Genomic DNA, 144179 nt, shown 5'->3' with positions numbered 1-144179 from the left:
GACTAGTGGGTTAGTTGGGAAGACCCTTTTTGCATGTTCATGGAAGTTTTTTATGGTACCCTATATATCTAATTTATTTGTTTTTCAAAAGAAAACGTACCTTTTCAAGTGTTGCCTTCTCTAGGAAGCAAGAAACCATCCTCCAAATACTGACAAAGAACCAGGGCATACTTAAAAGGAACAACTTTGCCAACCGTTCTGGATAGTAAGACTGCATGAAGTAAGAACACATAACAATATTATTATAATTGCCTGTTAGTCCTATAACTTCCCCACTCTATGGAATTGGTTAAGAACAGTGTCTTTATACCTGGACTGGAGTTTAACCAAAACAGCAAGATGACTTTCTCCCATAATTTCAGTAGGTCAACAGGGTTAGCCCATTGATATAAAGCAAAATAAAAAAAAAAAAAAGGGATATTTAATGGGTAGTGATTTGTGAACATCCTCCTATTGAAAGTGGGGAAAACTCTTGGTGGAAAGACAAAAGATAACCTAATATTATATTAACAAGAATGAACTTGCCTTTTTCAAAGAATATTTTCAACTAATGATGAACAATCCCATTCATCAAAAGTAGAGTATCCCTACATCACCATCTTATCTGATATAGTTCAGTAGTTACTTTAACCCAGTGGTGTGAACAGTTCATAGTTTCCAAGGTCTATTTGGATTTGAATATTGGCACAAATCCAATAACCGTAGCTGTACAGGGGGAGGGGGAACTTGCTCTATACAATCTAAATTTTAAATCACAAATCCCACTGAATCAGCCAATCAAAACATGGTCATGTCATCCAGCGGGAGATCCCAAAACATAGAAATTGAAATCTGCACCCATTATAGTTGGATTTTGTATTAATTGGACAGGAGAGTATTAATTGTCCAGAACAGAACTCTATGCTACTTATTTTCTTCTCTGGAAATTTGGAAAACTTAGCGGCAATCATTTCTCTCCAAATGTTCTTAATGCTTGAAAATAAAAACTCATGATGTAAAACAAATTCACTGAAGAGATGTTAATGAAAAGCAAATGGAGTCCTTCAAGATTTTGAAACAGGATTTGACTAGAGATTATGTTATATAAAGAATATATGCATCAAAACCCTATGGATAATTTGAAATGATTCCTTTCAACCTGTTGAAAAAAAACTAAAAAATTCTACTCGATAATTTACAACAACTACTATTTCCATTAAATTATTAGAAAATATGAACTTACCTGCAAAAACTGAAATCCAGTAATTAAAGCACGAGCATCAATGTTTTTAACTGTAATTTGTTGCAAATCAAGAATCCCGATTAATTTCTCATTCCCTATTTCTCTTCCTCTGATAGAACTGAAAATGGAAGACAAACCAACATCAAGAAAACCACTTTTTCCTAAAGGAAGAAAAAGATAACCACGTTTATACAAGGAATGAATGGAAGTATATAATACAGACAGGCAACATGTATTCTGTTGAGACACAACAATGGATATTTTCCACCATAAATTCTTTTTAGCACCATGGCGGATTGACATGTCAAAATTCAAATATGCTCTCCAATAACTAGGCCATATTATCTGGCTCTTCTGTTCAAGGTTTCCATGAGTTTCCCCATTAGGCTCCACTTGTTTCATAGTAATTAGACAGAAAATTTTTCAAACTGTTTATGCTTCCACTTCTTTTATGGACAAAACTTTGTTTTCTGCCCTTCTTAGATGGAAACAAACACATCCTTATTTTTTTAAAATTTGAGAAAAAAAATGGTAATTTGGGCTTTCTTATTAGGGAGTTCATATCTTTCAAGGCTACATTTCATTGAGTCAAAACGGTATTAAGTTCAAAATGGTAGGAAGTAAAAACCCCAATATTTTAGAGTTGTTTTCTGTAGCTTTCTATTGTTTCTAGAGTTCATAGGTTGGATAATATACTCACAGTAGTAAGCATCATCAAGATTTCAATGTTGTTGAAATCTAAAGACATACACTTTAAGTATCACAGCATAAATGTTAATTTATTTATGTAATATTAAAAAATTAGGGGCCTTAAAGACAGAGAGACCTGTATATTTCAAGATGTAAGTGCACCAACAACAAGCTGCCAAGGGCGTTTAATAAAAGGTGTGGTGCTTTTCAAATTCTATAACACTATTTTTATCATAGTTGTCAAGGCGACACCTAGGCGACAAGGCACCCTTGGAGGCTTGCCTCGCCTAATTGCCAAGCAGTTTTCTATAGTGTGTTAGACAAAACTTTTATATTCTTAATTTCTTGAGGATATAATTTTAAAATAGACATTTTTAAACTAAAATATTCATTTTGTGTGTTTATATACTACTTTCATTTTATTATTTTCTTATTTGTTAGGGTTTAATCAACACAAACATTCCTAAATGCTGTATTGAACCCTGAAAGACTTCAAAACCTGAACCAATAAGTCAGGAAGAATTTAAAATGTTGCCTAACCAACAAATTTACTTCCTTTTCTTTACTAATGTTGTTTGTCTATACTATATACCAATTTTCTTCTTCCACCTTTTCTTTTCTTCTTTTCCTATAACAGAAATAGGGGTTCAGCCCTTATATTTTTTTGAAATTTCTTTTCTTTCTTCTTTTTTTCTCATGAATATGTTGGAATATGTTGATTTTCTGTACTTTAACATGAATTTTATACTTTTCTCATGAAAATTATGGATAATTATTAAGGAAATATGATTATGGAACCTAGGAAACTACCCTAGGATACATATTTTTACTTGAAAAAATCCATCGCCTAGGCGGGCGCCTAGGCGACTAGGCGACAAGGTACCCCCCTGGCACCTAGCCTCGCCTTGGTGCCTTGAAAACTATGATTTTTATTTATATACTGAAGAGTCTACAGTCCTAGTTCCCAATAAAAGCTTGTGATCATGTTAGTAATAGTTACTGATGATGTGGGTTTTGGCAGCTCCCTACTGGATGGCAACTCAGACACCACACTAGACAATTCCTAGCTGGAAGGTGGCTCGGATGCCTAGCTGAACAGTTCCTAGCTAGAAGGTGGCTCGAATGCCTAGCTGAACGGTTCCTAGCTAGAAGGTGGCTCGGATGCCTAGCTGAACAGTTCCTAGCTAGAAGGTGGCTCGGATGCCTAGCTGAACGGTTCCTACCTAGAAGGTGGCCCTGATGCCTGGCTGAACAGTTCCTAGCTGAAGGTGGCTCGGATGCCTAGCTGAATGGTTCCTACCTGGAAGGTGAACCTAATGCCTAGCTGAACAGTGACGAGCCGTATAGTTAACTAGGGTGACTTGCAAGGAAACAGTGCCAGAGTGCCCAGGTTTCTTTACCCAGGGTGGGCACTCCGATGCTTAAGTCAGTGAATGCAAAGATTTTTAGAGCGCTAAAATGCTAGAGAGCTAGAGAGCTGTGAGAGCTAAATTGAGCATACCTCCTGAGGTTGGGGGTAAGGCCCTTATATAGGCACTGTTTGGCATGGGCTTCACGCACCACGTCCGAGATCTCTGGGTGATGTGCCTAACCGGTCCTAAGTCCTCAAAGGTGGTTGTGCACGTAGGCCAGTCTTTGCGCTTTATTCGATTTCCTCCGAAACATTCGGTGTGGGAGCCAACCTCCGAGAGACCCGGGAGTGATGGGATGCATGCAGAATTGGTCGGCGAGCACATCTCGTAGGTTGCCACCTGGACCTTAATCAGGTCAGCAAGCCCTCGAGGGAGGTCGCTCCTCACGTCGAGGTCACTTTGGCCAGTACTGACGATGTACCACAGGTCGGCCCTGGACAAGGTGCTACTAGCCACCCTGAATTGTGGACGAGGTCACCTGCTAGGTTTCCACCAGGTCGGCGGAGGCAGGTCGCCAGGTCGGCAACGGATAGTCGCCATGTTAGTGGAGGTAGGTTGCCAGCTGGGACTCCACCATTTTGGCTAAGGCAAGTCATCGCCTAGGTGGTGCCGAGGTGTCATCCAACCGTTCTGAGATAGATGTAGATCAGTCCTCTAAATCTAATGTAAACTTGGGAAAATTAGAGAGAAAAGAGGAGGAAAAGAAGAGAACAACAGTACAAGAGAAGGAAGATGGAGAAAGAGGAGGAAGAAGAAGAGTTCAAATATCTCTTCCCTCCCTTCTCTAATCCTTTTACTAAACTTCAATCTTAACATAATTACAAGTATACCCTTAAGTGGGCGGCCAACTAGGCAGTAACATAAAGAGAACGAGAAAAAGAAATAAAAGGTCCATTAGCTAACAAATAAATAAAACATACTACAAGAAAAGATACTAGGGCCCATTCAACCTAGTCTCTTTACACTCCCCCTCAAGCTGAGCATAGATGTCAATCATGCCCAACTTGCTTATATAGTGTGTCAGCTTCCCTCTCAGAACTCCCTTGGTCAAAATATCAACCAGTTGCTCTTCTGAGGTGATGAATGGCAAACAAACTTCTCTTGAGGAAACTCTTTCCCATATAAAATGTCTATCAACCTCAATGTGCTTAATTCTACCATGTTGAACAGGATTATGTGCAATATTGATAGCTGCTTGGTTGTCACAGTAGAGCATCATTGGCTTCTCATAGTCAACTCCCAATTCTTTTAAAAGGGATCGTAGCCACAGTGATTCTGACGCACCATGTGCCATAGCCCTATATTCGGCTTTAGTAGAGGATCTGGCAACTACAGACTGTTTCTTACTCCTCTATGAAACAATATTCCCTACCACCAAAGCACAATAACCTGAGGTGGATCTCCTATCATCAATACATCATGCCCGATCAGCATCAGTGTATGCTTCCAGCTTCATGTGTCCATGTTTGGCAAATAGAATACCTTTCCCTGGAGTACCTTTCAAGTAACACAGAACTCTTTCTGCAACAGCTAAATGAGTATCTCTAGGAGAATGCATAAATTGACTGATAACACTCCTTGATCTCAAATTCAGAGTTAAGAAATCTTTTGAGTTTACTGACATCTTGGGTGTCATTACCCGTGACTACAATATCATCAGCATAGACTATCAAAAAGGTCACCAGAGAGCCCTTCTTTTCAAGAACAAGGTATGATTCGATTGAGTTTGTGTGTAACCAAATGAGACGAGTAGCTTTGAACCTCTCAAACCAAGCCCGAGGAGACTGTTTGAGACTGTAAATAGATTTCTGTAGTTTACACACGTTCCCCTACATTTCCTTTCCATACACCCCCGGTGGCAAAAACATATAGATCGCCATTCAAGAAGGCGTTTTTAACATCAAACTGGTGGAGAGGCCAATCAAAAGTAGCAGCCAGAGATAACAAAACCCAGACTGAGGTCATCTTAACCACAGGAGCAAATGTCTCAAGATAGTCAATACCATACATCTAAGTGTAGCATTTAGCAACCAACCTGGCCTTAAACCTCTCAACAGAGCCATCAGAGTGATATTTAATGTCAAATACCCATTTACAACCCATTGGTTCCTAAGTCAACAATATCCCAGGTATGGCTCTTATGCAAAGCATCCAGTTCAGCCATCATAGCATCCTTCCATTCAGGTGTAGATAAGGCTTCTGGTACAGACCTGGGTATCACATGGGAAGAAACAGAAGCAAGAAGAGTGTACGTAGGAGATAGAAGGCTATAAGATAGGTGTTTGGAGATACAATGGGTTGTACACTTCCACTTGCCCTTGCGAAGAGCAATAGGAAGGCAAGAGGCTCTTCTATAGGAGTGGAAACAACTTGTCCACGTTTGAATATGTGCCTTTGGTACCACCTTTGAAGAATAGGATGAGGAGGAATTACAAGAGGATGAGATGGAGGAGGAGGAGGAGGAATAGGAGTATTGGAGGTAGGCCTAGCGGGAGAAGTAGACACCTCATGAGATGACTCAAAAGGAACAGGAACAGGAATTGTTGGAGACATAGCAAAGGGATCCTCAGATTTCTCCCCCTCAGGAGGAATACTAAAGAAAGGAGTAGACTCAGCAAATGTGACATCACGAGATACAAAACGAGTGCCATTAACTAGATCAAAATAGCAATATCCCTTCTGTGTGGGGGCATATCCCAGAAAAACACATTTACGAGCCTTAGGTTCAAATTTGTGCCTTTGATGGCTGTGAACATGCACATAGCAAGTGCACCCAAAAACACGGAGAGAAAGAGAGAAGAGATCCTCATCTAGAAAGAGAAGGCTAAAGGGGGTTTTGAAGCCAAGAACCTGGGAAGGCATACGGCTAATAAAAAAGGTAGCAGTAAGGACAACATCTCCCCAAAACTTTATAGGAACATTGGATGCAAAAAGGAGGGATCTGGCAACTTCAACCACATGTCGGTTCTTCCTTTCCGCAACTCTATTCTGTTGTTAAGTGTAGAAACATGAACTTTGATGAATAACCCCAAAAGTTTCAAGATAGGCTGAGAGAGTTTTTTCAAAATACTCCTTAGCATTATCGGAACGGAATATTTTGATCCGAGTGTTAAATTGGGTAAGAATGAGATCATGAAATTTTTGCACAATAGTTGGTAATTCATCCTTGGATTTTGTGAGATTAATCCAAGTTTAACGAGAGCGATCATCAATAAAAAGGATAAAGTACCTGTAACCCCCCATATTAGGCAAATGATATGGCCCCCACACATCAAAGTGAAAAATATGAAAAGGAGAAATAGATCTTTTATTGTTTACTGAATAAGATTGTCTGCAATGCTTTGCCAGTTCACACGACTCACAATGAAGACTTGATAAAAACACTCCCTTAAACATATCTGGAAATAAATGACTCAAAGCAGAAAAAGACAAATGACCAAACCGAAAGTGACATAACATGGCTTTGTCAACAGACTCTAACAAGACTGACTCCAAAGCAACTCCATGAGGTGGTCCAAGAGCACTATCAGGTGTGTCCAGCAAATATATTTTGTTCGCCTCATGGCCACTCCCAATCATCCTCTGAGACTATAGGTCCTGAAAAACACAATGAGTGGGAAAGAAGGTTATGCTACAGTTCGTGGATTTAGTCAAGCTACTAACAGATAAAAGATTTGTATTAAGTTTAGGGACATGAAGGACAAAGGATAAATAAAGGGTGTCAGAGGTTTTTATATCCCCTTTGCCAGAAATGGGAGCAAGGGACCCATCAACAAGGGATATTTTCTCTTTACTAGAGAGAAGGTGGTATGAACAGAAAATGTTAGACAAGCTGGTCATATGGTCCGATGCACCAAAATCAATGATCCAAGGGATTTCATGATTACCTGAAACTGAAGCATGGTTTGTAGAAGCACGAATACCTAAGTGAGATGTAGAAACAGTAGCCTCCAAGTGACTTAACTGCCTACCATACTTTTCAAAATCTGCCTTCATTGCTGCCAACTATTCAATGGTGGACTTCTCTTCACTCTCCTTACTTCCTCCTTCCGGTATTGTGGCAACATTAGCTGTCTTCGGCTTTCCTGTCTGACTGCCCTTCTTAAAATTGTTGTTATTCTTAAACCGGTCAAGAAGAAGATCAGGATGAAGCTTCCAACAAGTGTCCTTCGTATGCCTCGGTTTCTTGCAATATTCACATACCTGCTCCTTATTCTCAGTTGGACCCTTCGGCTTTATTCCCGCATCTGCAAAGTGTTCCATAGGTGGACTCTGTAACTTAACCCACCGCCTACTCTCCTCACTGCTCACCATAGCATATGCCTAGGCAGAGTAACATCATCTTTGGCTAGAATATTATGCCTAATGATGTCAAACTCAGGGTTGAGTCCAGTAAGAAATTCAAACACCTTGTTTCTTTCCACCAACTTCCTAAACATTTCTGAATCATTCTTAGTCTCCCATGCAACTTTCTCCAAAACATCAATTTCCTACAATAAGGGTTTCAATATAGAATAGTAGATTGCTACACTCTTCTCCCCCTGTCTTAGGTTCTTCACATCACTTTTCAGCTTGTAGACTCTAGCCACATTCAACTTATGTGAATAAGTTTCAGTAACACTGTCCCAGATCTCCTTGGTAGAGGACATCCAAAGATAGTGCTGACTTATATGAAGCTGCATAGAGTTGACTAACCATCTTATAACAGTATAGTTCTCCTACATCCATTTCTCATATTCAGGGTCCGTCTCTTTGGGTTTCACTTTACTTCCTGTGAGGTACCCTAATTTTCCTCTACTATAGACATAAATCATTATAGACTGTGCCCAAGCAAGATAATTTGTCCCATCTAGCTTGATTGTGGTCACACTAGTCAAAACAGAATCTACCAAGCCAAGCCCAGAAACCAGCACCTGCTTGAACTCACTTCCATATTGCTCCATTAATCAAACAAAAATCAAAAAACCAGAAATTTGGTCCTTACAAACTTATTTGAAGTCAAACCAGTACCCAGATGCTTGAAAACTAGGGTTTCACTGCATCTAGTTGTTGGAGAGAAAGAGAGAAGATGCAGTCGTTTCTACCAGAGCTTCTCGATCTCTTCCAAACCTGAACCACCCTCTTTTAGAAGTCAAAAGACCCCTCCCAAGAATAGAGCGCCACCCCAAAGCTTCACTTTTACTTGTAACTTCGAAAATCTCTAGTCGGCTAGGGTTTTGGGCAGAAACAGTACAACACCACTTCTTGGCAATATCCGACCAGATTTACACTCTCCAAACCCTCTACCAATTAGGCCAAAGATCATCTGAACTATAGAGAACCTATCTCTCCATACACTCTCTTAATCGAAGGGTGTATGGGAAAAGAGAAAGAAGAAAATAAGGAAGAAAGAAACCTGCTCTAATACCAAGATGTAAATCAGTCCTCTAAATCTGATGTAAAATTGGGAAAAATTAGAGAGAAAAGAGGAAGAAAAGAAGAGAGCAGCAGTACAAGAGAAGGAAGATGGAGAAAAGAGGAGGAAGAAGAAGAAGAGTCTGAATATCTCTTCCCTCCCTTCTCTAATCCTTTTACTAAACTTCAATCTTAACATAATTACAAGTATACCCTTAAGTGGGCAGCCAGGTAGGCAGTAACATAAAGAGAACTAGCAAAAGAAATAACAAGCCCATTAAGATAGGCCCATTATCTAACAAATAAATAAAACATACTACAAGAAAAGATACTAGGGCCCATTCAGCCCAGTCTCTTTACAAAGATGCCATGTGTCATGATGTCAATGGAGAGCCAAATCTGCCCTCATCAGTTACCAATGAGAAATGACAGCTTTGAGTTTCTTCTTGGCCTTTTTTCTCATCTTTATGAGACTCGTAGTTAGGATACCTTTACAATTAAAACATGAAACTTGGGAGTTATGCACTCTCTATCCCTGTCCAACCCCTCCTAAGTATTTATATTAAATCATAATGATGAGATAAAAGACAAATCTGCCTCTCATTAGGAGGCAGCAAGACAAAAGAAAATAAGGCCCAATAACTTAAGCTCACACACCCAATAAAGAAAAGAAAAATAAAAAGATAAACACATAGACAACCCATCCCATTACATCACTTCGTCTCAAGCTGAGCATAGATGTCAATCAGCCCAACTTGCCTAACAACTCAAGAAATTTAGCCTTAGATATCCCTTTTGTATATACATCAACCAGCTGTCTTCTTGAGGGTGTGCAAGACAAAAAAAAATCAGTAGAAACTATTCTTTCCCTCACAAAGTGTCGTTTTATCTTAATATGTTTGGTTTTGATATGTACTAGATTCTTTGCTATGTTAATAGCATCTAGGTTATCATAGTACAACCTAAGAGAGCTTGTAAACTCCATTCCCAACTCCTTAGTTAAATATAAAGCCATAATAACTCAACCAATCCATGAGCCATGGCTCTGTATTCTATCTCAACGGTCAACACTTGGCCTAGCCACAACTAACTTTTTCTTACTTTTCTAAGTGACAAGATTCCCACCAACAAAAGTACAACAACTGCTCATAGATTTCCTGTCTCCCATAGAATCTTCCCAATCTATATCTAAGTATGCCTCAATTTCAAGCTTACCATGCTTCTTAAAAATAGACCTTTTTCTAAACAGGTCTTCAAGTATCTGAGAATTCTCATAACAACTTTCATATGAGGTGTTGGGATGCACGTGTGATTGTATAAAAAGAGTCCCACATTGGAAATGAATGAAAGATACAAGGGACTTGTATACAAGGATTGGCCTACAACCAAATAGCTTAATCTTTTGGGTTAAAGGTGGTGTCCAACTCTTGTGTGTAAGTCCTACCTCCTATGTACATGTACATGAGCTCTCCAATTTTGTCTACTCCCCTTGGTGCAACAAGTGGTCAAAGCCGAAGGTTCAGTTGGATGCAAGTATTGACAGATGCACACGATGACTGCCATGGCTTTGCCTTGTTCCCCATCATCAAGTAATTGGCAGGAGTGGTTGATCTCACCATGGTGACTCCGCCCATGGTGGACATGCTTCCATAGTTGAGCAGTTGGTGATTCCCATGGCTTGACCCACCCATGGATGACTCTACCTTTCGCACCTAGCAGCTAAGTGAAGGCTCCCTATAATTGTGAGCAAAGGGTTCTTAGTTGGGAGATTGTCATGTGAGGGGAGATTGTTGGGATGCACATGTGAGCATATAAAGAGAGAGTCCCACATTGGAAAGAAATGAAGGATACAAGGGAGTTATATACAAAGATTGACCCATAACCTAATGTTTTACTATATATACCTATTTACACCCTACCATACTCTTCCCCTTTGGTAGATCTACTAACTCCCATGTTTTGGCCTAGACCTTGTGTACAAGGGTGGAACCAAGTATAAAGTTGGGGATCCTTGGTCCCCCCAAACATTTTCTTAAAACCAGACCTTTGTATGGTAATACAATAATAAAGTGGGTCCTAGCTAGCCACCCCCCCCCCCAAAAAAAAAAAAACAATAAAACAAATAAAACAAAACAAAAAGGTCCCATTAAAATGTTAAAGGAGTATTCTCTAATGGCCCTCCACTTAACTCTCAAAATTATAAAAAAAAGACATTGTTTATTTTTCTTTTATAAAAACCTCATAATAGAACCAAAACCTCCTACCCTATTTCTCTCCAAGCCCTATCATAGGAAAAATAAGTCAATTACATTGAGAATTAAGTGGTACTTATGGGATTTGGGAGTTGCCACAAAGCCTATAACCAACAGATATACTTAACATAATTTTTTTATTACCATAAACCAGAAAAATATATAACTTGCCCCTCCAAGATAAAATTGTTGGCTCTGCCACTGCTTGTGTAATAGGGTCGATTATTTCAGGTCTGTTAGTACAACATGAAACATTGATAGCCCTGCTAGTCCAATGAACTATTGATCCACAACTCTCCAATTCTACTGATATGCTAATAACTTCTCAATTGGCTAGAATGGTAGCTCCTAATTTCCTTGAAATTTAACTATAACATAATTAAGAAGCAAAGGTATTAGGTTTCTATATCTCGTCCATATATCCTATGACACAACAATACAAGATTTATGTATCTCATCTATATTTTCTATGAACAATAACTCTAGTTAGAAACTTGAAACAATAGAAGGGAAGAATTAAAACCATCCCAGAAGGAAACGTGGCACAATCACAAACTTCATATTCCAACATAATCAGCATATATATTGGCCCAATGTTGATTATATATTTCCACATAATCTGTGTTTGGTCTACTTGTCTAGTGAGTTAGTAGCAAACCTACATTTGGAAATAATTGCATATGTAATAGGTGTTTAGGCTCTATTTACAGTGCAAATCATAACTCGATAAAAATTTTGCACCAGGTTCAGTTTTGCATCTATTTGTTTGTAATTATGGCTCGGTTTGGAAAGAATACAAATACAAATATGTACAGTGAAAAACCTTGTATTTTGTATGTATTTGCACTGTACAATGTACATATTTGTATTTGTACTACTACTTCCAAACTGAGCCTATGTTTTTTCTCTCCTATCTGAAACAAAATTTGTATCTTTTGCTTCATTTGTACTCATTAGTAGTACAAATTTTGCATCTCAAAAACTGATGCAAAAATTGCACCACCTTCCTCCCATGATCCATGGGAATGCATCATCTTGCATCCTACCTCACTCCCAAACAAATAACCAACCCCCCTCCCACCTCCATTCTCTGATAGGACTGCACCATTTTACTACTCACAAACGAAAAGAAAGTCAAATCTGAAGCAAAAGTAAACTACAATTTACACCATTGCACTTATACCAATGCAAAAGAAATTTCCACCGCAAAAAAACTAAACCTTTTACAAGTTTGTATCTAGTAGATATAGTTTCAATGTTTCATACCTTGCAATAGTTTTGTCAAGCAAGTGTACCACGAATCCTGCACGATAGTAGAGAATATAATTAGTGTAATATTTGATTACTAGCTTCTTCTATGGCAAAGCTGCCAAAGTAGTTTTCTTTACGAGTATTCTGTTTTCTCTAGCAAATCGCTTTTATTAAAAAAGTCGGGTCATTTATTACAGAGCGGATCTCCTCCTCATATATGGCGCCTCACAACGATCTCACAGGCACATTCCACCGTACCTCCCGTACTTATTATACGTTATTATTTATAGGAGATATTCTCAATGCACGATGGGATGTGTCTGTGAGGCCCATATGTGAGGAGCAGACCCCGGCTCCCCTGTGTGAGGATTATCAAAGAAGTCTAAAAATCTAATGGCCATGGAAGAGTAGACATGTGAGCGTCCATGAAATCAGGGAAGAAAGGAAAAAAAAAAAAAGGTTTCTAATAGAAGGGCAACTTTTTGCACTGCATATCAATAAAAAGTTATAAAGTAACTAAAATAAGATAACTTTTGGAGAAAAAAAGGGCATTCGCACCGTCCATCGTCCTCCTCTTCCTAGCCATTTCAACGGGTAAACGACAGTCCGTATTGGCTTCATTCCCTGCAAACCCAGCATCTATACCGTCGTCTCCAGACGCCAGACTGGTGTTGCCTGCATTTCTACTACTACCTCCTCTGTTGTCGTCTCTAGACGCCAGACCGGTGTTGCCTGCGCTTCTACCACTGCCTCCTCTGTTACTATCACCCAGCTGGTGCTGATTATCGCCGATACCGATCATCTTGCTTTCCTATCGATCAGACGGCGTAGATAGAAAAAGGAACAAACGAACCTGCTCTTTGGTCTTGTCCACCCCGGCCATGGCTGAATCGGCAATGTTTGAGACGGTATCCCTCATGACTGGCATGAATACAGGCAGAAGAAGAGGAAGACGATGAAGCCAGCGCGGGCTGCCGTTTACCCGTTGAAATGACTGGCAGAGAAAGAGCAAGACGATGAACAGTTCGAATGCCCTTTTTTGATATTTTATAAAATTATTACTTTTTATTGATATTCTGGACAGAAAGTTGCCCTTATCTGCTAAAAATCCGAAAAAAAACTACTTGGACCCACCATGGAATGCTATGTGACCCAATCCAAACCGTCCAGCAAGTCACCTGCTGGTGGACGGTCTGGATCAAAACTCATGTAAAAACTAAAAACAACACAGAATAAATTAAATTAAGAGGACGACGACGAGGGAATTAACTGGTTAATACTCACTCTTGAGCTGGAGATGATCTTTGGAAGGTAAATGCTTGCTTGCTTTGATGATCAAGACCGGGTGTCCATCTTTAGATAGACCCTGCAAATAAATCTTTCGAGCATTCAACTCATCTGGTATATCAGATTCAGGGATGAAGCCCAGAGGAACGAATTCGGCTCTCCAATTCTGCCACTGGACGAACATCTTGGCTGCTTTTTCTGGGTCCATTCCCCTTGCAATCAAGAACCTCAAGAGTATTGGAGCTCCATAGTTCTGTGAAGAAATAATTGAAAATGATCAGAAGGTGTGACTTTACTGCTTGGAGAAGAAGCAGAGATGAGAGAGGTGGAGGTAAGAGACCTGGGTTGATGATCCAAGCTTCTCCACTGATTTCCTCATCTGGGAGACTGCAGTTTCTTGATGCTTCTCCATCCGGATTAGAGAGAAGGTTATGAATCAACTCGGAACGGGACCAGGGAAAGAGAGAGAGAGAGAGAGAGAGAGAGAGAGAGAGAGAGAGAGGGGATGAGGGCTCCTTTTGACTGTTCAAGGCAGAAAATAGAAGGTACAACAGAAATGAAGAGTGATTTAACAGCGACTAGTTTGAAAAGAAGTTTTTCTCGACTGTTAGCCATAGAAGTTTGTCATCGTGGCCGTGGTTAGGAGTCAGTAGAAGGTACGTCAAGGACATTACTGTATGGCTAGCATTTCCCTTTCCATTATTATTTTGGGATGACCCATCTCAGAATTCTTAATCTTGATGAATTTTGACCGTAGAATCTATGGATAATATACAGTTTTAGGAGGGTGCTAGAAGACTATAGGGGCTGTAATTTCGCAGTATGCTTCTTTCAGCCCAAAATTAGAATTTTTAAGTGGGATGGGTGCCAGCTCGAAATTGATACTAATTTACGAGTGAAAATTTTTGATATTTTGAATATTTATAGTTTTACAGTGAAAATTAAAAATCTGCATTCGACCTATCGTTGCTTCTCCGATGATTCTTTGGGTGGTTCACTCGTTTTAATATCGCTGGACCACTAGGCCTGGAGAATAACGCACAAACAATTAATTCCGATGATGAATTTTTTATTTTAAGAATCATTTTTTAAGTATGAGAGTTGTTAGATTTAATTCTTTTTTGGGGGGCTCAAAAATGATCATAAGAATAGCTAAAAATATTAGCTTCAAAAATGAATTATTTTTTACTCAAAACTCATTTTTCAAAATTCAAGTAATAATTTTCTTGATAGCCTTGTGCTCAACAGACCAGAAAAAACTTTCAATAAAAGAGAAGAAAATTATTACATGTATAATAACATCCGACGAGTAGCTGATAACGACTCAAACGGAATCCGGATCTGCTCCTCACACCGTCCTCACAAGAGCTGGTTGCGCCACGCATCTCTGGGTTCGTGTGGGAGCAAAACACGAGCGGAGGGGGAGCATGCGTCTTTAACTGTAGTAATCATATTCACCCCCGCATCTGCTCTGTTCAGGTAAAGGCTGAAGCCCTCCCTCCCTCCACCGGTTGCAATCACATTCACCCCCGCATCTCCTGTCCAAATCTCTCACCCCTGTTATTTTCTCTTCACGAAACCTTTTTTCTTCAGGTCAGGACCCAAACCTCTCATCTCTCCGGCAGGAATTAGTCTCACCGGCGAGAATAGACACCAAGGAATTGATTCCGACGAATCAAATCTACGTAAATCTCTCCCAAAATCCTAAGAATAAAAGGCTGTTGGCAAATCTCTCTCATGTTGGGTTTTTTGGTTTTTCTCTTTTTCAACTACAGAGTACTCCCATTGACGGACTATTTCCAGATTCTCATCTCGCAGATGACCGCCGAAAATATGATTACAACCAGTGGAGAAGGGAGGGAGGACTTTAGTCTTGATATAAAGAAGTAGACACTTTATTACCCATCACCTTTCAAAGACGCAATACAGTGTCCTTCTCTTCGGTATTGCTTTATCGAGCTATTTCTCTCAGTTACTGGTATTGCTTTATCTCTCTATTTGTTGTAGGCGTTGTTGTTTGTGGGTTTGTGTTGTTTTTGACGGTAGTTGTTGGGTTTGGAAGAAAGGTTCGAAGGAGAATTGAAATATAAGATGCGAAGGAATTTAATAGAAGTCAGAGCAAAAAAAGAAGAAGAACGAATCAGGGACAATGTCTATCAGTGTTCTTAGAGATTATGAAAGCAGACAGGGATCAAGTACTATTTGAAGACCGAAGGTTTAGAAAAGGGAGAGACGAAGAAGGGTACGAATGTTTTGGGCGCCAAATGCAACCCTCCGCTCGTGTTTTGCTTTCGCACGAACGCGGGACACGTGGCGCAATCAGCCGATGTGAGGATGGTGTGAGGCGCCCCGGGATGCAATTCAACACAAGCCGACAGAATGAAAGGGCTCAGCTGGCTTCTCTCATTTGCTTTACTAATCAAAGTTAATATCTTCAAACCTTATCTTTTGCGTTGTTCAGTTATGGTGCATTTGGTTGCCGAGAAAGGATGAGATGAAATGGGATGGGTTGGGATGAGAAGGGAAATTTTATTTTCTCAATTCTGTCAATTGTGTTTGGTTGCTGAGACTAGTTATCCTACTAAATCTGTTTTCCGGTCTTTAATTACTGAGAAATTTTGCAGAATGGACGGATTCTTTCTATATTAACCAATGATTCATGTAATCTCCAATTCGACAACGCAAAACTTGTTTTTGGGATGACAATCGGGGCAAAGGAGATTGTGATTCAGATAAACCCTGAGATACTCGTATTGCATCTTACAACGATGACATGCAGTCCAAAGTGTATTAGGTTTTGATGGATGGGATGAAGCAGGAGCAGATGCAGTACCTACCCGATTGCCACTCTTTGGAGGCTTTGCATTTGAGGTTGTATTGTTGGTGAAATTATAAAAACCATTTGCACCAGGTGGTGCAGGTGGAACTTTCTGTTGGAATCTTTTGGAATTCCTCTTTTGGTCATATGCTGCTGTCTTAGCTTTGTCAGATAACGAACTCCAGGCCTCTGAAATAAGCTTAAAAGCCCCATCTGCCCCGACAGATTTGTTCTTGTCAGGGTGAAGCATGAGAGTCAGTTTCCTGTACTGTTCATCATCAGCTAAGGGATTAACACCAAGTATCCCATACCAATCTGCCTCCCCGCTTATCTTGTTCTCTGCAGAGATATAAACATCAAGAGTTTTGGGCCTGGATACAAGTTTTGGGCCTTCAAATCAACTCTTTTCGCACCAATAATGTCCTTTGCTGTAAACTTCCTCTCACCAATTTCTTTTGCCCTTGTGGCCTCATCTTTATTGCACTCCATTTTCCTATATCTCCAGGTCACTCTTTATTTTCTTTATTATTTGTATGAAAGGTCGAAATCAACTAGAACTCAACCACCACAATCTGAGCCTACAACCCGAGGTCTTTCCATACTTCAAAAGGGGAGCCACGTCTAAATGTCCAAATCCTAGTTCAGAAAGAAAAATAAATACAATCCAAAAGAACAATGAGAACAACTAATTCAGCAAGGGGAAAAAGCAAGATAAATGCTCATACATAAAAGTTACATGTGAAGAAAACCAGAATAATATAACCCAAAAGATGAACCAAAACTTCCACCGAAGCATCCAAATCGCTGACTGAGACTACCATATTCAATCACTCTTCGCAATGGAAAAAGTGTATCGCAACAATTGTAAAAAAGAACAAAACAATATTAAAAAGAAACAAGAATTACTACTATCGGCTAAGCAAATTAAGAGGACTGGGTTGAGTTAACAAGAAAATAGAGGTAATAAATGGCATGGCAATATTAACAGTAATTCATCCCATATACAAACAACACGATAGAGAAACAAGTACACATTACGTACAATTTGAAGACCGTAATTCTCTTGAAAATTCAAACCATGGTTTTCAAAACTGGACTGGACTGGACAGTCAGACCGGAAAACCGGAAACCGGTCATTTGACCGGTTCCGTTTCACCCCCCCCCCCAACCCATTGATTTTGGTCAGCAAATCGCTGAATCGGCCAGTTAACCATTCAAACCATTTGAACGGTTTTGACCATTTTTCTTTTTTTTTTTTGTCAGAATGGATCAATCGCTCAGGTCAAACGGTAAGACTGTTCAAACCGGTAACCGAACCCTTGACTGATTCGGTCACCGGTTTGGTTTTAAAAACCATGATTCAAACATTCTCAACGTAAGCCTCATAAACCATTTTAATCTGCCAGGTACTTCTAACAAAAATAGAGAGCCAAAACGGAGAAGGCTTTAATAACAAACACCATCAGATCTAATGATTCGGTCACCGGTTTAGTTTTAAAAACCATGATTCAAACATTCTCAACGTAAGCCTCATAAACCATTTTAATCTGCCAGGTACTTCTAACAAAAATAGAGAGCCAAAATGGAGAAGGCTTTAATAACAAACACCATCAGATCTAATGGCAAGCCTGAAACAAATAAAGCAAGTTTAGAAAGAACCCTAGATCTGGAAAAAGGCAGATACTAGAAGCTAGATCTAGAGCTTCAGCGTTAAAATAAGCACTGAGAATGGTAGATCATATGTTTTTTTGGATCTAGACGACCACAGATGGCTCTAGGCGTTGGGAAGATTTTGTGGGAAGTTCATTCAATGAAAATAGGTAAAAATAGTACAGAAACGAATGAAAATCTCGAGAAGAACCCAAATATGAGCTTACCTTCATAAAAGGTCATCGGAGATGGCACCGGTGAGTACATGGTTGGATGGCGGCTGAGAAGAAGACGGCGCTCAACTTGCCTCCCTCGATAAAAGTTTCTCACTTGTTTAAGATCTATGTTCTCATCGCTTCTCACCATTTCGCCCAAAACAAACCTAGGAAAATAAGAATCTTTGAAGAACATTCTTATTTTCCCATCTCAGTCGCACAAACCAAATAGACCATTAGCGAATTTTTTGTGCATTGGGGGAGATTTTCTTTCATCAGGGCAAGCCCGTGCTCACACCATCCCAACAGCCTCTTGCACCCTTGTACCGGGAATATTTCCCCATGAAATAAAGCAATGAATGTAGAGATATTCACAATGCAAGATTGTAAAGGCTGCTCGAATGGGCGTTGCCCTAATGGAAGCCGAACTTGCATTGGAGAGTGTCAAGGTTCAAAGTAAAAAAAAAAAAATGCAAAGAATATTAGAAAGACAATTTTAAGATTGTGATATGTTTTGGATAAGTATGTATATTGGTAGAAAAGTTAAGATACCATTGATATACTTTATTATGATTTATTTAAATTTTCTAGCATAGATATGATGGCATTAAAAAAAAAGTGGTTGATACAAGAACCATCTTACCAAGTCTTTGTTGTAAATCCATAGCCCCCCAACCCCAGTGAAGGCAGAAGTGATACCAAATCTCTGCTACAACTAAGTTAGTAGGGAGCTTGCCAAGTATCAACCACTTAGTACTATTAAAATATTGAGTGAATTTGATGTATGTTAAGAGTTCTGAAAGGGCTATGATAAAAGTAATGTAATTAATTAAGTTGTGTTTGGTACCATTGCCCGTTCAACTTGTAACATTTTAGGTTGATCAATACAAATTTTTGAGAAATGGTCTTGTCACATTACTTTACATTAGATAATCACTTTCATTAAAAATATATAAAGGCATCGAGTTGAATCGAGTGTTATCATTTACAAATTTAATGTTTCCTGAAGTAACAACAATGGTACCAAATGTTATATTCTCCTAAAATTTGTGGTATGTATTCTTCTAAAATTTGCACTGGCCAACCTAAAAACCTTGCAAGTAGAAATGGCAATTAGGGGTGGCCATGAGCCGAGCTTTTCACTAATTATTCGAGCTCGACTTGGCTCAGTTTAAACCGAGCTTCTAGCCAAGCTCAAGCTTGATACATAGGCTTGTTTGCTAAACGAGCTGAGCTCGAGCCCAATGAAGCTCGGCTTGTGAGGTTCACAAGCCTAATATAATAAATAAATAATGTTTATTATATACATACATACATATACATAAAAATATATAAATATATATAAAATAAATAATTTGTATTATATATAATAATATTTTTTTATGTATAATAGTAATTAATTTTTATAATTCTTATTTTTTTGTATGTGATATAAAAACAATTTATATATATAAATAGTTTTTATAATTCTTGTTTTATTGTATGTCAAATAAAAAAATATATTTTTATATGTATAATTTTAATTTTTTAGAAAAAACTTGGCTTGTAATTGAGCTCATGCTGAGCCGAATTCGAACTTGCAAGCTTTGAACCGAACCAAACTCGAACTCAAGTCTCTAGTTCGAATCAAGCTTTTGCGCCTAAGACTATTTCAGCAAGCCGAGCTCGAATAGCCAAATATTCGGCTCGGCTCAGTTCGTATCCACCCCTAGTGGCAATGATACCAAAGACAACCTACTCCATTCAAAGTTTAAAGCATTGATATATAGCGGTCAATATGGGCCGATAAATACTGATTTTGCAATTTAATAGCACACAAAATTAGTGGAATGGCCGAAACTCCATTCCATCCGTATCCACAACATCAATTGATACACTGACCGTACCAATCTTATCAGCTAATACATACTTATACCTACAGTTGCAATCCATTTTCTCTCTCTCGTTAAATTCCCTCCATTCAAATCACGTCATTAACTCTTCTAAATTCTAATTCTCTCGCACATCATTAGCTCCTATATTTAAACCGTTATTCTCTCTCATTGACTTATAATCAAGCCATAATTTTTGCGGTATAAAATTTGCAACTAGAATGATTTAAACCCAAAATTTAGGTTGCAAGACAACAAGCCCACCACTACACCATGCTTCAGCTAGTTGTCATTATTTTATGCTCTTTAAATTTTAACCTTTAGACATTTTCTTTTCTTAAAGCATGCTTATAAAAAAACTTGAAAAAATAAAGCTAACAATTAAATTTTATATTTTGATAAATATTAATAAGAATTATAGGACTTTCCTGAATATTAGTTCTATCATTTTTCTACATTTCCCAAGTGTGTTCTGATAGTTCATGCTCGCATAAACTAAGTTTATGAATCTTATTTATAATAATCTGAGGCTCAAACTAGTGGAGTCAATGCATTCATATTTTAATTTTTTCACTATATTCATGTGTCACCAAACGAAAGCATATACAATTGCCTTTACAATTCACCATATTTACAATTGCCTTTTCAATACTCTTTGCATTTCAAATGCTTTGAACATTAAGCCGCATTTGATTGCAGTGGAAAATTCTCCATGTAAAAGTCAATTGATGAAAGTCAGTCCATCGGTTTAAAATTTGAATGGACCATTGCGAATTTTTTTATGTGAGAATTTATGTAAATGATACATCGACAAAAATGATGTATTATTTACATTAATTTATGATGAAAAAGTCAATTGAAAAAAGTGCTTTACATCGATTTTTAATGTAAACTTTACATCCCAAACAAACGTTTGAAAAAGTAGACCGGGTGTGGAGTTCTATATCGGTCCGCTTTTACACTTGAAACAAACGTATGTAAATATGAATCGATGGTGAAGTTTTACACCAATTTGCATTTACACCACAATCAAATGCAACCTTAGGCTGTGTTTGGAATTGGTATAAAAGTATACCGATGACATTTTACACTGAATCGTGATTCAATGACTTGCACTTTTGAAAAGTGTAATGTGATCAGTGTAAAATTTACATAGATTTTATCGATGTAGTATTTACATCACTAATCGAAGTAAAACTTTACATTTGATGAGGTTTTACACTAATTCACGACGTAAAACTCCACTCCATCCAAACGCAAACAAAACTAAACCGATGTAGAGTTTACATCGATGATAATTACACTCTTCCAAATACTAACAAAATCAAACCAGTACAAACTTTTACATCAGTTCTTGATTTACACCAATTTCAAACACACCCTTAGTCTCTAATGCATTAAGTGCCAAGGATAAACATATGGAATGCATCCTAACCCATACCATTGTGAACTTGCCTTACGCTGCCAGTCCCAGGCTGGGATAAAGGAGAGTTGCATTATATTTGTTGCCAGCACAAACAAAACTTTTTCTCAACTCTTAAAAGTCATAGATCCTGAATTGTCTTTTCATACATAGAACGGAATTTTGAAATAAAATTCGTACAATAAAAGCTTAGACGTTGATGATGATGATTATCCAGGGACCTCAGACTGCTCAATGCATCATGTGGACGAGATTGGATCTGATCCTCAGCATGCCTCACACTGGCCTCATAACACTTTTCAGCCGTGCATCCTAATCATCTCTCCATGAATTAAATACACAGCTGATACGTGCTGAGGTTGGTGTGAAGCATGCTCCGTGAGAAGCAGATCCGCACTCCCTGTAGACCCAACCCGAGGAAGATGATCTACCAATTGCTAGTAAGCCTAGTATATTAATAATTTAAAAAAAAAAAAAAAAAAGCCGATAAGCAAAGGGGTCCGTTTTGAGATTAATTGACTGAAACTCTGAAAGCTTTAGGGTGATGATGATGTAGGAAAAACGTGGGTTTTCTCAAACATGGGGCATGGCGATAAGCCAAACCGTCCAAATCATGTAGAAGGGAATTCGTTTGATTTCAAAATAGCCCCCATAATTGCCCAAACACTAAAAGTCTAAAACCACTACTTTATTTTAGCGGAATCTATTAGAGTCCGACCCACTAAACCACCAATTAGGGGTATTCGCCAAACATGCAGAATTTTGTTTTTTCAAAACAAAACCAATCATGTTGCACTGTTGCCATTGCTAAAAGCTCTTACCTCTTGCCCAGCAAAACCTTGTTGGTTTGTTTTTCACCCTTTTTTTTTTACATGGAACAAGGGGCAGCATAACAGATACTGAAATGAATGCATGTATCATGATATCATCGGTAAACCTTCTATACAAGGCAATATCTTATCTATGAAATCATAAAGGTAATATTGCCTGAAAAACTTTAACCAATTAGAAACCACTAAATTTGAATGAATACCCGACAAATCTGATTTTGGTTTGATTGCTGCGACCGTGGTCAAGCAGATGTGAACTGTGTTTTTTTCTTCTCTTGGCACCTTAGCAGTTAGCACAATTTTTGGAATTGGAAACCCGTCAGCTTGCAGCTAAAGTGATTGATCTGAATGACTAATTGCTTTGTCTTTTAGTGAACAAGATTTTGAAGAGTTTAGTTTAAGAGCTCTTTGATGGCTGAAATTGAAATTGGGTTGCTAACACCCCAATATTTAATGTTTAATTATTTTATCAACTAAAAGACAACGCAATAAGTCATTAAGTTTATCACTTAAGCCCTTATCAAACGGGCCTGAAATCTTAAACCTTTTGGAAAAGTTTAGGACTTCAGGTTAGATGGCCACCACAGAAATCAACAACCGACTTTTGAGGGGTTATGCTGTATGCTGAGCGCAAAACCAATGCCAGTACAACAAAGCGTCTTTAAGGCGGGTTACAGAACTTTGTTTGTTACCACCACCTTGAAGGACAGTGTTGTTTTGATGAATTTTAATCTTCATACTACAAACTAGAACAGCCAAGCATGATAAGCATTAAGCAGATTCTACCTTTCTGGTTATTTGAATCTCCAACTAACATACTCTGACTTCAGGCAGAAAGTAGCTGTCAAGAAGATGCTAGCTGAAGGAAAGATTGGTTCCACCATGATATATCTTGATCTCCTGCACTAATTGAATCATATAGATAGCCAAATACAACAGTTTACATCTGTGGTGGTCAACACACTTATCCTATCTAGATATCCTTCCATGCTATTGATGCTTGCCAACATAATCTATAGATATCACAGCAACCTCTTTTTATCCAATGCACACATTCAAAGCTTAGCAATTAAGTTCTTTATGCAGTGAGATTGTATTTTTTATGATGCTGCAAATTTAAGAGTCTCTCATACATAACATATAAGTCCTCAATTTGGAAACCCATCTCCAGAATCCTCTTGAACAAAGGTTTAGCCTGGTTAGGTCAGATGATTCCAGATCAATGGTTAGCCGCAGCAATGACCGACTTTGCTTTGCTCTAGCCAAATGCCATATGCAGCCAATGAACCACCGCAAATGCAGAGCATACATTCATAGTTTAGTTATTTCTATTTCTCACATCTACCACAGATGATCACAAATTAACAACCTTTGATGGACTGAAAATCTCATCATCACCATCTAAGCCTTGTCCCAACTATATGAGGTCAGCTACATCAATCCTGTTTTGCCACTGAGTACTATTTAGTGTTATTTCCTAAACTATGGGCCCTTAGATCATTTGTCACTACAACCCATGTCCTTTTTGGTCTGCCCCTAGTTCTTCTAACCTTTAACAGATCAGTTCTCGCTGGTTCTTTAGAATGGTCTAAAATTCTGCATTCCTAAAACATTAGATGCTCAAAACAAACAAAGGTAGCAGACATCAGCTAATGTGTGTGGCATATACACTTTATTGGTAAATTGTTTAATTGCCCATATCATCTCATGGCAACCATTCAGTGCACTTCAGGCAAGCCTTCAACTAGTAAATGGCCCTAAACATGGATACTAATCTTTCAAGTTTCCACCTTCATGAAAGAAAGTAACAGGTATTATGTTACAGTTAATTGCAAAATCTTCATTTTCTTTCCCATTAAAAACAGGAGAAATGCCACTAAGTTTAGGAAAAGATGCCAACTCAAACCAGATTCAGACTCTGGACACAACTTGTTTCCCTGATACATAGTTGAAAGGGAGACATTGAACACAAATTATTTCCCCAATAACTAGTTAAAGGGAATAACACTTCATGACTGCATATAAAACATGCTCCAAACACTGTAAGCAACTATTGTACAATAAAATTTCTCTCTCACTTTCATTAATCAGAGGCCAAATACAGAGAAATCTTAGGAGTCCTTACCTCCATGTATATTGGAGCAGACAGCAGTTTTCTTCAGGGAAACAGGATGTTAACCCAAGGAATCTATGGCAAGAATTATAAACATTATATGGAATCTTTTACCAGAATCCAATTGTTTAAATCTCTCCACCAATCCACGTTCCACATGATCACCATGTACTGTAAGTTCAGTTTACTGCAAGTAGTAAGACTATGAGAGATCCAGCAGAAATACAGAAAAATGCCTGTTTACAAACTTAGAGGTCATGGAAATTATACTATTACGAATCACCAAATAATTGAGTTTTTTCAAACAATGCAAACATCATATGAGATGTGTTTCGTGAGATTATGTATTATGACAGCATTTACTTTTTGAGAGAGTAGTAGTAAATATGATAATTTATGTAAATAACTGAATAAATAGATAAGACAATATTATGATATTAGGCAAATTTCAGTCACACCATACTATTCACATGGAAATTCCAACATGTGTGAATCTGATTTTTTTTATCATATTTTGATTAAAGTCCATGATTAAAAAGATCTACCACACAGTCATGTTTCATTAAGAAAAGTGAAAATACAATTAATTCTTTTGATTGACTTGAACAGCATACTGTCATAATAAAAGGCTCAGGTGATGAAAGCAACAAAGTACCTTTTCTTGATCAGCAGTGACAAAATTAAATCTAGCAAAGTGAAAGAAAGTCAGAACTGATATTTGTCTTTTGTTTACAAGATTGACGTAAAAACCTACATTGATACAACAACTAATTTTCTTTTCTGAACAGAGCAAATAGTTTCAAGGCATCTCCACTTTGTCTTGTGCTTCTCTGGAAAGTCAAACAAGAAGCATACTAGTTTGGGTAGGCTACCCACAGCACACAACATGGTCCACACCACAAAAATTACTGCCATTTAACTCCGAAAACATTTTAGTTCCCATAAACTGATCTCAATCTTGGCTTCATTTTGACTATCCATAGGAATTGATCTGATGGAAGTTTAAGATCATTACTGTTTTTAAATTGTTTGACTTCCTACATAACCATCAAATTCTGGTCAGTTCCGGTATCTAACCCCAGCTCTTAAAGAAAAGAAAAGAAAAATTATCACATCTATGGAATTTGATTCCAGGTGAAATCATGAAACATCACAAAAGTTCAAACACCATAAAAACAATGCTGCATATTTCCTTGTCTCATTAGATATTAGGAATGAAATGCAAAATAACAAGAAGGGAATGAACATCCTCATTTCTATGAACGAGAAGTTTCTATTACCTATTTGGAGAGAACACTCATGAGATCATTTGAAGAATATTGTTGAAATACAGGGGCACCCACTTTAGCATTCTCCATATAGTCTAAATCGGCCTCTTGCTTCACTATGTCACCATTACTATCACCAAATGTCTTCACTTGGTTCATGTTGCACATTGGTGGTTCAAGATCATCTACTGCAAACCGGCTAGGAATGGAAGTTCCTTTACCAACAAATCCAAGATTCCTGCCAGGTCCTTGATCTGGTAATGCAGCAGGCCTTGTAACATAAGAACCTTGAATCTCACAAGAATTTGAAACAAGCTCGGGCAATCGATTGGCAACACTAAAATTTATTGCTGAATTCTGAACATGCCAACTACTATTGTCAGGCTGGATTGAGCAAGATGAGACTGTTGGGGAAATGGAACTTGGAACAGCATACCCATTAAGCACACCAATGTTTTTCAAGTCCCCATCTGGGACCTGTCCGATACTCGAGGAGCCATTATTTGTTTGCCCCGAATGCAGGCTGTAATCAATGACAGTACCAGTACTGAAGCTGGAATTTCGATTGAGGGAAACAGTAGTATTTCCTGCTGGAAAATTGGTTGACGATTGAGATGGTACAACAACACAGGAAGGCTGCACATTAATCGTGTGGCTAGTTTCTGGTAGAATACACTGTTGTTGTTTCTGATGTTGTTGTTGTTGCTGTTGCTGTTGCTGTTGTTGTAACATTTGCATTAACATGCTACTGTTATGGGTATTCAAGCCCCCAAGATTTCTTGCTGGGCCCACTGTTCCTGCAAGGCTATTAGCTGGCCATGTTCCTAGGCCTGAAGGAATATCCTCAATAGATATGTTGGACTGAGGAAATGGTTTAGATATGTTAGATGGACATTTTATTAAAGGTTGACCAAATGATACACCACGCTCAACAGGAAGGCACTTGGATCCATGCAGTGATGCTTGTAGAAGAACTGGTTGGTCAATTGCTGGCAACACCAGGTTACTTGTCGGTCGACCTAAAAGTTCAGCATGCAAAGCAGCTAATGTTTGTGGAGGAATTTGGCCAGAAGCAGCCAATGCTTGAATATCAAGCCTACCTAGTGAACCCATTTTTGCATTGGATTCTACAGGCCCACAAAATGAACTAGGAATCCTACCCTGTTGTTGAGCTACTCCACTTAGTCTCTTCAAATATAGTCTAAATTTCTGCAGATTAAAAGAACAGCTTTAAGGTATTTTTATCATCAAAATATTAATGGATATTTGTAGATGATAAAGAAAAGAGAAATATTTCCCTTCAATACTCTCCATGTAGAAGGGGCAATGGGACCATAGTCCCATGACTAAATATTTTGATACAGAGAAACAATACTATGAGGGTTATAAGAATTTGGCAGATTGAATAAATACTTCTTGCACAGCTAGATCTCCTATCATATTTTACTTGGGACTCATTTATATCTAATACTTATGAAGACTTAGCAACAAGTAGTATCTTGTAAGAGGAACTGCAATTGGTAAATAAATATTAGAGGATCCACAATTGTGAAAGTAAAAAGTAAATAAACAACTTCCCAATCATTTTGTTTCTTCGATACCCTACCTACATAAAGTTTAATACCAAACCACCTCTATTCACCACCAAATAAGTTAGAAAATCAATGAATACCTTTATTCCTATCCCAGTTCCAGTTTCTAGTCTCATGCATGGAGGCAATAATTCTCCTCTCTATAAAATGTACCTCCTAAGTGAATAATCATCATACTGGTAGGGCGGTTGGGCCTTCCTTATCTCCTACTGAACACCCCACCCAAGGGCAGCAAAAAATTAATCCTAACCGACAAGGTGAAACTCTTCTTACCTGGGCCAATACATAAAATCTTCCTCCCCATGTTTAACAACTGAAATAATATAACTTAACAGTTACCAATCAAAAAACATAAAAGAATCAAACATTAAAAGTAGGGCTTAAACAACATCACATGGCCTATGAAAAATAACTAGGGGATGAAATGTTATTCTGTTAATACAAGAGGCAGATACAGAAAGATTATGTGAAAATTAAATCAAAAAATAAAATAAACAAACCAATGAAGGGATAGAGAACTTAATATGTTGAATGTGACAGAGAGAGAGAGAGAGAGAGAGAGAACATCAAATGTCTGAGTGTGTTAAGTACAAAGAAAAGGAAATGAAAGGGGAAGAGATTTTGCTCTGGATACAGATAGAAAGATGTCGTGTCGTGATTATGAAGGATTATAGATAAACAACAGATGAAAGAGAAAAGACCCTTGATCTTCTATAAAGAGAATCAACGTTTTGTTTTGATCAAGGAAATTAGAAGAAGATCTAGTGAAAAATACATGATGAGGTACTAGTTCAAACCCTACAGTCCTACTACAGTGAACATAATACTTTCTCAACACTGTTGTAGCTTCCCTCCCCTAAACCCATTTCATGGCTCTATAAAATGACTATTGGTCCTTCTGATGTCATTTTACACCCTTTTACCTTATTTATAAACTATGATACAGTTTAGAAATACTAAAACCTAAAATTTCTACAGCTTCCATACAAGAATACCAAGGTAAAGGCAACCCCACAAAAAACACCTTATTTGCTAGGCATCATTTAGGGGCTCCACATGGGCATTGCCTTGAAAACCAAGATTAAATAAATACCTGAGGACTTAATAGTTAGGATAAGGCTTGTATGACTCCAGTTCATGAATCCAAATGCAAGTGTGTAAGATTATATATGGATCACATTATGGGACTACAAATATGACTCCTTAAGTCTCAATATGAATACAAGCATTTTTTTGTAGCACCCTGTTTATCATTTCAAAACAGTCCCTTTCTCCCTCAAGTATATAAAATTCAATATAAAGAGTTGTGAAATTGAACAAAAAAAAGGAGTTATGAAGTACGGCATGTCCATTTCAAAGGACATTGTATCATTGTAGTATTTCTGCTTTTATTTTATAAACTTGGTTCAGAACTCCATATTCTTTGGGTCATGGTTCCTTTTGCTCCATGTTGGGGGTAATGGGAGGAAAGAAATGTGATATTTTTGAAGAATCTATCTGCTCTAACAAGATCTCCACTGATTGATTAACTTGTCAGAGAAAAAGGGAAAGAAAGAAAATTTTTTTATCAACACATGCAACAAGAAAAATCCATAAGTAGGTTAAGACCAAACCTGCAAATGGCTAGCAACATTTTCTCTGGTTAGACCCGGAACATTCATTAGTTCAAGTATTCTCTTTGGAACAGCCTCTGCAATGAAAGCAGGAAAATTGCATCACTAACAATCAAGAAAAAAAAAAAGAAATTTAAATCTACCATCTTCAAGAAATGGTTACAATCAGAAGCGAAAATAAATTAGATCAAGAGAGGTAGTATTTCGTCAACAACGTGAACCTTTCATTTTGTGGGGCATTACAGTGGCAGTGTGCCTTTGGGTTATATTTCTCTCTATAATGCAATAAAATTTGTATCAATTGTTGTGCAATAAAATTTTGACTTTTGTTGTTGATAACAAAATTTACTTCTTAAAGGAGGAAAATACATGTGAATGAAAACAAAATGCAAGGAGATAGCAACCATACTGTCAATTCCAAGCTGGTTGACAGCACTAACAAACTGTTGATGGAGCTCCACTGACCACACTACACGTGGTTTTTTTGATGTTGATGGATCTTCATTTTCCATTTCTCCATCATCTTCATCTTCTTTAGTATCCTTCCTTTTTTTCTGAGATTTTGAATTACCATCTGTTCCTTCATTTACAGAGGAAGTATATTCAGCATCATCTGATCCCCGTTTATGGCGATCATTATCTTCCATGCTACCTGATTGTTCATGTTCTTTATTTTCGTTCCACCTTTTCCGAACAACATGCTGCCAAATATTCTTTAGCTCTTCTACACGTACAGGCTTAATCAAATAATCACAAGCGCCATGTTTGATCCCCCTCATCACTGCACTTGTTCTTCCATCAGCAGACATCACTAAAGAAGAGAATATGAAGTTAGCTCAGGAAACAGGAAACCAATAAATCAAAGGTCTATCTGGATAAACCTTCAGAAGCATTGATCCAAAGAAAAAAAAAAAAAAAAAACTTCAGAAGCAATCTCAGTTTTGACTCTGAGAACCAAAAAGAAATCATAAAGCATGTTTGCTAATACATACAAATATCTTACTTTTTGGGTTTTCGGAAGTAGTAAAGTGACCTAAGAAAGGAAGAGACAAAGAAAGCCTACAAACAGAACAAGTATCTACTTTTGGAAGTATGAAGAGAAAAGATACTTTTAGCTTTAAAGCAAAAGCTTATCAAAATGCACCTACTAAAGCATTAAGGAGAAACCAAAGATTACTCACTGATAACAGGCAGATCCATTTCCAGCCCAACATGTTCAAGAAGCTTATATCCATCCATATCAGGCATATGAACATCACTTATTACCACATCAAAACAACCCTTTTTTTCCCGGAGAAGATTTAAAGCAACTGTAGCCTGGCAGCATGTTGTAACTGAAAAAGTAAAAATTGTGTAAGTTGTTATTTTCTAGTTGTAGAATTTTCAGAACATCAATAAGATAAAGAAATATAGCAATGGATACTTTCAATACAAAGTCAAAAAAAAAGAAGGTAAAAGGAGGGATAAGGGAAACACCCAAAATATTAGTGCAGTGAACTAAAACAAGCTTGAAAAAAGTAACACTTACAGAAAAATTTTAAATATAAAGAACAAATATTTGCAAAATTGCTTAATATCGAACTAGAAGAAAACACAGGGTCAGGCAGCCTGAGGGCAACCAAGTGCCTTTCACCATCATCCACACTTGAGCTGTATTATTATTTTTTTTTCCTTTGTTGGAGATAAAGTAAATCACTAAGTAGCAAGAGAAGTATGAGAGCACGTGTCCACCAGCCACACTTGAGCCATATTGCCAGCCCATGAGGGCTTTGTAACATATAAAGAGCCTACAATATACAGGGTTTAGTCCTGCTCCTAGTTTGTAAGACCCAATGAACTTAATAGGTTCATACAAGAGGTTAATGAATAGGAATAGTGCAGCATACGTATATGATATTTTACTAATGGAGGATCCTCATGAATTGGTTTAAAAGAATATATGAGTAGGGAAATAAATATATTGTAAATCTCAAAAGAAATTATTGCGTATCCTCTACATAAACACATTTAATGAATGAATAAATGAACGAAAACTTATAAAAAAAGAATGAATAAATGAATGAATGAAAGAGTTTTCTCTACTAATATTTATGGTGTTTTTCTCCTTTTGAAAAGGTAAGGAAAATTTATTGATAAATGAAAGAAGATACAACAGGAGTCAACCCAAAAAGGACTGGCCAGCACTCAACAAGACACCAGAACAACTGTGTTCTCAGATACTGAAATACATTCAAATGATTGAAAGCTGGAGTAACAGCAATCAAGGAAGCTAATTTGCTGATTGCACTCTGCACAATCTCTTCTGGATTCTTCTTTTTGTTGCAGAAAACTCTGCTATTTCTCTCAGTCCAAATGGACCAAAGAACAGCTGCAGGGATTGCCTTCCAAACCACTTTTCCTCTTTCCTTCAAACCACTGACTTTCCAACAGCATAACAGGTCTTTGACAGAGTTCGGCATGACCTAGTTGATCCCCACAACATTGATGAAGTGAGCCCACACCTGGGCTGCAACAGGACAATGCAGGCACAGATGATCAGAAGATTCTGGGTGCAGTCCACACAGACCACAGGACACATCTGGGAGTTGAATTGAATTCCTCTCCTCTCCAGGTTAACTTTGGACAGACATTTGTTGAGGGCCACAGTCCATACTAGGAAGTTAACTTTAGAAGGACTGAAAGAATTCCAAATCTGCATATTTGGAAAATTCACAACACCTGAACTGCTTAGCTTAAGAGCCAGTGATTTGACTGAGAAGCATCCATCCTTACTCCACTTCCAAATCCACTCATCTTCCAAATTGATGTCAACGCTCTGACTTTGAAGAGTTGCCAGAAGATCCACAACCTCTTCCAACTCCCAATCAAACAGATTCTTTCTGAACTGGGGAATCCAAGTCACCACATTATCTAAGGTGGAATAACAATCAGCAATCAGGGCATCTTGATTTGCAGCACATTGATATAAGAGAGAAAGTATCAGCCAGAGGGTTCTCCATGCACCAGGGGTCTTTCAAGAAACAGATTCTATCACCTCTTCCAACTTTAAGGCTTAGACCTTCCACAAACGAGGGGAAAATTTCCATTACACCTTTCCAAATGGAGCAGCCCCAGTTTGGGAAAGGATCCAGAGAACCCCAACTGCCCCTAGTCACCCCAAATTTAGCTGCAATAAGATTCCTCCACCAAGCACTTCTTTCTTGAGCAAAATCCCCACAACCATTTACTAAGGAGAGCCAAGTTGAAGACCTTAATTTTCCTTAACCCCAAACCACCTTCCTCCATAAGGAGACAGATTTGATCCCACCTAACAAGACGAATTTTTTTCTTCCTCCCAGCCCTTCCAAAGAAATTTCTTCTGCAAAGTTTCCAGCTTCTTGGCCACCTTAGTTGGGATTGGAAAGAGGGACAAGAAATATGTGGGAAGATTGGCAAGTGTGCTTTTCAAAAGAGTAACTCTCCCCCCAAATGAAAGGTATTTAAACTTCCAAGATGAAAGCTTATTCTCCATTCTTTCTATAACTGGATCCCAAAGGTATTTATGGTGTTGACTCCAAACTTAAGAAGGTGTCAACTCCTAGAGAAACCCAGTGGCACTGACTCCATTAGGACCTACCATTCATTCATAGTAGGTAATTTATTTCATAGTTGAATATTAATTTACTAACTCTCCGAATCTCCGTTATTATCTTTCTTTGTTGTTCAATCATTTTTTGATATTTTCTGAAGGGCTACACAACAGGGGGTAGCCCATCGCCCAATCCAGGTGCAGGTGGGATTACAAACAGAGGCCAAAATCTCCCTTTTTTTGGGTTTTTTCTCATGGTTTGTATTGCCCAGAGCAACCAGTCGTATGCCATCTCTTGAATCAGAACTACTCTACAAATGCAATGCCTTGAATCAAGGTGCTATGCATATGAGATGAGAATTATAGCAATGTAGGATTTCTATAATTGTTGGTGCATCTATGCAGCAGCAGCAATGATGGTGGCATGACCCGTCCATTGTTACCTGACTTACCCCATCTGCTTACCTTCTTCCAAGCCCTCAAAGAGAAAGGATTTACTAACTTTGCCATTGATTTCCTTTTGAGTGAATTTTTTTCCGTATCCAAAACAACCGTTGCTCTCATTGAGCATGCGAAGCCTTTGATCAAGAACCAAGATGAAATGATCAAGGCTGGCCACTGCTCTAAACCCTACAAGGGTATTGATGTTGCAGGAATTTGCCGATCTCCCTATTGGACAGCTCAAACGGACGGGCTGATAAGGTCAATCCACTGAACTGCAAAAAGACACAGGATCAGAGTACCCGGGGTGCTAAACCCAGGCTAGGAACTCTAATGCTTAAGTTAGCGATGAGGGTGTTGAGAGTAAAGAGCTTGACAGAACAAAGAGTAAGTTGCACAGATTGCCTGTACCTTCTAAAGCAATAGTGAGGTCCTTTTATAGGTGTCGGGGTCTGTGTTCTGTTTTCGAAATATCTGAAAACGACCGGCCTTATCGGTTCGTTATCTTCCACGTTGGTAGTGATCGACATTCGAACTCTCCAAATCGTGCCGGAACTAGGGACATGCATATCAGGTAGGCGTCATGCCGCCACCTGACTCGGCACCGATAACCGTGCAATTCCGAATAAGGACGTCCTGCCACATAGGTCAGAGGATCGGTACCCCAAAAGTCTATTTATTACTCAAGTCTGCCCAGGTTGGAGGGATCATGCCAACCTCCAAGGTCATTGGCTTATCCCCCCCGAAGTGATATGCACCACCCTGTCGAGGAGCGACCTGCTAGCCTTTCTCAAGTCGGGATGTAAGCTAGGTTGGTCGGTTTGGGTCGTCTCGGCTTCACCCGACCGGTCTCATGTGGTGCCGAGGTGTCGTCAAATGGTTCAGGCTCACCACATGTCTCCTTGTGATTGGTCAGCCAAGCTACCCCTCATCAAGTATTACCAAATATTTCAAAAAAACAATCAACGATGAAGGGGTTGCTTCATTGTGGAAGGGGAGAACTGCCAATGTCATCCTTGAGCTTGTGAAGCTTTTGATCCAAAACTAGGATGAGTTAATCAAGGATGGCCAACTTTCTCAACCCCACAAGGGTATTACACATTGTTTCAAAAGAACAATCATAGATGAAGTGGTCATGTCGTTGTGGAAGGGGAGAACTACTAATATCACCCTTTACTTTCCCATCCAGGCTTGAACTTTGCATTTAAAGATTACTCCAAAGGTTGTTCTTGTGTTGGAATCATTGTTGACCATGGTCTCTCTACTTTGCACTCGTTCTTTGAAACCGGTGGTTCTGAACTACATATAACTATGCAAAATGTGCCAGGACTTTACAATCCCCGGTAGCCTCTCTACCAGCCCACTTACACCCTTTATCCATACATTATGGTCAATTGGATCGCCATTAGTTTACCCCAATATAAGACCATGTACAAGGCGATTTCAGTCGGTCTCCGAAAGTCCAAGGATTTGGTTGGAAAGAAAGTCAGTGGTCCATCCAATCGGAGGAGACCAATGTTTTAAAATGTGGAGGCATGACGCGAGGCATTCCACTACTCGGTTGCATGAGGCGTAGTTCAAAACGTAAGAGGCATTAACCTCCTTAAGAGGAGTGGCATGAGGAAAAAGGAGGAAGGGGAGCAGAGGAGCAAGGAGGATCCCATCTTTCTTTCTTTTTTTAATAAAGATCTTTTGCATTAAGAAGAATGAAGATGCATAACACCAGCTGAAAGGAGGTCTTGTCAGGCATTTATCATTGTGCACTCGGGAATTAGCCCCTATTTTGAAAACAAAATTGGAATAAAATGAAGGTTTCAAAATCTACTCGGAATAATGTCGGGAATCCAGGAAAATCATGCATTTGAGGGGTGTTTAGGGATTATAACAAAAAGATTTTAGCATTGCTTTCGGGGTATAGAGCTCAAAGAAACACACCAAAGGCAGAACTATTGGCATTGCACCAAGGTTTAAAGCTGGAAAAGCCCCTAAGTTTCAAAGATATCCTGGCAAGGTGATTCACATGTAATTGTAGGCTATCTGCTAAAAAACAACCACAGTCCATAACAGTTCAGACACATCTTAGTAAGGAAGCTGGTGTATAAACTAGGAGCACACTTTTAATGGTCACCAAGAGAGGCAAACTGTTTGGCTGATGCTTTGGTCAAACAAAGGATTAATAGTACACTACTGTATTGGGGATGGCCAAGGGGAATTTGTTATTTAGTTTGTATGTATAAAACTATAAATAAAAAGAAAGGGTGTAATGGGGAAGGTAGATATGGCTACCTAGGGACTTTTGAGATGCTTGGCTCTTATTCCTGTAAACACCACACACTCTTTGTAACAATTTATAAAGGTGCCCTTTACCTATCCCCCCCCCCCCAAAAAAAAAAAAGATTTGCTACAAGTGTGCCCTGCTTGCAACAGCTATAAAGTGCCCTCCCTTCAATTGTTATGTTTACCATGGATTAGAGAAATAGACTCACCATTTAATAGGTTCATCTCAGGGAAAACCTACACCGAAAGTCAGCAATTGGATTATATGCACTCAAGCTCTAATAGAATATCACTCACCATCAAAATGAATTGTCAAATAACTATACAGTTGATGCCACATAATAACATTGGCCAATCCCATAGAAGGATCTGATTTAATGTTGGTCCCAATCCCTTGTATGTAGAAATTTTGAAATCTAAAGAGAAAACATGATAATCCTATGATGAAGACAACCTCATTATAACAATTCCATAACAATATAAAACCATTCTAAAATCTCAAACAACTGAAGGACTTAAAAAACCAACTAGAAATTAATCTAAACAAATTATAATTGAATTAAGGAAACTAAAATATCAAAAAAGAATAATGATTTCTGTCAAGGACCACTAAAATGATCATATTTTAGCCATAAGCCTATCCAATAGCAATCATATCTAACTTGCTTAATTTTCATTTGATAAGTTGATATAGCATCAAATAAACTCGCTATTCCTTAATGCTGAAAAATCAAGATGTTTCAATAACTGATACCAGAAATGAAATAAAAGACCTAAGACTATCCTTAACTCAGTTTCGTTAAAACTGACCCACGATTCAGATGTAAGATGTTAGTATCACACATCATGCTTTCTTCTAGCCAATGTAATTTCCTATGTTATTCACATGTAAACTCGTAAACATGGAACCCATCATAAGAATCAAGGAAATCTGATTGTCCTTGGGAAGCAATCAAGAATCATGATAAAATGAAATGCATTAAAGAATGATTAAGGAGAACTTTTTTCCGTTTCCCAAAAGATGGATTCTATACTTTTCTTTTGAAATTTATACAATATCTTTCTTACTTATCCAACAAAAAAAAAAAAAAACTTTTGTTCTAAGGTGAAAGCTAAAATGACACAACTTCCAAATGCAAGGAATTTGCCTCCATAAAGACATCAACCCAGTTGACGGGCCAGATATGCATTTCTTTTATTTATCAAGCCTGTTGTGCTATTCTTTTTATGTTTTATTTGTGGCATGTTAGTGTATTTGTTATTGGGCTCATGGGCCACTATTTTTATTGTTTTTAATTCCTGCCACCTCATTAAGGGTAGAGTTGTAATTTCTGAGCTTTCTATTCTCAATATAAAAATAGTGGGGACTTATTAGAACCCCAAAATTTTGGTTGCTCTTCTTCTTCTCCTCTTGGTTTCAGCTTTTTTTCTCCATTATCCTTCATCTTTATTACAGATTTTTTGAACTTCATTTGTGCTGAATCAACCAAATAACTTAACTGGGATTACAAATACCAACTACCAAGTATTCAACGCAGTAAAGGGGTCATGAGAAATCTTCCATGTTAGTTCCACTGTCCACTACTCCCCACTGAAAACAAAACAAAGCAAAATAAAAGAAATCCCCTAAAGTTATAGCCCAACAAGTGAACAAGTTGAAGTGCAGAAATTCCAACTGCCACCCCAGGGGCCAAATTGACCAATCGAATTAACACCCCAAATAGTCAAGTGGCTCTGACTTAAATCAATGAAACCTCCATGAGAAGCAAACTGAGGGCACAGAAGTTAATATCACCTAACCATATTGAATGCTTATAAGAATTTCCATACAACCAGTTGGAAGTGCAGCTAATGGGTATGATTTCAACTCTATTCAGTAAGCATCCTCAAGGAACTACAGAAAAACCTGGAGTTCAGATCTGTTGACCATTTCACCCAGCCGCACATTGGGAACATCTCTTGTACTTTATATCATCGGTATTCCCGATGTGCAGCTGGATGGATGTGGCCAGCAATGTGTTGTGATCAGCAAATCTAGACTAAAAAACCTGTCATGGGATTCTCTTCAGTTGTTGGGCCACCTTCTATGGCTCAGAAACTTCAGAAAGAGGCATAACAAAGAAAAAACATATTGTACAACGAGACTGCAGAATTACTGTAGGCCCAGGAGAAATCACAGGATGCATTGCCTACATGAATGTTGTACTTAAAACCAAACCAACTGCATAGTTGTACTTGAAACCCTCACTTAGGTGACAAAAATGACAAGATGGGTAACTTATCATAATATCATTCATATTTCTATACATTACTAATATGTTAAAAGCCTAGTAAATTCTATTATATACTAATATACTATATATATCGTGTATATGTTGTTTTAAAGTTCTACCGTTCAAATTTAAAAGATCTAAAGAGTTTTAAGAAGAAAAAAGGAAACAGAGAACAAAAGTATAAGAGGTCCCTCCCTCCCTCATATAAAATTATAGCCTTCTTTAGTTGCTTTTTTTATATGATTTTTTTTTATGAGTCTTGTTTGATATGAAATTGCTCTATTAAATGTTTATTATATAAGTATTGTTTTTTAATGTATTGAAATTAATGTATTTGTAATAATATTGTCCTAGATACAATGATTTGCCATGTTTTGAGAGGACTTATAATGTCATTAAATCTTAACAAAGATAATTGCCGCAAGGTGACAACTGGTTAGTTGGTAAGGTCTCCAGAATTGCTATTTTTTCGGGTTAATATTCATGCTGAATGGTAGACAAAACTAGGGAATTAAGTAAATTTTAGTTTTTTTTTTCATTTTATGAAATTCTTCGTGCCTAGGAGTCGACTAGGCGCCCCACTGTCGCTCAGAATTGCCACGCCTTGACAAATATGCTCAACTGTCAAATCCCCTAACATCCAGCATGAGACGTAGAAGGAAACCCGTGCACAGTTTTCTGATTAACTTGCACCAACTGAAAAGTGAAAACCAGGCAAACAGCAGATAAGCAACTACGAAGAGCAACTCACAACCTATACTTAAGTAACTACCATCTGAAGTTCTTAGTTTTTTTCCATAATTGGAATTCAAACGCTACCAATCCTCAGCTCTTCAGTTCTAAAACTTAAATTTCAACATTTATTGTCCAAATAACTAAGAACAAGCAAAGAAATAAATAAACAAATAATTGATTTTAATCACGAACTCCACTAACTGACAGAAATATAGATATAGATAAAGAGACACAAGATGAACTCACCATGGTACAAGCATTTTCGAAGCATCTGCTCCAAAATCTTCAAGCAAGTCGTATCATCATCAACTACAAGAACTCTCAGCCCGGCCGGAAACTGATCCGACACAACAGCATCAGTCTTGAACGACCCATAACTGCCCCCGTTCGTGCTTCCACTCGAGACAGACAATTTCTGTACAGTAGCCATGACCAAACTCCACAAAACCAAGCAACTCCTCCCAACCCACAAAAACCTCCCACTTCTTCACCCCACCAAGCTCAAACCCACCAGATCCTCGGCCACGGTGGATCTTTCCTTCGAACTCGATACCCAAACCGCGGGATCAGCATAATCTCCATTTCCAAACAGATTATCAACACCCCACCTCAAAAGATTCGCTCAAAAACACTCCTCTAATCTAATCAGGCTCTTCTCTGGTCCAACTCCACCAGATCTGCAACAAAACCACTGTTCCACTTCCACCTGTTTCAAATGGATTTCCGCTTATTTTCAGACCCTCGATCCGGAAATGGCGAACGAGATAAGAAGAGAAGAAGAAAATAATAAAAAAAAACTTTAATTAATTAAGAAATAAGCAGAAAAAGAAGAGAGAAAGAAGATAGGTCAAGAAGAGAAAGCGCCATTAACACTGCACATATTTATATAATATTTTTCTAATTATTATAATGCAGAGAGGTGTGAGCTTCAGTGGCCCACAGTGCTTTCTCCTTTCGCGTGCGTTCTTCCACAAATGGAGCCGCGGCCGGCCAATGAATGGCCTTGGCTCGGCTTGAAATCTGGGAGCTTAGTATGGAATGTTCTTGGGAATCTCAAAATACCACGTGGAGAAGCAAAACCATTTACATTTTCGGTTCGATTTTCATGAATTTTCTGGAAATGCAGGTTTGATAAGGGCTGGAGTGGCTGAACTGAATAACTTATTATTTTGTTTTTTAATGAATAACATGATTAAATAATAAAATTATTTTAATTAAGATTTATCCGGTTTCAATTTTAGTCATTTAAAGCGGAGAGAACTCAGAATCTCCTTAAAAAACTTAAAAACTTACAGTCTGTTATAGTTTATAGGAATAAGAGTTTTTTCTAACTATTTGGTTCGGTGGAATTTGAATTCTCTTCCCATTCTTATTGGAATGACATCGTTTCATTTGAAGAAATAGTCATTATTCATTTCCTCTCCTTCTTTGAAAACGAAATCTCATTTCAGCTTATTTCAATTCATGTTTGAATCAAATAAGACTAGAGAAATAGATCATTCCAAAGTCAATTCCAATTTTGATCTCAATTATGAACAAAATAGACTCTTAGGTTGTGTTTTATCTTGCATTCTCAATAAGCTTCATTTGGAGGGTGTTACAGAAGGCATCAAAATTCATAACGCTTTCATTAGTATCATCCATGTGATGTTTGTTGATGATTTATTATTCTTTTGACAAACCAATATGGTGGAATTGAGTAACGAAACTCCCTACACTTTCATATAAAGAGAAAAAATGGTTAAAAGGAATGGGGGTGGAAATTATGAGGGAAAAAAGCATTTTGGTTAGAGTTGAGCAAGAAAAACCAAAAAAACTGAATTGATCGGAAAAAAAATGACTCAAATCAAACTGGAATTTTTATTAACCAAATCGGTCGATTAGGTTTTGGTTAACTAAAATAGAAAATTGATGGTTAACAAAACCAACTAGTGTATATATATTTTATATATATTTTATATATATTTATGTGTATTATATATATATATATATATATATTATATTTTTTATACATTATAAATTAATAAATATGCATTATATAAATATATATATATATATATATTTATTTATAATATATAATATATTATTTATTATTTAAAATTAAACCAAAATTTCCATTCTTTTCATTTGCACTTCTATACATTTGTACTAATACAAATAAAATTGCACTTTAACCAAATGCTGCCTAAAGAATAGAGTAACTGTGCAACAATTAATGCTAACAAATCCAAAAACGTCTCAAGCTAATAGACCCAGGAAAGCTCTATAATAAAATATAGGGGTGTTTACCGTTCGGTCCACCTTTGAAATCCTAGCTCCATAGTATAATTGGGGGGTAGGTGTCTGCTCGGAATTAATGCCAATTTATGGGCGGGTATAGGTGTTATAGAGGGAGGTGTTCATAAATTTTGAATTTTTGTGGGGAGTTCAAATCTGCGCCCCACCCGATTTCGCCCCACAAATGCTTCACACACTCCATGTGTGCCACCTGTCCCTTCACACGGTTCCGCTAGTAGTCCGTTAAGCCCTTCCGTTACCCCACAAAAGTCTCAAACCATTTCATTCGAAAGACTGGGTATCTCAAAGTTCCCTTCTCCTGCTCCGGCACCCGTGACCTACAACGACTGGCGGTACTCTCTAGCTCACCTTTTTACACATTTTTTTTTCTTTTTTTTTATGATATTTTCGTTTTCCAAAAATCAAAGAAACCCACGACAGAGTTAAAAGCAATAAAGATGCCAAGCTCTACTTCATGAATACCTATCTATTTGCTGCCCACACAATTCTCGGCCTTGTCAATAGCTTCGCCAACTACTTATATGGCTTTGGTTTGTCCCGTCTACCCGTCTCAACCGATGGTTTGATAGGTTCCACTTAGCTGATCTTCACAGTAGTGTTTGCATTCCTTTTGGTTGGGCAAAAGTTCATGCTTCACTCCATAAACTCAGTTGTTTTGTCGACCATGGGTGCAATAGTTCTTGCCCTCCATGCAAGCTCTGACCGCCCTGCTAATGAATCCAACACACAGTATTACGTGGGTTTCGCTATGACAACCAACGCAGCTCTGATTAATGGATTGACTCCTCCTCTGATTGAGCTCATGTACAAGAAATTGAAGCAGGGCCTAACCTATTCTCTGGTAATGGAGATTCAGATTGTAGCATCCATCTTCTCCAATGTTTTCTGCATCTTTGGAATGCTGGTCAACAATGACTTTCAAGTCTCTCTCTCTCTCTCTCTCTCTCTCTCTCTCTCTCTCTCTCTCCATGGGGCTCTTGAGAAGGATCCCAAAGAGTTTACTTTTGGTTGGTCATTCCATGGGTGCAAGCATCCTTTAGAGGAAATGGACATAAAATCAGGATTTCCTTGAGGCCTAAACACTCTCTTTCGGGTCTGATGTTCAAGCCTAGTCTTGTGTCCATCCCTGGGAGATCGAAACGGTGCTTGTTTCTTTCATGGAATGAGCCAAATTAAACCAAATTAACCCCAATGACCTTGAATTTCCACTTGGCAACATGGTCTGAAGGATTGATATCACTCAAAAAATTGCCAATGAATGAGGTATAACCTGTGGATAACCGGAGAAGGAGAAGAGAACTCTGCCGCCGGTTTCTCTGATTTCTGGAAAACAAAAATATCAGAAAAAAAAAAGAAAAAATAAAAAATGTGTGAAAAGGTGAACTGAAGAGTATCGTCGGTTGTCGTTGTAGGTCGTTGGTGCCGAAGAAGGAGAAGGGATCTTTGAGATACCCTAGTCTTTCGAATGAAATGGTTTGAGACTTTTGGGGGCAATGGAAGGGGCTAACAGACGTCCCATTATCCCTACATGCGCTACTAGCGGAACCGTGTGAAGGGACAGGTGGCGCACATTGAGTGTGTGGGGCATTTGTGGGGCGAAACCGGGTGGGGCGCAGATTTGAACTCTGTTGTAGATCTGCAGTTCAAATCTGAATTCTAGGGTGCAGTGCAGTCTAAAAATCTCTAAAATTATAACCACTGCTTTGGAATTTTTGTAGGACAACCATCGCTTTTGTATTCAACCAAATACACTCAAGGTATGAAAAACAACCAAGGTTTCTCCAATAATATAGTTTTTTATCTGTAAGGAAAATCTATGATACGGAATATGGTATGGGAAGAGTTGGTTTGTTGGTTTCAGCCATGTTGCCTCTGAGTTGCGGTGTTCTTTTGGCGGTAGTTTAGTCACTTAGGCAATGAAGGATCGGATTCTCCATTCAACAATTATACAGGATTATCAGAACTTTCTGTGTCCTATTTGTTTCTTTAATGGTGTATTTTACATTTTTTTACTTCGTAACAACTTTATGTGTCTAATTTTCTTCTTTAAAACCAGTTTTTTTTCATGCAATTTTCATCTTTTTTCCTATGTTTTGGTTTACCACAACTCATGTTTGAGAATCGTTTCAGGTGTATACTCGGTGATCATGGATTAATTGGATCCTTTGTTTGCTGATGGAGGAATGAGCTTCTTTTATTTTAAAAATTTTAGTTAATATTGATGCACCGTATTTGGCGACGGAGATCAGTGGCTTGTGTGCTTTATCAATTCTTCGATGAAGGTTTATCTCTTTTATTATTGTTTTTTTTCTTTTTTTTGTTCCCATGATCCCATCTGTTCTTTTTATTTTCTTTTTTTCAAAAATGTTGTTCACATCTTCAATGGAGATTTGTACTGGTGATGGGTTTAATTCGGGGTTGTGTCACGGAATTGGCCTAATGTTTTAAGTTGATGTACTCATGTTTTAGTTTGGCCTCCTCGAATGTTATTATATGTCATGGAATTGATTTGTCCTGATTGATTATTTTGTTAGTTTTATTATTGTTTCATTGTTGATAGGTCTTTAAGGCCTGTTTGGTTTGTAGTCAGAATTAGAATTGAAATTCTTTGGAATTAGAATCAAAATGGTTTATTTCCATAGTTTGTTTGGTTCAGACAGGGATGAGAATGAAAATCGGAATCAATACCGATGAGATTTCATTCTCAATGGAGGGACAGAAACTGGCCATTTCCTCAAATGAGAAATGTCATGGATTCCGATTCTATCCAATTGAACAGTTAGAATCAGAATAGTCCATTCTAATTCTAATTCCAGACCCCATTCCTATGAATCAAACGGGACCTCAGTATTATTATCATTTTTACTTTTGGTGGTAATGTAGTGTTTAATTAGGATGTTGTTAAAATTATTATTTTTATTTCTTTGCATTTTTGTAGGTTTATAATTGAATCGAATTAGGATTGGATCCAGCTAAATCCGGGTTCAATCCAATAAGAAACTAATGGCATCTGAATGTATGAACAATGCATTTGAGTTTGACTTCGATCGGATTTTTTGGATTTCAAATTTCATCCGGCTTTGATGGACTTATTGCAAACCCAATACAAAAGTTGTCTTGTTCTAAAGCCTAATTATGTACTAAATATACAAAACTACAAAAGGATTAAATTTTTATTCCAAACAAGGATTTATATTTTTTGTTCACAACAATACTTAAAAGTTCAATAAAAATGAACAAAGGCGTTAATATGTTATATTATATAATATATTAATATATAATTATGTCGGAGTCTGATTTTTATTGGATCAAGAGGTACATTGAATCCAATTCATTTTTCAATTGAGTTCTACAAGTCCCATCCAAATCCAATTTGAAATTGTATATGATTCATTCGAATTCGGAAGGACCGGATCCAAGATAATCAAATTGAATATGAGGTCAGGGTGTGGAGTTTTGGATAGGGGCAAATTTCTTAAATTATTCTTAATGTTTAGCTAATTGATAAATTGTATTCTTACTGTTTAATTATTGTCTTAAATTGTTCCTGTTGTTTCTGATAATTGACTAACTTTACCCTTGCCGTTAATGTCACTTAATGTTATGTTAAAATCCATACAAATGTGACATTACATGATGTATAATTTTTTAAAACCCAATATTACCCTTCATCCCTCTTTTGTAAACCGGGTATCTATTACTGGGACACCGATCTTCATGGCATCTGAAGTTGCTCGTGGGGATGAACAAGGATTCTCTATCGATGTCTGAGTTCTTCAATGTATGGTGATTGAGAAGGCCACCGGACATCCCCTGCGAACGGAAGCCCCGGTCTCTGGAGATCAGCTTCTATCGGGACAAATTTGTGCCCACACCATTCTAACAGCTTTTTGCAACCTTGCATTGGGAATATCTCTCCATAAAATAAAGCACACAAGTACGGAGATATTCTCAATGCAAGGCAATAAAGGCTGCTTGAATGGGCTTTGCCCCAATTAAAGCTGAACTCGGGTCTCTGCCCTTTATCAAATTACATTTACGGAAGAAACGCCAATGAAGGGGTAGAAGGGATTCCAGAGGAGCTTGGTGAAGCACCTTTGATAAAAAGGTTCCTTTCATGAGCTCCTCCCTAAGGAGATCTGAAAAAACAGGGCCATAAGATGAAAGAGGTTCAAACAAAAGAAAACCTCTAGAGCTAAGAAAATAGAGTCCGGCTTCAGTTAGATCAAAGCCTGTTCGAACAACCTTTACAGCCTTGCATTAGGAATATCTCCCTACTTATGTGCTTTACTTCATGAGTAGATATTCCCAATGCAAGGTTACAAGAGACTGTTGGAACGTGTAAGAATGGGCTTGCCCTGACTGAAGCCAAACTCAAGAAAATAAACTGGAGGGACAGAAAAACAACCCTCTTAGTTGATGAAAAAGAAAAAGAAGATCTAAGCTAACATAAAAGAATTTGACTAAAAAAAGAAGGATAACCTAGATCTCTATTCTGAACCATCTGGCTTCCAAAAATCCATTTAAAGTTTGCTCTCTCTTTTTTCCTGCGCAAAATCCCCAAAATTACAAACCCAAAAACAAATTTTGAAAGATAGATGAGTGGGTACCAGAGATGGAGAGAAGAGAAGAAGAAAACCGATCAAAACAATTGAAGAAGAAAACAGAAAATTATCTCTCAAGCACTCAGTTGTTTTTTCTTTTTCTTTTTTTTTATTTTTCATTTGTCGCTCAACCTCACCTTTGGTTGTTCACCTCTACAGCATCCTGTATTGCATAATCTCCTTAGATAATCATTCCGGACTTGGCCTTTTTTCTCCTAAATTCATAGTTAATTTCTGGTCCTGTTGTCTGAGCTCCAGTTTCTATAACTTTTCATTAATTAAGTTTTATTTTGAAAATTTGAGGAATAGTGGAGGGTAAATTCAACATTTCGCCTTTTCTATTAGTATTTACTGGCAATGTCAATTATCAGAAATAGTAGGAATACTTTAAAACAATATATAAATAATAACAATAGAATTAGTCAATTAACTAAACTATAAGAATAGTTTAAAAAATTTACAAAAAAAGTACCCTTTTGATATCATTAACAGGCCTCTTGTGAATTTGACAAAATATATTGAAGTTTGTAATTTTTTACTGTAAAGCCCATCTATTTACTCGACTTAGCAGTAGGGGCGATTGATAATATGTGCTTCGGGATGATGGATCATGTCAAACGGTAGTCTATTTTGAAAATTAGACATATTTCATCGTATCTTTTATATTCAAATTTTGTCTCTCTCTCTATTTGATATATTGAAGTTCTGAATATTTTATTACTTATATTCATTGTAGGACCACTGATAGTAGTACTTCAAAATGATGAGTGCTGTGATTGTGAAACTGTTGGTTTCTAGCTACTAGATGATCGTTACTGTTATATATGTATAGTTATTCACGATAACAATAATCTACTTTCTTCAAACATTTGCTTTTGAGCTTTTGTTTGGTTTCGATATGCAAAAGATGCAGGTATCTTTCAAGTATGGGTGTCAATAGACCGGTTTGGATTAGACTTTGTCGAAACTAAAATTAATTTAGATCAATTAGACAGACCAATAAGATATATTGAATTAGACCAGTTCAGATTTAATGGTCCAAAGTATTTATTGGATTGGATTGGGCCTGGTCCATTCATATTGAATTTATATTAAATTGGGTTGGATTGAGACAATATCTGATCCATTGATAAAAGATAAGAATATAAATGTCAATGGACCAAATTTGAGTTAGTACAAATCTAAATTAAAATAAATTTGAACAGATTGGACGATCAGATTGAACTAAATCCAGTCCAATTGACAGCCCTGCTTCCAACTTCCAATATTGCAGCTACAAATTTTCCTAGATTTCGTTTTAAATTGTCTATTTAAATTCTTTAGAATGGCTACACAACGGGGGTAGGTAATTTTCACCCACCAGTCAAGAATGCTAAGGTCCTCTCCTACTTCTGGAATAGGTAACTGATCCTTGAGATTCGACTTTACTTTCACGAATTCTCTTGTAACTTCAGACTTCTATCTCCTCCTGTTCATGTTGCTACTAAGTCCCGTGGAAATAACAACTATTCTTAGTCACAGAAGAGTAATTGGCTCATCAAAGATAAAGAGAAGCTATCCCATTCAGGTAAAGGCAAAGATTTGCCTTCTCTTAGCCACGTCACAAGTTTTAGGTTCTCAGATAAGAGCTCAGGTCTCCTACCTACAAGACACTGCATTTGTACATTGGAAACATTTGAACATCTCCCCATGAATGGTAACATGTAAATACGGAAAATGTTCTCAATATACAGTTGTAGTGTCCAGAGATCTAAATCCCTCAGATATTTTGTGCCATATAAATCTGTTCATATATTGGATTCCGAATGAGATTTTGTCAAAATTTGATTAGGCCTGTCCTGAAACCTGAATCCAAAGCAGTGTAGAATGTCCATGGGCCGACTCAGAAGCCCAGTATATCAACAGGTCCAGTGCCATATATGTGACATACTAGTAATTCATAACCACTTTGACAAAGAGTTTCGACCACCACAAACAACCACCCTCATATGATTTGGCATGATTTCCAGACAAACGACATAGTTCAACTGACCAATGAGGATATAAACCACATTGAGCCATCTGTTTTTACTACTACTTTTCGTTTAATGTAAGTCTGGTGGAATGGCATTCCCCCATTTCCTCTCCTTCCATTGTGAATGGAATCTCATTTCAGTTGATTTCAATTTTAATTCCCATCTAAACCAAATAGATAATGAGAATAGACCATTCTAATTTCGATTGAAATTCCGATTGCAAAAAATTTCTATTATGATTCCAATTTCAACTGTGAACGAAATGGACCCTCACATGTTGCTAACAGTTAGTCACTTTACCACTGATAATAATGTCTCTATTGAATTTCACGTTCTTTCTTGTGAAAGATTGAACACATGTGAAAGTCATTACACAAAGATGGCTTGTGTGTGTTCAACCCCAATCAGTCCATCTCTGCACCTAGATAAGATGGCTCTCCTTGGGATACAAACCAGTCTTGATCATAGACACCAATGCCTCAGAAAACCACCCATCTCAATTGTGCACAAGATTGTCTCATCCAATAGTCTTTCATTATCTTCTAATAAATCTCAATCATTTTACCAGTCAATGTCCACTGGAGAAAAGCCATTGGCTCCCTTTCAATTTGTCATCTTGTAATGTAAAGGGACCTCTTGAACTAATTGTGCATACTCCTTTCTCCTAATACGGTTCATGGATTGTTGATTGTTTTAGTCACTTTTGTTGGATTTTCCCATTACCTAATAAGTAGGAATACAATTTGGGCGGGCTTAGATTGGATTTTGTAAAAATATGAATGGGACATTTTGAACTTGCCGTTTTAATCGTTTCTTCATAAATAAGGTATAGCCCATCAGTTTTCCGACCCCTACACCCAGCTCAAAATGAACTTGCCGAGTGTCAACATATATAAACCATCAAAACTGGGCTCACCTTGCATATGTCACAAAATTATATTGGGTTGAAGCCTCACTACTGTTTGTATCGATGCTTTAAAAAGCGATTGGGAACTAGAACTATTCTGGCCACTGGTTTTTGGGTTAATGGTTTGACTCTCCAATTTGAATGGATGACCTGTTTTGAAAAAAAAAATAAAAAAATAAAAAACATAATTAAAGTAAAAAATGGTCAAAAACTGTTGAACAAGTTGACAGTTCAACTGTCTAGATCAATGGGTCATTGACCGATTCAATGGTTTTTAGCTAAAGACCGGGTTTAAGGTAAAATAGAACCAGTTGCCTGGGTGGTTCCCAGGTCGAACAATCCAACCATTTAGGTCAACAGCGGTTCAAAAACCATGGTTTGTATGCTTTACTAATCAAAACTTTGCATTTCAAAACTCAATTTGAAATCTTATAATAAATGCCTGATTTTCATGACTTGCACATTTTGGTTGCTAATTCTTCCCTCGCCTTCATCCTTGTAATTCCAATAAAGTTTATCTTTGATCTAAATCTTCCTGTTTCTTAGTTAAAAGTAATTTTGACAATGGTTATGGCTGTCTCCATGTGTCATACCCAAGATTCAAAGTATCAGAAAATGCTATGCGTATCGGAAAAGCAAATTTGAGAGACGTATCAGGATACGCCTTAGATACGCATGGATATGAATGAAAAATTAAGATACGCATGAAAACACATAGAAATGCTATAAATACTCCAATAAATCATAAATAAACATCAGTATCGCTAAATATAAGACATAAATGAGCTATTTATGCATAAAAATTACAAGTTTTAGTGGGTTTTTGACAAAAACATATTATAATCAATATACAGAAACAAAAACATACTATTTAATAAAGTACTCAATTCAATTCTAATGTGTTTGCTTGTTTTATTCTAAAAATTAAATTAAAATTAAGAAAAGTAAATATGTAATAGCAAAATTTAATGGATTTATAGACATAATAGATCAAGTAATTATTTTCCATGTTTCATTCTAATTTTCTAAGAACTGAATAATTATTTGTTTTTATTCAAATAATTATTTTGGATGTTTTATTCTAAATATTAAATTAAAATTAAGAAAAGTATATATGTAATAGAAAAACTGAATGGATTTATGGACATAATAGATCAAGTAATTATTTTGCATGTTTCATTCTAATTTTCTAAGAACTGAATAATTATTTATTTTTATTCAAATAATTATTTTGGATGTTTTATTCTAAATATTATTAAGAAAAATATATATGTAATTGAAAAACTGAATGGATTTATAGACATAATAGATCAAGTAATTATTTTGCATGTTTCATTCTAATTTTCTAAGAACTGAATAATTATTTATTGTTACTCAAATAATTATTTTGGATGTTTTATTCTAAATATTAAATTAAAATTAAGAAAAGTAAATATGTAACAGAAAAATTGAATGGATTTATGGACATAATAGATCAAGTAATTATTTTTCATGTTTCATTCTAATTTTCTAAGAATTGAACAATTATTTATTTATATTCAAATAATTATTTTGGATGTTTTATTCTAAATATTAAATTAAAATTAAGAAAAGTAAATATGTAATAGAAAATTTGAATGGATTTATGGATATAATAGATCAAATAATTATGTTGCATGTTTCATTCTAATTTTCTAAAGACTAAATAATTATTTATTTTTATTCAAATAATTATTTTTATGTTTTATTCTAAAATTTAAATTAAAATTAAGAAAAGTAAATATGTAACAGAAAAATTGAATGAATTTGATTTATGGACATGGTATATCATCCATAGATCTACAACATAGTCAACCTATAGGGTTAAATTACACAAAGTTGAAGATATTATAAATATTTTTATTCCAAAAATTAAAAAAATATATATATAAAAAATCAATTATTTATTAAAAAGTTCAATTGATCTATGGACATGGTATATCATCCCTAGATCTACAACATACTCAGCCTATAGGTTTTGATCATATAAAGCTAAAGAAATTAAAATTATATATATTTTATTTATTCAAAAATTAAAAAATAAAAAATCAATTATTTAGAAAAAATTCAATTGATCTATGTACATGGTAGATCATTCATAGATCTACAACATTATCAATTTCTAGAGGTCGATCAAAAGAAAAACTTAAAAATTTCATTTTTTTTCAGATATTTTATTATTCTAAAATTTCTTCGAATATTCACAAAGATTTACATATAGCAGCAAAATAAGTGAGATTTTTTGCACAAGAATAGTAGATCAATATAACTAAAGATGTTTTCAAGCATCCAAACTAAAAAGAACCCAAAAACATTGGCTGAAAAATGTAAAAAATTTTGAAAAAACATCATATTTTCGCTACTTTTAAACAACCTTGAAAAACTTGTTGAATATTTCAATTTTGTAGGTGTTTTGATGGGTTTTTTTTTTCTAGATTTGAGTCTCTAGGAATGTAGAGAAAGTTTCTGGAGGATTTGGAGAAGAAAGAGGAATTCTGAAATGGGTTTAGAAGTCCTCTTTTGAAGGCTATTCTATTTGTAACAGTGAATTCGTCGCATATCGGTACTCAACCAAAACATACCGAAATGGGATGATACCATCCCGATACGAGGTCGATACTGTTTTGGCATACCTTCAATTTAGGACCATCTCTCGTGCTGGCAAGTCAAAAAACCGATACGTAATGAAATTTAAACCTTGGTCATACCTTTATTTCCCAAGATGTCCAGTTCAACGAAGACGTCTTCTCTTTTGCTAGTGGCTGATAGAGTCATAGTAGACCATTTTCAAGCTCAGCCTGAGCCAGCACCACTCTCATTGGGCCTCCACCGGCTACCCTTGAGCAAAGTATGCCTCCTCGAGCCTCGGCTCACATTGCCTTCTTCTAGCATGGATTCTTTACCGCTTTGCCTCCCTCTACAGTTGAATCCCATCTATTTTGATTATTTAGGCTTAGTTTAATAGTTTGGAAGGAGTACAAATACAAATATGTAAGTGCAAAACCCTGAATTTTGTATGTATTTGCACTGTACATATTTGTATTTGTACTCCTTTCAAATTAAGCCTTGTAGTGCAAATTTATTTGTATTGATGCAAAATTATGATAGTGCAAATGATATGGGTGCAAATTTTAATTTATTTTTGTTTCAAATTTTACCCTATTGTTTGATTACAGTACAAATTAAGTAAAACAAAATCTGAAGTAAAATAAAGTAAAAATCCTAAAATAAATTAAACCAGAACTTGCATTCCTTTCATTTGTACTAGTGAATATAAAATTGCACTGCAACCAAACACAGCCTTAGCTTCTACGTATATGAACTACCACCACTAGTTATAACTTCAACAGTAGCCAATGCCCACTTAGGTGGTGTTCGGTAGTGTAGTGAATCCACGAGGTAGTGGTTTTCAAACCACACCACATCGTTTTATTGCGTTCGATTATGGTGTAGTGTGGTTTAAAACCCACTATCTCGTGGTGTGGACTATATCAGTCATACTAGTATCTCATGGTTACAACCATGCCACAAGGTCCTTCTCCTTATCTAGTACTTCACATGTATATTAATTCATACAGTATCTTTTTAATTATTTGTCTTATATATAAATAATAATGCTTATCTTACCATTACAATTGTTGTTAATTGGTATTAAAAGTAGGAATTTTACTTTTTTATGTTTTTACTAATGTTAATAATTATTGGTTATTGTTTTATTAATTATTTATCATGAATATTAGTTCTCTTATGTGTATGTTTTATATTTTTATATTACTTTTAATTTTTTAGTCATTATTAATTTGTATTTAGCTATGGTTAAACTGATCACATGTTAAATTAATTTGTATTTTGCTTAAAAAAAAGAAACTCTTGGTCGACGTCGTAGATTATCTCACATTGTGTATCTAAGATGCATAGAATCAAAACATAGGGTGTGGTCTGAACCACACCACAACCCATAGAATGCCTATATTGGTGTGGTGTGGTTCAAGCTACCTATTTTTGTCCATAGTACAGAACACCTATTTTGTTGTGGTGTGGTGTGTTCTCAACTGTGGTGTGGTTGAGAATAATACACCACCCAATTTCTCATCCACACTACAAAACACTCTCTTAATGGTCACCAATCCAAGGTAAACAGCGTAAGAACTATTTCAAGGTTTGTGACAATGCTATTCAACCTAATGCCCACTCTAAGGCCTCATTTATTTTTCGGGAAGTAGGGGTGGATAAGATGGTACTTGGTAGGGCCCGTAGAAAAGAAATAAACTCATGTTCATTTTCAGTATTAGTGAGTCCCATAGAAAAGAATGATTCACGAGTGGCTCATTTACCTGGGGAAGTAATGCTTTCTTCAACTTGGATAAATTACTTACCCTTGCATGCCAAAAATTGCTAATATGTATTAGGACAATATTGTCCCTTTAATAATGTCACTTTTTTGGATAAATCGGTCATTGTACACCTTTACTAGGAATAAAAGAAAAGTGGCAAGTGCTCTTATCTAAATAATTGTTTCTTAAGAAACACTTGTCTGGATAAGTGCATTTACTTGTATAAGTCATTTACTGAGACATGAACGACTTACCTATGTAAGTCATTTACAAACTTATGTAATTACAACATTTTTTTTTTTGCATTACATTTACTAGAATGTATGCCAATTAATTAAGTAAATAGATTATTTCATTTAGGTAGATAAGGTTATAAATATAAAACAAAATATAAAAAAGTTGTAATCATATAAGTTTAAAGCCTCATTTTGGGGTATATATATATTTAGCAACATGGTTTTGTTTTTTAACACAAAACAGCTGTCATGTCAGAAAAAATCATATAATTTTTTGTTGTGACAGTTCTTTTTTGTTTTCAAAAACAAAATGAATCATGTTGTAAAACACCCTCCAAATAGACAGATTATTTCATTTAGATATATAGAAGGTTATAACTGTAATACAAAATAAAATTAACATGGGATATGTATAAAAAAATATTTTTATATTAGATTCGACTATGTTACAGAAAAATTTATAACCAATCAACCAATACCAAATAAAAGTGGTAAATGTGTACACTATATATTTGTACACTAATATATTATTATTATTATTATTATTATTATTATTATTATTGAACCATACTGTGCATTGCACACGGGCCGGATCATTTGGACACGTTTCTTCACATTCGGGCTTATTGAAAACAAGTTGTCGTTGACCCGTTTTGATCGTCTTCTTCCCCCAGACGGTCATAGGGGTCTTGTGTAAACCCAATTAGTTTTTAGGTCTTTTTTTTGTTTTTGTTTTTTTACTTACTTTTCTTTTAAAAGTGATGAGGGCAGATTTGGCCCTCCAGTGAAATTGTGACACATGGCACCTCGTGACAACTAGGAAAACACCCAGCCAACAAACTTACGAAGTTGGTGACCCACCCGGGCACCAGTCTGGCCGGCCTGGTGCGACCCGCGCGAACTGCGCGGGCCTAGCGCGCGGCCTGCGCGAACTGTTCACGGCCTGCGCGACCTGGCTGACCTGGACCAGCCTAGCGCATGATCCGACCAAGATGCCCACCGACGAACCTGGCCTAGACATTGACCCGCCGACTGACACAGGCGCCAGCTTAACGACCTGATCTAGACACTGACCCGTCGACTGACACAGGCGCCGACCTGACGACCTGGCCTAGACACTGACCCGCCGACTGATGCAGGCACCCCTCTGACAACCCAGCCCAAGCGCCGACCTGGCCGCCTGACACAAGCGCCAGCTTGACGACCTCGAGGCGTTCACCACCGTACCCCGGTTCTGGCAGGATGCGACGAGTCTTACCGTTTGGAGGCTTTTCACCCACCTAACCTGCGAGGACTCCGATATATAAAGACCTCACCCTCCAAAGGGGAGAGGGATGAAAAAAGGGAAGTAACCCTGCTCTCTAGCTCTCTCATATTATCTTCAAAGCTCTCTACAATAAGAGTTCTAACTTAAGCATCGGAGAGCCCCCCACCGGGAAAATACCCCCGGGACCTCTGATTCAATTCTCGCAGGTCCTTCAGCTCCCGCCGCCTACAAAGAGGAGGAAAAGATGGAGTTCTCGGAGGTCCCTCAGCTCCCGCCACCTACAAAGAAGAGGAAAAGATGGAGTTCTCGGAGGTCCCTCAGCTCCCGCCACCTACAAGGAAGAGGAAAAGATGGAGTTCTCGGAGGTCCCTCAGCTCCCGCCACCTACAAAGAGGAGGAAAAGATGGAGTTCTCGCAGGTCTCTCAGCTCCCGCCACCTACAAAGAGGAGGAAAAGATGAAGTTCTCGCAAGTCCCTCATCTCCCGCAACCTACAAAGGAAAGAAGACCACCTCATGCTGAGGGCAGTCGGATTGCGCCGCACCAGGGAGCTCCAGCATTCTCTAAGGCATCGGCCGCCTAGTAGGCAGTTCGCCACCAGGGGGTTCGCCACCAGGCAGTTCGCCACCAGGGAGTTCGCCAGGCAGTTCGCCACCAGGCAGCTCGCCACCAAGTAGTTCGCCCCCAGGCAGTTCGCCACCAAGCAGTTCATCACCAAGCAGTTCTCCCCCAGGGAGTTCGCCACCAAGTAGCTCGTCACTAAGGCACGCCACCACCAGGTCAAATAACGAGGTACTTAGCCAAAAAATTTTACATCACAAAACATTGGTACCGTACAAGGAAAATGCAAGGAAAGGTAAGGAAACCTTTACAAACCTTATATAGGTTTCCCTGTCTTTCCCTTCCTTTCCCTACCTTTTCCTTCAAACCAAACATAGCCTTAATATATAGGTCATTGTTAGATTTGCAATTTCGCTCTTATGGCTGAGTTTGAAAAATGTACAAATGCAAATATGTACCGTACAAATACATATAAAATAATGCAAAATATAAGGTTTTGCACTCTACATATTTGCATTTGTATTCCTTCTAGCTCAATTTGGAAAGGGTACAAATGCAAATATATACACTACAAATATGTTTGGAATGGCCATGTTGTGGGGTATATATGTGCTTGGTTTCCCTCCCTCAAGCAGTTAGCTTTTAGGGGTGAGTTCTCTTAAGGCACATAACAAATGGTATTAGAGCCTACACTCTGCCTCCCAGTTGCAATCGTGTAGAGCAGGTGTGGTGATGTAGGTATTGCAGTGTTCGGCTAGGATTAAGTTGATTAGTGCAAAGCCAGCCTACACTGGCATCGGGACTGCAAAGCGTAGTGGACTTGTAAGATTCATTTATCCCACATTGATAGTATGGAATGCTAATGTGAGGTATCCCACATCGATAATATGGGATGCTATCGTAGGGTATACATGTGCTTGGGTTCCCTCCCTCTAACAGCTTTTAGGGGTGAATTCTTCTAAATCACATAACAAGTCATCCCCTTCCCCTGGGAATGAAATCCCATTCCTATGATTTTAATTTCCATTCTTTGCAAAGTGACCAGATTGGGATTTTTCAAATATAACTTGAACCTTATCCTCATAAAAAATGAACGATGATTAGTTGTTGCGAAAGTATTCACCCTGAGTCTGAGACACTACATCACCAAACCTAAGCTATTAGGTATTGGTTAAGATTGGTTTCACTACTGAAAAGTGACAACATGATTGCTTGATTGTTATAGCTCTCTTGGGTCTAGGGTTATAGGTGAAAATTTCGTTTACCCTCGTATCATTGCAAATGTGATTGTCACTAATTCATTCAACGTAATCTGTATATATCTGCAGACTATGATTCAGTAGGGGACTCTTGATGGAACTGAACTGAAATAGGCAATTTGGTGTAATTATAGAATTAGAAACAGTCTAGTTTGGTTGTGGATAATTTAAAATTTTGGTTTATGGTTTTGATTTAGATTTTTAAATTTTAGAAACCAAATTAAACCATAAATAATATATATATATATATATATATATATATATATATATATATATATATATATATATATATGCATGTATGTATTAAAATAAGGAAGTCTAGAAATTTTCTCATTTTTTCTCATTTTTTATTTTTTTAATCTATGTTATTTTTGAAACTACCAATTAAAAACTCTACATTCCCCAAAAAAATCTTCCTAAAATCTAGGGCTATTCACAAGCCGGTTTGGTCGGTTTACTAGTTTTTTTTCAACCAACCCGACTTGGTTAGGTTACCTAAAGAGTAAACCGAAACCAACCCTCTATTAAGCAAAACTGACCTGGTCGGTTTGGGTCGGTTATGGAAATATATTTAAAACTGAAATATACATATTATATATAATATTTCAGAATATATTTTCTAGAAATATATGTTTCGGAGATATATATAGATATATATATATATATAGATAGATAGATAGATAGATATATGATATATTTTATAATATATATTTATTATTTAAAACTAAAATATCTATATTTAACAATTTTAAATATAAGATATATTTATTTATTTATTTAAATTAAAACCAAAATATATATTTAAATAGATTAGGTTTTTCATACAAAACTGAAGTTTTTTGTGCAAATATATCATAAATAACCGGATTCTTTTTCAAAGCTTAAACAAAACACAAATAAAATATATCAACTTTTAACATGCATTAAATTTTAAAAATATTAAAAATAAAAATACTAACTTGTGAATGTGATGCTTGAATATTGAGAAGTTGAAACTTGGGAGTTGAGAGAATGAGAGTCGAGATTTGAGAAGATGGGAGAACCAAGTGAACGAGTGATGTTGAAATTTGAAAATCCTGAGAGTGCTTGAGCCTTGAGGAGGCGGATCAAGATAGAAAGAGTAAAAGAAGAATGCAAGGACTTGCAATGCTTAGAGATTTAAGAACCTCCGGTCTAGGAAAGAAAGGACTTTTATTTTCCTATTTGGTGTAAATCATAGAAAAAATCAAAGAATAATGAAATTTGGAATAAGACTATGACTTTTAATGCTTAGATAGTAGAGAACCTCTAGTCTATGAAAGAAATGACTCATATTTGTCTATTTGGTGCAAAGGATAGTAGGATAGCTTAAAGAGTAGAGAACCTCTCATTTAATCTTTCCAAAAATGCAAAAAGCCAGTCTTTCTAAAGGTGTAGGGACTAGGGATTTTGCTTGCCTTGCAATGCTTATCATTAATGTCAATCCTAAATGCTAGAAAAAATAGATAACTAAGTTAGTAAGTAACTAGAAAGAAATAACTAAAAAATTAATGCTAAAAATAAATAACTAAGTTAGTAATTAATTAGAAAGAAGTATGATAGAGATAACCTAGTTAGATAACTCGGTTCAATTTCAATTTTCATGTGTGAAAACCAAAACTGAATTATTGATTTACCCATCTTTGCAACCCGAAACCAATCGTTGGTGAAGAAAAACCGGCCACATTGGGTTGGGTCAGGCCGGGTTGATCGATTTGGCATTATTTGTGAATAACCCCACTAAAATCACACACTCTCTCTCTCTCTCTCACTCTCTCTCTCTCTCTCTCTCTCTCTCTCTCACACACACACACACACACACATTCAATAACCTAAATAATCTAATATCCTAAAATTTCTCCTGAACAATCTCCCCCACTATCCCCAACTTTCTCCTAAGTTATCTCTAATTGAGTAGATAGTTTATCTCCTAAATTATCTCTAATTCTTATTTATCTTCTCCCCCACTTTTTATCTACATCTATCTAAAGAAAGCTTGAATTAAAAAATTTAAGATTTTTTAAAATATTCTAACAAATTATATAATAACTTTAAAATATTTATTAAAAAGACAACATATAATTATAATAGATTTAATAATATTCATATTATTAATAGTTATATATTTTACAAAATTCAGAACGAAATTATGTAAAAATAATATAAATTATGATTTTCTGGATTATTCAATCTAAATGGTATTCAAATAATAAAAATCTAACATTAAAAATGAAATATTATTTAAATATTTCAATAACTAAATATCTTAAATAAAAAATATTAAAATTAATATTTTAAATCAATTAATAATATATTTTAAATAGTTACTAAATATATTTCAATTATAATGGTTTAAATAATGAAATATTTAGCATAACTAGATTTTAAATAGTTAAAATAAAAAAATTATGTATTAATAGTACAATAATTTATGGATTATTAAATTCAATAAGTAATTAATATTTTAAAATTAAATAATGATATTAATTCAATAAATAAATAATATTGTAAATTATTAATTTAATTTATACCAACTAATAAGTATAGAAAATAACTTTCAAAAAAAATATTGTAGTTAATAATAATTTTAAAAACTTAACCTTTATTTATTATATATTTATCTATACTAAAGTTTATATTATTGTATTTCAGTAATTATTTATTGTTTTTTGTGTTAAATATATTTTCAATAATTATGTATAAATATATTTTTGTTTTGTTATTAAATAGAAAATTTTCAATAATTGTTAGAGTTTAAACTACTATTATTTAGCTTTTTAAATTTAATTTGTTGTGTATTTTTGCTCTAAATTTTTAATAATTATTGGAGATTAAATTATTGTTCATGGATTGGTTCGATTCAATTGTTGGTTGTTTGGCCAACCAAATCAACATGGTCAGGTTGGAGGGTTGGCTACTCAGGTTATATAGGTTTGGGTCAATTTTTTGTTTGGTCGGTCGGTTCAAAAGATTTAAACTTTAAAAAATTAAATTTAAACTATTTTATCCTAAGAAATGTTGAAAATTTCCCACTTTCTTGTATTAAAAATATATTTAAAATAATATATATATATATATATATATATGGTTGGGTCGTTTGATTTTAGTTAGTTTACAAATGGCCATAGCGAAACTAATCCAACCCAATCGGGTTAGGAAATTGTTAAACCAAAGCTGACTGGAAATACTAGAAATTGGGTTGGTCTGTTTCATTAATTTGATTCGAAATGGAAGTGGGGCAGGCCGGGGACGAGAAGCCTCTCCCAATCCCCATCCCCATGAAAATCCCCATCCATGTCCCCGTCCCCATCCCTATGGGGATCCCCACTCGCCGTGATTCTTTATAATGTTAACCATTATGTTTTTTTTGTTTTTTTATTTTATTTAAAAATTGAAATAAAATAATTAAAATTTACAATCCTATTACAAAAGATTCAAACATATTCAACCATAATTTTAAAAATATTAACATATAGACGTATGTGTACATATATACATATATAAATGTATGTGTATATACATATATATTAGTGGGGATCCCAAGGGGCGGGGATCGGGGTGCATGCAGGGCAAGGAGTGCACTCCCTGTCCCTGCCAACGGGGGTGAAAATTTCCCCATCTTCATCCCCATGGGGGAAATCATCCCCATCCCCGCCCCATTTGGGATAGATCCACACGGGGATCGGGGAAATGAGAAAAATTACCGTCCTTAAGTTTGATAAACAACCCTATCTAAAATTAATTATTGTTATTTATATATTATAAAATGTTATTAAAAATAGTATATAAAATATAAATATCCTATGCATTGCTTTAATTAATTATATACTCATATATTTCTATTGTTTATCTTTAACTTAACAAATCCTGTGCATTTAATGGGTCCCTACTAGTTAATATATATGATATAATAATTTCTATATTCCACACTGATAGAATGGCCCAAACCATATTAGAAACCAGATAAAACCATAATAAAACAATTTAGTTTGGTTAGAGAATTTCCAAAACTAAAGTTTAGTGGCTTGGTTTGAGATATTTTTCGAACCAAACCAAACCGTAAACACGCATAGTAACCACTCAAAGTCATTGAGACTTGTCATTCTATTATTAGTTAAATAACCTAGCACAGTCATCAAGTGCACCTAATATGGACTCCAATTCTAAGACACTTTTGTAAGCATGAATTTCTGCTCTTGGTACTCCCTTTTTAAGCACGAAATCAAATTGTATAATTTTGTATTTAGCAAAAAATTGTATAGCTTTCTATGATGTGTGCCATTTGTTGACACAAAATCTCCTGGGGAATTTGACCCACAGTCTTCCTAAAGGAGTCAAAGCCAATATGAACTCTCATAAGGCTACGCTTGTTTGCAATTAATACAAATTTTACACCGTGTTTAGAATTGCATAGATTTGATTATGACTGCTACTTGTGCTCCTATTTGATGCAAAATTTGCGCTTTTGACAACTTTTGGCTCTGTTTTGTTTGCAGTTCAATTATGAATTCAATACAAATTTTGCTTATATTTGTTTGTAATTATGAGTTGCACTTTTTTCAGATTTTGCATCTCAAAAATTAATGCACCACCTTCCTTGTACCTCAGTTCCATCTCATATAAAGTGGAGGCCACAACATCTTGCATTCTACCTCAATCTCAAACAAATGACCTTCCTACCTCCATCCTCTTTTATATAAACGTGGGGATCACATCATTTTAATTTTTACTGCTAACAAACAAATAGGATAAAATCAAATCTAAAGCAAAAGCAAACCAAAATTACACTCAGCCTATTTGTATCATGCATTTACACCAATGTAAATAATATTTGCACGGCAAAAAATGAAGCTTTTATTTCATTTGCACTAATTGGGAGTGCAAAATTTTCATCCAAAAAGCTGATGTAAAAGTTGCACCAAATTCCTCCTACCTTGATCCTCTCTCATATGAAGTATAGAGCACATCATTTTACTTCCGACTTTACTCCCCACAAACAAAAAAAAAAAAAACCCTCTTCTTGACTTCATTATCTTTAGTATGAAGTAGGGACTGCATCATTTTACACCAGTCAAATTTGAAGCAAAAACAAATGGGAATATACACTTAACCCATTTGAACTCACTTGAATTTACACCAGTCAAATGAATGGAGACAAAATACAAATGATGGCTCAAATTATGAAAAAGGCCGTTACCCAATCCTGGTCACAGATTCACAGGTCCCGACCAAAGTTCACACTCGGCCCATTTACACTCATTTGAGTTTGGATGGATCAAATTATGAAAAAGACCATCAACCAAATGTTTGGTCCGAGACTCCTAGCTACATGAGTGTTGGGAGGGGTGGACTGGACACAAAAACCTAACCTTTGGCATTAAGTGACTGCTCTCAAACTATTGATTCTAACACTTATCAACTCCTAGCTACATGAGTGATGTTGATTGTTTTTGTGAACTGCTCATTAGTTCTAACCATGCTAATTTTGGTGCATGCAATCTTTTAAAGGTGAACAACGGTGGGTACCGTTCCTTTATACATGGATACTAATTAGGCCATGTTTGGTTTCAGATAAACAAAAAGTTGAGGGAAAATTTGATGTATTTGGTTTGAAAAAAAAAGGTAGGGAAATCCATAGAATACTACATTTTCTTTCAAACCAAATACAATTGAAGGAAAAATAGGGAAAGGAAGGGAAAGATAGAAAACCTATACAAAGTTTGTAAAGGATTCCTTACCTTTTCCGTCCTTTCTCTAGTCACGTGTGCAAACACATTTGCAATAAGACAAAAGGGAGCTGGCATAGACCCCCCATAATTCAATAATTTGGGATATTTACACTTTTCCAGACCTAACACTGTGTTCTTAGATGTTTGATTAAACCTAGAGTCAAACCGGGCCCTGAGGTCAGATCCTACTTCGGACTGGAATTTTCGACCTAGAGACCCACCTCAGCCTGAAGCCTAGGGGTACATATACATTCTAAACCTACTTACCCAATAAGCCCAAGGTGGATGCTCCATGCTTTTTTTACGAAGCCGCGTCTACTTTTTTATGTGAGAAAGAGGTTTGCCCTAGAAGGTTAACATGACCACGGGTAGTGTGGGGTCCACAATGGGACATTCATTAGATAATTGCATGGAAATGTGTAGAAATGATCTCTTGAGTATTTCTTATTCTTCTTCTAAAACTCATTATGATCATCACATCACATTTTGTTTCAATTTCTAAAAGTGTCATTTTAATTGCATTTTCTAAAATATTATTTAATTTCATTTTCTCCTCACTCTATAAATAAGGGCGGAAGGAGCACATTGGAAGAGAAAGAAAACTTAGATTAGGAGGTTGATCGTGTCTACAAAACACCTTTCTCATCTCTTCACTAAGGCTATGTTTGATTTGAAGGAAAAGGTAAAAAAACCTATACAAAGTTTATAAAGATTTTCCTACATTTTCCTTTAAACCAAACACAGTGTAAATGGAAGCCCTTTCATGGCCTAAGGCTCCTTCTTCCTTTTGTTTTCCTGCACCATTGTGAAGGCACTCAAGAAATCATCCCACGTCATGGCAACATCCTCAAATGCCAGGCAGGTGGTGTGGTAGAAATACACCCCCACAGTATTTATTTTAATTTTATAAATTTCATTTTTTATATCTTTGGTTGAGCCATTTGATCTAGATGATTGAATCACTTACCCATCACTAGATAGAAAAAGGTTTTTATTTTTGGGTTAATTTTTAAAAGCATCAGTTTTATAATGTTAAAAATCAATAATATGGATGATATATCTAATTAATAGAATTTATGAGTGAGAAAAAATACCCCCAATATAAGATTTAATGAGAAAGAACGAGGTCAGTATCTCAAATAAAAATTTTAATGAGAATGAAATGAATGAGTAAAAAGTAGTTTAAATTACATCTTATATATTCACAATCAGAGAGGGATCAAAGTTCCACAAACCCCTTCATACTTTTGATATTAATATAAGTATAGAGATATATATAATTGGTAAAAGAAACTATAAAAATATAGATTATTTAAAAAAAAACACCTTTAACTTTGGATTTCTCTCTTATTTGCTGTCAAACCAAACACAACCTTAACAACTAAAAAGTAGAACTGTTCGGCTACCAGCCTACCACGTCATGCATATAAATTGGGACCCATACCTAACTTGGTCACACAGCAGCCTAGTATTTTCACATGTCCCACCATGTATGTTGGTGAGGCATCCAAAGAGTTGCATAAGCACATTTATCTTCCTCTGTTCCCTAATCCAGCTGGCAATCTAGCATATTCTTAGTGCAGGGTTGGTACTTAGATTTGGGCAAATTGGCTGAACTCGAATTATGGTGGGATCTGGAAGGCGAAAATATCTCACACCAAATAGCTGGATGACCTGAAGCCGAAGGCGGGTAGTGGACGAGACGCTCCCATTGAGATATTTCTGCACAAAATATCCTACTGACACGTGTCGGTCATGACCCAGATATGTATCACCGACTTATCTATTCACCCTCCCGCTCTTGTCCAAACTACCGAATTGCCACATGTCCCGTTGCGGCGTGTCCCTTTGACAGTGACTCCGCAGGTGGCAACGGAGACACGAGGACACCAGTCACCACTCTTGTTCATCAACCCTACGTTGCTACAATGCTACCCTCTCGAATACCCATGCATCTTTGACCATGGGCTTAGGGTCCACCTTGATTGTAGGCCACATCACCTGCAGATCAGATTGGGGGCCCATAAAGCTGATCGTGTCTCTCATGTTTAGAGCATCAAGACGCATCACGGGTCCCCCACTTCCATTACTAAGGATAAGAAATTAAGAATCAAGCAATTAGTTTCATAACAACGTTTCTAAAATCAGATTTTTGAAAACGTTTTCGCTCAGAAAGTGTTCGTGATTTCTTGTTTTTAGGTAGTGCCTTGGATAATCGATATAATTCTTATGAAAAATTAGAGCGGTCAATGGATCGGGTTGGAATGAGGAACCAATCTCAAACAAGTTTCAGTAGAGAACTGAACCAATTATCAATCGGGATAATCACGCCTGACCCAATTATATCTGGTTATATTTGACATTACAATTATCTATGATAATGATAACTTAGAATTAAGGGTGCAACTTTTTTGGGTTAGGGTTGGAGTTTTGTCAAAATTTTAATGGTCTTAACCCGTAGCCCGAGCCTGAAACAGTGTAAACTGTTAACAAGGGTCAATCCAACTTGCACTCCTACTTAGAATTGCATTTTAGTGATAAACTTCAAGTAAATAACAAACTATTTATATATTAATAAAACAAGTGTTTTTAATCAAAATTATCTTATGTATTGTTTATTAAATTTATCCTTTAAGATAAAAAATATATAACAAAAAAACTAGAAAACCTTATATATTTTACCTATACAATCGACTCAGGTCGTAATTGTTTTGAAATAGCTCAACCCAATTATTAATCGAGACACAGACTACAAATCAAAATTAATATAATCAGTTCAATTGGTTTGGTTCTATCAGCTAGATTTGAGTATTTGACCCATTGGCAGCTCTATAAAAATACATAATAAGCCAAAACCTATTTTTTGCCAAATCTTATAAGAGAACTATTGTTTTGCTGGTTTTCACAAACCAAGACGTCACAAAGGGTTAAAAAAATGTCGTCTCTCATGCTAAGGGAATTTTTGGTATTATTGTCGTTTTTTTCATATAATAACCACATCCTGAAATTCCATAAAGTAATTTTGGGTTATATACATATTTTGTATTAATATTTGGTGTCAATTAGGTATCATATAGATAAAATTATAAACATAATGTTTTTTTGTTGAAAAAAAATGAAAATATTTTCCTTATCGTTTATGGGAAGATATTCATGTGGGATCATTTTGGAAGGAACAAAAATACAAATATATACAGTATACACGGTACATATCTGTACTTGTACCCCGCTTCCGAACTGAGCGGAACAATTTATGAAATGATGCAGATCCTCTTCCCTATTTCTTCCACTACGGTGCAACTGCAACGTTGTCGTACTGAAGTGCCAAACACTAAAAATCTCAAACTCAATCCAGCCCGGTAAATCAGTGGGCCACGCGGGCCGCGCCTTTAGCAAGGCCACCTTTTGGAATTTGGACCCAACTACTAACGGTTTTCTGGCTTTCTATGTCAGAGAGAAAAATTGAGGTATTTCTGTAAATTCATCAACAAACCCGAGCAATTTTCTAAGCATTTTCTCTACATATAAGACCACATCTTTCTCCTCCCCAAGCACAGGTGGTGCCCTTCGCTTCAGCTACCGAAATAGCAAACCAGAGAGAGAGAGAGAGAGCGCGCGCGAGCGAGCTGAGATTTGTTTCAGTCGCCATGGACGAAGCGTATCAAAGCTCAGGGAAGAGGCTAAAATGCGCTGAATCGGAAGAAGAACAAAGCAAGCTTCCCTTGAAGCCAGGCAGGTTCTTCTATCCGATGACGCCGTCGTCCATCGTCGTATCAGATGCTTTGGAGCCTGACTTTCCGGTCATTTACGTCAACACCGTATTTGAGATCTTCACTGGATACCGTGCCGACGAAGTCCTCGGCAGAAACTGGTACCTACCCATTCACTTATTCGACGCAATTTGTCTAATTCATGCATTTCTATGCTCTTTTTCTTTCGAATTCATTATGATTGCTCGATTTGTTTCAGTTTATTCATCGTTTTTTAGTAAAATATATTGGTATGATCACTAAACTGGCTGTGGATTTTTTATTGTTAATTAGGTTGTTTCGGACAATCAACTGTTGTTTCATAAATTGTGAAGGCTCTCTGGTTCCAATTCGAAACGTAAACTTTCCTACTTTGTTCTGTAACCCAATTTCTTTTGTGGAAAGAAATTATCAGAAATATCTGCTTAGGTGTGGAAAATTTTTTTCTATGATTTATAAAGATGGAAGCTTTGCGCCTCCAGGCTCAAATGTTTTCAGTGATATTTGATGTTTTGAAGGCTTGCTTCCCATTTTTAACTGTAAAAGTTAGCTCCTCGTAAAAAGTTGTGTTTTTCTTTGGGAGGAAATGATTCTAAAGATGTCTGAAAATGCTGCCTAATGTCGAAGTTCAGATGCATAAAAAGAAATAAAATAAGGCCAATGAAACCAAAAGTCAGAATCGGGTTTTAAGACATTTTATGTTATCAAGTTAATTTCTCCGATTATAATGCGGCCCCGCAGATTTTTATTGGGTTTATTGAATGTAAACCTGTGGATATATAAGAGACTTTAAATTCATCAAAAAAAAAGATATATAAGAGGCTTTTTAGATCTTTGAAGTAGTTAATTCTTCTGTCAAGTTTTCCTCCAGATACATTCTATAAATGATATATTCTTGGGTTTGAATCCCATTGTTTGAAATTCATGGAGCATACAGGTTGAATGTTTTCTATAGATGCTGTTTGGAGGCAATTTGCTTTTATCTTTTCATAATGGTTTGTTGTAGCATTTGAAAAGAACAAACAGAAACCAGATCTCCTGAAATAGGAATTAGTAAGTTTCTTGAAATATGAGGTGAAAACCAGTCAAATTGTTTTGTTTCAAGTGGTTTCAGTAATTACTATGGCTCTTAATTGGAATTATGCCCCCCACTTCTAAATAGCCACTGTCACCAGGTATTCCATATTTATCTCAACTTGCAACCTATATCCAGGAATGTACCAAACCAAATATCAGCCATAGCACTCTGGTTTGCTAAGAGGGGATGAAATGGGAGTGGCTCAGAAGATGCGAGGAAAAACTGCTAGAAGAGTAAGAGATATTTCTATAAGCCTAGGAAGAGTATACTGACCTGTTTTCCCTTAGGTGAATGCATTTATAAGCAAGATTCCCCTGTCAAAATGGCTACCAAGCAAACAGGGGAGGATTTTCTTGCAGCCCCTATTTCACAGTCCCTATGTTCTCTCTCAGCTCAGCCTGAAAGCTAATGAGGATGCAGATATTCTGATAACCATAACAGGGGTTATGACTATCTGCCATCTGACCAACCATCACCAGTTATTAAGATGATATATTAAGGATCTGTAAATCTTGCTTCCTTGCAACATCACATATTCACATGCGTCTCTCATGTATGAGTATAGCTCTAGAAGCTAGTTCACTATCTCCATGAAGCCAGGGAAGTTTTTTCTTCCATTTGGGTCAAGCTTAGATTGAAACAGGAAGATCAATTCCAGGATCCAGAGCTGATGGTCTAGCCTGACTGGGTTTTGTATACTGGAAGTCCTTTTCCTACTTCACCTAATTTTCTGTATATACATATGGTTGAGTTGCATTTCCAACATATGAAAGAGAGGACATATTTTTGATAAGCCCATCAATTCCTGATATTGTTTTGAAGAAAGCACATCTAGATCTTTGTGAATTTTGTCTTTGAACTCATGCAATAACTGATAAAGTTTGAAACTAAAAATTTGTGCTACAAATTCAGGTATTTTGGTAGTTTATAGGAATATTTATTGGTTTCCACTTTCTTTGGCCGTAGCAATCTAGACTTAATCATTTGCCCCTTGGTTTAGAATTTCGTGATATATATATATATATATATATATATATATATATATATATATAGAGAGAGAGAGAGAGAGAGAGAGAGAGAGAGAGAGAGAGAGATTTTTATAAGTTCATCCAAATGTATTGATTCCTTCAATAGCTTTCTCTATCATTCGGCCATGGGTCGGTTCTTCCATTTTTGTGATTTTTGTGAATATTTTACAGAGTTTGATTGTGTTTCAAACCACCTCTGCTGGCTCATTATGGAACTCTTCCTTTTCAGTCGGTTCTTACAGTATAGGGACCCATGTGCACAAAGGCGACATCCTTTGGTGGATCCTGTGGTCATTTCAGAGATTCGGAGATGTCTTGAGGAAGGAGTGGAGTTCCAAGGTGAGCTCCTCAATTTCAGGAAGGATGGCACTCCCTTGGTTAACAGGCTACAGCTCAAGCCCATACATGGCGATGATGGCATTGTGACACATGTAATAGGCTTTCAGTTGTTCTCTGAAGCAAATATAGATCTTAATCGTGTCTCATATCCAGTTTTCAAACAGACTTCCAGCCAGAAGAGTGATCAATCATCTGAAGATTATCTTGTGAATGAGCAAACTCCAAAATCTCAACATGATGACACATGTGGGATTATGCAGCTATCTGATGAAGTCTTAGCCCAGAACATCTTATCACGCTTGACACCTAGAGATGTTGCATCTATTGGGTCTGTTTGCAAAAGGATCCGCCAACTGACAAAGAATGAACATGTGCGGAAGATGGTCTGTCAAAATGCATGGGGAAGAGAAATCACAGGTACTTTGGAGTTGATGACAAAGGGATTAGAGTGGGGGCGTCTAGCTAGGGAGCTGACAACACTTGAGGCAGTTTGTTGGAAGAAGTTTACTGTTGGGGGTGCTGTGGAGCCTTCACGTTGCAATTTTAGTGCATGTGCCGTAGGGAACCGACTTGTTCTTTTTGGAGGGGAAGGAGTAAATATGCAGCCAATGGATGACACATTTGTTCTCAATCTGGATGCAGCAAATCCTGAGTGGCGCCGGGTGAGTGTGAAATCCTCCCCACCTGGGCGTTGGGGACATACGCTCTCATGCCTTAATGGGTCATGGTTGGTGGTCTTTGGGGGATGTGGTAGGCAAGGATTACTCAATGATGTTTTTGTGCTGGACTTGGATGCTCAACAGCCAACATGGAAAGAAGTCTCGGGTGGAGCTCCTCCACTCCCTAGATCTTGGCACAGCTCATGCACAGTGGAAGGCTCAAAATTGGTTGTCTCAGGTGGATGCACAGATGCAGGCGTACTTCTTAGTGACACATATCTACTGGATCTCAATACAGACAAGCCTATGTGGAGGGAAATTCCCACATCTTGGGCTCCTCCATCTAGATTGGGTCATTCACTCTCAGTCTATGGAAGGACTAAGATTCTTATGTTTGGCGGACTCGCCAAGAGTGGCCATTTAAGATTGAGATCTGGTGAGGCTTACACAATTGATTTAGAGGATGATGAGCCACAGTGGAGGCAACTAGACTGTAGTGGTGTTAGCAGCAAATCTGCAGTGGTTCCACCACCCAGACTTGACCATGTTGCCGTAAGCATGCCTTGTGGGAAGATCATTATCTTTGGTGGCTCTATTGCTGGTCTGCATTCTCCTTCTCAGATATTCCTTCTGGATCCTTCTGAAGAGAAACCATCATGGAGGATTCTTAATGTTCCTGGACAACCTCCCAAGTATGCTTGGGGTCACAGCACTTGTGTAGTTGGAGGGACTCGAGTCCTGGTATTGGGTGGGCAAACTGGTGAGGAATGGATACTAAATGAACTGCATGAACTGTGTTTGGCAAGCATACCAGACTCAGACCCATGATATCAAGTCACAAACATCACGGAACTACATCAGTCTTGCATAAACTGTCATTATGTATACTTTTTCAGAGGCAGATCCTGTATTTTTTAGGCTACTTGAGTTTTTTTTTGTTTTTTTGTTTTTGTTTTTCTTTGTTTTTTTTTTTTTTTTCTTTCTGCTATCTAGAATGTCTTTACTGGTATATACTGTATGTTTTATTGAGTTGGAGTTGTTTTGTGATGCATGACAGATGCTATATGGATTCGTGTTTCTCATGTGACCCTCAGAGGTGTAAATATGGTATTTTTATGTTGATATATTGCCCATTCCCAAACTTCATACCAATAATGAATCCATTGCCAAGATTTCCGCTTGACCATGATAAACCTAATATACAGGACAACGGGTAGGACATTAGCATCATTCTGATCTTTCCATCTTTACCAACTTGATTTTAAGGGAGAGCCCATCTAGTGGTGCCTGTGTTTGAGTTCACCCATCGGTCATACCTTGTGAGGCCAGCAGCATCTCAAGTTGCTGCTATTACAATCAAAAAGTGTGCCAAAAGGGTTTGAGCTTACTTGTTGGGTGCAGCTATTTGTCTAGGGTCTGGATCCATCTGACCCCAAAATCTTGGTTTATGGGGACTCATAAGAACGATTGCTTTGCCAACTGGACACTAATACCAAAGGCAAACCAGGCATTGAACAAGGAAAGCTCACAAAGAAGAATAAAAAAAGGAACTTTGCAATGTAGATAAGAACAAACACAAATTGTAATAAAGAACTAAAAGTTTCCAATGTCTATTATAAATGGATATTTCGATATGAACATCAAGTCTTGACGTCAACTGCAATAATCTGTATGGTATACGCCAATAGTTTGTGTCAGTTGCTCATCCATTTGATTGGGTATAAACCAAGCCAAACGAAACCGGAATCAGATTTTAATAAAAAAAAATGAAGAACTGGAAACTTTTCCTAATTTTTGTGCCACAAATAATGAAAAACGTGAAAGAAAACAATTGTAAGGGCCAATTTTGGAGGGAGAGAGAGAGAGAGATTGCTTCAAAAAGACAAAAGGAAGGTTTTAGAAGTCAGAAACTTTCAGCATCCATGTTAAGGGTGCACATCAGATGGGCTAGACTTGGGCCTATCTTGTTCATTGAATGGGCTTAAGAGTTGGGGTCAATGAGACATGAACTGAGTACAATTTTGCCCAACCCATGTGATTTTCACAAGCCAGACGCTGCCCATGCCTATTACTAACTCCCTCAGGCCCTTATCATTTGAAGCTGGGAATTGGGATTGACCCGTTGAAGACCAACATGCTCTTTTCTCAACCAAAAAAAAAAAAAAGGAAAAAGAAAAAGAAAAAGAAAAGAAAAACTGATCCGCGTAGAGAAAAAAAACTGGTATGAATAAAGTATTTCTAATTCTTTTTCTTTTTAATTGAAAAATGAATACATATAAGAGACCATGATAACGGGTGAAGGTGGCTCAACTGAGACTTATTGCTTCGTAAATTAGTGAATAAGTTATTATGCAGGTTCTGAATTTTGAGCTCCTCTAATGGCTAATGGGCGTATTCTACATTGATTACTATACCCCTAAATATTGTAGGTAAATCATTTCAACCATTATCAAACAGCAGCAAAGTACGAGCAATTACCATTCGTATACAAAGAAATGAAAAAACATCTATCAATGGACTCAAAAAAAAGAAAAAAAAAACACCCATGCGCTGTAAATGTTGCACCAACAGTGCTTGGATCTACTACCCACACCTATCAACAAGACACTGATGTACGGCTGTAGGGTCTTGTGGGTGTTCTTATAAGTAGCAGATCTGTAGCCAATATTGTATGGTGTTGCACAGTCACAGTGTTGTGGAGATGCAACATTTTATAGCTGAAAGTGCAAGATGAACAATCCTACAATATCTTCCTGGTACCGATACTATAATTAGGGGTGTCAATAGACCGGTTTTGGATGTGATTTGTTCAAATCGAAGTCAATTTGGATGGATTGAACGGACCAAAAAGACATTGAATTGGATCGGTTCAAACTTAATGGTCTAAAATGTTTATTGGATTGGACTGGACTTAGCCCATCAATAATGTATTTATATTGGATTGAGTCAGATGGTCTAAATCAAAATCGATTTGAACAGATTGAATGGTCCAGAGTTTGAATTGGACAAGCCCAAAGTGGTCTAAACTATTCATTAGATTGGATTGGACTGGATCTCGTTCATTTATAATGGATTCATACTAGACTGGATCGGATTGGGCCAAATCCAGTTCGATTGACACCCCATAAACATTCAGCTGCTTTGAAACACTTCGGTATATGGGCTCCACAGATTTTTAACCAAACATAGCTTTATGCAGCTGTTTGGCATTGTTGCCATTTCCTGGAGCAATGGCACCACATAAAAAAAAAACGGTGCTCCAGGAAACGAGCATTTGTTTGGAATCGTTTTTTCATAAAAAACGGTGCTCAAAACCGTGCCTCGGAAATCGGAAAGTCATGGCTTGGAGCAACGCCAAATTTGGTGTTTCTTGGATCTACATTTTATTGTTGCCAACAAGGCAGTGATGTAGCACTGGATAATGGATACCAGTGCTGAAAATGTTTCCTGGAGCAATGGTATCAAACAGAAAAAAGTTGTTGCTCCAAGAAACGTCCTACCTGGCAGCAATTATTCCAAACAAAAATAAAGGCACCATTTTATGAGAAAACCATGCTGCATCTGCGGCATCGATGCCAAACATATATTATATAGGTTAAAGCTGTCTGTATAGACCTCAGAAAGCCAGGAGGCGCTGCATTTCAGCCTCTTAAACGAGCACAGGATTTAGACCTCGACTTCACTAAATCTACGGCAAGCCCAAGCCTGCTCCAAAACGAGTAGGACTAGTATATAGCTTATCGTTAAAGTTCAAACAAGGATACACTTAGTCAATTAAGTCATGTTTTACAATAAGCTATATATTAGTCAATTAAGTCATGTTTTCAAACAATAAGCTATATAGTTTAGACCATAAGCTGTATACTAGTCAATTAAGCCACCATCTTCGCACGTGATATATAATTTTTTAAAACCCAAATTTACCCTCCACCTAAGGTGGAAAGGTTGGAGTTTTGATGAACCAGCGTTTCTTTGAGTTTAGTCAGAGTCGGACAACATGGCAAGTTCGCCAAATTTGTCGGACGTGATGGTGGGGAGGTACCAGGCGCGGAAGACGATCGAGAGGTCTAACTTCTCGCAGACGTGTAATTTTAGCCAAGCAGAGAAGAATCTGATGTTTTTGGCTATTTTGTTGGTTCGCTATGGTTCAGGAAAACCCAATATATTTAATTAGAAGGCATCGATGACAACCCATGAATTTGTTTCCTCCACTTGCCGGTTTTGGGAATTCTTCTTCTGAAGACCAACCTATGACACCTGATTTCAGGTATCATTTGATTCACAAATACGTACGAAGAACATACAGTTTCAAAGCTTAATGAAGTTCTCTTCGTTTAATTAGTTAATTACAATTTGTTTTGGGTGAAACAGACCGGCGGCAAAGGAGCCCGAGAAAGCCCAGATGACGATATTTTATGCCGGAAAAGTGCTTGTGTTCGATGATTTTCCGGTAGAGAAAGCAAAGGATGTCATGCTTTTTGCAAGTAAGGCAAGCTCCCCCGATTCCATCAGCTTGGCCTCTACTTCTAGAGGCTTTGCCTCTTCATCCCTCGATTCCAGCAGCTTGGCCTCTACTTCTGGAGGCTTTGCCTCTTCATTCAAATGTCGTTCCGATCTCTGCCAAGAATCCTAACCAAGACCGAGAATCAAAAGGCATTGATGAAAGGTTAGGGTTTTGATGAATAACATTTCTTTTCTCTTTTTCCTATTTTATTTTAAAATTTTGAAAAAAATTAAAGGGTAAAATAGTCTTTTTACGTTAACAGACACTAATGGTAAAGAAAGCATTAGTCAATTAACTAAACCATAAGGGTAATTTAAAAAATTTACCCTAAAAAATAAAGAAAGAAACGCTACCATGAAAGCCCCCCCAATTCCCAAACGGGCATTTAGAAAAAAAGGGAAAATTCTCGATAGGTACCCTATACTTTAGGCTAAGTGCCAATTTAGTATCCGAACCTTAAAACGCGACAATCTAGTACCCGAACTTTCGTTTTGCAACAATTTAGTACCCGGCGTTAATTCACCGTCAATTAGAAGAATCACGTGATATCAGGTGCGGGTTAAATATTTTCGAAATACCAAAGCTAACCTTTTATGAAAATATACAGACCAGATTACCCTTTTCCCTTCCTATTTCCCTAATCCCCTTTTCTCTTTAATCCGGGTTGAACGAACGAGAGAGGAGAGGAGACTTCACTCAACTTCGACTTTCCTCTTCATTCCGAGCACGCCAATTCCATCCCTTTCTCTTCAAACTTGGTTGAAGAAACGACAGAGGAAAGGAACAGTGAAGAAAGGTGGTAAGCTTCACCCCTAACATTTGTCTCCCCCAACTCCCCTAACATCTCTAGAATCACGCACAGTTCTAATGGAGTTTTCATATGGACTTCACTCCAGAACCGTGCACAGACTTCATCTAAAGCCATCTTGTTGGAGGCACCAAAGATGGTGGGACCAAGGTTTAGCTTCAAAACCGTGCACAGTTCTGATCTGAAAATATTTTGGCGCAATCTGAACCAAAATGTGGTTTTGATCTGAACCATTTTCAGATCAGAACTGTGCGCAAAATGTTTCGCCAGAAAATGTGCACAAAATAGCCATCTTGTCAAGCGAATGCCATCACTGGAACCATTTCAGTTCTGATCAATGTTTCTTTGTCACAAAATAACCCATAAGCATATGTTATGATTTAGGGAAGGGAAATTTAGAGAAAATGTTTGATTTTGGTTTAGTTTTGTAATGATCAAAATGAATGATTTTGCATACCAAAATCTATATCATACCAGAACTAATTAATATGGTAGATTAGTTGGTGAAAGCTTGTTTTCTCAAGAAAAAAGTAAATAATATTTTTCTAGTTTGTACCATTACGAATTTTTGTATTATAGTTGCATGTTTCATAGAATATTTTGGTGGTTTTTATGTTTTGATTTGCAAGGATGTCATCTTCTCAGTCATTGTTGTGTAAGGCTTTCTCTTGCTCTTGTTTTTGTAGAGCTTTCTTCTCCTTTTTGCTTATTATGGTCTAAGACTTGTCTATCTGTCTTAGAGTCGGTGGTATGGAAAAGGAGGTTCTTGTTAATGCACTTAACAAGGTTGGGTGTTCGGAAGATGGAGAGGACATTGATGATGAAACCAGTAATAGGGAAGATGGTGATAAGTGGAATCGGTGCTTGGTGGGCAAAGTTCATGGAGATAAAGTGGTGAATCATGAACAGTCATGGGTGTCTTTCCGAAGTCATGGAACTTGAAGCAACCAGTGGTGGTGGAAGATTCACCTGAAGGCCATTTTCTGTTTTTCTTCACTCATGAAGTGGACATACGATCAGTGTTGGACCGTGGCCCATGGGCAGTTGCTGGTCAAATTCTGGTCCTAAAGCGGTAGATTGCAGGAGGATTGTTAGAAGAAATGGATTTTTCCAAAACTGAATTCACCATCCAAATACATGGTTTGCCATTGGATTGGCACATCAGGAGTGTTGGAGAAAAAATTGCAGCACGGGTGGGCAAAGTAGTAGAAAATAACTCATTGGATCTGCATAAATGTTGGACTAGCCATATCCCTACGGGAGTGGAGATTGATTTGAATCAACCACTAAAGAAAAGTGTACCGGTGTATTGTAAAACGAAGAGTCCTATCTAGGTTGATATCAAATATGAGAGATTACCATTATTTTGTTACTATTGCGGGCGTATCGGCCATGATGAGAAGCATTGTATGGAGCGAATAGAGAAGGAAAAGATGGAAAATGATGAAGCTCAAAATATTTTTTATGATGCATCGTTACGTGCTAATCCACCAACTTTTTTTGGCCAGACCTCTAGATTCAGGAAACACGACAAGGGTGTCTCTTCGCCTATTCAACGTGTTACGTTCGTTGCTTCGTCAGAGGCAATGAAGAAGGGTGGTGAAAGTGTAGTGAATTTTGGGGTTGCTGGTGGATAGCCGTTTGGTGGTGGCATTGAAAGTAGAGGAGATCGTGGCGTGCAATCAGGACATGAACAAGCCGTTACGGCAAAATTGATGGTAGACAATATTGAAGAGGAACTTTCGGGGAAGTTTAAGGGTCTTGAGGAGATTCTGAAAACATTTCTTACAGTTCAAAGTTAGGGACTATAGGACCCTCAAAAAAGAGGAAAGTTGCATCTTTCTCTGATGTGGGGAATGAATTAATTCATCGTTAATGGGTGGGGGAGAATGCTAGGAAGGAGATTTGCGAAAAAGTTCCAGACTATAGAAGTGATGATGTGGCAAGGAGTGGATGTACTGAGTGTTCAAATTCACGGGCTTCGGTGGTTGTCCCTCTACAACAAGAGTGGACCCATGAGGATCTTAGCGTGGAATTGTAGAGGTTCGGGGTGCACCTCTACAGTTCAAGAACTCCAAGCACTCAATCATATGATGAAGCCATAATTTATTTTCACTTCTGAAACAAAAACATATGTAGAAAGAGGAGTAAATGTGCTTAGGAAGGTCGGCTTCCAACATTACTGTATTGTTCCATCCAAGGGGCGGAGTGGGGGTCATTAGCTTGCATGGCAATCACACATTGATGTTAAGATCCTTTTTCAAGATGATTTTATGATTGCTGGTTTGGTTAATGGTGCTCCTCCAGGGGTGGAATGGTTGTTTTCGGGTGTTTATGGAGACCCAAGAAGGTCTGGTGGTAGGGTCTTATGGGAAATGCTTGAAGGCACTGCTGGGAATTATTTGGGACCATGGATCTGTTTAGGTGACTTCAATGCTATTGCCTGCGGTGATGAGAAGAGATGAGGGAAAAAAGGTATTGGTGCTAGCTCTTACCGGCTTGCTAAGGTTCTAGAGAAGTGCAATTTAATTGATTTGGGCTTTTGTGGGAGAAGGTTTACTTGGACTAATGGTCGGCAGGGGCTTGCCAATGTTGCAGAATGGCTTCATTGGGCATTGGTTAATGTTGAATGGAGGGAGTTATTTCCCCAGGCCCTGGTCTTTCATCTTTCAACCATTCAATTTGACCACTACCCGATTTTAGTTGATACTGAAAGGGATGTGAAGCCCAGAAAAAAAAATTCTTTAAATTTGAAGCTATGTGGTTGAGGGATTCAAATTGTAGAGAGGTGGTAAAGAATGCATGGGATGAACACTCAATTGGAGGAGATGTAGGGGGGGTTTAAGTGGTGTTAGGAAATCTCTTAGTAGATGGAGCAGAACTGAATTCGACAATATCTTCAATCATATGAGGTGTATTCGGAGTGAAATCGATTCGCTTCAACAGTTGGACCACTCCCCTCATATAGCAGGTATGTTGCAATCACTATACTTACAACTTCAAGAGCTTCAACGTAAGGAGGAGCTATTTTGGATTAAACGTTCTCATGAGTCATGGCTCCGCTTAGGTGATCAAAATACTTGTTACTTCCATTTGACTACAGTTCAACATAGAAGATGTGACGTTCCTCCATTGATGGCCTTAAGAGGGCAGATGGCTCATGGACTTATGATAAGAATGATATTAGAAATATGTTTGTTGAGCATTTTAGTAACTTGTTCCAGACTTCCTCCCCAACCGTCGCTCCTTAGATTCTTGCATTACTGCAACCTATTATCACAACTCAAGATAACGAAGACCTATGTAGACTTCCAAGCAATGATGAAATTGAGTCGGCTATCATACAAATGGGCCCTTTTAAGGCCCCTGGCCCAAATGGTATGTCTGCTTTGTTCTTTTAAAAGTTTGGGGATTTGGTTGGTGATGATATTACACTATGGATTCATGGTCTCTTTAATGGCAACACACTTGACCAAGATTTCACCCAAACAAATCTAGTTCTCATTCCTAAGGTTTCCCACCCAGTTGCAGTTAATGATTTTCAGCCCATCAACCTTTGTAATGTAATTTATAAAATTCTTGTTAAATTACTTGCAAATAGGCTGCAACCACTATTGCATAAAATAATCTCACCTTGGCAAACTGCATCCGTCCCAAGCAAGCAAATTGTTGACAATGTTTTAGTTGCCCATGAAATTATTCATTTTATCAAGAAGAAAAAAAGGAAAAAATTGTGTTTTTGCTTTCAAGGTTGATATGTCTAAGGCATATGACAAGATTGAATGGGTGTTTCTTACCACAATTTTGCAAAAGTTGGACTTTAATGAGAAGTTTGTCAAGCTTATTCATTTGTGCATTTCTACCCCCTCTTTTTCAATTCTGGTCAATTGAGAGAATTCTAACAAGTTCTATCCTCAACAGGGGTTATGCCAAGGCGATCATTTATCTCCATATTTGTTCATTATGTGCATGAATGCTTTATCTCTTTTGCTTTCAAAACTTGTTGAGGATAAGAAATTGTCTAGAATCAAGATTGCTCGCGGATGCCCAGTAGTCTCACACATGATGTTCGTTGATGATTTAGTAATTTTTGGCAAAGCCATGATACATGAGCTTGAAACTGTAAAGAAGGCACTTCAGTTTTTTGTTGTAGTTCAGGGCAATAAATCAACTATGCAAAATCTGGTATTCTCATAAGTAAGAACGTGCATCACCATCTTCGTAATCTGTTAGTTCATTTCCTAAAGGTGAAATGCATCTCACAAAGAGACAAATATTTGGGAGCCCCGTATTAATAGGCAAAAACAAGAATGAAGTATTTTCTTTGGTGGTAAAACATGTCTGTGACAGATTTAATGGTTGGCATGCATGTATTCTCTCATTTGCAGGCTAGGTTGCAATTGTGAATCATGTGGTAACAACTATTCCTACTTACTTGCCGAAAGTTGCAGGTGGCTTAGGTGTGAGACGAATGAAATACTTCAATGATTCTTTGGGTGGAGAATCTTGACTTAACAGGGTTCCTTATAGGTTTCAATTTTGAAGTCAAAGCATTTTTCATTTGAAGAGTTTTTGGATTGTGATCCTAAACGACATGACTATTGGGTGTGGAAAGGTTTTTGTCGCTCAAGACATGTACTTCGTGTGGGTTGTATGCACCGAGTGGGTAATGGTCACTCTATAAGTATAAGGGGTGATCCATGGGTCCCCTCTCAACCAAATTTCAAATTACAGATCCCACCTACCAGTGTTCTGGATGGCATTTGTAGAGTTTGTGATCTTCTAGACTCTAACCGACAGTGGAGATTAGATCTTCTTCACAGATTTTTTGATTCAATTTCAATTCGAAACATCCTTAAGGTCCCTATCTCTATTAGATCAAGTGGTGATGATGGATGGTTGTGGTTGTTAGAACGTAAGGGCATTATTTCTATTAAATCTGCCTACAAACATCTTTGCTCCATTTCAACTGACGCTCAAGACAGTGCATTTTGGAGGAAGTTTTGGAAATTGAAGATTTATCCAAGGATTCTACTATTCTTATGGAAAATATTATATGGAGGACTGCGCACACGAGACAAACTTTTTGGTGTTGGGCTTGAAGCGTTATGCCCTTTTGGATGTAACCACATTGAATCACTAGAGCATTTATTTTGGGATTGTTCATTTTCAAGTGTTATTTGGTTTGAGTCTTGTTTATCTTGGAGACCATATCAACTTTCAAATATAACTATTGTTGAATGGATTCGGAATTTTGTGAATGGTTCACGAGGTCCTAATGAGGAGTAGATGTCTAATCTAATTCTTACGACTATTGTGTTGTGGAAGATTTGGGGCGTTCGTAACAAATGCATTTTCCAAGTGTATTCGGCTTAGCCAATGGATGTACTTTAGAGTGTGTATCGTTTCTATGGGGAATGGAGTTTTATACAACAATCAACATATGTGGATGTGGAAGTTCAACACATTTGTAAAAGAAATGATCCAAAATGTGTCCCTACTGACGTGGATGTTATTATTTATACTGATGTTGCGGTCATGGATGAATCTAGTGCTGCTGCATGGGTGATTATTGGGGTGAATAATAGGTTCATCAGGGCGGGAATTACTCCATCTCCTCTTTGTGATGTTGAAAGTGTGGAAGCATGTGCTATTCTCTTTGTTTTATTGCATTGCTCTGCATTTCATCATCAAAAAATTTGTGTGGTAAATGACAATCTCAATGTGATCACTGCCTTACAAGGAAAATTGCTCTCTTCGTCATGGGCTGCTCAACCAATTATATCTGACATTAAGAACATTGTTGCTTGTTTTGATTATTTGCGTTTTGTTCATGTGCATAGATCTTTTAATTTGATTTCTCATACTTTAGCTACAAGGTTTAGGGTAATTTAACATGAATCTGTTTTGATTTCTCCTCCTGATGTACTCGTCGACATTTTTAGCAATTGAAAGTTTAGTTGCAACAAAAAAAAAAAAAACAAATGATAGTCAACATGTTATGTATCTTAAATACAAGCCAAAGGATTGTAAATGTGGAAGGAGGGTTGTCATTCGAGTTTTGGAAACAAGTTGTAATACGACTAGGATATTTTATAGCTGCCCAATTAATTTTATAAGCAATTAAGGGCATTTGTTTGCATTCAAATTAATTATTGTTATGAGATGTTGACTTCTTTGCATTTGATTGTATTTAGGGCAACACACCTCCTCCATGCAATTTCTTTCAATGGGCAGTTCCCACAAACTTTTCTAATGAAGGCAATTCAACAACGAATCACCTGGAAAGCTGCATTGCAAAGCTTCATGAACTAGTAGTTGGTTTTGACTGTCATATAAAGGTTATGCAGTCCTCCCAAGAAGTAGTTATTGAAGGGTTAAAGGCCATGAGGTTCTTACTCATTGTGTTAATTGTTGTATTTTTTGGCATGTATATGTACAAGAATTAGAGTTATATTTACAAGAAGTAGTTAATAAATTGTATCCCGATGAAATTGTAGTCTGGAACTTAATCCCTTTGTGGATGGGAAGGGTTAATAGAATGTAATAGCTCTATTATAATTGTTGTTATTTTTGCCATTGTATTCAAGTTAAGCAACTAACTAGCAGAGGGGCCCCTGCTTCGTAGGGGCTAGAATGGAACCATCGACCCGTCGACCCATTGACCCATTGACCCGGTCCCTGGCAAAAAATCGTTGAATCGATCAACGACCCATTGACCTGAGCGATCGAACCACCGACCCGTTGACCCGTAAAATGGTTTTTGGTTGTTTTTTATTTTTTAATTGGGAACCATCCAAGTGACTGGTTCTGTTTTATTCTAATCTCGATCCTTGGCCAAAAATCGTTGAATCGGTCAACAACCCATTGACCCGGGTGGTCGAACTATTGACCCATTCAATGGTTTTGTTCATTTTTTATTCTTTTTTAGTTTTTGTTGTCAGAACAAGCCATCTATTCGAATTGAACAATCGAATCATCGACCCAAAAACCGATGGTCAGAATGATTCCATTTTCAGGTCGTATGAGTCATACGCATGAATGACATAACACGTATGGTACTACTTAATGGACCTCACACACTCAATTTTTTGCCTATAATTTTTGTTTTCATAATGGGACATCCGTTTTTTTATTTATTATTTTTAATTGGGAACTGTCCAGGCAACTAGTTTCGCTTTACCCCAATCCCGATCTCTGGCAAAAAACTGTTGAATCGCTCAATGACCCACTGTCCCGAGTGGTCGAACCGTCAACCCATTGACTCGTTCAATGGTTTTTTGCCATTTTTTATTTTTTTAATTTTTGTTGTCAAAACAAGCTATCCATTTGAATTGGACGGTCAAATCGTTGACCCAAAAACTGGTGGCCAGAACGGTTCCACTTTTGGGTCGTATGAGTCACACGCTTGAAAGACATAACATCATGGTTTTTAAAACTGACCCAGAGACCGAACTGGTTAGGGGTCTGGTTACCAGGTCAAACGGTTGGCCCGTTCTAACAAAAAACAAATAAAAAACATTCAAAATCGTTCGAACGGTTCAATATCTAGTTATTAACAATATTTATAATAACTATTATATATTTATATAATTAGATATATATATATATATATATATATATATATATATATATATATTGATATCTAATTATCTAACAATATTTATATAATTAATAGGAAATGGGTTGCTCTCACGTGGGAATCTACACGGTAGATTCCATTTCCTACATGGAGAGAGCACCCCAATCAACATTAGTAGTGAAGTTCCAATGGTTAGTGTCCAAGAATAACCGTATTCCAATTTTTTGCATGATCTCTATTAGAATGGGATGACCAACCTTGCATGTGAGATCCGATTGTTGGTTAAAGTGAGAAGGGCTTGCCTATCAATAATAGGTACCCTGGAACAAATTACCTTATACAAATAACCCTTCATTAATATGAAAGAAGATTGTAAAGTGATCAACATTAGCATTCTCACACCAATACAAACAAGGGGACCGCACCCATTCAACATTAGCATTCTTGTAAAGTCATCCCATCACCATTTACAAAAAAAGTTGAAGCAAAAAATAAACAACAGTTCTTCCACCACCTGTCTAAATATTGTGGTTATCATATTAACACAAACCTATAAAACATTACTCCCACATCCCCCATTAAAAAAATAGAAGAACAAAAAAAAAAAAAAACCCATAAACTACAATTGCAAATGGGGTTCAATTCTCCTTTTTGTAGTAGCTTTATGGTTAGAAGCCCACACATGTCAATATCCATCCAGTAGTCCCCTGTATCATTAACGGAATAAGTCATTATTTGAGCAAATGCATTTCAACAAAATCATACGAGCATTAAGTTCAATAAACTCATACAAGCAAACCTGCTACTCTCTCACCCTTTTGGAGAAAGGAGAAAGGAGAAAGAGAGAGGAGATAGAGAGAGGATAGGAGAGAGAGAGAGAGAGCTAGAGGGAGGGGGAGGGGAAATCTGATCAGTTGATAATTGATTAGAAATCTAAACTGATCCCCTCCCCCTCCCTCCCTTCCCCTCTCTCTCTCTACCCTTCCCTCTATCTCTCTCTCCTCTCTCCTCCCCCCTCCCTCTCTTCCATAGAGGGAGAGGGAAAGGGAGAGTAGAGAGAGAGAGCTAGAGGGAGGGGGAGGGGAAATCTAATAAGTTGTTTAGAAATCTGAACTGATCCCCTCCCTTCCCCCCCCCCTCTCTCTCTCTCCCCCTCCCTCTATCTTTCTCTCTCCTCTCTCTTCCCCTCTCTCTCTCTCATCTTTCTCTCTCCTCTCCCTGTATTTGATCAGACATAAGGAAAGGGAGATAAAGAGTAGAGAGAGGAGAGAGAGAGAGATGGGGGGGAGGGGAAATATTAGTTGATCAGAAATCTAAACTGATCCCCACACCTCCTGCCTTCCCCTCTCTCTCCCCCTCCCTTTGTCTCTCTCTCTCCCATATCTCTCTCCCTCCTTAACCTCTCCTCTCCCTTTCTTTGTACCTGATCAGATACAGGGAGAGGGATGGGATATAGAGAGTAGAGAGAAGGGAGAGGAGAGAGAGAAAGAGCTAGAGGGAGGGGAGGGGAAATCTTATCAATTGATCAAAAATCTGAACCGATCCCCTCCCCCTCTCTCTCTCTCACCTCCCTCCTTTCCCCTCTCTCTCTCCCCTTCCTCTCCCTCCCTCTCTCCCATCCCTCTCCTTGTATCTGATCAGATACAGGGAGAGGGATGGGAGATAGAGAGAAGGGAGAGGAGAGAGAGATAGAGGTAGGGGAGGGGAGGGGAGGGGAAATATGATCAGTTGATCAGAAATTTGAACTGATCTCCTCTCCCTCCCTTCCTTCCCCTCTCTCTCTCCCCCTCCCTCTGTCTCTCTCTCTCCTCTCTCCTCTCCATCAGATACAAGGAGAGGGATGGGAGATAGAGAGTTGAGAGAAGGGAGAGGAGAGAGCTAAAGGGAGGGGGAGGGGAAGTCTGATTAGTTGATCAGAAATCTGAATTGATCCCCCCCTCCCTCCCTCCCTCCCTTCCCCTCTATCTCTCCCCCTCCCTTTGTCTTTCTCTCTCTCCCCTCTCCTCCCCCTCCCTCTCTCCCATTTCTCTCTCTCCTTTCCCTATATCTGATCAAATACAAGGAAAGGGATGGGAGATAGAGAGTAAAGAAAAGGGAGAGGAGAGAGAGAACTATAGGGAGGGGGAAGGGAAATTTGATCAGTTGACTAGGTTTTTTATCAGTTTTCCGTGCAAACTACTAGAGAAACAGGGGCACTAAAAGAATCCATTTTCTTTTGGTTTATGTTATCAATAGTGATGTTGAAAGCAGTAAACCAATGGGTTCTTAATTCATAATGCCTTGGTAGGATAATATCAGAGATTTGGAATCCCTTGAGCATTTTTTACATGTACTAGATTGTACAATTAGCCAAGACAACTCTTTTACAATTGAGATGGGAGAGGAGGGGGGAGGAGAGAGGGGGTTCTAATCAGTTGACTGGGTTTCTGATCAACTAATCAGAACCCCTCCCCCATCTCTCCCTTCCCTCTCTCTATCTCCCTCTCCCTGTATCTGATGATCAGATACAGGGAGAGGGAGAGGAGAGAGAGACAGAGGGAGGTGGGAAAAAGAGAGGGGGTTTTGATCATTTGACTAGATTTATGATCAACTGATCAGAACCCCTCCCCCCTCTCTCCATCCCCTCTCCTCTCTCTCTCTCTTTCTCTCCCCTCTCTTTACTTTCTATCTCCCTCTCCCTCTATCTGATCAGATACAGGGAGGTGGGAGAGAGATAGGGGAAGGGAGGGGGGATTAGATCATATTTCTCCTCCCCCACTCCCTCCCTCTCCCTCTTTCTATATCTGATTTGTTGATTTACTCTCTTTCATATAGATTGGAAAGCCACATCATCCTTATAAACAAACAAAACAAAGTCAAATGTGAAGCAAAAGTAACCATCAAAGTTAGAAGTTAAGACCCAAGTTATAATTTCATTTCACCATCTTGAACCATGCATATTACTATGTAGGAGGACCACCATCCATGTTAAAGCTCTCCTGCAACAATGTTCATACACCAATGTTAGTTAATGTCTGTCTCCAAACTCTTGGCTCAAAATTGGCATACAATTGTAATGAGAGTAAAGTAGAGACCATACAACCTAGGAATAAAAATCAACAACTATATTTATCACTTGGGATCGTGGTAGTTGCAAATAACTAATTTAGTGAGGAATTTCAACACTTGATGTACTAATATGAGATGATGGTCCACCCCTCTAATTTGATGACCCACCCCTACATGTCAATGATCTATCCCTCATATAGGTGGTTCTGCCCCGAGGTTGTCTTTGTGCCCTCAATGATGATGATGTTTGTGATGGGCCTATATTTGATGTCTGACCCCAACTCATTGAAGTACCACCACCCATAATATCAACAACCCTATTATCAAAATTTCCTTGATGTCGGCCCCTACAGCCTCTGATGTTGTGTCCCGTTTGCCCACATCTAGAACATGTCATAAATTTGCCCCTCTGTGTCACATTATGTCCACTTATCAATTCGTCGGGTCCCTTCCTCCTTCATTTCCTTGGCCTTCCTGGTTGTGGCCTGATGGAGGGTGGGGTGATAAGTACTGGTTAATGTACAATGGGCCACTGAGACTCATTTGGGATTGGGACAATTATGTTGCTATAGGCTTGGATACATCTTTGAGTGGTGTAAATGGGATCAACATAATTGTATACACACTCTTGCTTCTTTATGGAAGAAATTGCATGTGCACATGGTATCCCTGTGAGTGCCCACCACCGACATGAATAAGTTCTCCTCTCAAGATTTACAATTGCTCTCCTATTGAAATACGTCACCTCAGATGTTGACATCCCAGCATATACTAGAAAATAGTTATGGGCATGTTCTTCAAGCCATTATATCTTATTCCTGACATTGGGGAAAACAAGTCCATTGTCATTTGTAAGTTGTTGATGTCTTCTCTGGACTAAAGACATCAATTGCCTCCTGATAGTCTCCATCAATGTAATAATAGGCTTGTCACGAACATCTAGTATCCATTTGTTGAATGACTCTAAGAAGTTATTACAAATGTCATCACTGTGGGCTCTTGGTCCAAAGGCTAACCTATACCACAATGCCGAGGGCACCCTTCTTAACCAGTCATGAGTATCTTTGTTCAATTCTTTCATTTTATCCATGCACAAATCAAACTCGGCAAATGTGTATACACTAGCGGCCCCCCATAAACAATCCCTTTGATCCTTCCCCTTGAAAAAAAGTTTAAAGTTGGCATATATATGCCTCACACAAAAGTGGTGCTTAGAACTCGGCAACAACCTCTCAAAAGTTTCCACAAGTCCTTGCAACATAAAACATAAACCCAAGTAAGAATGTTAATAGATATGTATATATGCACATATAAAATGTAAAATACATAAATGCACTAGTATAATACCTTCTGCCTATCAGAAATAAAGGTCCAACCATGCTTCTCTAGTCCTCCAATTGCATCAAACAACAAAGTCAAAAACCAAGTCCACGACTCCCTGTCCTCAGATTTAACTACAACAAATGTAATTGGTATTTTTGTCAGCACCCAATTTTTGCTCGGTCTGCCGCCTAAACCTCCAATTTACCTCAAACACTTCCAATCTCTCCGAAACACCCAAAAATCCCAAATTTCACCCCAAGAACCCTTAGATCCACCATTAAACCTACTTGACGCTATCTGATGGCCCCGATCAACCCCCACTTATACCTCAATCACTAGATCAAACACCACCATAAGACTCAAGACTTCTCAAAATACCTGCCTATAAAATTTGAGCTCAAAATTCCTATATTTACCCTTTCATCAAGAAAAGATTTCATTCTGCTACTTCTCGTTAGCCTAAACACTTAGAACCAAGATTCCCTTGATCTTGACATATCCAAACCGATAAAACCACACCATTGAACTCCATATACATATAAACAACTGCCCATAAAGTTTCAACCCTAGATTCCCTCATTTGTTCATCCATCAAACCAAGATTTCATTCCAAAACATTCCATTAACCTAAATTCCTATGATCTTGACCCTCTAAGACTAATTAGACATTACCACCAGATTCCAGATACCCTAAAATACCCACCTGTTAAATTTCAACCCAAAATACCTCCATTTAGCCTCGATCATATCTACATTCCATTTCAAGGCTTTAGATTGATCGGATTCCAAGTATGCCCGATCTGGGCCCGGTTGGCTCAATCTAACCTTACCAATCATCTCATACTACCCAAAAACCCCACCTTATGAAATTTCATCCAAAACAAACCCTTTTTACCCCTCGATCACACAAAGATTCCGTTTTAAGCCATAAATTAACAAAACCAAACATATTCTAGATCTTCCCGATCTGGACCATTTGGCCTAATCTGATCCCACCAATCAACTCAAAATGTCCAAAAGCCCACCCTTAAAAATTTCAGCCACAAATAATATCATTTACCCTTTTATCTAAAAATATTCTATTTTGACCAATCTCACGGGCCCATACATACATGACCCCACTAAGTTAACACCCCAATCTCGCAAAATGAAAGTTTGAATACTAAAATTGGCACTAGTCATAAAGTACAGGTACCTATTGGGAATTTTCCCAAAAAAAAATTGGGGCGCAATTCAAAAACCCAGATTAGCTTCTGCTTTTTCGGGAAGCTGAAACTAAACTTTTTTCTCCCCAAGGTACCCATGTCAAAAAAGATAAAATGACAAAACTGCCCTTTCGTCCCTTGAACGCCCTAAAACTAAAACACTGTTTCAGTGTTTCGCTCCCAACACCAAGCTTCTTCACTTCCAGCGGTGGCACACCCACATCGGCGGTAACCGGGGCAGACGTCATCCTCTTCATTGGCTTCTAACACACATACTCAAGCCTCTGATCTGTTCCCCTTCCTCCTTCTTTCTCTTTTTATGTTTCTTGTTTCATGTTTCCAGAAGCAATTCATCCCTTCCGTTGGGAAACGAGCCATCAATTGATCATTTGACAACCAGTAGTAGGTATAGGAGGACCTTTTTCTCACTGGAATTACCAGGTACGTAATACAAAACTCCCCCTGATCTTTGTCATGCCTTTGTCAAACTCTGTAATGGCGCAAGATTCTTAGAATTGTCCTTTTTTTTTGTGATTTTTTACCTGGTAGTTCTGTTCTGAACAAAATGGTAGAAATTTTGGTGTTACTATTCCTACTTCCACCCTCTACCGAAAGATTTTCACTTTTCTCCCCTACCTATCATTTCCATCACCACATCATGTCTCCCTACCGAAATAATCCAAAGCATTGCCATTATACTTAGTATTGTGTTCAGTGTGATTTCAAATGAAACTGCAAGTTTAAATTAAAATGTTCAAACAAAAGTTTAGAAACCAAACTGAACAGCGAACCCAATAGAAGCTGATGCAGTTTAAATGTTGGTCCAACCCAAGGTCAAGCTGGTAATGTAGCCAAAAATGTAGGTGAAGATAGACACGAGTATGTATATATTTAGAACTGAACTTTTGTGAACCAGACAATCTATATGGTTCCTGGCTAGACTATCCAGTTTGTCAATTCATTGCATTTTGAGAGTGGTAATCTATCATGTAAAGAGGGGACATTTCCTAGTTCAACATGGTCTAACAATCCTGTCTGGCCTGGTCCTTAAAGCATCAATACTCATTGAAAATAACCAAATAGGTTGTGTTTCTTTAAAATGGATCTGTACAAGCTTGATCACAAGCTTACGAACTAGATAGTGGATATGCAAAAATGTGCATTTTGGCACTGCTAGTGTGGTTGGCATCCTAATAAGATAACATATGCTGGAACAGTAGCAGATCACAGTGAACTCTCTATATACAAGAGAACAAACATTATGCTCATAGTTCTTACTTGTCTGTATCTATTTTAAGGGAAAGGCCAAAACCTTTTATCTTAATGTGCCTTATTCAGTGACCAATAAAGGAGGAACACAAAGGAATGACTGAAAGTCAATAAAGCATAACAAGGTCTTAAAATAATGAACCTGTAGTCTACACAAAACTTTAGAAAATAAATTTGGCAGAGCATGTTGCTTCTAGATTTCCATGTATCAGAAAAATGCATATTCATTGGGGAAGGACCATAGCACATCAAGATGAAGCATGATGGTAATGTGCTAATGTATCTTCTTTCCTACCTTGTACCAAGAGATTACTTTGATTTTTACAAGTGAAACAATAGGAAGCAGCAACCACCCAATGATTCTTTTCTATAGACCTCATATGCTTTGTTCAATCAGTGATACAGTGGGAACTAGGAAGCAGCATGACCTATATGATGATGTTTGCCCCCCGTACTTGTATATTGTGCCTAAACAATGGTGAGACTGCTGAGCACGTGCTTCTTCCTAAATCTAGTAGGGTACAATTGGGTCTTTCCTGAACACATTGAAGACCTCCTTTGGCAATGGCAAGGAAGAGGCCTTGGAAAAAGGGGAAAAATGTATTGGCGCACCATGGTTCAAGCAGTTATGTGGGGGTGTGGGAGGAGAGAAGCAACCGAATCTTCAGTAATAAAGCTAGATCTATGGGCGAATTGTTATCCTACATATTCCACTTGTGCAACATTTGGTTGCTAAACTCAGAGGAGTTCAAAGGTGTTCCCTTGAATGATCTTCAGAGAAGTACGGTGGAGATCTTGTATTCTTCTCCAGCTTCTCTAAAAGCAACAAGCATCTTTCAGTCAAGATTAGAAGAGGAGGTGACCCTGAACTTTGATGAAGTGCCCTTGGGAGCCCTGGTTTAGCAAGGATCGGGGGTGTGTTTAAGGGTGGGGATGGAAATTTATTGTCGGCTTACAGTGGTCCAATTGGGATGGCAGACTCTACAAAGGCTGAAGTTTTAGCGGTGCTAACTGGACTCTGGATTGCAAGAGACCTTGGCTTGTTCCCTTGTCATCAAAGGAGATTCGAACAATACCATTGGATGGCTTGGGGAGAAGAATGGAGGGCCATGGAGGCTAGTTCATTATCTGAACGAGGCTTGGGATCTTCTGGACTCTTTGAATGCCAATCTGTTCTGGATTCCCAGAGAGTTAAATTATGTAGCAGATTGGTTGGCTAAGTTGGGAGCTCACAGGGAACTTTTACATAGCGAGAGAATTATGCCTTTGTAATCTGTGTGTGAGCTCCTTGTTGTACATATTTTTTCTTGTTTAATGAAATCTGTTATCTTTCATCTCAAAAAATATTTTAAATGATTTTCAGCTCATTCATTATAAAATAAACTTTTTTATTTAATTTATTAATGATATGCCCTAATCTGATCTGAATTTGATGGATAAGCTATGATTAAAATTGAAATATTAGCATGTCAAATTTGGTTCTAGGTACAACCATTTCAAGTCTAATTGGGTTGGAGTCCTATTTCCGTTCATGTATCATTGGGAATCAACTATTAAAAAACGTTTCATTTTTTTAATCATAAAATGAACTTTAGACTTATTCAACCCACAAGTCTTTTTTTTCCCCCTCTTTGGACTTATTCGTCTATTTCATGAATTTTGGATTTTTTAGATACAAATAACATTAAGACCATTACACCTTGATTAGCTTTCTTGTATTTTATTTTTTAATCTATTATGTCCTAAAACCAGGAGAATGTGAGAATATAATAGAGTATATCTAGTAATACAAGGCTTTTTTTTGCTCTTATTAGTTTTATCCATTAGATATAGAGGGTGATTGCCAATATTTATGATTTTGATGATATGACAGATGCTTTTGTTTTGAAAAACAATCTCATACATATTAGCTAACACCCCCATGGTTTTTGAATTTTGTGATTGACATTCTCTTTATACATCTTAAGAAAAAAAATTCTCTTTATGGATTTCTATAACATTTGGTATATTCCTAACTCTTAATAAGTTTCAAGTTTGGTTGGATTCTCCTTCTATTGGTAAGGGACAATTAGAGATAGATTGCTTAAACTGAATTCTACTATAAACCTTGTTTTCTAATTTTTTTTTTTCCTATCATACTTTCTATTGTCATATTTCTGGATTTTTGTTGGCTTTAATGCTGGTACTCACTATCCTCATTGATACCTCTAACCTTTCCATCTCTATTTGAAAATTTCCTCTGAAATAATAGTTCTGCCGGTTTTTTGTGGCACTGCTACCTTTCCTTTATTTTACTATACCTTGTGTATTGCATCATTTCCTGCTGGTGTTTAATTGTAGGTATGGAATATGTCTTGTGCTCCTCTAAACTCACTCACTCTCATCCTATACGTTTAATATTTTTAACAGTGAGTGCTCTAGGAGATAGAATCTTGAGCTTTGACTAGCCGCAACAATGGCATTTATGACCAATATGTTCAGAAACATGATGGGAAGTTTGGGGCTTAGGCTAGGCTATAAAAGGTGGATTCATTCTGTTCGATCTGCTCCTTTGGAGAGGCTCATTGGCAGTTCAACTGGAGCACACTGTGTTTTACCTGAATTCAACAAAGATTTGGAAAGCAAGCTTGTTATAATACTTCCCAAATTCTCTTTTGGTGCCTCCATGGATCTCATGGCTGTCCCAAAGAAAAAGGTCATCACTTTTTGCACTTTCTCTCTTTAATCCCCCTTCCCTTTCCCTTGTCCTTATTCTTCTTTGTTCATGTTGGTTTTCTTTTTTTTTTTTTTTTTGTTTTTTAATTTTCATTTGGAAGTTGGATGTTTATATTTTCATTTTGAAACTTGTAGTGTTTGCCAATTATTAGTGTTTTATTCATATGGATTCCCTCTGTATAAGACAATTGGTGCTTATTTTTTAGTTTAGCATCATTGCAGACTGCACTTTCTCATTTCCTTTTAATAATTTTTAGTTATTCCTCCCTCAAATTACATTGTATTTCCTCTTAAAACCCAAAGAGAAACTCCCTGCTTTTGAGATTACACGGTAGCCATTCTTGAACAACTATGATATAGCATTATTAATTTGGTGTCATTAGATAGGTTGTTTAATTTGCGTCCAACAATATCAAGGTTGTGCTATTTGAGCATCAACTAGGCAAGTTATGATTGAATTTTAGGCCATTAACCAGTCTGACAGGATTCCATCTTTAGGTTATTTAAAATTTTAAATTAGAATTTTATTTTTTTAGAACTTATTTTGGGACGTATTGGGTTCAGAAGTTGTTATCTCTTCTTCCGGGATTCTTGTCAAACCTGTAATGGGTAAAAATAAATTATTGTTATGAGTTTATTTTAATGAGTTTTACTTAGTAAAAAGTTATTCCATCCATATGTATGAGTTAGAGAGTGATTAAAATCTTTAGATTAGGGAAATGAGTCTATATAATGCCCATAACTTTGCAGTAAAAGAGAAAGATGAGTTTGACAATAGAATTTTGGCCCTGTTTCTTTTTTCTTTTTTGTTTTGATGATCAAGTATTCTGTTTTCCTTCTTCGATATAATTCTACTGAAGGTCTCATATGGAGTTTCATGTGACGGCATACTTGATTCAGGAAGGCAGATGCCATAGCTCTAATTATCTTCATCAATGCATTCTCTTCATGTCTCTATTTACTCTTACAGTCTTACTCCATCTAAGCCTTACCCCAACTATATGAGCTTTGCCATGTGAATGCTGTTTCACTATTCTGTTTTGTTTAATGATATATCCATTGTTAAATTGAACTCATGTTTCTTTACCCATCCTCATCTAAACGGATGCGGGAACCCTTGCCTATTTCTCATCAAAACCAGTTATTGCTGTGACACATCACTTCTGGGAAACACCCTAGGATACCCTTGCCCATTTGGCACCAAACTTGGGTTAAGATGTAGCACATCACTTCTGGGAAACACCCTAGGATACCCTTGCCCATTTGCCCATTCAAGCATCTTGATTGCCATAGGGAACTCGTTTAGCCATGTGCTTGTATAGCTTTACACGATAGACTCCTTTTCTGTTATGTTGGTGCTGATGTTGTATACACCTTTGGGATTATACAGATTAAGATCCACATGTTTATAGCACATATCTAAAAGCACTTTGAAAGGGAGAAAAATACTTGTAGACTTTTTTCTACCAAATACAAAAAATGCCTAAATAGGAGTGTTCCTGGAACCAACAAAGGTAGACAGCAGAATTTGGACCCTCTCTCCTTCTGGTACCTTCACTTGTGCTTCCTTTTTAAGCCTTAACACAACCAATTGTTCCCTTTGGTCTGTCCTTTCCTGTTAAGGAGGTGTGGTCTCAACCTATTCCTCCAAAGGTGGGAAGTTTCTATTGGGAAGCCTTCCTGGAAAGAGTTAACACAGGAGATCTTCTTCAAAGAAAAAGACCCAATAGATGTATGTCTCCTCATTGGTGTATCCTTTGTAAAGCTGCTAGTGAGTCTGGGTTTCACTTACTAATATCTTGTCAATTTGCAAACTCTATTTGGGAATGGTTTATTTCTTTATTTGGGTGTAGGTGGAACTCTCCAACAGATGTGCAAAGCTTGTTTATTTCCTCTCCTTCTAGCTGGCCAACTAAAAGAGCAAAGATTATGTGGAGATGTATTAGGGCCACAACGTGTTGGTCTATTTGGGAACAAAGAAACTTGAGAATCTTCTCAAAAAATGAAAGTAGTATGGAAGCAATGATAGAAGTGATTCATGCAAGGGTAGTTCATTGGATGAAAACATTGGACTTATTTATGGACTTCTCAGTTGACGATTTGTCTAGGAATTGGAAGGAAATTGCAGATTCAGCCCCAGCCAAGAGGGCCTCAAATTCTGTTTGGACCCCTCCACCTATTGGCTTTACCAAGCTGAACTTTGATGGCAGCAGCATGGGCAATCCTGGGCCCTCCGGAATAGGGGGAGTCTTGAGGGACGAAAGAGGGACTGTGATGGCTATGTTTCCTGGTCCAATTGGAAAATAGGGGACTCATTGAGGGCTGATATTTTATCAGCTCTGGAAGGGATTCAAAGGGCTAAGGACTTGAACATAAACAAGCTGATCTTAGAAGGAGACTCTGAAACTGTAGTAAATTGGTGAAAGTTAGAGGGTCAATCCCACGTGACTATTGGAAGAATGCAATCTACAGGATCTTCGAGCAGTGGAGGTGAAAGTTAAAGGGGTGGCACCAGAATCAATTCCAAAGACATTTGAAATCCTCGTTGACAATGTCTGGTACAGAGTATGGATGGTCTCGGAGCTGGAGGTGGAGCTTTGGGGAAGAAGAACCAAGGCAGAAGATGAAGGGGATGTGGCGGGGTCGATCCCACGTGGCAGACAGGTGTTGGTGGACCTGAAGGTGGAACGACAAAGGCCTAAGGAGGTAACTGAAAAGCGAAATCTGGAAAACCAAGAGACAAGAAAGCCATTTAAGGAAAAAAATTTAAAATTTTTTGAAGTGTCTTGAAGTGGGGGGGCTCGAGCATCCTTTGCTGACGTGGTCAAGAAGAGGGTTGGACCACGTAATGGCTTGTCACGGGCTGGAGGGTCTGAAACGGTTGGAGGTGGGGCCAAGCTGGCTTTAGGTTTGGTCCTGGGGCCACGTCACTGTTTAAGTGAGCATGTGGCCCAGGACAAACTGAAGGGGACTATAGACGAAAAAAAGCATTTATTTTCTTCCTTCTTGAAGAAGACCTACGCAGGAGACCCTATTCTGGCTTGGCGGAAAATGAAACCTCTACAATGGGTCCCTAGATCAGTGTCTGAGCATTCAAAAGGAAGCAGCTCGGTGAGAGACAGACAGAATCCCAGATATATAAGAGGATTACAAGAGATCCAGGAGAAGAGGAGTGGTCTGCAAACTAGATCTGGAAAAGGCTTATGATATGGTTGATTGGTCCTTTCTATTGGAGGTGATGATGAATTTTGGGTTTGGAGATATCTAGTGCAATTGGGTGATGGGATGCATTAAGGATAGTCATTATTCTATCTTGGTGAACGGGACAGTCGTGGACTATTTCCCAGCTTTGAGGGGGATCAGACAAGGTGAACCTCTATCCCCCTTTTTGTTCACATTGGTAGCTGAAGTGCTAGGGGGTTTGATATCTAAAGCAGACTCCAGGGAGCTTATAAGAGGGTGGAGAGTTGGAAGGGATAATGTACCACTTACACATCTACAATTTGCAGATGATACGATTCTGTTTTGCGAAGGTGGGGATGTCAATTGGATTAAAATTTTGAAACTCTCTATACAGCTATTTGAATAGATGTCATATCTTAGGGTGAATTTTGAAAAAAGTTGTATGGTTGGAGTCAATATGGGGGAAGGGGAGATGGGGGAGTTTGCAGATATTTTGGGATGTGCAATATCTATTTGGCAGTTAAACTACCTGAGCTTACCTTTGGGAGATAATCCTCAGAGAGATGATTTTTGGGCCCCTGTTGTGGAGAGATTTGAAAAGAGGCTGGCCAACTGGAAAGGAAATTATTTGTCCCTTGGAGGGAGAATCACCCTAATTAGGTCTACGTTGGCTAACCTTCCTGTATATCTTCTATCAGTTTTTAGGATACCGGTGAAGGTGGCCAATTGGTTGGAAAAGCTAATGAGGGATTTTCTGTGGGAGCCGGGGGAAGGAGAAGAGTGACCATAGGGTAAAATGGGAGGTGGTTTGTAGAGCTAAAGAGGAGGAAGGGTTGGATATTGGTAATATTAGGACTAGGAACCTAGCACTACTAGGAAAATGGTTATGGAGATTCTCACTGGAGAAAGATAAGTTGTGGGAAGTATACATGGACTGGTAGATAATGGTTGGGATTCAGGAATTCTAGCAAGGTCTACAAGAGCTTCCCCTTGGAGAGCCATTCAAGCCATCTTGCCTTTATTCTTTCCATGGATCAGGTATGACTTGCATTCTGGTAAACTTATCAAATTCTGGGAACAAGTTTGGGTTGGGGTCTCCCCTCTGAAAGATCAATTTCCCCGCTGAACCAATTTCTTCCTTTATTGTTCCTTCTAATTCACCCTCTGGGTTTGATTGGAATCTAAGCTTGAGAAGGGGTGTTAGGGACACAGAGTTTGCTTGTACCATAGCCTTACTTTCTATCCTTGAAGGGGTCTTTAGTGAGCCATCTAAAGCAGATAGCAGAATCTGGACACTCATTCCCTCAGGCTCCTATACTTGTGCCTCCTTTTTCAAAGCACTGTTACCCCCTCATCCCGCTGGCTTTTCTTTCCCTGTTAAAGAAGTGTGGTGTCGACCTATACCTCCTAAGGTTGGGAGTTTTTGTTGGGAAGCCTTCCTGGGAAGAGTTAATACATGGGGATCTACTCCAAAGGAAAAGACCCAACTGCTGCTTGTCTCCTCATTGATGTGTTCTCTGTAAGTCTGACGGTGGATCCGGATATCACTTGCTAATTTCTTGTTGGTTTGTTAAAGCTATTTGGGTATGGTTTACTTCTTTGTTTGGATGTAGGTGGACCCCCCCCCCTGAATGTTCTAAGCTTGTTTTCTTCCATGCCTAATTGGCCAACTAAAAGAGGGCTAAAATCATATGGAGGTGTGGTAGAGCTGCAGTCTATTGGACAGTGTGGGAGGAGAGGTGTGGAAGAAATTATAGAGAGCATTCACATTAGAATGACGCAATGGTTGAGAACACTGGAGCAGTTCAAAGTGTTCATCAGTTGATGAGCTGTTAAGGAATTGGAAGGAGATTGCAGATTCAGGCTTATGTAGAAAGTTATCAAAAGCTTGCTGGAGTCCTCCACCTATTGGATTCACCAAACTGAATTTTGATGGTAGCAGCATAGGCAACCCAGGGCCTTCTGGAATTGGAAGTGTGATAAGGGATGGAAAAGGAAACTTGTTAGCCATGTACTCTGGGCCGATTGGGGTGGGAGATTCATTGGGGGCTGAGATTCTTGGAGCTATTGAAGGGATTCAAAGGGTCAAGGAAATGAAGTTCAAAAAGGTGGTTATAGAAGGTGATTCTGCAACGGAGGTGAAGTGGCTAACAGAGGACAGTGCTATGATGTGGAAATACAGCAATGAAAGAGGAAATATAAATGACTAACCAGGGATATGGAAATTCAATGTAATTGGATTAAGAGAAGTGCAAATGCATTGGTTGACGGTCTAGCTAGGCAAGGGGTAAATAGAGACACATTATTCTGGGCTGTTTTGTAATCACTACAAGATCAGAAAGTTCTTGGGTAACTGTGTTAAGACTTTTTAGCTCCATTCCGTTGTAATCTTGTTTTTATCATTAATAAAATTTCATTGTTACTGATAAAAAAAAACTGTAGTGAATTGGTTAAAAAAAGAAAATTCAAGACTATGGAGCTACAGCAATGCAAAGAGGAAATACAACTGGCTGACAAAAGATATGGAAGTTCGATGCACTTGGATAAAAAGAGGTGCAAACTCCTTTGCAGATGGATTAGCTAGACAAGGGGTCAATAGGAGCTCTGTTTTTTGGGCTCAACTGTAATTTTTTCTGTATTTTGGCTTTAGTGGCATTTGTAGGGAGTTAAGTTACTTTAGCTCCAGTTGGTTTTTTTAAACTCTTAATCAATTAATGAAATCTCTGTTATTGATAAAAAAAATGCCTAAATAGGTGAAATACTAGAGAGAGAAATTACTAAGATTTTGAGGGAGATCTAGGCTTGGTGTTTCTTTGTTCTAAATGAACAGTATGAATGCTGTTGTTTGTCATGATTTTTATATTTATTCAAGTAACTTACACTGTTATACAAGCTACCCTTAGTCTGAGATATATAATTTTCTTGCCTAAGGATTGATAAAAAAAAGGCTTTAGTTGACCAATTTCTGTACAAAAGAAAAAAAAAAAAAGGTTGCAAAAGTCCGTATCTTCAGCTGGGAGCAGGAAATTGGATTTAGTTACTATTAGTATAATAGATACCTGTGGTGGAAATTCATTAACCTACAATTTACTAGGCAAAGATTAGTAAATTTTGTTCCCCATTACTTTTACGTACAAGCCTGAACATCTCTTTTTCTTATATGGTGTTTGTTGTTGAGATCTAAAAATTTTGGATTTACAATAAAAAATTTTGAAGCCTGAAGGTGACAGCCAGGGATTTGTCAAACATGCAGGTGTCTCCTCATAAGAAAGGCATAAGAAATGGACCAAAGGCTTTGAAACCTGTTCCAGTAATACTTCGCTGCAAGTAAGGGCAATTTACTTTTTTGACTATCACAGTATTTTGTTGTAAAGCCTATAGAATGAAGTAAAATTATTATTACTTAAATGTTATGATGAAATATGACATACTTATGTTTATCTGCAAGTTTCTTTACATAGCATTATGTTTTTCTCAGTAAATCAGTTTGAATTTTGATTGGTTTGTAAGTATGACAGAGTAAACTTTATGTGACATATGATTGACCTTGCAAATTGTGGATACAGGACTATGCATTATGTATATGTGATGTCTCTTCAAGGTTTAATAGACCAATTTCTGTGACTTCTTGATGGATACTGCCATGAATGTGAAAAAATGTAATGTGGTAACCTCAATCTAATCAAATCCCCCTGCACTAACCCCTTCCTGGAAAAATAATCAAGTCATAACCATCACCATCATTATCATCCAAGCTTAATCCCAACTATATGGGGTCGGGTACATGAATCCTATTTTGCTAGTCCATTCTATTTAATGCCATACTATTTTTAAATTATTGGTGCTTAAACCATTTCTTAGTACTTCTACCCAGGTCCTCTTTGGTTTACCCCTTGCCCTTTTAGCTCCTTCAACTTGTAACAAATCACTTCTTCTTATAAGTGCTGTCGATGGTTTTCTATGCACATGACCAAATCACCGTAGTCTATTTTCTCTCATTTTATCACCTATTCAAGCTACTCCTAAGTTCCTAAAAATGGTTTCATTTCTGATCCTACCCTTTCTAGTTTTTCCACTCATTCATCCATCTCCTGCCACTCATTTTATGGAATTTTCCTCTTATCTAAGTAGTATTCACCTATCAACATAAAATTCCAAACACACCCTTCCATTTTCCCCATCCTGCTTTAATTCTATGGGCAACATCCTCTTCAATCCATCTCCTGTTATGAGTTATTGAAATTTGAACCAAGTCACCAAAAAAGGTCACATTGAGTTATCTCTTGATTGCCAATCCTAAGTGTACCTGGAAAATAATAAAAAACTACTCTCCTCAACTCAGGCTGCTGCCGCTGATTGGGTGTCAACCCTAGAGAACTCACCATTGCTTTTGTTGCTTTTTGGGGACCTGCCTAGTATTCAACCCATAATATTGTACCTAAGACCTGCATATGCAAGCATCTCTGTATGTTAACAGTGTTGTCAAGCTGTTAATCAGGGCAGTCAAAATGGTGAACCAACAGCTAAGGGTCCCTGATTTTGATTCTTTTGCTGGGAAAACTGACCAATTGAACTGTAAACCTGCCACCTGACAAGCTTTCCATATAGATGTTTGGGTTCATTTTTAAAACATTGTACGCCACAAAAATAGTACCTCCAAAAGGCATGACCAAACAATATATTATATGTTGTGGCATAATGCTTTAGAAACTTCAATTTATTTATTTGAAAAATGGAAGAAAGGTTAGGCTTTTGGAGCTCTATTAAGCCTACATGTTACACAGATAAGTCTGGTTCCTTAGGTTTTGAGACATTCACCGTCTCTTTAGAGCTCTGTTTGGCAGCTTACACATAATACGTGCTTATTTTGTCTTGCGGAGCATGTACTTCAACCTGACCATCCGGATATGTTTTAGCTCTGAAATATTTCAACTGGAACTAGGTTTTCTTACTCTGCATTTTGTCTTACAGGAGCTGTGGTCGAGTTAAGTTGCCACACTTCTTTTGTTGCAGTGGAATTAGGGAGACGCCAGGTAACAAGAATGATTCCTCAAGTTAATAAGCTTCTGTGGCAGCCAAGTAAGTTAAGGCAGATAAAAAAGGAGTTATTATGCACTTGTACTTTGTTTTCTCTAGGTTCTGAGCATTTGGAGGATATCATTTGTGGTATTTGTCCATGTACGTGAGTTTTCTGTTGAGCATTAAACCGATTAAGATCTTCCAATAATATCGTAGCTTTTAGCGTCTGTTTGCATGTGTTTGTTGCCATGGGGTTGGGTATATTATACCTTATACCACTCTGTTTACTCTTTCAATATGTTATTCATACATCTCACTACCGCAATCCATATTTGGCTTTTCCCCGGTTCATCTTAGACTTGTAACCAGCGTTGTAAGACTCGGATGGACCGGATGATCGGACTATGAAAACCTGGAACCAGTGACCTTTCTGGGTCTTGGTTAAATGATATTTTAATGAATTGAACAGGCCAACCGCCCAGTTAAATCGCAAAAAAACAGCGCCCCATGGAGCATTCTAGTTGTTAGTTCGGTCCGAGTATGATGAATCATGGTGAGAAACATTGGTTTTAACCAACGTTTTAAAAACTGACCTGGAAATGGAACTAATTTGGCAATCAGTTTCTGGGTCAGAGGTTTGACTGTCCAGGTCCTACAGTTCAAGTGGTTTGAGTTAATTCTAACCTTAGGATATTAGAGAAGAGAGTGCAAATTGCAGCCATTGGCTGAGAAAAAAAAAAAGAAAAATAAGAGAGTAAACGTTGCCTTGGGCAGGCAGCCTACCTTGGATCTTTCTCTCCTTCACCAATTGATTAGTCTTTCCTCCACCAACCAGTCAAGATATGACCAAGGTTTAAAATATCATGTATATTGTGTACTTGGAACAATGGGTACTTGATTTTTCTTCTTACCTTTTCAGCCCAATAATTGGCAGATATGCTAGTAGGGATGATTCCTAATATCTGAGACATTTCAAAACCCTCCAACTCTCAGGATTTCGAATATTGGTGACTTTTGATACCGATATCATATACGATGCCATGCCATATCCATCAATACTTTAAACTTGGATATGACTGCGCGGGTGGGAAAACTCCAACGACATTGATCTGCAATAAATGGTTAACTCTCGGTCTCGATCTCAAATAAGAGAATTTTTATGGCCCATAGTGTGCTTCATGATTTTCAAAACCGGAACTGGCCGGACGGTCGGATCAGAAAATTGGGAAGTTGACCAGTTCCGTTTTATCTAGAACCATCATTTTGGCCAAAAATTATTGATTTGGTCAGCAAACCGTTCAAACCGTGGAATGGTTTTTAGTCATTTTTAATTTTTTTTTGTCAGAATAGGCTGTCAGTTCAGTTTGAACGGTCAGACCATTCGACCCAAGAATCAGACCCCTAAACGGTTTGTTATCCGGTTCGGTTTTAAAAACCTTGGTGTGCTTGGACGATTAGAGCATATGGAAGACACGTTTTGTAGGTTGTAACTGGGATAGGTCACTTATAATTGATGGTGGTTTCGGTCATTCATGTTTTCATGAAAGGTTCAAAACTTTGATGCATATTGGGGTTTAACCTGGTTCAGGGGGTAGATAAGCCTTAAACCCACCACTTTGAATCAGGTTCAAAAAGATAAATAAATAAAATAGGGGAGCGAGCCCCGGTGCAGTCCAATATGCCCCTACCGGCATATCGAGCCGTATCAATATTTCAAACCTTATCTCCATGTGCTTGAGCATAGGTAGGGGATGATAGTTCTCAAAAGCTTTTCTGATTTTGCACTTACACATACCAATTCCACTAGATGGCAAAGTGAGTTACAGTCAAATAAGGCTCAAAGTATCGATACTTTTAAATCTTAAGGCTGCCTTTGGAAACGGTTCACTCTTAAATCTTAAGGCTGCCTTTAGAAATGGTGCAAATAGGGTGTAAGCGCTGGTTCAGTGCAAATATGTACTCTGGTTCAATTTTGCTAGCATTTGGCAAGAAAAAATTTGTGTATTGACAACAACAAAAAACACAATTTATAAGGCATGTTTACACCTAAAATGAGAGGTAATTTTAGGTCGAAAAAAGAAGTAAATTTACATTCAAAGTAATTAATGTCAAAAAAGATGTATTTTTATATTGGGATTTGTGTTTGCATCCATTACAACAAAAAGTAAGTCAATTGGTAAAAATGAAAATTTGTCAATGTAAAATTAACCAAACTTTGCATTTGTATGGACCAGAATTCACTACATTTGCATTTACAATCTATTTGCATGGTTTCCAAACAACCAAATATGCAAAATTTGCATATTGAGCTTAAATTGATGATAACAGATCATTTTATAGGGAAATTTTCAGTTTAATACCTTGAACTTTGGGGGTAGTGTCAAGTTAGTACCCAAACTTCAAAATGTATTACTACAGTAGTCAAACTTTCAAGAACTGCTAATTTAGTACCCGCCATTTGTCAGTTAATTGATGCATGTGATGTCACATATGATTTATAACATTCTAAATTTCCAAAATTACCTTTTTAAAGAAGAAATTGTTCATTACCTTCTTCCATGAAACTGAAACTAAACTAGAGCAACCATGGGCATGGCTAACTGACGGTGAACCTTCTTTGCTTTTCTACGCTTCATCTTATCTGGGTTTCTTCCAAAATGGGAAAAAAAAATCAAGCCTGAAGACAGCATGGTTTGTACTTTGCACCCTTTCATACTATCTCTGATTTTGTAATTTATGGTTCTGCTGTATTGGAAACCAAATAGGTTTACTTTTTGGTCATGGCTATTTTGTTTGAAGAAACATTGTCTCTGTATCTGTTTTCTTTTTGGTCATGGTTCTGTCAAATGTTTCAAGTTTTGTGATTGGGTTGCTTGTGTTGTTACGGGTACTAAGTAATTTAAGGTCCTGGAAACTTACCATCGAGGAACCATTTTCTAATCGAGGTATATTTTTAAAAGCATTCAATATTCAATCGATAATTTATTTGGAAACATAGAGTTCTGGTTTCTTAGAGACAATTGGGGCTTTCGATTAATATAATAATGTGGAAATAGAGGTGATGAAATAGAAAAAGCTAGTAACAATTCCTGTAAAAAATAAATAAATAAATAAATAAAGGGTTTTTATTGTTCAGTCTACCTCAGAAATCTTAATCCCATCATATGTGGGATGAATCCTAACCATGCATCCATGTCAAATTTATGGGCAACATGTGGTTTATAGGGGGCTACTAATAGATTAGGAGGGGCTGTAATTTTGGATTTTTGAGGTGTAGTGGTCTGAGATATATACCTATTTCATATGGAACACTAAATCAAAAAATAAAAATGACAAATTATAAAGCCCCCCGATATTATGGGGTCGTGACAAATACCCACTAGTCAGATGACGAAATGCGTTAAATTACCAAAATATTCTATTAATTTTTTTTGCCCTTTTTTTCTTAAAACCTTTTTAACCTATTGTTTTCCCTTTCTTCTTCTCCGAAATAAAAGGACAACCCATTTCTAATCTTCCTTCTCCGTCTTCAATCTCATCTCTACGGCGTCACCGACGCCACGATCATGAGAAACTGCAATGCTTGATAGCCCAACAACAGTCCGTATTACCCAACTTCAAGCTCTTAGAAAGTTTAGGTTACAGGACAACGTTATCACGGGGGCAAGAGGGAGTGTATCTAGGATCTGTTCCATTGCCTGGATTTCAAGGATGTTATCCCTAATCCGAGTTTCAATTTCCATCCGAGCGCGCTTTCATCCCAGAAATCAGTTGCAGCTTCTGCAAGTCCTCGCCTGAGAACGATTCCTCCATAGAACGAATCTGCAAGTCCTCGTTTGACAACAAGTCATCGCACTGTCAAAAACTCCCTGTACAATGCGTTCACAGAACCCGCTGTGGGCCGGCAGCGAGAGATCGAGCACTCCTCTGAAGACCTAAGGCTTGCTATAGCCTGTACCACCGAAACAGGGATTGGATAATTCTTCAATTTTACGTTCGATTCTTTCAATCTATCTGTTCCCTTAACGCTTTCTGTTTGTCTTTTAATTATTTTTTTCCTTTTTTGCTTCTCTTTATTTTGTTTGTTGCAGGTTGAACTAAAGCCAATGGCTGCTGGTAATTCCTCCTCCAAAAGAAAATCTTCGTCATCTCACAAGAAGAAGCACGTTAAGCCTTCCTCCGAGGTCTTCTATTCCTCTCTTTCTCTCTGTCTTCCATAATTTTCTTTTCTTTTAGGGATTTTTTCTGATTTAATTTTACGATTCTAGGTTCGGGATTGGATTTTTCTTTCGTTATGTGCGTTGTCTACTTGTTAAAATATTTTTTCATTTGCCTGTATTTGGCTTCTCAGTATGAATTGGGATTTAGATTCTGATATGGGTTATCTGATATTTGATGTCCATCCTATGATGTGCAATTCGGTCGATCCTAGCTGCTAGCTACGTTGTTTCTGACGGAATTGAAGGTGTTTGAAACAATGAAGAAACTGGAGACTTCCGGAGAGGAACCCAATTGGAACACTCCAAAGCTCAAGTTAGTGCTCTCAAAAAGGCCAGGGGAAATAAAGGACTTCAAGACCAGAAAACACAAAAATCACATACCTCTTTCTTTGGGGGAATGGGGCATTTTATAATCACCCCGGTACACTCACTCTCATACCTCTGTCAGATCGGGTATCATCACCTCCGCCAGATCGGGCGTCATAACCTCTTTCAAATGCCAGTTCGGGTGTCATAACCTCTGTCAGATGCCAGTTCGGGTGTTATAACCGCCACTGTCTTCATTGTCAAGGCCGTCTCTGTCACGTCTGAGATGGCGATGGCAGGTGGCCGTTGGAGGGTGGTTATCATGTGTCAGACCCCTAATCAGTCAGGCACGCCGCCTCTGTTTACGGGCTTCTTTGGCGTCAGGTACAGTTATTCAGTCAGGCGACTTGGAGCCGAAGTGGTGTGCAAGGTGAAGTCTTGAGTTCGGATAGAAGTGTGGCCCGAATTGCCCCGAAGTGGGTCAACTCGGGTTTTCACCCTTTGCGCTCTCAGGGCCTCTAAGGGAGAGCTCAGGTTCCTCCTTGGGGAGCTCGGGGCTCCTTTTCTCGGAATTCGGGTCGTGGGCCCGTTGACGTGCTGAGCTGGCACTCCTGCCAGGTCACTCTCGGTTGCTTCCACATGTCGCGCGCCAAGGGGTCGGGCCAAATCTCCCTCCATCAATTGCCCCCCACTCCCTGTGCCTGGGGTCCTAACCCAGCGTGGAGAGTTCACAGGATGACGGGTGGATTTGCCTCGTGACGCCTTCGCCCTGGTTGGAGCTTCTCCTGTCTGACTTGCTTGTGCTTTCAGATCGATCAGGATCGGCTTGGTTCGACCAGGGGTCAATCCCAGGTCGCGTGCAGCTCACGCGCAGACGTCAAACGATTATAAATTTTTGGACGTCAAAAATTCGCGCTAAACTAACTTCACCTCGGGGGGCACGCAGTCAGTTTTGCTGGGAGCCGTTGGATGGTTTTGATCTTGGTCGTTGATGCGCGAGTACAATGGCTATAAATAGTGGGGGACCTTGGTCACTTTCCTTCGCCATTCTTTAGCATTCGTTCCTTGAGCTCGCATCATTCTTCGTAGTCCAGTAGCTTTTCCCCGGTGAGTTCTCAGCCTTCTTTTCGACTCAATGTCCAGCTCGGGTAGTTTAGATAGTCTTCTGGGGGGCCAGATGCTGAGTCCACGAACCGAGCTGCTGCCCCTGACAACCTTAGTGAGTACGAGGCAGGACCCGAGGTAGAGCTCGACTTCGAGCCCGTAGGCCAAGTCATCTCGGGTAGCTTGGCATCCACCTCCCGTCGAGGTCGGATGCCAGATAAGTTTGGACCTTCCACTATGACGCCCGAGATACTTAGATCCCTTATTGCTCAGTATAACCTGCTCAGGGAGTATACTTACATTTTACCCTCGGGCGACTTCCCTTGGGAGCACGGTCCGGACGAGATCGTGATATTCCAGGACAAGCTGCACCTTCCTTTCCATCCCCTTATCATCGAGGTCATGAATCACTTTGGCGTTACTGTCGGTCAGCTCCACCCGAACTCCATTCGTAACCTTGTTGGGACCATCTTCCTTTGTTGCGAACATTGCCTTCCATTGGACCTGGAAATCTTTTCCGCCATTCTTATGCTCAAAAAGCAAGCGGGTCCCCTGCCCGAGCGTAGGCGGGCCTACTACTTGTCTCCTCGTCCGAGGTTCAAGCTTTTGCACGATCTTCTGAATAAGGTCCCAGCATAGAAGCGGGACTACTTCGTGGTTCGAAGTGCTATGGGGTGGTCGTTTCCTACCGAGTGGGGATTGGCTGTTCTTGATCCTAGTGCCACGTTAGATAAAGATACGGCGAAGGGCCTCCAGGACTGGGCCTGGCTTGGGCTCGAATACCAAGTCTACCTGATGGAGGCCAAGCTTATTCAGGCCGGTCTGAGTTCGGGTAGGTTTCTTGCTCAGAGGCTTGCTTTTGCTTTGTTTTTATTCTCGTCTTTTGATGCTGAGCTCCTTTTTGCAGGTGTTATGGAGGTAGAGAAGACTCGAGGTGCGAGCTTGTTTGATGGTATGATGAAGCGAGCCGCTAAGCGGGTCCGTGCCAATCCTTCCTGAGTTGCGGAGCCCGAGGCACCGAGAATGGAGCCTCCTTGGGAGCCCGAGGTGGCCCCTCCAGTTCAGGAAGCGGCAGGGGTTCCCTAGGCCAATACTGCTTATACCCAGGTTGTGCCTTCAGGCTCGAGAAGTCAGGATGGGGTTGGGAGTGTGCTGACGCCGAGCCACGCTCTCTGAAAAAGTAAGAAGGCTATTTGCCCTGAGGAGGTCGCGGCGTGGGCTGATCTTCCTCCGAATCACATAGGTGTGTGTGCTGCTACTCACGCCATGGTGGTAAGTCAAAGTAATTTTTCTTTTTTTTTTTTTTGCCGGGCTGATTTATTCTCATTTTGGCAGGTGAACTCCTTTATCCACGCTCTAACAATCCAATCGGAGAGGGGCTTGAAGCAAGCGCAAGCTGTCGAAAAGGCTTCCCGCACTGCGCGAGTCGAGCTAACGAGGTCTCGAAGGGACAACGAGGCCTTAGGGTTGGTGGTGAAACACATGGCGGACCTGAAGCTAGACTTGGAGCATCAGGTCGAGTACCTTCAGGATGATATCAGGGAGAAGACTGAGATCCTCTCTCAGGCCATCGAGGAGGCGAAGGTGAAGGTCATTGACGATTACATCGCTTTGCCGCGCTTTGACGACATGATGGTGGGCTCGTACAAAAGGGGTTTCAAGTTGAGCCGATAGATGATAAGGAATACGTACCCTGAGCTCAACATTAGTGTCATAACCACTTCGTGCATCACTCTGGAAATGGCTACCGCAGCTGATGATGATGCAGATTCCGAAGACAAAGCGGGACCTTCGGGTATTGTCAAAGTCCCTTCCGAAGGCGAGGAAGATGTACCTCCGGGCCTGTGAGCTCGTTGTTGTTGTGTTTTTTTTTTTTTTGGAACGAAATGTAAGCAAAATTATTTTGCAATGAATAGTCCCCTTTATTGGTTAAGTGTTGGGCAGTCATTTTCCCTTTTCGCCGAACTACTAGACTTAGGCCCTGAGGCGAGTTAACATGGTAAGGCTATATGCCCGATCTGTTCTTCGCCTGGTTAGTTAACATAGGCTAGAATTGGGTCCTGGGCTATGCACCTCGGGATCCGTACTCGTGCAGCCTGCTTCGTTGATGAGGTGTCGAGGTCATCTTCAGCTTGGCATTCTGGCCCTTACGGTGCCGAGGTCCTTGTTAGCTCAGCATTTTGGCCCTTAGGTTCTGGTAGTGGCTCATGGCCTACTTAGTTTGATAATTTATAGGTAATATCATCTTAAGTTGACGATGTTCCATGCCCAGGGTATCTGTTTACCCTTCAGGGTCTCGAGCTCGTATGCTCCCCCGAGTGCTCTCTTTACTCGGCAGGGTCCTTCCTAGTCCGGCCCGAGTTTGTCAACGCCAGGCTCAGGTACCATGACCTTGCGGAGATCCAGGTCACCGATGCGGAAGTTTCGTCTCTTAACTCTGGCGTTGTAGTACCGAGCTACCCTTTGCTGGTACGATGCGGTCCTGATGTATGCGAGGTCCCTCACCTCGTCAAATAAGTCGAGGTTGGTGCATAGCTCGTCGTTATTAGTATTGTCGTTGTATGCTTCCAACCGAAGTGAGGGGATTTCGATTTCGGCTGGGATGACTGCCTCCGTGCCATAGGTGAGGTTGAAGGGATTTTCTCCGGTGGCGGTTTTCTCTGTAGTTCGGTATGCCCATCGGACGCTAGGCAGCTCATCTGCACATAACCCTTTAGCTCGGTCTAGCCTAGCTTTTAGTCCGCGGAGGATAGCTCTATTCGTGATTTCTGCCTGACCGTTTGCTTGTGGGTGCGCAACCGACGTGAAGTTTTGCCGGATTCCCATGTCTTGGCACCACTCTTGGAATTTGATGTCCTCAAACTGCTTGCCATTGTCGGAGATCAGCACCCAAGGTAGCCCGAAGTAGCACACTATGTTCTTCCAGAAGAAGTTCTGAACATTTCGAACTATGATGGTTACGAGAGTTTCAGCTTCAACCCACTTGGTGAAGTAGTCTACTACCACTACTACGAACTTCCTTCCTTCTGTTGCTGGCGGGAATGGCCCGAGTAGGTCGATACCCCATTCTACGAAGGGCCATGGGCTAGTGAGGTACTTGAGGTCGGTGGCGGGCTGGTGGTGAATATTAGTGTGCTTTTGGCACTTCTCGCACTTCCTGACTAGCCCGATGATGTCTGCTTTCATTGTTGGCCAATAGTACCCCTGTCGTAGTGCTTTCTGAGCGACGGCCCTGCCCCCCAGCTGTCCGCCACATAGGCCTTCATGAATGTCATGTAGTACGAGCTCGGCTTCGGGAGGCCGCAAGCAGCGCAAGTAGGGGAGCGTGTAGGATTTTCGGTACAGTCGTCCATCTATTATGACGTACTTGGCTGCTTGGCGCTCTACCCTCTTGGCGGCGTTGCGGTCTGCGGGGAGGGTTTCGTGTACCAAGAAGCTCGCGAGTGGATCAATCCAGCTCGGTTCTGCTTGGGCGACAGGAGCGACCTCCTCTGCCCCCCGGAGAATGCTAGGCCGAGGTAAGTCCTCTATGTACACAGTTCTCATGGTGTTGTCACTGGTGCTGGCTAACCAGGACAGGGCGTCGGCCTCAACGTTATCTGACTTTGGAATTTGCTTGATGAAGTGTGATTGGAAGCTAAGCAGAGCCTCTTTTACCTTTGCCAAGTAAACAATCATAGTTGGCTCGCGGGCTTCGTATTCCCCTATAACTTGGTTGACCACAAGTTGGGAATCGCTGCAGATAATTATGTGTTTTGCCTTTACCTCTTGCGTCAGGGCTAGCCCGGCTATCAACGCCTTGTATTCTGCCTCATTGTTGGATGCCGCGAACTCGAAGCGTAGCGCGTACTCTAGTTTCATGCCACTCGGACCGTAAAGAACTACACCGGCTCCGCTGCTCTGCTGATTTGATGAGCCATCTACGTGAAGGATCTAGGTCTCTTCATCCCAGTTCGCGCTCGGCCTAACCAGGAGAGATACCGAACTGGGTGCGACCTCACGGGGCTCGGACTCAACCTGCCTGGGAGAACCAAGCTCACCCAAACTGGGAGCCTCATGCTCAACCGGGATGAGGACCTCGGAGCTAAACATGCATTCTGCAACAAAACCCGCCAAGGCTTGAACTTTGATAGCAGTTCGTGGCTTGTACTGGATGTCATACTCACTGAGTTCGATGGCCCACTTCGTCAAACGACCAGAGACCTCGGGCCTGAGTAATACTTGCCTCAAGGGTTTGTCGGTGAGGACGATGATGGTATGGGCTTGGAAATACGGACGGAGTTTGCGAGCCACAATGACCAACGCATAAGCTAGCTTTTCTAAGGGAGAGCTCGGGTTCCTCCTTGGAGAGCTCAGGGCTCCTTTTCTCGGAGCTCGGGTCATGGGCCCGCTGTCGTGTCGAACTGTCACTCCTGCCAGGTCATTCTCGGTTACTTCCACGTGTCGCGCGGCCAAGAGGTCGAGCCAAATCTCCCTCCATCACTTGCTTTCGACATATCTCTCATGTACCGATTGTCTAGGTCCAAATGAGGGGGAATAGAAAGAGACGTAAGGCTAAAAAGCTTAGTCGTCATGATGTGAAGGTCGGGGAAGATGAACAGTGATTTTTTCATCCAGTAATTACAACGAGGTTATAATTGCCTTTTCGAACAGGAGGTTAACGGAAGGGGGTTTTATCGCAAAATAAAGTACAAGGGGCTCTTTATCACAGACAGCAAGATCGGTAGCTGCTGAAGCTGATGGCCATCCGATGATGAAGTTGATGCACTCTGCTAATAGTAACGTTTTGCCTGATTGGATTCCATTTTCATTCAAACCCCGTTTGCATTATCCAAATTAAGAAAATAGATTGTCGGATACAAGAAAACCTTTGCAGATTGCAAACGGAGAAAACTACTAAACAATAAAATTAGGGAAAATTGAAACTGATTCAAATTGCAGAAAACAAAGGAGTGGCAGCAGCTCGTCAATAAAGAATTCTTCCGAACAGATTTTAACAGAGACCTAGGGGTGTTCTTGAAAAATTGAAAAATCGAATTAAATCAAGAAAGCTAAATCGTAAAATGCGGTTAATCAAATCGATCAGTTCAGTTTTGGTTTGAAATTTTTTGAAAAATGAAAAGATCAGTTGTGTTTGATTAACCTACAAAAAAATCACTGGTTAACCAAATATATGTCACATATTTTCTATATTATATATAAATATATACTTATATTATATTTAGGATAAAGTACAAAAACCTCCCTTGAGGTTTCTAATAATCGAGAAAAACCTCCCCTCCGTTATTGAACCAAAAAATTACATTTGTGTCCTTATAGATCATCTAAGCTATTTGCAAAATACCAGTTCTACCCTTATTCGAAAAACTCATTACTCTCTCTTCAAAAAACAGTCGAACCCTAAACCATAACATTAATAATTGCAAGCAAAGTCTAGACCTGTTCATGGGCCGGCTCGGGCCGGGCTTTGACTTTTTATTAACAGAAAAATGTTAGGCCCGAGCCTGAGCCCGGCTCTGATAAAAAGCCCAAAGCCCAAGCTCGAGCCCGAAGCCCGACCTAATAAAAAAAATTCAAATTTTTCCCTACTCAAATGAATATTTTCTATTTTAATTTAGATGTTTTTCCCCTATTTAAATGAACAATGGACCTACAAGTGAATCAACAACATTCTCAAATCAAAAAAAATTATTCAAATGGACATCACATAAGGTTTTTACTTAGGTTTAGCTATAGGTCGTGCCGGGCTATTTTGGCAAAGCCCGAACCCAGCTCAAATTTTATACGGGCTAGGCTTTTTGGCCCAAGGTTAAGCCCATGGGCCAAAAAGCCTGTTCAAGCCCATCCGGGGTCGGGCCGGGCCGGCCCGTCGGGCCACCCGGCCCATGAATAGGTTTAAAGCAGACATGGTGTTTGGAATATTCCACTTCCCAAAATATTCTGGCAACGATTCTTTATCGGACGACGGTCGTCTTTCATCTTGTTGGCCGATTTCTTCACCAAAGTTCGTTTTCTCCACAAGAGTTCATTTTCTTCTTCACGAGAGTTCGTTTTCTTCGTCCTTCTTCATGAGAGTTCGTTTTCTTCCTCCTTTTTCACTATAGTTCGTTTTCATCTTGCAGTGGTTGTGTTCGGAATAGTTCGTTGTCTTCTTCACTGTAAGTGGGTGATAATGGAGTGATAGAGATCGACGCTTAGGAAACATTGGATGGTCGCTTAGGACCCATAAAACATGCGTAACAGGGGCAGCTCTTTGGAAACATTGGACTAGGAAGAAAACAGGGTCAGGTCCGATCCGACCACAGATTCCAAAAAAATGGTGTAGCAATTGAGTTGAGGTTGCGATTGAGGCCATCAGAACAGAAGATGAGATTTGGGAATGGTAAATTACAGAAACCTAATCGGTTGGAAATGTGCAATCTGATTGGTTGGAAATTACAAAAACCTAATCGGTAATCCCCGCTTTCTGAACCACTGGTAAATCATTGGTAAATCAGAAATAAGGGCAGTGGCTCTGTGTTCATCGTCTTCCTTCTCTGGTAAATCGTTGGTAAATCAATCCTGCATGAGAACCTTCAATCAACATTTCTGAAGATAATAGAAGGAAGATAGACCAAGATTGCCAAAATGACAATGATTTACCACTGTCAGAACCTTCAATCAACATTGCCAAAATGACAATGTAAATCAATCCTTCTATTATCGTCAGAAATGATTTACCAGAACCACTGGTAATTCATTACATTCATTGTTCTACCAGAACCACTAGTAAATCATTGGTAAATTAGAACCAGAACCACTTTCAGTTGTGCTGCCTGAGAAACTAAGGTCCAAAACTAAAATTCAAGACGAACCATCTCTATCTACTGGTAAATCCATAGCGAATTAAAATGGGGCTTCGTCGTTCCTCTCCGATGGGACCAAAGGCACAGTTCGGTCTCCTGTTGTGAAGAAGGGAGGATTTTGCACTTCCCAGAATACCCGGAGTTCGTTCCTTCTCAAATGAGACCGAAGCAGAGTTCGTTCGTTTTCCAATGGAACTTGATGAAGGAAGATTTGGCCCGACCTCTCTCATGTGACACGTGGCAGAAACAACAGCTCCGCAAAAGGGGCCAAGCCTAAGCGGGAACAAGGGGACACACTTCGCCGAACTGACTCACCTTGTAACAGCTCGGGATACACTTCGCCGAACTGACCTTTGTAACAGCTCGGGATACACTTCGCCGAACTGACCCATCTTGTAACAGTTCGGGATACACTTCGCCGAACTAACCCACCTTGTAACAGTTTGGGATACACCTCGCCGAAACTTACCTGCCCTATATATACCTCCGAGCTCAAAACCGCCTCGCTCAGCATTTCGCATCACCTTCTAGGCACCAAAGCCAAACAAATCGTATCATGCCTGACACTAGGGAAGTCCGTGCCCGAGGGCGCCACGCCTGACTGACTTGGGATCTGACGTTTGGCAGCAGCACTCTAAACGGCCACCTGCCACCACCACTGACGCCGCCATCTCTAGTTAGACGGTTAGGTAGTGACAATTCTGTCTCAGTAGAAAAGACGACGGCCGAATTGACAAGCACAAGGGTAATCATACCCGATCTGACAAGGGCCTCGGGACGAGTACACGAAATGACTATAAGAGCCCCCTGCCCCCCAACAACGGAGGTATGCAAACTTTGCGCTATCTGGTACTACCATGCTTTTGAAGGATTCTAACTTGAGCTTCGGAGCCTCTGCACCGGGTTCCCCCCGAAACTTTCCCATCTCCTCCGTTTCAGGTTCCCTGCAACCCCGTTCGGAAGAAAGGCAGCGGACAACTAAGACCAGCCGGATCGCGCTCCATCAATTGGCGTCGTCTGTGGGAAACGCTTCAAAAAGCCTCCCTCCAAACTTCGATACCCCCTTTTTTCTTCAAAAAACCCAACACTCATGGCCTCCTCCAGCAACACCGGACGTGGTACGGAGACAAACGCCACCGGGGAGCAACTTCAGGTCCCCGTAGTGTGCGTTGGACAGTTCACCATCCCCCTTTCGGCGGATGGTATCCCCATCTTGAACACGCCACAAGCAGTGGCACCCGTAAACCCTCCTACCACAAGCGTCCCCTTTCCTCTCCCCATTGAGACAACCTTCACTGAACCAACTGTCGTCCCCCTGGCAGCTAGCCAAAACCGATTGGAGGATCTGATGCAGTGCATGTGGGCAATGCAAGCCAAATGCAATAGTTCCAGCAACACCAGCTTCACCAGCACCAAGTGCTGCACAACATCTCCCAGTATCACTATCAACATCAGTTCCCCCAACTGCCACTGAACCAACCACTACTTCCACCTCGCCACCCCGCTCCGAGGTCGGTCAAAGCCTCCCCGCAGGATGGGCGCCCCTGCCAGGTGAAGGCCTCCCGGCCCCAGAACCACCCCAACAGCCAGGCCTCGTCCCCAGGCCGAAGAGAGAAAAATGTCATCCTCGCCTCGCAACCCGCAGGCGGGTCGGGAACCTCGCTCGCGAGGTTGGCAACCCGACGCTCCAAGCCCGAGCTCCCGCTCACCGAAAACCGATTCAGCGCCCTGGCGGCAGACTACCAGCACTCCGGGCCCATCGAGCTCAGTAACACAGAGGCCAGCAGCGCCAGTACAAGGCCCGCTCAACGGCGAAGTCGCCAAACTGCCACCCGCGCCTTATCGGAATTCAGAGGCAAAGACACGAGCTCGAACGAGGTAGGGGCTGCCCCGGCTCTCTCCGTTCCTTCCCCCCTCGCATCGGAACTCCTGGCGGTCCCCTTACCCAGAGACTTCAAACTCCCACCTCTGGACAAGTACGACGGGTCCTTCGACCCCAACGACCACGTTGACGCCTTTCAGTCGCAAATGCACCTCGCCAGGGCTAGCGAATCGTGCATGTGCGTGGCCTTTACCACCACCCTAGGGGGGTAGCCCGCACTTGGTACAGGAACCTGGCCCCCGGGTCGATAAAGTGTTGGGCCCAATTCGTGCAAGTCTTCACCACACACTTCGTCACCAGCTGACGATGCCCCAGAACAGAGGAAAGCATCTTCGGAGTGGTCCAAAGAGAAGGAGAATCTATTCGGGGCAACATCAAGCGGTTCAACGAAGCATGCTTGCAAGTACCGCGGTTGGACCCCGCAGTGCAGCTCGCGGCGGCCAAAAGAGGGGTGACGCATAAAGAGTTCAAATGGCACATGGTGGCCAACCAGCCCGCGACAGTGGCCGAATTCCTCAAACTCGCGGATAAGTTCATGAGGACAGAGGAAGAAATCAACCAACGAACCGAAAGCAGGAACAAGAAAAGAAAGAGAGAAGGCGAGCTCTCCAACCCGGGGAATAGAAAAAACCCGACCCAGGAGCCGAATCCGAACCAGTCCTTCCGGGCCCCCCTAGCAGTTCGGACGGACTACACGCCGTTAAACACGAGGCGGACAGAGATCTTAATGACGATCAAAGACGCTCCATACGTTAAGTGGCCACCTCGCCTAAAAGGAAATTCGAACGAGAGAAACAAGAATTTGTATTGTATTTCCATAGAGACCATGGTCATAGCACCGAACAATGTAATAACCTCCGGGACGATATAGAGGGACTCATCCGTCGCGGATACTTGAGAAACTTTGTACAGCACAGCAATAACAATAAAGCATATCGGCAAAGGGAGCACGAAAAGGATGCCCCCGAGTCTAGCAACAGACCTGCCGAACCGTTGCAGAAGCAGCCTCCGGAAGAGAGGCCAGTTCGGGGAACCATCCATGTAATAGTGGGAGGTTCGGTGGTAGCGGGGTGTACCTCGGCAGTAGCCCAGACTTCAGTTCGCGAAGCGGCCCTCGAAGAACGGAACCCCCCAAAGAGACCAAATACCGAAGAACCAATCTTTTTCACGGAGGACGACGCGCGAGGAGTCCACTACCCCCATGATGACGCGCTTGTCATTAAGCTAAGGATCAGCGACTTCGAGGTCAGGCGCGTACTCGTAGATTCGGGCAGCTCAGCGGACATCCTCTTCAAATCAGCATTTGACCAGCTGCAGTTAAAGAGGAGCGAGTTGAAGCCCGCGAACACTCCCCTGGTAGGTTTCAGCGGAGAGGAAGTCAGGCCCCTCGAAAAAATAACTGTCCCTGTGGAAGTCGGCACATGGCCTTGTGCGGTCAGACTCAACCATGATTTCCTGGTAGTCGCGACCCCCTCCCCAAACAATGCCATAATAGGGCAGCCGATCACGCATGTCCTACGGGCGGCGGTCTCCACCTACTATTTGGCCATGAAGTTCCCTACGGACTTCGGTATAGGGGTAGCGCGGGGCAACCAGCTCGAGTCCCGCAAGTGCTACGTTGCCACCCTAAAGGGAAAAACCAAGGCGGCCGACGACCTCGAACTGGAGCGGCCGGCGGAGCAAGGTGAGGAGCGACCTTCGCCCACGGAGGAAACAATCGCAATCCCGACTTCAGCTACGGACCCAGCTCGCACACTAAGCATCGGAGCTTCCATCGAAGACCCCCTACGAGCCGAACTGGTGAGTTTTTTACTTCAAAATTTAGATATTTTTGCCTGGTCCGCGGCCGACATGCCGGGCATTAGCCCCGGACTGATAACTCACAAACTTAATACTGACCCTGTAGTCAGACCCGTTAGACAGAAGAAACGCAACTTAGCCCCAGAACGCTGGAGAGCGGTCGACGAGGAGGTTGAGAAGCTCCTCGCAGCAAACTTCATAAGGGAAGTCCACTACCCGAGCTGGGTGGCCAACCCGGTGTTGGTAAAAAAGGCAAGCGGCAAGTGGCGCATGTGCGTCGACTATACCGACCTGAACCGAGCTTGCCCGAAAGATTGCTTCCCCCTCCCCAGAATTGACCGCCTAGTGGACGCGACCTCGTGAAACGAGTTGCTAAGCTTCCTGGACGCCTACTCGGGCTACAACCAAGTTAGGATGGACCCATCCGATGAGGAAACAACCAGCTTCATAATCGAGTTCGGCCTGTATTGCTACAAAGTCATGCCCTTCGGACTAAAAAATGCCGGGGCAACTTTCCAAAGACTTGTAAATAAGCTATTTCGGCCCATTATTGATACGAAGATAGAGTGCTATGTAGACGACATGGTCGTCAAGACTCAGTTTTCACAAGAGTTAACACAAGACTTAGATTCTGTTTTCCAAATCCTACGTCAGTTTAGCATGAAGTTGAATCCCAACAAGTGTGTCTTCGGCGTCACCTCGGGCAAGTTCCTAGGCTACATTGTCAATCGACGCGGTATTGAGGCGAACCCGGACAAAATAAAAACCATTCTAGATATGAAACCACCTCGGAAAGTAAAAGAGGTTCAAAGGCTAAACGGCCGCATAGCCGCTCTAAGCCGCTTCTTGTCCAAGTCAGCAGACCGCTGCCTACCCTTCTTCAAGGCAGTCAAAAGCAAAGGGTTCGAGTGGACCCAGGACTGCCAGTTCACGTTCGATGAACTAAAAGGTTACCTCGCTAGTATGCCAACCTTAGCGCGGGCGGAGGTGGGCGAGGTCTTAGAACTGTACCTCTCAGCGAGCGACGATGCGGTCAGTTCGGTACTAATAAAGGTAACAGACCGGGTCCAACGACCCATATATTATGTTAGTAAAATTTTGCAGGGAGCAGAGGCAAAGTACCCGGAGATAGAAAAACTAGCATATGCCCTACTAATAGTAGCTCGTAAACTCCGCCCGTACTTCCAGGCTCACACCGTCATCGTCCTAACTGACAAACCTCTTAGACAAGTTTTACTCAAACCCGAAGTCTCCGGTCGACTGACAAAATGGGCCATCGAACTCAGCGAGTACGACCTCCAGTACAAACTGAGAACCGCTATCAAGGCCCAAGCTTTGGCAGATTTTATCGCCTAGTGCACTTTCAGCCACGAAGCCCCACAGGTCGAGCCCGAGGTCCCCAGTTGCGGCGAACCCGGAGCTCCTGAGCCCATAGAGTCCGAATCCCGTGAAGTAGCAGCCAGTGTGGCATCTCTCCTGGTAAGGCGAAGAGCGAATTGGGATGAGGAGCCCTGGATCCTTCACGTGGATGGTTCCTCGAACCGGCAAGGTAGCGGAGCTGGAATAGTCTTGTGTGGACCGAGCGGCACAAAAGTAGAATACGCACTACGCTTTGAGTTCGCGGCATCCAACAACGAGGTAGAGTACGAAGCACTGATCGCCGGGCTGGACCTAGCGCGAAAGGTTAAGGCAAAACACTTGGTCATCTGCAGCGATTCTCAGCTCGTGGTAAACCAAGTTACCGGCGAATACGAAACACGCGATCTCTCCATGATCGCATACTTGGCCAAAGTAAAAGAAGCCCTGCTCAACTTCCGGTCGCACATCATCAGGCAAATCCCGAGGTCAGAAAACACTGAGGCCGACGCCCTGTCCCGGTTAGCCAGTACGAGTCACAACAATATGAGAACTGTGTACATAGAAGACTTACCTCGGCCTAATATTCTCGGGGGGACAGAGGAGGTCGCTTCCGTCTAAGAAGCAGAGCCGAGCTGGATCGATCCACTCGCGAGCTTCTTGATAGACGGAACCCTCCCTGCAGAACGCAATGCAGCCAAGAGGGTGCAGCGCCAGGCGGCCAAATACGTCATAATAGACGAACGGTTATACCGACGGTCGTACACGCTCCCCTATTTGCGTTGCCTGCGACCTACCGAAGCCGAGTTCGTACTCCGCGACACTCATGAAGGCCTGTGCGGCGGACACTTGGGGGGCAGAGCACTCGCCCAAAAGGCACTTCGACAAGGATACTACTGGCCAACGATGAAGGCAGAAGCTGTCGAGCTCATCAGAAAATGCGACAAGTGTCAGAAGCACGATAACATCCACCATCAACCTGCCTCCGAACTCAAATACCTCGCCAGCCCGTGGCCCTTTGCACAATGGGGCATCGACCTCCTAGGGCCATTCCCACCAGCAACAGGCAGAAGAAAATTCTTAGTTGTTGCGGTAGATTATTTTACGAAGTGGATAGAAGTCGAACCTCTAGCAACTGTCACGGCTCGAAACATACAGAACTTCTTCTAGAAGAACATAGTATGTTGGTTCGGGTTACCTCGGGTTCTAATCTCCAACAACGGTAAACAGTTCGAGGATATCAAGTTCCAAGAGTGGTGCCAGAACATGGGGATTCGGCAAAATTTCACGTCAATCGCGCACCCGCAGGCAAACGGTCAGACGGAAGTAATGAACAGAGCCATCCTGCGCGGACTGAAAGCACGTCTGGATCAAGCTAAGGGATTGTGGGCCGAAGAGCTACCAAGTGTCTTATGGGCTCACCGAACGATCGAAAAAGCAACCACGGGAGAAACCCCCTTCAACCTCACCTACGGCACTGAAGCAGTGATCCCAGCGGAAATCGAAATACCAACGTTGCGATTAGAAACATACGACGATCGGACGAACGGAGACGAGTTACGCACCAACCTCGACCTACTAGACGAGGTAAGGGACCTCGCGCACATCCGAACAGCGGCATACCAGCAGCAGGTAACTCGCTACTACAATAGCAGAGTAAAGCAACGAAGCTTCCGAGTCGGCGACCTGGTCCTCCGTAAGATTATGGTGCCTGAACCCGGCATCGGCAAGCTTGGACCTAATTGGGAAGGGCCCTATAAAGTAAAAATAGCGCTCGGGGGCGCATACGAACTCGAAACCTTGGAAGGAAAACGAGTACCCCGAACATGGAACATCGTGAACTTGAGGCGATACTACCTATAAACCACCTAGCGAAGTGGACGAAATCAGGCCCTATGTGCCACAAGGCAAACCGAGGAATTTCAGCATAGACAGCACATTATCAGCTCGGCAAAAAATCAATTCGCGGCATAAAAAACCACGGAAATTTAAAAAGCCGGCAAAGAAACAGCTCGGGGAAGATGAGCAAGGGGAAAAACACTCCATTGCAAGAAACAGTACATTGGCAAAAAAAAAAATTTACATGCCCGGAGCCACTTCTTCGCCATCGGAAGGCACTTCAACAACACCCGAAGGCCCTGCCTCTCCTTCAGAGTCCGGCTCACCATCGGCAGCATTGGCCATCTCCTGAGTTATACGCGAAGTGGTTATGGCACTTAATCGAGGTCAAGGTATGTATTCCGGATCATCCACCGGCTCAACTTGAACCCCCTCCTGTAAGAGTCTACCATCAGATCGTCAAAACACGGGGAGGCAATGTAGTCTTCAACTGCCTTCTTCTTGGCGTCTTCAATGCCTTGGGAAAAAATCTGTGTTCTCTCCCTGATGTCCTCCTGAAGATATTCGACTTGATGCTACAAATCCAACTTCAATTCCGCCATATGCTTGACAACTACCCCCATGGCCTCGGTGTCACGCTGAGACCTCGCCTGTCTGGCCACCGCGATGCGAGCAGCCTCTTCAGCAGCATAAGCAGCCGCCTCAGCAGCCCTGGTATTTGCCTCTGCAGCACGGAAGGCTTCTTCAGCAGCATGAGTGGCAGCCTCAGCAGCTCGCGCCTGTCGCGAGCTCCTCTCCACTTGGGCCGCTAAGGCATGAATCGAAGAATTCACCTACCAAAAGAAACAAGTGAGCAAAAATGATAGCAGAAGCAACAGAATAAAAAAAGAAGACAGAATCTAACTTACCACCATGGCATGTGTTACGCCGCGGCAAGCGACCTGATTCAAAGGAAGATCGGTCCACGCCGCGACCTCCTCGGGGAAAGTAGCGTCCCTACTCTTCTGAAGAGCGTAGTTCGGCGTCAACACGCTCCTAAACTCCCCTTGAGCTCCCGAGCCTGAGGGCCCAGCCCGAGTATGAGCAAACCCGGAGTGAGTGAGTACGCAGGAGCGCCCGTATGAGTGGTTTCAGCGTAAGGCGCCCCGGCAGTCTCGTGCACCGGTGGAGTCACTTCGGGCTCCCTGGGCAGATCCTCTGGCGTATGGTCTGAGGCTTGGGGCTCCTCATCCAGGGGCAGCTCGGTACGAGTTCGCTTGGCGACCCGCTTCCTCCTCTTCATACCTTGGAACAAACGCCCCCCACGAGTTCTCTCTACATCCATCACACCTACAAAAACGAGTTCGACATAAAAAAAAAAAAAAAAAAAGAAGCCGCATAGCCAGAAACCTACCCGAACTCAGGCCGGCTGCAATAAGCTTGGCCTCCGTTAAGTAGTGGTGGCACTTTAAGCCTTGACGTGCCCATTGCCGGAGACCCTTCACCGTCTCTTTATCAAGAGTTACGCCCAAATCGGGAGCGGCCTCACCCCACCCGGTCTGAAAGGGCCATCATTGTGCACTTCGCACGCCGAAGTAGTCCCGCTTCCAAGCCGGGACCTTATTAGGAAGATCGTGCAGAAGCTTGAAACCCTGGCGAGGAGAAAGGTAATACGCCCGTCTCCCCCCAGGAAGAGAACCCGCCTATCTCTTGAGCATCAAGATAGAGGAGAATATCTCTAAGTCTAAGGGAAAGTTCTGCTCGCAAAAAAGGGAAATTGTCCCCACCAGGTTCCGAATAGAGTTCGGATGAAGCTGGCCAATGGTGACACCGAAGTGGTTTATGACTTCGACGAGAAGGGGATGGAAAGGAAGTCGCAACCCTGCAGCAAGCTGCTCTCGAAAAATCACGATCTCGTCAGGACCGTGTTCCCAAGGAAAACTACCCGAAGGAATAAAATATGTGTACCCCCCAGGAAGATTGTAAGACAGAAGTATGGATTGAAGCCCCTCAGGAGTCATGGTCGAAGGGCCAAACCGGTCTAGCATCCGACCTCGGCGGGAGGTAGACGCCAAACTGCCCGAAGCGACTCGACCTACTGGTTCGTAATCCTCAAACTCCACCTCAGGATCACTGAGGCAGTCTGGGGACACAGCTCGGTTAGTGGAACCTACATCGGCCCTACTCGAAGAATCGTCTGAGCTATCAAAGCTAGACATTGGGGAAAAGACGAATTCAAGAAAGTACTCACCGGAAAGTTTGAAGAAAAACCAAAGAACCGTGAACTGTATAACCAGCCTTGACGCGAGCTGGAAAAGACTTGGACGTGAGCTGAAAGGTTGGACGCGAACTCAGTAGACAAACCACAGAAGTGACAACGACCGAGGTCCCCCACTATTTATAGCTACAGTAGCCAAGAATCGACCGTGCAGACCGAAGACGATCCGACGGCCCACGTTCTTAACGACCGCACAACCCTTAAGGTCGAGACGTGATTGGTGCACGTCTTTCTGAAAAAAGTGAAACGTCAGCGCGTCTTTTTGAAACCGACGTCGCTTCGACACACGTCTTTTCCAAACTGACGCGCCGCACGTCTCCCTGATAGTCGACCGCGCACGTACAGCAGTGGCGTGCCTTTTTGAAATGACCCGCCGTCACGTCCCAGCGGCGCAAATTGGTTTGAAATTTAAAACGCGCGGTCACAACCACCAGCGTTCTTGAGTAAGCACGTTTCCAGCCTTCTCGGAAACCAAAAGAACCCTAGCAAAAGCGTCTCAAACAGTGAAGGTTCGAAGGACGGGACAAATCCACCAGCTACCTCGCGAAAACTCCCCGCACCATGGCAAGACCCCCGGCGCAAGGAGTGGGGGGCAATTGATGAAGGAAGATTTGGCCCAACATCTCTCATGTGACACATGGCAGAAACAACAGCTCGGCAAAAGGGGCCAAGCCTAGGCGGGAACAAGGGGACACACTTCGCCGAACTGACCCTTGTAACAGCTCGGGATACACTTCGCCGAACTGACCCTTGTAACAGGTCGGTATACACTTCGTCGAACTGACCCACCTTGTAACAGCTCGGGATACACTTCGCCGAACTGACCCACCTTGTAACAGTTCGGGATACACCTCACCGAAACTGACCTGCCCTATAGATACCTCCAAGCTCAAGACCGCCTCGCTCAGCACTTCGCATCACCTTCTGGGCACCAAAGCCAAACAAGTCGTACCATGCCTGACACTAGGGAAGTCCGTGCCCGAGGGCGCCACGCCTGACTGACTTAGGATCTGACGTTTGGCAGCAGCACTCTAAACGGCCACCTGCCACCACCACTGACGCCGCCATCTCCAGTTAGACGGTTAGGCAGTGACGGTTCTGTCTCAGCAGAAAAGACGACGGCCGAATTGACAAGCACAAGGGTAATCATACCCGATTTGACAAGGGCCTCGGGACGAGTACACGAAGTGACTATAAGAGCCCCCTGCCCCCCGACAACGGAGGTATGCAAACTTTGCGCTATCTGGTACTACCTTGCTTTTGAAGGATTCTAACTTGAGCTTCGGAGCCTCTACACCGGGTTCCCCCCGAAGCTTTCCCATCTCCTCCGTTTCAGGTTCCCTGCTACCCCGTTCGGAAGCAAGGCAACGGACAGCTAAGACCAGCCGGATCGCGCTCCATCAGAACTTAAGCAGAGTTCGTTCGTTCTCCAATGGGACCGAAGGCAGAGTCTAGCCCAAGTCATTTTCTTCTTCACGAGTGTCATTCCACTTCCCGAAATATTTGTTTCCTGGTTCGTTCTCCTGTTGCCCCTCTTCCTTTCATTTCTTACCCATTCTTCAGGAACCAGGATAATAAGAGAGGGAAAGGGTATTTTAGTAAACACGGATACACAATAACTAGTATAGGGGTAAAATGGGTATTTTGAAAAAAATATCATCAATTTAACATTTTTCATCTTTCATCTGGTTCATTAATGGAAGGGAGTTTTTGGTCAATTTTTTTTAAAATAGAAGGGAGGATTTTGCTAAAGTTAAACTAGAGGGGAGGTTTTTATGATTATGAGAAATCTCAGGGGAGGCTTTTGTATTTTACCCATATATTTATAATGATCTATTTATAAATATATTATATATCATTTATTATTTATAATATAATTTTAAAATATATTTATATAATATATTTTATAAATATAAAAAATAAAAAAACCAAAGAATCGAACCAGTCAAAAACCAAAACCGATGGACCGGTTAACCAGTGGTACCAGTTCGGTTTCGATTTGGAGAAATGGGAAAACTGGTACCACCGGTTCGATTTACAAAAAAAAAAGGCCAAAACATGTTATTTGTGCCATTTTTACAATGGGTATTGTAAAGAAAATTAGATAACATCTGCTAACATTTTTAGATTACGTTGACATTTTTTGAAAGGTTGACTACTACAATCACACCTTTTGAAGTTCGGATACTAACTTGACATTACTAGATGTGTAAAACGGGTTGTGCCAGGCCTGGTACGATCGTGCGGGTTGTGCTGAGCTTGGGGTTTTAGGTCTACAGCCCAGCATGTGCTGGCATGGCCCATATATATTTTATATATATTTATGTAATATTATATAAATTATAATTATATAATAATATATAGTATATAATATATTAATAAAATAAATATTTTTAATTTTATTATACTAATTTATTTAATATTGTATATATAAGCAATTTTATACATCAAAATTCATATAAAATTAAAATTTTAAATTTTTTATTAATTTTTTTAAATAAATAATTTTGGCCCATTGCACGGCCCAATCTGACCCAAGGCTTGATCCACGGCATGGCATGACACAATACGAGCCTGGGTCGTGCGACCCCCCAAGTTATTCCAGTGGGGAGCACGGCCCATAGACCGGCATGGCACAGCCCGCACTTTCCACGGGCCGCCCACGAGCCGTGCCCGTTTTACACCTCTACACATTACTCTTAAAATTCAGGTACTAAAAGTGAAATTTTCTGATAGCCCCCATATCTGGAACCTGAAAATCAATCTGCATCGATCAATGGTCGATACACGCCAATACATTTCTGTATTTGGAAACTTATGGACAAGGCAAACCAAAGGGGACGTTGGATGCATTCACATTGCTCATTGTCTACAGAGCTACTAATATCGGTACGTTTGATTTAGTGGACCATGCCGATAGAAACTGCTTTTATGCTGCTTCTGGGCTAAAGATTTAAACCATGGAAGAATCTGAGGCAATTTTATTAAAGGGACAAAATGGGATCACCGACTGGAATCTAAATCAATTATTGGGAAAAGGCCTTCAAATGATGAAGTTTATTCTGCGAAAATAGGCATTCCCACTTGAGCTATGTTGTGACTTAATCAATTACTTCGTTGTAATAAGCTAATAAAACCCAAACTGAAATAAATTACACGCCAAACGTCGAAAATAATTTGGCCCCTACCTGGTGGGAGGAATGCATGTGACAAAAATATCTTAATATATGAATTTTAGGAAAATTGTCTAAAACTCATCATGACTTTTCAGCATTTCTCTTAAACTCATCATAACTTTACAAAATATGGAGGAAACCCCATGTTAATAAGTTGATGTTAAATAGACTAATGGATGTTGGTAGATTACTATTTTACCCTTTGTTCTATTGTAAATGGAAAACCTATATATATATATATATATATATATATATATATATATATATATATATATATATATATATATAACAAAGCGTTTTAGAAATTTTTTCCTTTTTTTTTATTTTTTAATTTTTTTATTCCATGCCATTTTTTAAACAACCAACGAGATGTACTTTCCTAATAACCTAAATAATCTCGTCTCCTAAAATTTCTCGTATACCACCTCCACCACTATCGCCCACTTTCTCCAAAATTATCTCTAATTTGTATTTATCTTCTAAATTATCTCTAATTCCTATTTATCTTCTAAATTATCTCTAATTCCAATTTATCTCCAAAATTATCTCTAATTTAGTAGGGATTTTCTCTCCTAAATTATCTTTAATTCCTATTTATCCTCTCCCCTACTTTTTATCTATATCTATCTAAAAAAAGTTTGGATTAAAAATTTTAAGAATTATTTAAATATTCCACTAAAGTTATATAATAACTTTAAAATATTTATTAAAAACAAAAAAAAAATTATATTTTTATAAAATATATCATGAAATTATGTACTAACAATTTAAATTGTATTTTTTTCTAAATTATCAATTTAAATGTTTTTCAAATATATAATAATATGAAATAGATTTAAATAAAACTAAAATAACAAAAAATTAAATATTTTTTAGATTATTTAAATGTTTAAATAACTAAATATTTATCATAAGTAGATTTTAAATAGTTAAAATAACAAAATTATGTAATAAATTTAAAAAAAAATCTTCAAAGTAGAAAATTGATTATAACATAATATTCAAATTAATAATAACTTAATATATTATAAAATTAATAATTGAAGTATGTAATATATATATATATTAAAACAAGGATCTAGAAATTTTCTCCTTTTTTGAATTTTTTATTTTTTTATTCCATGTCATTTTTTAAACAACCAATGAGATGCACTTTCCCAATAACCTAAAAAAATCACTTCCCATAAAATTACTCCTAAACTACCTCCCACACTATCCCCTACTTTCTCCAAAATTATCTCTAATTCTTATTTATCTCCTAAATTATCCTTGATTCATATTTATCTCCAAAATTATCTCTAATTCTTATTTATCTTCTAAATTATCCTTGATTAATATTTATCTCCAAAATTATCTATTCTTATTTATCCTTTCTCCTACTTTTTTATCTATCTATATAGATATATTAAAACAAGGAAGTCTAGAAATTTTCTCCTCTTTTGAATTTTTTAATTCTTTAATCTATGTCACTTTTAAACTACCATTTAGAAACTCTACTTTCATGAAAAAATCTTCCTAAACTCTCTCTCTCTCTCTCTCTCTCTCTCTCTCCAATAAACTAAATAATCCAATATCCTAAAATTTCTCCTAAACAACCCCCCTATCCCTAATTTCTCCTAAGTTATCTCTAATTTAGTAGAGAGTCCCTCCTAAATTACCTCTAATAATTCTTATTTATCTTCTCCCCTACTTTTTATTTGCATCTATCTAAAGAAAGTTTGAATTAAAAAAAAATAAGATTTATTTAAATATTCTAACAAAGTTTATAATAAGTTTAAAATATTTATTTAAAATACAAAAAAATTACAGTCAATTTAATAATATTCATATTATTAATAATTATATATTTTTACAAAATTCATCACCAAATTATATACAAACAATATAAATTATGATTTTCTAGATTATTCAATCTAAATGTTATTCAAATAATAAAAATCTAACATTAAAAATGAAATATTATTTAAATATTTTAATAACTAAATATCTTAAATAACAAAGCACTAAAATTAATATTTAAAATCAATTAATAATATCTTTTAAATAGTTACTAAATAACTTTCAACTATAGTAAATAGAATAAGATTTTAAATATTTAGTTAAATAATGAAATATTTAACTTAACTAGATTTTAAATAGTTAAAAAAAAAATATATATATATATATATATGTATTAATAATACTATAATTTTATGGATTATTAAATTCAATGAGTAATTAATAGTTTAAAATTTAAATAATGATATTATTTTGATAAATAAATAATATTGTAAATAACTAATTTATTTAAACCAATTAATAATTCTAGAAATTAACTATTGAAAAAATTAATGTTTATTAATAATAATTTTTAAAACTTAAACTACATTTATATATACTAAAATTAATATTTGTTGTATTTTAATAATTACTTATTGTTTTTTGTGATAAATATATTTTCAATAATTATAAATAAATCTATTTTTTTGTTATTTAATAGAAAAATTTATTAACTATTAGAGTTTAAACTATTATTGTTTATCTTTTTAAATTTAATTTATTGTATTTTTCTTCTATAAATTTTTAATAATTATTAGATATTAAACTATAGTTCACGGGTTGGTTCAGTTCAATTGTAGGTTGTTTGGCCAACCAGATCGACCTGGTCAGGTTGGGGAGTTGGTCACTTAGGTTATATCAGTTTGGGTCAATTTTTAGTTTGATCGATTGGTTCAAAAGATTTAAACTTAAAAAGTTAAATTTAAAAGTTAAGTTTAGATTTTTAAAAAATTACAATGGCATTATTTAAAAAATATATTTTAGCCTAAGAAATATTTTAATTTTCCCACTTTCTTATATTAAAAAATATATTTAAAATATAAAATATTAATATATATCAATGGTCGGGTCATTCGATTTTAGTCAGTTTACACATGGAGAAAGCGAAACAGATCCAAACCAGTCGGGTTGGAAAATTGTTGAACCAAAGCCAATTGGAAATATTAGAAATCAGGTTTGTTAGTTTCATTAGTTTGATTAGGAATGGCAACAAGGTAGGGCGGAGACGAAGAGCCTCTCCCCATCCCCATGCCCATGAGAATCCCCATCCCCGTCCCTGCTAGCGGGGACAAAGTTATCCCCATTCCCGTCTCCATGGGGATCCACACACACCGTGATTCTTTATAATGTCAACCATTATGTTTTTGTTTTATATTTTATTTAAAAAATAAAAATAAAATAATTAAAATTTACAATTCTATTAGAAAAGATTCAAACATGCTCAACCATTTTTTAAAAATATTAACATAGAGACGTATGTGTACATATATATACATATATAAATGTATGCATATATATATACACATATATTAGCGGGGATCCTATGGGCAGGGATCGAGGCCCTCGCGGGGCAGGGAGTGCTCTCTCCGTCCCTGCCAACGGAGATGAAAATTTCCCTATCTCCACCCCATTCAGGGCTGATACCCAACGGGGATTGGGGAAATAGAAAAAATTGTCATCCCTATGTTTGACAAACAACCTTATCTAAAATTAATTATTGATATTTTTGTATTGTAAAAAATTATTAAAAGTAGCATATAAAATATAAATGATTATTAATTATTATATAAAACAATTTTATACTATTACATGTTTCTATTGTTTATTTTAGCTTAACAAATCCAATGCATCGCACGGGTCCCGCTAGTAATTAAATAAAACAAAACTTTGTTAAAAAACAATAAAAATATTTCAATCTTAAAAAATTCTACCCATTTTACTATATTTAAGTAAAAACGGGAGCTTCAAATAAAGAAAAAGAACGCTTTTGATTCAAATCAAACTCATATGTCCATATCTACTTGCATAGCACAACTTTCACTTTACCCCTTTTTATTTCAAATGCAACAAGAACTGAAATCAAGAAAAGATCTATGGTCAAGAAAAAGACACGTGACACTGTACGACCCAACATCCACTTCTATCATATGTCAGTTAGAACTAAGGTGTACTAAACAAAAATTAGACTGACATAAAAATATGTTTAATAAAACTGCCAAGTCATTCAGAGGTAATTAGGTCGTAAACATTGGACTAACGCTAACATGGACAACTTCTATCAATGAACACTAACAGATGGTTGTTTTGAAAAACAAAAAGTCATGGAGTTCCGCGGACGTTTTGAAAACTTATGGTGGGGATATTGGTGGGTTTAAGAGAAATGCCGGGGTTAAGGTATGAAAAATACTTTTTCTTTTTTTAGGTAAATGAAGAGGTGGTCGGACACATTAATCCGACCATGGAAGGAGCGAAATAAAGCCTGTCAAATGCCGCAATTATGATGACATCACATCTTTTCAGGAAATTCAGTTTTATCTTGACAATAAGGCTCATTTGAAAAATACTTGAAGAGGTGAAGTTCTACAAATAGACAACATGAATTGTTCTCTCTTTTTTATATCAGTAAACATGAATTGTTCTCATTTCACAGTTCACACATTACCCTACCAACTAGCCTCCTAGCCATTAGAAGAAAATTCATGTTGGGATTCTTGGGACTAAATGAATCCAAGTTTTAGATGCAGACAAAAAAACAGATCCAACTTGGTCTTTCTAGAGCAATTATCCACAAACTAATTCAGTATTGCTATTCTGATAGATAAAAGCAAAACGTTTAAATATGGAACATTTAATTAAAACTATTAATGAATATTTTACACAACATGCTTTTGGCCCCCGGAGACAAAAAAGAAGAAAGAAAGGGAAAAATTAAGGGACCCTTGCACCCAGTTGGATTCCCTTATTTTCTGTGAACTACCATCGTCAATAATAGTGATCAGGTACCAAATATATGTCTGTGAACAGGGGCTATGTCAAAAGACCTAACTACTTCCATCCATGGTTTTTCAATGACCAAGATGGAATTTTCAGATAAATGTGAAATAAACAAAACAGGGTCCCTGAAAGCAACAAAATCAAAATTCCTTCTAGCATTAAGTTTAAGATCTACAGCAGATTTCTCCCGTTTCCGCTTTGCGTTTACTTTACTGGGAGAATCTACTAACTTCTGTGAAAAATCCAAGCCATTGCTCAAGCCAATATCATCATCTAAATCTACTGGCATCCCAAAGTCGATCAAGCACATTGCCCTACAAGTAAAAATCAAAGTCAGCAAAAACAATATTCAGTAAAAAAACCTTGGAAACTTTAACTCTACCGAAGAGACCTACAAGAAAATAACACTTCCAGGCTTGAAATACTAATGTTGTTATAAAGTATGGTACAGAAGATAACACCATTTTTTATGGGAAACAGTACCTTTCTTTAAAAATAATAAATAAAGATTACAACTGCCACCATCCAAAGGCAGGATGGAAAACCCTTTGACACTCTGTCTCATAAACAGGCCCAAAACAACTCTTGCATATTGACTCCTTGCTTTGCTAAAGCATCAGCCATACCATTTACTGATCTTCATGCCCAATTAAACCTTACCCCAACATCTTGACCAATTAAACCTCACCCCAACACCATTATCAATGTCCAAAACCCATTGTGCATGTATAGCTTGTAAAAGTTGTCCATTTTTTTCTTAGATTTCATATCTTTTATTTTTACCCCCCTCCCCCCAATTATACGCTGTTGTCCACTTTCTGGCGACTCAAGTTGGAATTGAACCAGCAATAATGCAACCTTACAGTTGACATGAATATTTCTATCAAGTCAGCATGCTGAACTTGATAGTCCTCTCTTCACACAAACTTCCCAGGGTCAAATAAGTGTTATCAGTTCTTTTGACAGCAAAAACCTTCTCTATCCAGTTATGCAATGATACATATGTCGGGGCAAAACCAGAAAATCAACTATGTGACTACAAACACAAAATATCTTGCATTCCCTATTGATTTTGAAGGCACAATTAGCGATTCTAGCTTAGTTGTTTCCTTAGGCTGCATTTGGCATTCCTTATTTTAAGGACGTATTTCCTTTTGCAGTTAAAATGCCCCTATGAACACGGAGCTTTTAACGGTAAAAAGGAGACAAGTCCTTAAAATAAGGAATGCCAAAATGCAGCCTAGTCTATCAACTTCATAATAATAGAGAGTTGATCCCAAAAAAAAAAAAAAAAAAAACTTAATTGTATTATTACAGATGCCAAAGCAAAACTAAGGCAAGATTCACAACAAAATGAAGGTGACAGCTATGGGTGAGATGATTCATGGTTCCCATGACATTATTTTTTAATTTCCAGTTTGGTCAAGCAAGAAATCTGCATCTCCACTGAAGAGTGCCTCGTCAGGCAGGTCACAAGTCCGATAAGTGATTGTAAGTAGAGATTGAAGTCCCCGTTCCTACAAGCTTATCTTAGCCAGCTAGGCCACATTTGGTTCAGATTTTTGTTTTTGTTCTGCTATTTCCATCCCCATTCCTACAGGCTTATCTCAGTCAGCTAGGCCATATTTGGTTCGGATTCTCATTCTGCCATTTCCTTCCTAAAAGTTCTATTTCTAGATGAAAAAGTTGTCAGAAATGGTAGGAACAAAACAGGAAATAGTATTTTGTTCATTTTCTCATGAAATGAAAGTTCTCTTTCAAAAAGACAAAAGAATGAGTAATCTGTTTCGTTTGAGAAAAACATATGATACTAATAATATATAATCTTATATTATATAATGTGTTTTTAGTATAACATTTATATATTTTCTATAATATATTATACTAGAATAAGAAAATATTACATATGGCAAATGCTATGGTGCAGTTTCTCCACTGTAGTCACACACTCTTAATATATACCCATGCCATAGAAACATTATGTATTTATTGAAAGGCAAAACCTAGGCAACAAGATTCCCATGGAAGTTTGCCTCCCCTAAGTGCCCAGCTTTTGTTGTACAAGGAACTATATAATATTTTTTATTTTCTAAGATTATATGAATAAAATAAGACATTAGACTAAATTATTTATTTTATGGGTTTATGTACTAGTTTTTTTATTATGTTCTTATTTGTTAGTGTTCAATCAACACTCATTGGTGTTTGCTGTCTTGAACCCTTGAAAACTTCAAAACGTGAACTAAGCAAATAAAAAAATTTTGAAATTTTGTCCAATCAACACATTCTTCTTCATTACCCTAGAATTTAGGTGTTTATTTAAAAATAAATAAAAAGAAATCTGCTTGTCAATGCCTAGGCACCCCACTGTTGCCTAGCCTCAGCTTGGACATTCATTATTATCATCCAAGCTTTATCTAAAACTATAACAGGTCTGTTACATGAATCCTGTTTCACCATTCCATTCTGTTTAATGCCACATTCATTGTTAAATTGTGGGCACTTGAACATTTTATTACTGTTTCAACCCATGTCCTTTTAATATATAGCATAATTATATCACCTCGTTATTTTAAGGAACCTAGGAGTAGCTCCAATAAGTGATAAAACGAACGAAGTAAACCAATATGTTTTGATCACTTCAAAACAAGACCATCTAATGTACCAATAGAAATGCTCTGTTAAAAGTTTAAGGGGCTAAAAGAATTAGGATCAGATTAAAAAACAATGGGTTAGAGTAATAAGAAATGATTAGAAGGGTCCATAATTTAATAATGGATTTTTTTGAGAATAATGGATATGACACAGAACAGAGTGGAATGGTGAAATAGGATTCATTTAATCGATCCATATGGTTGGGGATATCGTTTTTGAAAAGCTATGAGGTGAAGCATTGAGGCACAAGCCAGTCAAGCCTCAAGGTAAATCAGAAGCAGAAACACCTAGCCTCAAACACCTTAATGCTGTAATAAGAGGGCTATTGCCTCAAGTTTGATGAGCTGTAGCCTCACTGCCTTGTGCCTCAAATTGGTGAGACATACACCTCATCAAAAATTAAAAAAAAAAAGAAAAAGAAAAAAAAAGTTAAACGGTATTAGTTATAGTACTCCAAAATTTCAAAGCATGATTTTAAGCAGTGTGCATCAAATTGGTATTAAAACAACTGTGGACTCCCCCACTAACAGAGATTGGCTTCCTCATGTTCTCTCTCTAAGGTTTCTTTTACAGATTGATGATGATGACCAATGTGTAACGTGTGGGACAGCAGGGGAATCTGCCAATTCCTGCTTGTCTGTTGCAAAGTGCCCAGTGCAATTCGGGAGGTGTTCAAAGGTTTCATTGGGGTGAGTGGTTGTCTTCAGCCACTCTGGAACCTCTGTTGCAGAGATAGAATAAGATTAATCCAAGAAAGGGAAAGTGGTCTGGAACAAATGAACAGAGACTCCTTTGTATCAAAATGGAGGAAATAGGTGTCAACTAGCAGTAGAAACTGAACACCATCCCACTGGAGACTTAAAATCAGGAAGTCTATGGAACAATTGGATAGCAAACACACCAATGTTCAGGCATCAATAACCAAGTACTTGATGAAAAACTTACGAGTTTTTGAAAACAAGCATTATGATTTAGACTCTGTAAAAAGCAAGTTAAATGTTCTTTGTTAAGCATTAAAACTCCTTCTCCAGAGGGTTCAGCCTAGTAATTTTTTTAGGCTGGATCCTTGTTTTCTTAATTTTGTTCTTTTGCTTTCATTTTGTATATTCCCATTGTACAGCATCTCTGTGTACATGGACTAGTTGTAATTTCTGCTTTAGTTAATCAAAGATATTACCTTATCTGTTTCAAGAGAGAGAGAGAGAGAACGAGATGAGCAGCGTAATAATTTGTTTGAATTTTGAAGTGTTCATGCAAATTGAGAAAATTTTCAACATGTTGAAACAGTGAATCCTGAAAATGTGATTCTTAATTTTAGTGCCGCAGATTTCTTCATACCTACACTTCTTACTTGCATCAAGCTTATTGTTCATGAACTGGATAAATTAATAATTCCTCCTTCAAAAGTCAAGGATGAGGTTTTTTTTTTGAACTAGGGGAGAAAGATGCGAATATGGAAGCAAAGAATGAAATGGAAGACAAGAGGTATGATGGTAACTTGCAGAATGCATTGTCAACAAGAAAAGAAGCAAATTATCTGACCAGTCGAACCTTGTTTAATTTGGCCGAAATTTGATGGCATTAAAAATTAAAATACAGTTTTAGTACTAAAATACTGCAGACTTTCAGCTCAGTTTGACACGAGGAATTGCCTCGATTTAAGACTTCAAGATGACTGATATTTGGATTCTGAAAGTTGTGGTCAAAGTCCTACTCAACAGGTTGACCACACATTAGCATTTATAGTATTTTCTATAATAGCTATTTACAGCAATTGTCTACATTACTACTTATAATAAAAAAACTTGCTACTTTTAGTAATTTCTGGTTTCTTATATTTAGTAGAACTAGAGAGTTTGTGTCCTAGTTTGCAAGGGTAGTTTCTACTTTCTGCTTGGAGTTTAAATACACGGACTAAGAGTCCAAATATGAGTTGTAAGTTGCTACTTTGGGTCTATGAAAGAGTGTCAAGAAGCCTTGTAGAGAACAAACCACTCTATTCTATCTTTTTGTCCATTATTAAGGACTAAGTAAAGAATTCATTTTCCTATTTTTACATAGCTAGCAGCTATAGAGATATTATTGCTTCTTCTTTTTTATCTTCTTTATTAGCTTTTAATGCTTGTGGCTGAAGCCTATATTGTTGCATGGTAGAAAATTCTTGCTTCATGAATCTCATCAGATTGTAAGTTCAGAACTTGTTGCCTGTCAAGATATTTCCTTTATACCTTACAGAATTAACACCTGCACCTTTGATCACATATTCTGATGGACAACGAATATAAATAAAGATTATATATAATTTAACATACTAATAATGCTCCAGAAAAAATTATCAAAAAATAATAATGCTCCAGAAAAACCAAATGCAACATTTCAACCAAAATTTTGAAAAAAAAAAAAAGCAAGGGAGGCGGAGTTCACCTGGTACTGTAGATAATCACAGAAGTTGAACTCAAAGAGGGCGGAAAGGAGAGGCCAATAACCTCTCCTGGAAATTCCTGAAATCTTCTTGGTAAAACAAATGTGTGGCGCCTTGACCATTCCCCTAGCTGTTTGGCCTCTACATCAAATGCATAAACTTGATTTGAAGAGGTGGTTAGAATTAGCACGTTACTATTCCTGGGAGGAAATCCACCAGCTGTGACAGAAGCCCCATCCAATCTGGATATGAACCAGTGCTGCCTGCTTAACAGAACTTGGGCATATTAAGTCATGACAAAGCTGAAGAGAAAATGAATTGGTACATACGCAAGGAAAATGAGTAATTAAACTAAATATATCATGATTCTGATACACAAAAGCTAAAGTTACAGGACAAACATTAAATGTCAACTCATATGAAGGAGTAACCATGAATTTTACATCATATACATGAATTCCTAATTTGGAAATTTGTTACAAGTTGAAGGGGCATGAAGGGCTAGGGGCAGACCAAAAAGGATATGGTTAGAAAGAAATGAGTTAAGTGCTCATAATTTAACAATGGATGTGGCATTAAATAGAAATCACAGAACAGAATGATGAAAAAGGATTCATGAAGCCAACCCCATATTGTTGGGATAAGGCTTAGATGATGATAAACACATTTTTAATCATGGATGGCAGAATATAGATTAAGGTGGTTCTTTCCGACTTGGACACTTCATGGCCAAAACTGCCATCAATAACAAGTCCTCCAGGCTCCAATGACATTTGAGTTTTAGACAGATTTGATTCAACGTTCCCATTATATTCTTATTTGATGCTTTAAATTCATCATGTTTATCACAATAAAATAGTGATAATAACTATTGGCCTACTCCACGTTGTCAACGGTACAATTATATTCCTAGTCAATGATCCTTCTACAGATGAGGGTGCTATAAACTCGTATTCAAATTTTTATTGGTAACTGTCTATATTTTATTGATAATTAATAAAAGAATTTGAATGTATAAAGATTTCTGCCAGGCACCCCATATCCTTGGTAACCTATTACTTCACCCCTTGTTACATATATGCTGTCATGTACAACCCTAGGAATCAGTCCCTAGTAGGCACCCCCAAAAACTGTCCATTCCTGCCCACCCCATGTTAACACAACTTGAAGTCTTACTCCACTGCTAGCTGTCTCATCTCATCACATGTCTGTACTACCATGATCCTGGGTTATTTTGTGTGATCCAGTGCACAACTTCATAAATAAATGTCATTTTTATATCAGACTTTCAAGAAAAAGCACAGCTTCTCAAAGTACATGCATATGCAACCATAAATTAGAAATTTAGGTAACCAGGCTCAAATTCCATTACTTGTACCTCTAGGTACAACAGAAAAGGGATACTGTCTCCCATGGTAAATAGATACATGTACCTCAAAAAAAAATCTGTTATTGGAAAACCATGCATAATTCTTTTTTTTTCTTGATAAATAACCATGCATAATTCTTGGATGACAATCACATTTACCCAACATCCAAACTATGGCTGCCTTCTGCAAATTGGGTTGCAATTTGAAGAATTTCAATTACACCAGGCTCATGTCAGGATTTTAAAAACACAAGGGCATTTTACGCCAAAGCTGTGCACCTTATCAAAGCAAGGAGCAAAATGCTAAAAAATCAATGATTCCAAAAAATCAAAATGCACAAAATTAAAAATACTAAACATAATATTAATTAAAAATATAAACTTAAATTTTAAAATAAGTATTTTAAAAAACCTATTATTTAAAACTAAAATACATAAACATAACATGTAAAACATATTTAAAATGAAAGCTTAAAAATAAAATCAACCATAACATACAAAACATGTTCAAGCATGTAAAACTCTCACTATTTTTTTTTCCAATTTCATTACTTCAAATAGCTAACGTGATGCTAAACATTATGCATTCCCAATTTCATTACATTTTTTGAGAAAAGGTAAAGTATAATCATATTAATCAACGGTCCTTTGTACAAAGAGAGACTGTACAACACAAAAGCAAAAGGACCTCAAAAAAAGGCCGCCTTCAAATTTTCATTACTTCAAAAGACTTTATAATTTTTTATCAATAAAAAAGACTTTATAATTTTAATTGTCTTTTAACAATATATTTTATTAGGATGAATGAATTAACATTAGCAAATAAGGTTTTTACAGATCTTCAGTTAGAGCTAATATGGAATTGCTTGGGCTTGCCTCGAGGGGCAAGTGCCTGGGCTGAAGCACAAGGTGACCTATGCAAGGCACATACCCTAAAATGAGCCTTGCCTATACGCCTAGGCACACCTTTAAATCACTGGCTCACGTTAGGTTTCAGGCTCATTGAAAATTTAATTAATTTCCGACCAAACCTGGTCTAAATTGCACCATAATCCTAACTTCATGGGAAGATAACTTGTGATATGAGTAACCAGCATACATTTATGAGGCTTCATGCAGTAAGAGAAGTGAAGATATTCTGTTCCCAGTGATGCCAAAAATGAGGTTACAAGGAAGAACCTTGTCTTTGTTGGATTACTATCAACATATAAACAACAGAACAAGGGAGAAATTCATTAAAATCATCACTTTCTCTTAGACGTCCTTTTATACATTTGTTTAGGATCATCAAAAGCAAAACCCAGACATGAGAATATGGTTAAAATACTTGAAAAGCAAAATATATCACCTTTGTATCTCTAGATTGAAGATGTATATATCTCCAAAGCAGTTAATGGCAGCGAGCCATTGCCCATCTGAACTGGTAAACATTCTTGTTATGGGAGGCTCACTAGGTGGCAAATCCTCACCATCTTCCTTGCGGCAAGGTGTAAACGTGTGCAAAAGTTCAGTGGTTACCACATCCACAACCTGTGTCACAAGTAAAATATGAAGCCAACAAACTACTTATCCACAATAAGTCACACAAATAGCACTGTCACATAAGTCTTCAATAGAGACCAATATATGATTTGGGCAATCTATGACTTCCTATTATGAATTGAACAGTAGTAACCATAAACAAAGGTCATCAAGTCGTATAGGTATATGTATGAGTACATATATACATACATATAAATATAAATAAATATGGCAGTGGGGCATATCATTCTGTTAAATTTCCTTGTGTAAGTATCAGTTCAGTGTAATTATCCAACCTATAGCATTCTTTTGAACTATTGCTATAGAGAAATTCTATCAGTTAGATGGTAGCCATATACTAATTAGACCAACCTTTGACCAAAAAGCCTCACAGGCAAAACCTACCAAGGGAAAGGTTCCTAATCACAGAACTACTGCTAGTTCCCAAGTAATAGAAATTGCAATACCCAACCGTAATCATAGATATACCCCAAAAAATAAGCGTTCTATACTTCTATGACAATTAGGTATCACTTAAAATAAATTAGATTCAAGCATGACCAAAGAAATGCAAAACAGAAGAGAAGGAAAACAGGAAGTAACAACCAAGACAGACGGACTCTTACATATATCTTTCTATCATGGCCAGCTATCATCAAACGAGAAGAATCAGAACTAAAAAGCATGCAATGAGCAAATGGGAGTTGTCGAGGTAGTTGCTTTTTATTGACTGCCCATGCACTTTTTCCACTTTCACACCTTTTCAGTTCAAATAGACTAGGTTTTGCATGGTCAGAATAAGCAAATAACACCCCCGTATTTGAGATGGTGCTGCAAATAATCTTCCGAGATGCCTTACTTTTAACTCGAGCCAGCAAGTCAGTGGTTGCAAGCCCTCGAGAACCCTTGCTAGGATTTGCACCACTCTTTACATGAACATACAAAATATCCAACCAGCTTGAGCACTGGATTAGAATCAAAGGAGATCCACTGAGTAGAGTATTAAGCACTAACTGAATCGACACTCTCTGAGGTGCGGGGCAGATATCATGTGGAGAGAACTTGGTGAACTCCTTGGCAGAGTAAGCAAAGAGCTTTGTGTCATCACCAGCTGAGATAAGCATGGGTACTCCCAGATGGGCCCATTTTCGGTAACTGAAATCAGTGGGCTTATCTCGACCACGAATCCTTCTTACCTTTTCACCGGGCAGTGGATCTACGAAGATGAGAAAGCAATTAGAAAGACTTCAAAAGACTACTTAAAAAAAAGGACTCTTACAACAATCAGTTCATTCCAAAACACTCAAAACAATTGCTGGCGGACAAACCTTCTTTGCTAATAGGTACCGCCACAGTCAAGGCCCTCACATCATGGGTATGAGCTCTTAGATAACTAACATAGACCCATTTCTTTGTTACTTCAGTAGAGGACTTCTCATTACCAGATCCAACTGAGTCAGCAGAGAGCTTATATAGAATTACCTATAACAGATAATGCCCAAATAGAAATTACTTTTACAGCACTAACCTGAGAAATGTAATAGTTAAGAAATATTCATATTGCAAGTAAATATCAGCAAAACATTTGAAGCATTGATCCGTTGATTCATAGAATATGATCATGGTATACAGCATACAAGCCCCACTTATTTCAGATTTGAGCATCCTAGAAAGTGCACCAGCTTTTTCACCAGATAGTGAACAACTGGATAACTTTAACCATAACTACAACAGAACCAAGGTTATTGTAAAGCAACAGGTAACTCAATACAAAGAACCATCAGCTCAGCCAGACAAACCAGTAGAAGCAACCAGATTTATTTTCATCTAATTACACAAAAAAACTGATACTGTATTCAACCTTTCAAGACTCTTTCACTTGGTCAACTCATTAAATCTACAATGATCCTATTATAAACCAATGTCCAAAATTGAATTTTTGTAGAAGCTTTCTGATCTATATAACAAATTATAACTTTCTAGTGATGGATAATATACTGAGAAACATGGGTCAATTTCAATTTGAAGAAACATGAACAAAAGAGACCATATATGGAAGAGGAAAAGTTTCTTTTTCTTCATATACAATATCCCTACCCAACCTTTCATAATCTAGTGTGAAAATGTCTTGGATGCTAAGTTACTTTTGCTTGACAAAACAAACTAGCTTGGCAAACCCAAACAAACCTACTAGTTAGTTATTTTGCCATAATGTGCAATGTTTCACTTAAAGATGCAAAAACCCTCAAAAAAGACAAAAACAGAAAAATGCGATTATATTTCCAAAAATTGCAAAACAAAAGCATAGAAATTTGACTCAATGTACAAAATGATTTTTCTAGTGATGGACAATATATAACCTGAATCATATAAATAACAGCACAAAGTCATACTTACACTGATCAATATTTTTGATAAATACTCAAAAAAAATATTTCATTAAATTGATTAATACTTGCACCGATCAATATTCACATGACCCACAATAGCAATTGCAGACACTTTGAAACTAATATTGTATACTGTTTGCAAGCAGCACAAGATGCAGAAAAATAGAAGTGTTAATGTTGTTTTGGTTTTCGCAATACTTTGTGGTACATCAAATATTTAAATAAAAAGACTTATTTTTTATAAGTAAATAAAAAGGCTTATTATATAAGATATTATTTGTATTTTGATGTTAAGAGGTGTGAAACCATTCTGCTTGGATCAAGATGGCCCAAACAAAAGACAGAACAATTAACCATATATCTAAAAATAAAAGAACTTTTTTGGATGGAAGAAATGGACTTGGAATAGAATTGCATTCCAGCCTCATTTCTGTGAAATCCAAGTGTATACTCCCACTAGTAATGTCAAATTCTGCTAAAACATGCAAATTGAGAGCTACAAGATCACATTCTTCTGATTTCCACTCTGGTGCAGAAACAGACACAAGGGATGGAATTTGGAGACTTGAGGAATTGACCCCTCATTTCCACCAGCAATTTTAGTTCTACCTTGATCCAAATACAACCTGACAATTGTCAAGGATAATTAAAAATGTATAACATCTTTTAAAGTTCAATTGATATATATAGTTGCCATGAAAAACTTTAATAACACATTCACAGGTATGAAATTCTAAGAAGTTCTTCAGTAGATACGCTAGAAATAAACATGATCCCATGGTTCCAATGCAATATATTTTTCCTATATGTTTCAAATAATAATTTAAAAGCTTTACAATTTTCAAGAATTTGCATTAAAAATACAAATGAAAATATACACCAACCCAACATATTAGGAAGTAGGAACATAGAACATATCAGCAGCCAAATATCATCATGTATGAGTCAAAAGCTACCTAACTCATTACCTGAGAAAATAATAAGAAAAGAAAAATAGATGAGAAAAAAAAAAACAAACAGTTGCCAATTTCCTTAGATTAAATAAATTAATATGTTCATGACCCAAGTTACTCTGCAACTGCACCTTTGGTTAATGAACAACAGAAATCCAGATCATAACAAAATGGTCTAAACAGAACGGCAGCTCTTTCAGTCATCCAGATGATGATAACTTTTCTGGTTGCTAGCTCAGAATTATATATAATGCAAAATAGATACCAACACTTGATGCAATTTATATCAATTCTCATGCTACTAGATATATCTTAACATGGCTAGTTCATGGCATCAAAAACACAATGTACAGATCAGCTCCCAAGGCTGAAAACACATCCCAGACAATAAAATACCAAATTACCCTCAACCCCCTCCTCAAGATTTCTCCTATTGATTATCTCAAAAAATTTAAAAAAAAAAGGATCTAGCATATGAGCATGTCATCATAAAACTGTATAATAAACCCCCACACCTAGCCAATCAGTGCAAAAATACTTTTTTTGGATCTGCATGCATGAATAAATACAATATACATGTAATATCCAAGTTCACCACCCAAGTTCACAAAGTAATAAATATCAAGCTCACTACCCAAGTTCTAGCTTCTAAGGGCATCCATCAGTGAGTCAGTGATTTACCTCTTTGTTATTTCTTATGCCCTGTATTACCCATGTAATATCCAAAGTTCCAAACTCCAATTCAGACTCTTAGTCAACAATATGATAATACTATTTGAATTCCAGCCTTTGGCCTTATTAGTTCAAACAACCAAAAATAGTCATAATATGTCTCACAGGGGGTTGATAGCATGATCAAAAACAGCCTTTTTTGGTAATTATGATCAAAAGCAGCATAATTACATCATTTGTACAATAAGAATAACAAACACGGAACCAAGCTTCTTCAGGATACAAATACATCCACAAAATTTTCTTATGTATAAACTGCCTATACCAAAAAGGGAATGAGTTGTATTGCTAAAACCTATAAGTAACCTTAGTTATAAATACCTGGCCATCAGAACCAGCAGAGAACACCCTGTTATGGCTAGGAACTGTTGCCAAAGCATTGACATCCCCCTTATGGAAAGAGTGAACCTGCAATAGAGTTCCATGTTGACTGTCCCAAAACTGGACACTACCAGTACTGTCAGCACTAACTAAGGTCCCACACCTGAAACCATCAGTTCAATAGTCAGCAACAGTTTACCTTATTTTATTCAGGCTCCTGCCTAAAAACAAAATAAGAGAAAGGAAATATTGCATTAGTCACTTGTGACAGGAATAACATTCATCCTTTTTACCTTAAGGCAAGTAATGACCAAACACAAAGCTCATGTCCACTGCCCAAGCCTCCAAGTCCAACCGTTATCCTATAAACCTCATGAGTTAATGTGGCATCCCAGCACCTAATAAACCTGTCAATGACAATATAGGCAAGCAAATTGTCAAAATATCCTTGAAAATGAGAAATAACAACTCAATGCATATATACCATATTGAAAGATGAGAAAGGTATATCCAACATTACAACTTCACAAAACCCATCATCTAATAATATCAATATGTGGAAACTGGCCCAAGGCAATAAGCAGTTAGATTATAACTTGCTTAAACAGTAAGCATCAACAAATCTAACATACCCATCACTACTCCCTGAGAATATTAGTTTTGCATCAATGCCCCAAGCAACACTTAAAACACGCCCTGTCAACAAAAAATCAGGAGAAGGCCTCAAAGTAAGTAGTCTCAAATACAATAAACATCAACCAACAACAATCAATGTGAGGGTAGAGCATGAGGTCAAGATATCTCACCACTAACCCTAGGCATTGTTCTACCATAAGTTAATTCATCTGAATCAGAAACAATGTATATCCGTACACAACCATCATCACATCCAATGGCTATGCGTGGATCTTTAGCAGATGGTTGCAAATGAAGCTCAACGGAGTCAGAATCTTCATCACTTTCACTGGTTTCATCATTGTCAACAGTTCCATCTTCATCATTTGCATATCCATTAACTGCATGTTGAGAATCATATTGTCTAGAATGTGAATCATCAGGTTCAACAGCCATCTGCCAGATCGATACTCCAATAGAATCTAGCACTGTCTGCATAAACAGGGTGGTAAGAAATATTCCAACTTTTCATTGGATAGTCAACCAGAAGGACAACTAGAAGCACAGAACTTTTAAATTGTGAAGCATCCAGAACAAACCATACATGCACCACCCAAATCAAAAGCAGGTTATTATAGGAGGGGAGATAAGGTGAGTGGGGGGTGAGGGGTTGAGGAAGATAAGTCCAGAGGGTTTCGGTTATATGTGGACATTAACCTCAATAGAATCCATTGCATACACAAAACAATAGAACAATGGTAGTGTTTGAGCCACTAGCTTCAACAAGAAAGATATAGACACAGGTACGAAATGGAGTTACCCATAAAACCTACCATGATTCACCAACAATGGACATAGCTTTTTGTACCAGCATTGCTTTATAACCATATATAGCTTGTGTAGTTTTTGTAATATTTTCAAGGGGGGTATGCCCCCAACCATGTAATGCTAAGTGTTATGTAACTTGGAATGTTCGAGAAACTATTTTTAGCCATCACTGCAACTTTTTATGGGCAATTGTGTAACTTGAAATGTTTGAGAAACTAAAGAAAACGAAAGCAAAATAACCAGAGCAAAAAATTGCAAATAGTGTAAGAACAAATAAACAGTATTGATATATACCCTCTGCTTCAAGTCGAAAAGATCCCACTCCGAAATTGATCCATCAATACTTGATGACAGCAACCGACCAGAAGGCAAACGTTTTGAATTCGAACGGCACCATACTAGGGAAGATATTCTGGAGTTAGGGTCTCCATGGATTGTCTAGGCATTAAAAGGAAGCAACTCAGAATCACCAAGCAAATAAGTCAAATGAGTACTGAAGAGGAAACGAATATGAAAATAAATACCAGCTGACAGTGCCAACCAACAGAACCGGGGGAGACGAGCCAAATCTCAAGAGAACCATCTTCGCGAGCTGCAGCGACCTGGGAGTCGTCGACACTTGTGGCGAGAGCTACGACGGGTGATGGTTTCCACTCGATGGAACTGCTGCTCCTGTAAACCTCCAGCATTTCCGCAAAGCAAGAGCGAGCCCTAGAAATATCCTCTTGGCAACCTACTCAAACTCATCACCATCACCTCCGACACGATTCGAGCACCAGTCCGGCCCTTATCGCGTTTCGTTTCTGTCTATGTGTCTATCTGTGTCGCGACCGTTTCGATTGAGTTGGAGGCCGGCAGAAGAGAAGGCTACCGCGAAAGGTGAGGGCTTTAGGGGTTTAAACGCGGCGATTGCAGGGTTTTGTGCTTTAGGGCGAGTGTTCCATCCTTTCCTCTAATTTTCTTTCCTTTTTTTTTTTTTTAGGGTGGGGCCGCAGGGGGAGTGTGTATGGAGGGGAAACTGCATGAAATCGTATTTAGGATCTAGGGCTTATAACTTACCGCGTGTCATAAATTGGATTCTCGAACCCATGGAATAGCTCTGCCCAATGGGAGAGATGGGGAACCCTACGGCCATACCATGCTCCCAAAAATTAACATGCATGCTGTTTGGTTGGTTGTTCTATTGCCCTAAACCGCGCCAAACATTTGTCTTCATTTATTTATGTAAAGCCAACTGTTGGGGAAGAGATCAAATTCAGTCCTCATACGACCGTATTACACTATCCTTGTAGTCTTTTACAATCATGCATTTAGGAATATTTTGGTGCTTGTATGTTTTTTTTACGTAGACATATTCTTGGTGCAAAGTTGCAAGTAGACCTGTTCATGGGATAGGCCAATCCAGGCCTTATATTTTTGGGCTTGGACAATATTTTAGGGTTGTGGGTTTGGGCTTTCTCAAATAAATTGGGATCGATACTATTATATATAATAGAAATATAAATTATTTACATATAATAAATATATAATATGTATTTATTTATTACATTATTATCAAATATTAATTTACTACTTCAGAAAAATATGAATTAATATATTAATTTTTTTAATTATTACCAAATTAATATAATACCGATTTATTAAATTACACCAAACATAGGACATTTTATGTGCATAATGGGCTTCAAGCTTGGGCCTAAACACTTTCTATTGATAAAGAGGCGAACCTGGCCCATGAATAGATCTAGTTGCAAGGGACTATGAGGCATGATCTTGTGATGACTTAATCTGATTTCATTGGGGAAGCTTATTTTAATGTTTCACCTA

General features: G+C 38.7%; 7 protein-coding genes, 2 long non-coding RNA genes and 1 pseudogene across 22 annotated transcripts in view; 6 read left to right on the top strand and 4 right to left on the bottom strand.

Annotated features, from left to right (window-relative positions):
* Positions 1-14245, bottom strand: part of LOC148863978 (sec14 cytosolic factor-like) — a 16859-nt gene extending 2614 nt beyond the window's left edge. For 2 of the 6 annotated variants that reach the window (XM_088979506.1, XM_088979505.1), the window contains exons 1-5: positions 13506-13645; positions 12780-13215; positions 12237-12273; positions 1223-1340; positions 101-211 (exon numbers count right to left, since the gene is read on the bottom strand). In XM_088979506.1, coding sequence (XP_088835632.1) covers positions 101-211; positions 1223-1340; positions 12237-12273; positions 12780-13023 — 510 coding nt within the window. In that variant the 5' untranslated portion in view covers positions 13024-13215; positions 13506-13645. Of the gene's footprint in view, positions 1-100; positions 212-1222; positions 1341-12236; positions 12274-12779; positions 13216-13505; positions 13762-13848 lie in introns of those variants that run through there. The other 4 variants (XM_088979509.1, XM_088979508.1, XM_088979503.1 and 1 more) reach the window with 3 other exon arrangements.
* On the top strand, positions 14046-16129 carry LOC148863977 (uncharacterized). Its single transcript, XR_016110278.1, has 2 exons — positions 14046-14164; positions 15284-16129. It is a non-coding gene; the product is annotated as an uncharacterized LOC148863977 (long non-coding RNA).
* A 36-nt stretch (positions 16130-16165) lies between these two features.
* On the bottom strand, positions 16166-16815 carry LOC148863976 (uncharacterized). Its single transcript, XM_088976294.1, has 2 exons — positions 16740-16815; positions 16166-16665 (listed from the first exon to the last, which is right to left on the bottom strand). Exons 1-2 carry the CDS (start codon positions 16813-16815, stop codon positions 16166-16168), a joined length of 576 nt encoding a protein of 191 aa, XP_088832420.1.
* Positions 16816-24144: 7329 nt separating this feature from the next.
* Positions 24145-39183, bottom strand: LOC148863975 (two-component response regulator ORR21-like). 6 transcript variants are annotated; one of them, XM_088980144.1, is made up of 8 exons: positions 38442-38581; positions 38019-38156; positions 30083-30235; positions 29311-29712; positions 29123-29176; positions 28902-28978; positions 25709-26905; positions 24145-24615 (listed from the first exon to the last, which is right to left on the bottom strand). In XM_088980144.1, the coding sequence occupies exons 2-7, from the start codon at positions 38098-38100 to the stop codon at positions 25709-25711; spliced, it is 1965 nt and encodes a 654-aa protein (XP_088836270.1). In that variant the 5' UTR covers positions 38101-38156; positions 38442-38581; the 3' UTR covers positions 24145-24615. The 6 variants fall into 6 exon arrangements, with proteins under 6 accessions (XP_088836270.1, XP_088836266.1, XP_088836267.1 ...); XM_088980140.1 differs by lacking the exon at positions 38019-38156 and having other exon boundaries at positions 38442-39112; XM_088980141.1 differs by lacking the exon at positions 38019-38156 and having other exon boundaries at positions 24145-24599; positions 38442-39112.
* Positions 39184-40840: 1657 nt separating this feature from the next.
* LOC148863974 (purine permease 2-like) lies at positions 40841-43042 on the top strand. The gene is made up of 3 exons (XM_088980204.1): positions 40841-41334; positions 42212-42250; positions 42624-43042. The coding sequence occupies exons 1-3, from the start codon at positions 41122-41124 to the stop codon at positions 42636-42638; spliced, it is 267 nt and encodes an 88-aa protein (XP_088836330.1). The 5' UTR covers positions 40841-41121; the 3' UTR covers positions 42639-43042.
* Positions 43043-64989: 21947 nt separating this feature from the next.
* On the top strand, positions 64990-69445 carry LOC148863973 (adagio protein 3-like). Of its 2 annotated transcripts, none has more exons than XM_088974675.1 (2): positions 64990-65311; positions 67467-69445. In XM_088974675.1, exons 1-2 carry the CDS (start codon positions 65218-65220, stop codon positions 69119-69121), a joined length of 1749 nt encoding a protein of 582 aa, XP_088830801.1. In that variant the 5' UTR covers positions 64990-65217; the 3' UTR covers positions 69122-69445. The 2 variants fall into 2 exon arrangements, with proteins under 2 accessions (XP_088830801.1, XP_088830800.1); XM_088974674.1 differs by having other exon boundaries at positions 64996-65311; positions 67525-69445.
* Positions 69446-72255: 2810 nt separating this feature from the next.
* LOC148863972 (uncharacterized) lies at positions 72256-76070 on the top strand (annotated as a pseudogene).
* A 10759-nt stretch (positions 76071-86829) lies between these two features.
* LOC148863971 (uncharacterized) lies at positions 86830-99184 on the top strand. Its single transcript, XM_088979619.1, has 4 exons — positions 86830-87204; positions 90442-90727; positions 97184-97257; positions 98902-99184. Exons 2-4 carry the CDS (start codon positions 90488-90490, stop codon positions 98987-98989), a joined length of 402 nt encoding a protein of 133 aa, XP_088835745.1. The 5' UTR covers positions 86830-87204; positions 90442-90487; the 3' UTR covers positions 98990-99184.
* A 3132-nt stretch (positions 99185-102316) lies between these two features.
* On the top strand, positions 102317-106512 carry LOC148863970 (uncharacterized). Of its 3 annotated transcripts, XR_016109005.1 has the most exons (4): positions 102362-103133; positions 103382-105411; positions 105487-105851; positions 105915-106512. It is a non-coding gene; the product is annotated as an uncharacterized LOC148863970 (long non-coding RNA). The 3 variants fall into 3 exon arrangements; XR_016109004.1 differs by lacking the exon at positions 103382-105411 and having other exon boundaries at positions 102317-103133; positions 105487-105822; XR_016109003.1 differs by lacking the exon at positions 103382-105411 and having other exon boundaries at positions 102386-103133.
* Positions 106513-128384: 21872 nt separating this feature from the next.
* Positions 128385-143547, bottom strand: LOC148863969 (WD repeat-containing protein PCN-like). The gene is made up of 11 exons (XM_088980206.1): positions 142877-143547; positions 142647-142790; positions 141716-142016; positions 141542-141605; positions 141203-141316; positions 140910-141072; positions 137842-137995; positions 137140-137729; positions 136341-136522; positions 133626-133886; positions 128385-128860 (listed from the first exon to the last, which is right to left on the bottom strand). The coding sequence occupies exons 1-11, from the start codon at positions 143039-143041 to the stop codon at positions 128548-128550; spliced, it is 2451 nt and encodes an 816-aa protein (XP_088836332.1). The 5' UTR covers positions 143042-143547; the 3' UTR covers positions 128385-128547.
* Between the last annotated feature and the right edge of the window lie 632 nt (positions 143548-144179).

Source organism: Nelumbo lutea, chromosome 3, assembly GCF_056320005.1.
Source record: "Nelumbo lutea isolate HS-2025 chromosome 3, American lotus-T2T, whole genome shotgun sequence".
Classification (NCBI taxonomy): Eukaryota; Viridiplantae; Streptophyta; class Magnoliopsida; order Proteales; family Nelumbonaceae; genus Nelumbo; species Nelumbo lutea.
The sequence above is the reverse complement of the archived record's forward strand: the minus strand, read 5'-3'. Positions and strand labels throughout refer to the sequence as shown.

Coding starts and splice junctions, on each gene's coding strand:
- LOC148863976 (XM_088976294.1), bottom strand. CDS start 16,815: ATGGAGTGCAATAAAGATGAGGCCACAAGGGCAAAAGAAATTGGTGAG. Junction 16,666..16,739: donor TACAGCAAAGGACATTATTG/GTGCGAAAAGAG, acceptor ATATCTCTGCAG/AGAACAAGATAAGCGGGGAG.
- LOC148863975 (XM_088980140.1), bottom strand. CDS start 38,625: ATGGCTACTGTACAGAAATTGTCTGTCTCGAGTGGAAGCACGAACGGG. Junction 30,236..38,441: donor TCGAAAATGCTTGTACCATG/GTGAGTTCATCT, acceptor TTACTTTTTCAG/TTACAACATGCTGCCAGGCT. Junction 28,979..29,122: donor AATGCCCCACAAAATGAAAG/GTTCACGTTGTT, acceptor CTTTCATTGCAG/AGGCTGTTCCAAAGAGAATA.
- LOC148863974 (XM_088980204.1), top strand. CDS start 41,122: ATGCTTCACTCCATAAACTCAGTTGTTTTGTCGACCATGGGTGCAATA. Junction 41,335..42,211: donor AGGGCCTAACCTATTCTCTG/GTAATGGAGATT, acceptor GAATTTTTGTAG/GACAACCATCGCTTTTGTAT.
- LOC148863973 (XM_088974674.1), top strand. CDS start 65,088: ATGGACGAAGCGTATCAAAGCTCAGGGAAGAGGCTAAAATGCGCTGAA. Junction 65,312..67,524: donor GAAGTCCTCGGCAGAAACTG/GTACCTACCCAT, acceptor CTTCCTTTTCAG/TCGGTTCTTACAGTATAGGG.
- LOC148863971 (XM_088979619.1), top strand. CDS start 90,488: ATGGCATTTATGACCAATATGTTCAGAAACATGATGGGAAGTTTGGGG. Junction 90,728..97,183: donor TGGCTGTCCCAAAGAAAAAG/GTCATCACTTTT, acceptor TCAAACATGCAG/GTGTCTCCTCATAAGAAAGG. Junction 97,258..98,901: donor CCAGTAATACTTCGCTGCAA/GTAAGGGCAATT, acceptor TTTGTCTTACAG/GAGCTGTGGTCGAGTTAAGT.
- LOC148863969 (XM_088980206.1), bottom strand. CDS start 143,041: ATGCTGGAGGTTTACAGGAGCAGCAGTTCCATCGAGTGGAAACCATCA. Junction 142,791..142,876: donor TTGGTTGGCACTGTCAGCTG/GTATTTATTTTC, acceptor TTTAATGCCTAG/ACAATCCATGGAGACCCTAA. Junction 137,996..140,909: donor CTGCTGGTTCTGATGGCCAG/GTATTTATAACT, acceptor TATCTGTTATAG/GTAATTCTATATAAGCTCTC.